The following is a 125,801-nucleotide window of genomic DNA, read 5'->3' as shown; positions in this document are numbered from 1 at the left end:
GGGGTTCAATATTTACGTATTTATCAAGTTTAAGGGTTCAATCGGATTATTTAACAAGTTCAGAGGTTCGATAGGTGAGACGTTAAGTTTAGAGGTTAGATGGGTAAAAGGGTACAAGTTCAGGGGTCAAACTATATATTAAGCCTTTTATAAGATGTTATAACGTACAACAAAAGTTTATTTTGCCCCCCTTAACTATCAATTAAGAATATGTTTATCGTTTTGAATAAAACACCCAGTAATTGGTTAACTTAACTCGTTTTACTTTCTCCTCCAGCTGAGGTGTTAGAAAGAAACTGGTGCATTACACATAAATTAGATTTGACATGGCAAAAAATTATTTGACCAACTTAAAATGAAAAAGATAAAACAAGCCAAAAAGCAATATTGACAACTTCTTTTCGTCCAAAACACATATTATTGCATTGCAAGCTACAAATTTAAACTTATTTGATAATTAAATTCAGAGCTCGAAGCTTTTATTGTTATAATTTATTAGTAGAATGCACTTTGTTTAGAATTACAAATATTTAAATTTTTCCAAAATTGAATTATAAACTTGAGATTTTTAAAATGAGGTCTCCGTAATTGTACCAAAATCACGCTCGGTTTGATTCGAAAATGTTCTTATTTTGATTCGGTTTTTATAATTACATATTAGTTAAAAAGTGATTATTAATGTAACGATTTTAACATGTCATTGGTACTACAAGCAATGAGATGTTGATCTCCAAAAAAATTCCAACAAAAGTTTATTTTATCTTTTAAATTTGCGAAAAATAATTGCTACAACAAGCAAGTTGACCCAAAAACAAGAATCCAACAAAAATTTATTTTACTTTTTAAATAAAGCTAAATTTATACTTTTAAAATATATTTAAAATAAATGTTTGAACTCCTTTAATCATTTCAGTTTCAAATTGTTTTAATAATTTTTTACATCGGCTCCAATTCGTAATTGCTTCAATTATTTTCTGCCACTTCAGTTAAAGGAGGGTTAAATTAATTAAACTTGTGAATGTTTATATATAAAGTCATGAAATGATTGTTAATTTATATTTTGTGCAAAATTCAGGAGGTAAAATGAAATTTTATTAAAAACCATTTCAACTCAACAGAACAGTCCAAAAAACACCCAAAAATATATCTTTCAATTCGATCCACAGTTCTCACATTTCATTTCTGACTCCACTTCCCACTTCAAATGGCCGAAACCACGATCCGCTTCGGCATAATCGGCTGCGCAGAGATAGCTCGTAAAGTCTCACGCGCAATTACGCTAGCACCGAACGCCCAGCTCTCCGCAATCGCAAGCCGTTCCATCGAAAAAGCCGCGGCTTTTGCTAAAGCTAATAACTTCCCATCGGACGCCAAGATCTACGGCTCCTACGAGTCCCTTTTCGAGGATCAAGATATTGACGCCGTCTATGTTCCGTTACCCACCAGCCTTCATGTGAAATGGGCGTGTTTGGCTGCAGAGAAAAAGAAACATATTCTGTTGGAGAAGCCAGTTGGGCTTAACGTTGGTGAGTTTGATAAGATTTTGGAGGCTTGCGAGGTTAATGGAGTGCAGATTATGGATGGGACTATGTGGATGCATAATCCTAGAACCCATAAAATGTCCGAATTTTTGTCTGATAAAGAGCGTTTTGGTCAGCTTAGAACGGTACATCATTTTCTTTTTTTCTTAATTTTGTTCTAATGCTTCTTGTTTTTTTTTGGTATTAAGCTAATTATGTAATATTTAATCATAGTTTCAATTCAGGTTGATCCATATTAGATTTTGGTACCAATTGGAGTAATATCGTGTTTGTTCTAAGGGCTAATTACTATCAGAGTTTATGTCGAAGTTACTGTTTTTTCTGAATTTTAAAATTTCTTCCTGATTTTTAGATATTAGATCACCGAAACCCATTATAGGAATCCGAAATATTAGGAAAGAAATAGTTGTTTTTTGAAATTAGGAGGGAAACAATAATTTTGACCTAAATTGAGGGATGATAGTACTTAACCCTTGTTTTAATTGCAAATTAGTAACTTTGATAGATTTCACGGTTCTGTCTTCGTTTTAAACTAATGGTTGTGAGGATGTATGCATATCCTAATCGTAAGAATTTCTGGCTTTAAAGGAAGATTTCGTTTGTCGAGATTTTGCCTAAAAGTAGCATTTGGTACTCCAGATACACAGCTGCTTCACATTTGCTGGCGATGAGGATTTTCTCAAGAATGATATTCGTGTGAAGCCGGATCTTGATGGTCTTGGTGCTCTTGGTGATGCTGGATGGTATTGCATTCGAGCAATCCTCTGGGCTGCTGATTATGAACTGCCGAAGACTGTCGTTGCGTTACATGGACCTATCTTTAATGAAGCGGGGGTGATTTTGGCTTGCGGGGCTTCTCTGCATTGGGATGATGGTAAAATCGCAACTTTACATTGCTCGTTTTTGACACATTTGACAATGTATGTTACTGCAATCGGAACAAAGGGTACGCTGCATCTCAATGATTTCATCATTCCTTTCGAAGAGAAGGAGAGCTCGTACACAGCATCTTCAAAGTGCTGGTTCAATGAACTCGTGACTGGGTGGGAACCATCACCAAGCCAACACAAGGTTTTCGCAGATCTACCCCAGGAAGCTTGCATGGTGAGGGAATTTGCTCGACTGGTTGGGAATATCAAAGCAAACGGAGCAAAACCTGACAAAACATGGCCAACCCGCAGTAGGAAAACCCAACTAATACTGGATTCAATCAAGATCTCAATCGAGAGAGGCTTTGAGCCAGTCGAGATTGTGAATTAATCTAGACTCGTGACTCTGTTTGCTATGAACTAATAAGGTCTTTGTGTGTCTTCTAGGGCTGACATAATTAGATCTTTGTCCGCTCAATGGTTAGTTAAATCCGGTGAGTGTTCTATGTGATATATTAGAACCATTTAGGGGTGAGCAAAAACCGAACCAAACCATTAATCCGATCCAAACCAACCCGAAATTAATTATGGTTTGGTTAAAATGGTTAAAATGGATTGGTTTGGTTTCAAATTATAAAAAAGTATGGTTTTTGGTTTTGGTTTGGTTTCTACTAGTGGTTAACCGAACCGACCGAAAAACCGAAGATTAGAATAATATTATTTTTATTAATATTTATATATGTATAAATAAATATAAAAATTATTTATTGAAATATTTATATATAAATATAATATGTGTGTGTAGATACATATATGAAAATAAAACATATAAACTAATACACACATATAAGTAAAAATTATTACGTATAATTTTAATTATTACGTAATTATATATAATTTTTATCTAAATCTATATTAACAAAACCGAGCCAAACCGAACCGAAACCGATGATAAAGTTTGGTTAACCGAACCGAAATTTTATATAAATCTTTGGCGTGGTTTGGTTTTTATATTTTCCCTTAAAATATGGTTTGGTTTTGGAGTTTACTAAACCAAACCGAACCGAACCGAACCATGCTCACCCCTAGAACCATTAGCAACAACTTTGCAGCTGTTATTGTTGCTCTAGTTATGTTTATGTGCGCCTGTTTCAAAACTGAACTGTGATGTCAATAAGAGGTAAAGCAATAATAATGTTGGAGTAATCTCTAGAAAATCAGAGTTCAGGTTTATAGAACAAAAATTCCTAATTTGCATCTCAATCAGGTTTATTCCAGAACAGTTCCACCAGGTGAAGCTTGTAAATTCCCGTTTGGAACACCGAAAAAATTGATACGGCTTATGTTGTACGAAAACTTGTCGAATTTTGTTTTTCTGACTTTGCATGGACACTTGTCATCCTTAATTTCTGTAAATGTGAGTTGCGAGAATTACAATCTTCCATTTTCTACATTATGAGCATATGCTCTCTAATCTCTATCACATTATTGACTAAATTCAGATTTAAACGTTTAATTTATTACCAAATGCATCCTGAGTTGTATTAGGTCTGTTTTTATAAGCAGATTTGAACTGTTATTTTCAGTTAAAATTTCATTTAGATTTTTAATCAACTTAATTTATTAAAAATTTACACTATAAAAAAATAAATTTATAATTATTAGAATCAATTAGGACAATAAAGAACTGTTATATTGGATAATTATTTTAAAACTAAATCAACTAATAAAATTAATATTAAAACTGACTTAGTCTAACAATTTGCATAGAGGTGGCAAATAGTTGTCTAATTCAAGCACGGATTCAACCCATCTAAGAAAATATAAGGGTAATCTACACAAATCCCTCAAAAATGGTCCTATCTAATGTTTTTACCTCAGATTTTTTATTTTTGCAAAAATCTCTCAATAAAATAGAAAAGTTTTCACAATTCTCTCATAACCCAAAATAAATTTGAAATAAGACAATTATAACCCCTAAACACAAAAGCCGTGTGATACAAATAGGACCAAAAAATTCTTCATCTTCAACTTCCTTTTAAATTGCCGCCATTAAAGCTTAGCATTAATTTCAGTACTGCTTCAGCCATATGATTTGAAAGAGTCATGAAACACCACTTCACGAGTTTGACATGATGACCACGATGATGTGAACCTTTTTCTTACTCATGGCTATTGCTTTTTTTGGAGCGGATCTGAAATGAAATTATAAATTACAATAAATAGTTAACATGACAGTAGTCCAACGAAAGTTCGATGACTGTTGGATGGAGAGCTGGCGTTTTGACGGTGGTCCGGCGGAGGTATGGCTGATTACCTCCGATTTCCTTATTTTTGGATCTAAAATCACTCTACCTGTTCCGACAAGATTTGTATCCATTATCGATTGGCTACCGTCTACTGGACAGAAAATAGCAGCAGTGCCGCTTGGTGCAAACCGATTATAATTTTAATATTGTTGGTTTGAGTAAAATTGAAATTGACGTTGTTATGGACATGTAGTAGAAGAAAAATGGATTCTGTAGTACACATTGGATAAATCTAGTGTGCAATTTGAATCATAATCAGTTTGCAGGTGGGGTTATAGGGTTTCGTACTCAATTTTGACGAAAAGGGTTTTGACAATTTGCATATAAATGGAAGAAGCATTAAAATGCAAAGAGTATTCACAAAGTTCTTGTCAAGCAAAAGAAGTTTTGAATATTCAATCTGACAAAAAAAAACTAATTAATAAATTAGACATGAAAATGCATTCTACATTAGAATTTTTTTAATTTATAATTTATCATCAACTTAAAATAAACTCTTTATTATTAAAACTAAAATAAATTATTACCTCAGTTTTTATACTGCTACTACTTTTTCTTTTAATTATCTAAATCAAAATAAACAAAGCTAAGGTAAAAATATAATATAGGACCATTTTTAGAAATTTATGTAGATTATAGGTTCACATCCGGTTCACATCAGGTTGATTTTTGGTTTTATAGAATGTCAAATACATCTCATATTCTATTTGTATATACACTAAATCTCAAAATTCTCTTTATATAAAATGTCACTTAAGAGTGTAAAGAGCAGTAAGAATTTTTTTATTAAAAATTGAGTTAAGATAGTTCAGTTGATAGGTTCACATCTGTTTCACATCAGGTTGATTTTTGATTTTATAAAATGTCAAATATATTTAACTCAAAAGAGATATTCAATTTATGATAACACTAAATTTCAAAATTCTATCCATATAAAACATCATTTAAGATTGTAAAGAACAGTAAGACAAAATTTATTAAAAATTGAATTAGAATAGTTCAATTGATATAAGTTTATATCCGGTTCACATCAGGTTGATTTTTAGTTTTATAGACTGCTAAATATTTCCCTTAGAAAAGAGATTCAAATTGCATATTACGCTAAATCTCAAAACTCTCTCATATAAAATATCATTTAAGATTGTAAAAATCAGCAAGACGAATTTTATTAATTTTTTTTATTAAAAAATTAAATAGGGCAGTTCAGCTGATATAGGTTCACATCTGGTTCATATCAGGTTGATTTTTGATTTTATATACTACCAAATACATCTTACTTTAAAGTGAGATTCAATTTATATATTACACTAAATTTCAAAATTCTATCCATATAAAACATCATTTGAGATTGTAAAGAGAAGTAAGACAAATTTTATTAAAAATTGAATTAGGGTAGTTCAGTTGAAATAGGTTCACATCCGGTTCACATCAGGTTGATTTTTGATATTATAGACTGCCAAATATATTTCACTTAAAAAAGAGATTCAATTTGTCTATTACACTAAATTTTGAAATTTTCTTCATATAAAACATCATTTAAGATTGTAAATTTATGATAAACTTTAATTTATTCAATATTTATACCGAATAAAAAGTTAAAAAATATGATAATATGGATTATGACAAAAATGTATTTTTTTCTTTAATAATTGTTAATATATCAACTTAACATCATGGCTAAAATGATACTTTTTACACATCTTCAACCTCTAATTGTTTTTCTTTTCCAGTAAAACAAACCATTAGTAAAATACTCAACATAACATATCACAACCTAATCATTCAGGATTATAAAATTCAATTTCCACTTCCAATGTATATGTTATATCAAATTCACCTATTTTTCATATTTAATGTACATTTATCTATTCAATCAAATCCCCACCATTCAAATTAAGAACCAAATAAATTTTAAAATAAAAGATAGGAACCCTTTTGAACTTTTTATATCATTTCATCTTCTTTTTATTGACATGTACAGGTGGGTATATGTGCAGAAACTAAAATCCACAACAGCACCAATAGAGAGAAAAACTCAATAATTCAAACAAAATTAAATATATAATCTGAGCAGAAATCCAGATCTAGCGAGTGAAGAAGCAACAATGGTGGTTCGACGGTTAATAGAAAACAGACGGAGGGAGCGGTACGGACGATCCAGCTAACAACCACCACAAGTCTAGCAATCCGGCTACCGACCATTAAAGGTCCGGCCACTTGTACCCATCTGTGTATGCCAAAAAAAAATTGGAAAAAATAAATATACAGTAATGGAGAAGTGAAGAAGAATAAAATGGGGGCAGGGAAAGTGGGAGGGGATTGTCTAAATCAGGTATACAACAATAAGAATAAGATAGGGTTAATTTAGTAACTTCTTATGGAAAGGGGTAGAGCTGAAAAGGAACAATTAAAAAAGAGGGATTTTTGCCAAAAATATTTTGTTGGGTCACTAACATAATATTTTCAATTTTTGGGGTATATGGTGACATTTTCTCAAAATATAACTCATTTTTGTCCAAAATAAAGTTTGAATAATTTTTGATCCAGATCATTTTAGCCTAAAATATTTTGGGCCAGAACAATTTTCTAAGGATGATCTAATGGGCAAAATTGAGTCCGATGACACATTTTAAATTTAAAAGTATTTGAGCTTTTATAATATCAAATAAATTTTAAATTTAAAAAACAATATTTAAAAGTTGTACCAAATCAAATAAAAAATCAAAATTCTTTTTTGAGAAATAGTTTTTTTTAAAAAAGTTTTTTTTTGAAAAGTAATTTTTTTTAAAATAAATTTTCAATTTGACTTTTTTGGTTTAGAATTATTATTCCGGATATGAATTTTAAGTATCTCACCTTATATTCTATTTTAGATTATTTTAAGGTTTAGTGACCAATCTCACCCAAAACTGCCCAAAAAAATTAGGGTAATCTACATAAATACCTTAAAAGTGTCGTAGTAGCCTCGAAGATAAAAAGTCAGAGGTACTCATAGTGGAAGACGGTGAAAGAGAAGCAACAGATCCGACCAACAAGAGACGATCAGAAGTAGGAACGGGAGACGTGGACTTGATGGAAGTGCAGAGACTGATAGCAGAAGCAATACAGAATGCAATCGAAGAAAAGTCAAGGGAACACGTCCACGCAAATAGCATGGCCAGCGGGAAGTCGCCCTTCGCCGCAAACGTGCTCTTAGAGAAATGGCCAGAAAGGCTCAAGATACCAACTTTGATAAATTTGATGGAATCGGATGCCCTGATAGTCATGTCACGAAATTCTACAATTAGATGATCCTCCAAGACGTTACAGACGTAATAATCTGTAAGATATTTCCAACCATGCTTAGCGACACAACGCAACGATGGTACAATGGTCTGAAGGTGGGGTCAATAACGACATAGAGACAGTTGAACCGGAAGTTCGTGATAAGATTCTTCACAAACATTCCATCAAAAAGAAGTTCAGATGCCGGCAGCGAGAAGGAGAGACGTTGAGAGCATACATAGAAAGATTCAACAATGAAGTCATGAAGATCGAGGACCTAAACAACAATACGGTGATGCACGCCCTTAATAAAGGCACACAGAGTGTTAGGAGATAAGTTGAGCTCCAAAAAGCCCAAAACTTACCAAGAGGTCATGGCGGTAGCTCAAAAATGCATAAACATAGATGACGGGAGGAGGCAGAAAAATAATGATGTACCAAAGAAGGAAGAAAGCAAAGGAGGCGCCTCACAAAGACAGTCATCCCACTCTCGAAGCGTTTTCCTTCTGTCTTTTGCTCGTCCTCTGGTTGCGTCTTGACTTTTACTTTCTGGCGTCTGAGATAGGATAATCTCCATTGCCTCTTTGACCACCGTTGTTATATCCTCTTGGAAGCGCCTCATTTCACTATCTATTGTCTGGTCCATGGCTTCTTGGAAAGTCTGGTCTGATCCTTCTCCCAAAGTTGAGGTTGGACTGCCAAACCCTTGAAAAAAGATGTTGGATCTTCCAGTCGCTCCTTGTGCTATGGGCGTTCGTGCATTGTCTTCTGTAGTTCCTTGTGCTATGGGCGTTCGTGCATTGTCTTTTGCCTTTCTTTTAAGTAATTTTATTATTTCATCTTTTTTATAATTATCCTTCTACAATTTTTTTTTATTCTGCCACCGAAAATCTATAGATAGTTTCATGAAGGCCAAATCCATCTTAAAATCCTTTTATTTTCGGTTTTTTATTTTAGGTTCTTTCTTAAAAAAAAAAATTGTCTAGCTAGTCCTTATAGTTAATTTATTTTGATTTTAGTGATTTTTTTGGACAAGAAAAGAGCGCAATACACTCATCGTGAAACGCGCGTGAGACCGAAATATTTATCTAAATCGGCACGGTGAAAAAATGGTCACATTATTAAACTTAAAAAAGCACTAGATAAATAAAAAATTATAAATACAGAGGCATTGTTGAATAGAAAAACTTAAAAAATGACCAAATAAAGAAAAATTTAAAAATATATGAATCTCTTATCATTTTTGATATGGCAATTGTAAATAACTTAACGGCGATTGAACTATATGCTCGTAATTTTCGTTCATAAAAAGCCAAAATAAATAATATATGGATCAATTAATTATTGTATATAAATTTTTTGAAGAACGATCAGATAAAAAAATTTAAAATTATAGTGGCCTCAAGATGGGTTAAGTCTTTCGTGAAATTACTAATACTTACACATTTAAATCTAATTAGTGTTGAATGAATGGCTCAAAAGTAAAGATAGAAACGGACATCGGAATACAAAGTAGAATTCATATATATCCCTTCTTTTAAACCGAACCTCCATTGATGAAGGAGATTCATAAATATTAAAAGTTTGACATCTATACGTGATTGTACGCTATTATTATTATTATTATTATTATTATTATAGATTGCTTTTTTAATTTTTTAAAAATAAAAGATTTTACTAAAAATTTTACATGCATGAACATTGAAATGAGTGATGCATTTGTCACCAAAACTAACAATATTCTCATCAAGAACCTAAATCATAACTCAACAATTTATCCAAAAACTCATCTTCTTAGCAGTTATAACCTTATAATGCAGCAAGTTGGCATTTCAAATTCAAGAACAAGCCAAAATAACGTAACCAACATTAATCCACAAACTTGACTCAATCGAACTCTTGCAGAGAAATGCTATAAATACACTATAAATGCAGACACCACAGATCATCATCTTCAATCTCACAAAAAACATATATTCTCAGTCAAAGATGAAGAAAATTATGATATCAATGTTAGGGTTTGCACTGATTTTTCAGTTACTTGCAATGCAAGGCGAGGCTGTGAATTGTGGGCAAGTGACTAAGTCGTTGAGCTCATGTGTTCCATTTCTGACTGGATTTGATGTAAGTCCGTCACTTTCATGCTGTAGTGGGGTTATGAACTTGAAGAGGCTTGCGCCTACCGTCAAAGATAAGCGGATCGCTTGCGAATGTATTAAGGACGCTGCGACTCGATACCCTAATATTAAGGAAGATGCTGCTGCTTCTCTTCCTTATAAGTGTGGAGTTGATATTCATGTTCCTATCTCCAGAACCACCAATTGCCAAGAGTATGATTTTGCTTTCTTTGTTCTTTCACTTTATTCTTCTCCTCTTTTCGGCTAAAATGCAAATGAAATTATGAATTATAGCGTGTTAATCATTTTAATCGAACTTTTATATTTGCAATTTAAAACATAAAATCTATTTTTTATTTTCTATTCAAATTAACCATTGAAAAGTCGATCAATCGTGATATGGGATGTCGGAATTCAAAAATAAAAGGCATATTGATAACCGGTGTGGCATTCCCATATGCATTGATTGATCGGGTGATTCAAACTGTTAAAATAGTAAAAGTTTCAATTTTGAATTATTAACATTCATAGTTTGTAGTAATATTACAAAACATGCTATAGTTCATGATTTTATTTGCATTTATATCAGTTGATTTGATTAATTTTATGTTGGTTTAAAAGTTTGAGTGGTATCAAATTTTTATACTATGCTTTAATTTGTTACCAAACCTTTAATTAATTGGTATGGAAATGGTACCATAATTTTAAATTTTATCTTAAGGCAAAGATATTTCAAATGTTTTAGATAAATATAAGTTGATATGATAATCGGTGGTAATATATTTTAAGAATATATTCCTATGTAATATGTTTTCTCCATATTAAATAAAATTAAAAATATAGCATTTAAGCTTCAGTATAAAATTAAAAAATAGGGTAAAGGTTTGCTAGCATTCAGTCTTTTAGTCTATTTTCTGTTACTAGAACTCAAACTAGAAAATTCAAAACATCACCTTAATTCAGATACACTCGATTGGTTTTTTCTTAAACTTTTGGTGCATGATAAGCTATTGAATCTGAATTATGTCTTATTGGTCCAGGATCAAATAAGAAGCAGACATATATGCAAATGGAGAAAAGGATAAGAAATAAAAGCTTTTGGCGAAGATACGAGAAAATAAAGCTTTTGGTGATTCCATGCAATGTTGTTCAGTTCTATTTGAATAAGAAATTGTTATTTGGTTAATAATTCATCAATATTGATGAACAAAGTTCAATCCCTTAAATCTTATGTTTTTATGAAAACTATATAAATTCAATATTATGCACTTAATTCAGCATTTCAGTGAGAGGAAGAATAACAGAAAAATACAGGTTCCAACCCACCAAGTGCTTGTATATAGGGTATGGATATAGGGATGCAATTGAGTGGAGTCCAGTCAATGACAAACTCGAGCTCGAGCTCGACTCTAAATCTAAAACTCAAAACTCGACTCGAATTATTCGATCAAGTTTTATTTTGGAGCTCAAACTCAAACCCAATTCGAAATAAATCGAATCGGTTTCGAATATCTTTCGCGTTAATTCCGAGTTGTTCGTGAGTTGATTCGACTCGTTTACACGCTTAGGTGTGAAATTTCAAAATAAATCGATTTTTTTAGCTGAACCAATTTTAACTAAAATACACTTCAAACTTAACGGAACAAAAATCATTTTTTACACTATTAAATCGAATAGAATTATCAATTTGATTATCTGGTTTGATTCAATTTTTACACACCCTTGCTTTTTTTTTTGTCCAGCCACATCCCTAGTGGAATTCTATTGAACGTGTGGACAAATTCTACCTAACAAGTTCTGTGATCAGGGTTGATGTATTCTAATTTGGCAATATAGGTTGTTGACTTGTTCACTGCCCTAATCGTCATTAAGTTAAACAAAAAATTGGAGCTACTTACCTAATGAAATAAACCAAAACGTAATTATCCCACTAAACACCATCTCTAAAATTGCAAGACGTAAAGACAGAAAATTGTACTAGCCTAATTTGAACGTGAATGTACGTTTTACTTAAAACTTTCTTTTTACTCACATGTACAAATCAATAGATAAATAAATTATTTTTTACTAAACTTTAATAAATAGAATTACATTATATATCATCAATATTATAATATTACTATAATTTATAAGTTAATCTAATTTCGATCCAAGTTATGAATAAAATAATCTGAAAACACTATTTACTCTGAAAAAAGTATTGACTGAAATTAAAATTTGAAATTTTCTTGTCTCGCTATCTCTCGCTTGATCAAATCAATTGATACCCTATTAGCAATAAATAAAAGAAGTATCGCCGCAAATGTTCGTATATATTACTCTGATTCTATATAAATGAAATTATACTTTACTAATTATCACCGATGTAAAACTTGGTCTGTTTTTATATCCAAATAAATGTCATAATCTGACAAATACCCTAACTAAAACAAAAAAACACCTTCCTCTTTCTCTTTTCTTGTCAATACCGTTAGTTGAGTCAATAAAAATACAATAGATTTCATTTCATTGATAAATTTGTATAAAAATAAAATGTGGTGAATTTATACGATATTTTAAAAAAAATGTAATTAAAATGATAAAAATAAAAAGATGTTGATTTAATATAAAATTAACACTTAAATAATTGATATTACATGGTATTAACTACCTAGCACACCAAATATTGTACTGTAAGTTTGTAAATATAATAGAAAAAAAATAGAATAGTACATATATGATTGTAAGTACACATGAAATATGTAATATTGTACTGCATAAAATAAAATGTCCTATAAAACATTAAATCTGACCCCTTCACCACCTCATATGTTGCTTCTTTCTTAAATATTAATTGATTTCTATGTTCTTTAAAAATCCCTCTAAAGTTTTCTATTATTCCTCTTTGTATTTTAAAATATCAAAATGTTAGCAACAAAAATTATAAGGAAACTTTCAATCTCCTAGTCAAGATCTTTGTTGCTATGACTCATGAGTTAATCTTTCAATGGGGTAATTCTTGTGCCAAGGAAAAATTAGAAGGTACAAAAATTAAATTTGCTAGAGATATAAATGAATTTATAGAAGAGTATATGTTAAAAATACTCCATCTTTAAAAATATTTGCAAAAAGTTCTGAATTTAAAAATTTATTTTTTTTTCTTTTTTAAAAAAAATATTTTTTCTCTGAAAATTTATAAATATGTTCTGTTTTTTAAACAGTTTTAAAAACGGTTTCAAAATGTGTATTAGAAACAATTTGAAACCATTTTGAAACCTTTTACAGCTATTTAAGAAACGGTTTCGGATTGTGTTTTTAGAAACGGTTTCAAAATGTGTTTTAGAAACTGTTTGAAATTATTTTGAAACCTTTTAAAGATGTTTAAGAAATGGTTTCGGATTGTGTTTTAAAAAACGGTTTCAAAATGTGTTTTAGAAACTGTTTGAAACCTTTTAAAGCTGTTTAAGAAACGGCTTCGGATTGTGTTTTTGAAAACCGTTTGAAACTGCGGAGCAAAAAAGTTAAAATTAAGACGTGTCGAGATATGACTAAAAATTTGCAATTTGGGATTTAAATTTTATAAAATAAATAAATTTGGTATTTTTTGTAAAGACCCTTTTAAAAAAGGATCAAGGTACCGTTTGTAACAAAAGAATTTTTTTTTTGTGACGAGGGAATTCCGGCGGAGTCCGACCACCTTTTACCCGACCACCTTAAACTCTTGGGGAGGCTAGTCTCGGCTTTTCACCGTTCGGACTTTTCAATTAATACGAGTATTTTAACAACTCATTCACAAATGTTTCCAATAAGTCCCATTTTGTGGGACATGGATTTTGAATTTAGATTTTTAAATCTCAAGCTTATTGTTCGCACTTTTTAACCAATTGAGCCACCATGTGAATAACAAAAGATTTTAGATCAACAAAATGAATTTTTTTTTACGTTTCTCTCTTTTTACTACTAATGTTAAAATCTTTTTTTTTTTTGATAAAACCCTAAATTATGCATATTTATATTGTATGTGCCACTTATTGTGGTGCATGGACATTTTTTTTGAACTGTTTATAATAATTTAACTATTTGAATGGTCAATTAACAGAATTAGAATAGAGAAAAGAAACTAAGTTTGTTCAAGCCTCGGGGGTGTCAGTAGTTAACCCTTGAAAAACAATATAAATAATTGTTGGTTTTATAATATAAAAATATAGTAATACATATAATGTTATACAAAATTAAGTTTAATATTATAAAATATTTGTTTTAATTTTGATTTTTTTCCATTACGATTAATGGTGATGATCTTACAAATTATAAATATAATTTTATCCACGCGCTTACAGTAGCGGTAAATAATAATAATATTTATTTTTATATAGTTTTTAAATTAATCTCATTAATGGTGGAAAATATAAATTATTTTGGATGAAGAGTTTTTTTATAATTCCTAAAAAAATTAATCTTAAACTAATAAAATATTTCCATATTTAAAATAAATAATAAAAGAATTTAATAAAATTCAAATAAAATAAAATATTAAAAACCAATTCAAAGCATTTTTATTTAAAATTAACTATAAATAATATATAAGTGGGGGTATTTTTTTTTTTTTGAAGAATATAAGTGGGGTAATTGTTCTTAGTATAAGTTGATAAGTTAATTTTGGTAAAATAAAATGATATATCCATAATTATATATCAAATTAGAAAAAATAATATTATAATTTGATCCATCAATTTTAAAAGTCATGGTAACTATATCCAAAAAAATTGAAAAGTCTAATAAATAAAAATAAATTACAATTTATTCTTTTTAATTATTTTTATAATAAGTTAGTCTACAATCGAAGAAAGTTTCTATAAAAATGTTAATAATAATAATAATAATAATAATAATTAAAAATAAAATAGATAAAAAATTTTACTATATGATTTTTGTTCAAATATAGATTAAGTTATAGTAAAATAAGTTAGAAAAATAAAATATTTTATTGTTTTCAATTAGATCCTCCTTTGTATTTACCGTTTGGTCCTTTTCACCTTCTAAATTTTTTAATTTTACCATATAAATAATAGTTATTGAAATTGTTTTTCTTTTTCTTTATTCTATATGAATTTTATTTGAAATTTTCTTCAAATATAGAGCGCCGCAAGGTACTTATATATAATACGATATTTTACGCTCTTCGAGATCATTTAATGATTTTTCATCTATAAATCGACCAGAATAAGCGTACTGCCGAAGTTTGGATTTTTTTTTTTTTGCATTTTTGTTTGAAAACAATTAGTTTACGAATATGATTTTTCCAACTTTAAAATTATTAAATTTGTTATAGATGCAGGATTTTTCTTGTTATAATTTTTAAATATATAAACTTGTATTCACTCAGATAAATTTATTTTTAAATCTAATGTTGTGAAATTTTATATTGGATAATTATATTATCAAATAATCCTGATTTTGTGTCATATCTTGCCCAGTATTTTGGTCACATTTAAAACTCTAATTACTAGTCGGGTTTCTTTATCTTTGACAAAAGAAAAAAAATGAAAATTTTACATAAAACAAATAAAGTGAGATTTCAACTCCAATATCTATATATTATTTGTCCCAACACTTTTATAGTCCATCAATACAAAGCTTTTATGATAAATTCACTTGAAAAACATGATATGTATACTTGGAGCAATATATATTATGTATTGACCCCTTGTAATATTTGTTGAAGCTTAGCTACAACCACACTATATAGTATAATTTTAATAAGATGATACATTAAATTACAGCATCTAACATGGAGGCATGTCCGGTGGCGGTGGCAGCAACCTTGATTCGTCACTTTCGCCATCGCTTACAATGAAAACAGTGTCCATACCCCAAGTCATATGCCTATCTAGATGACAGTGCAGAAACCAAACTCCTGTAACACCAAAAGAAAAGATATTTAAACAATTTAAAATCATAACATTTGTCATAATCATTTGAAATAATTACTATCACTGCCTAAAATTAGATTCAATTAATATGTTTTTTATGTATTTAAAAAATATATATTTTTTCTAACATTTAGGTATTAGAAACTGAAACATCTTAGTGAAATTAAATTTTCTGGGATGGGCAATAGTTTTTAAAATTCAAAAATAAAACAATAATTTTGAATTGATATTAGAGGTGATAGTAATATTTTCAAAAAAATTGGTAACTCTATTTGATGAAATATTTCTTGTTTTATTGAGAAGGACAAAATTATCAATTTAAATGGAGAATAATTTTATGGGTAGGGATTTTCCCACTCCATCTCTTAATAACCGCACTCCAAAATTCTCTAACTACACTAATATACCCTCTTCACTTATACTATAAACTGAAGTACATAATTGGTAATGTACCAACCACCTCATCCTTTTTTTTATTGAAAAGAATAATAATCTGATTACTATTTTTTTGAACAATAATTTTGTATTATTGCTAATTTTTTTATCACATCAATTTTTAAGTTTTACTAACTTGTCTGATTTCATAAAAAAATTATAAAAGTCAGATAATTTATTTATAATAAAATATTTTGACTAAAGATTTCAGTTTTTTCATATCTAATTAAATTCAGGTATATTTTAATCTAGAAGTTCTGTAACTATAAATAATAGTCTTCATATTAATTAAATTTAATACTAAATATAATAATATCAAAACCACTTAAATTAAATTTTAGAATAAATAATATCATTTAAATAAAATACACTTAACTACTAAATATATTTGTATAAAGTATATAATGATTTTTTTCAAATAGTTTTTATAATATATTTCTTTTTCGTTATTAGATAACTTTTTGTAAATGAATAGTTTTATAAAACTTTGGAATAAGCACAATGAAAAAAAAATTGTATTGAAAAGTTAATTGTATAAAAGGCAAGGATTTGTTTTTGAATTAAAAAAGGCAAGGGTATAAATTTTGGAAAATATTACAATAGGTAAAAATAGCATTTTAAAAAAACAATATTTATTAGGTCACATTGCAAATTTATAGCCTTTCTTTAAACAAAGAGGGTATATAAGTCTAATTGAAAGATTTTGGAGTGCGGTTATTAAGACATGGAGTGGGAAAATTGCTACCCTAATTTTATCAAGAAAATGTCAAATTACTTTATCAGTTAAAATTTTTACGGCCTTTATCAATTACGATCAAACGTTTTTATAATTATATTCCAAATTGAAAGATATATTGTAATTATCTCATTGAAACTTTATTTTTCTTACATGACATACCACATATTGTCCTAATCGAACACTTTTAAAGACCGGACAAACCGGTTCAACAATAATCAACTGGACAATATATAGTGTGCGCCACGGAAGTAAAATTAAGTTTCAATTCAAAAATAAATATATTCTAATAAATATTCCGATTTAAAATATAATTATAAAAACTAAAAAGTTTAGTTCAAATTTACAAAGGACATAAATATCTAGATTTAAAAAGTGATTTCAGGCATTTTTTACTGAAGAAATAACAAGTTTAGTAATAGTAAATAATTAATTACCAGGATTGTGTGCAGTAAATCTGATGGCTGCCCAGCCCAAAATGGGAACAGATACTGTATTTCTGAAAGGAGGATCAACAAGATTATAATTCTGAGGATCTGTATTCTCATCAAAATTACCAAAACCCCGTCCAACAACATAAAAACTAAAGCCATGAAGATGCATAGGATGATCAAGACCACCAAGCAAACTCGTTCCTTGAAAAACAAGTTCCACTTCTGAATTATATCGCACAACCTTCACCTGAGTATCTCTTCTCGGAATTTGTAAAACCAACGGCAAAAACGGTTCTGTAAAATTAAATAACAGCGGCGGTTCACTTGGAAACCTGTATCCAAACACCCCAGGAATATGATAGTAGTAAGCTTCAAGCACGTCAATGGGTGGCAGCTCAAAGCTTATATTGTTCATACTCGCAGCTAAAACGGTACCGTTTGGACCCTCGCATGGACGATTTCCAGGGCAAGGAAACGTGTTAAGGGAGACAGTTGATAATATATTTGCTGTGACACGTGTCGGAACATCAACAGGATGTTCTTCAGACGCTAAACTCCTGAGGCTATCAAAAGAGTTATAGGCGGCGGTTGTGTCGTTAAAATCAGGAAGTAGAGGTAACAACGGAGATGAAGACGGAGTAGTGTGTTCTCCGACGTCGTATTGGACTATAGCGGTGGTTGTTGTGTTGTCGAAGTCGACGAGAGGGTTACTAGTGTAAGATCTGGCGGCCATGTAATAAGTGTCGTCGGGGTTTTGATCGGCGTGTAATAAAACGTCTAGGGTTTGTCCCGGAGCTATTGCTAAGTAACCATTTGTTGATGGCTTAGTGTAAGCGGCGTCTGCTCCGACGATTGTGAGTTTGTGATTTGCAATGGCGAAGAATAGAATATCATTCAGTGCTGCATTCACCATTCGGAGTAGATATGTCTTTTCTCTCTCCACTAACAGCCTGAATGTCCCTGCAGTAAATTATGAGATAATCGAATTATTTTTGACTCATGCAATAAAACTTCCAATTTCAGTGAAAGTAATAAAAATAAATATTACAAAAATGACATTTTCAATGTATGAGAGTGTTTGATACCTGATTCTGAGCAAGGCATCAAGTCACCAGGCTGACCATTAATAGTAAAAGAATCAGACACATTAGGGGTTCCTCCTGATCTAACAAAATCCTCATACACTTCATGAATATTTCTCTTCCACCATTCTCCTATAATAAATTTGCCTTTTTAAATTAGCATACATTTCAGAAAACCCGGGTTCAATATCAATCGACTTTGAAATTCTCATATTTTAACAATTTAACTTCAATTTGACCAACAACGGAGAGGAGACTAAATAAATTTAGAAGAAAAATTATTTAACTATCCAACGAAAAAAATGTGCTAATTTAAATTTTTCTATATTATTTAAAGTTAATATTCATTTTTTAAATAAAGTATATAGTTTGATAATTTAGACGTAAATAAAATATGTTAATATTCTATTTTTGTTATCCACATAAATAAAAATTCACATGGAATCACTTAGTGACATGCTATTGTTGATAAAATAAAAATTTGATTACTAAAAAATAAAAATTTAAAAGTCGATTATTATTCTATGTAACCACAAAAAATTTAACTAGCGAAAACTCCATCAAGTATAAATGAAAATGAAAATCATTTGATATTTTTATAGTGAAGATCAATTGTTACCTAAAATGATAGGCACTTCAGCATAAGGTTGTGGAAAAGGATATGAAGTTCCTGGTTTAGGGTAAATAAAAATAGCACCATGAACCTCAGCTCGCCACCACTCGCTGTGAGCATGCCACCATAAGGTCCCTTCCTCCCCGGAAAATATCACCTTCTGCCTGAACGTTGCTCCAGGCTGAATCGGGCATTGCGTAATGTATTCAGGACCGTCGGACCATGGATTTCTAGGTTGTTTCACTCCGTGCCTGTAAAATATAGAACCTAAGTATATGATTATTATAAAATTGATAAATATAACAATTTAGTAATTTTACATTTTGAGTCAATTATATTCAAGCTAGATGATGAACCAAAATATAAATATGGATCTATACAATTCGGTATCTTAAGTTATTTTTATAATGAAATAGTCCTTGAAAAAGTTCGTATACCAGTGAATGGTAATATTATATCTGCCCTGGTTTTCGACTGTGACAAAGATTGTTTCACCCTTATGAACTTGTAAAGTGGGTCCTGGAAATTGTCCATTTACAGTCAGGATGTTCTTTGTGTGGCATAATCTAGTATATGTAGCTTCTTTCACCTACAAAACACAAGAATTAATTTATCAACTAATTAGCTCAACTGAATTTAAATAAAATTTACAATTACATATATAAATTAACATATTTTATGAAAATTAAAATATAATTATGATGGTTTCGCACACTAAACGCTACAACTAGAGGCGGAACCACCTTAAGCATGGGTAAGCTTTTAACCTGTGCCATCGTCTTTTGGAAGTTTTCAAAAAAAAAAAGCGGAATAAAGGCTAGATGAAAGTTAAACCCGGGCTGCCGGAAGAATAAAACTGAACTAAATGATCAGATAAAATTTAGCCGGAATTGAAAAAAATTCTAGTTATGCCACCGGCTACGACATCAAAGAGTGACGGCGAGTGATCAGAAAATGGGTGCATTTGTTACCTTGAAATGATAATTAGTAGAAGCTGATGAGTAATGGAGGGTGGTCAGTAAGAGTACTAGAAACCCTAAGAGTTGGGAGATGGACATTATTATATATTTTAAAACTTAGCTTCTTCATTTCAAAATGAGTTTTGGTGATGAATTTATAGGTGTTAAATTATGAATTAGTTGGTATCCACCAAAGCAGGAATTGATCTTTGATTATTTATAGGAATAAGATGTTTTGAGACGCAAGGATACCAAAAAGGAATACGTTATGAGAACACTCCCAAATACATATTTGGCTCAGTTTTAACTTTTTACTGCTTTTGAGAAAGGTTGTGAAAAACTTTTACTACTAATAAAATAAAATTCCGTTCGGGGAACAAAGGTTTAAAGTGATAAACCAAGCATGTGAAAGTGAAAGTACTCCATTATCTTTTAAATTAAGGCTTCATCATTTGAAAAATACCTCATCTCTTTTATATTTTTCATTTACAGGCAAACTTCTAAAATCATAAATTTTAATTCTTTTTTTAATTTTTAATTTCAATTGTAGGCATTTGTTTTAATTGAAATGAAAAAAAGTTTAAAAATGCCCATCGTATTTGGAATTTTGATGATAAAAAGGCAAATAGAAATAATATGAATAAATGGCGACAATTGCAAATGATTGTTGAAAAATGGATACAATTATTTTTTTATTATATCCTTCTTAAATTTTATTTTAGCAATTTAAGTTGAATAAAGTTAAATATGCCCTTCTTATTTAAACAATTATTTTTTATTTATTTAAAATTCATTTAGTAACTTTATATTTTAAATTTTGTGGAAGAAATTATGGTTATCAAACGAATATCCATTTACAAATAATTAAAGTGAATTCTATTGGTATATAATTAATGCCTAATTTTTACATATCTATTATTCAATAGGTCATCGTAGTAGACGCCAATTTATATGAATTCGATTTCCATGGGTAATAAAAAAATCAATTAAATTAACTTAATTTTAATGACATACCTAAGACTAAATTTAAATTTTTGTAGCTAATTGATGCCTGCAAGTAATAAAAGCCCTGAGTTTGAAAAGAGAGATCATTTTTTTCCTATGTACTATAGGTGTTAATTTTATGGTAAATACAAAAGGAAAATATGATATAAATATCAATTATATTTTCTCGATCTCTTTTTTGGGTTAGGCACATTTAATGAGTTTTAGTAATCGTGTTGTAATAAACGTTTATTTTGCCCCTCAGATGAAATGACAAAAAGTAGCTGAAGTATATATGTATAATTAGAGCTGAAGTTACATAATATTATCGGATAATTTGGACTTAAAAGAATAAAATGAATTATAATATTAAAATTTAATGTGCTTTTTTAAAACTACAAAATTGACCTTAATTGACTTTCTATATTAAATCCAAAAGGTAAAATAAACTTTTGTTAAATATTGTTGGATTACACAAACGAAAGGAATTTATTTTTGCTTTTCTAACAAATTTTACTAGAAGTATGATAAATGGCACGACACTAATAGATGAAAAGCTAAGTTTGAAATCTCTCCAATTTCTTGAATTTCCATGATATACACAAATCCTATACGTTCAAATTAACTGGTTTAATAGCATGTAAGAAAATAATTTATTTATTTTAATTTTTCTATCAATGAATTATTTTTTGACTAGTTCGATGACTTATATATGACTTCAAATTTTGGTCAGACTAGTAAAATTGGTCAAACTCTAATCTGATTGAATCTCTAATGTCAGTTCCGTATGTACCAATTTTCGATTAAGTCGCTCCAATCAACTGGTTGACAGGTTGAGTCTAATTTTAAGAAGGCTTAATACTAAAATTTTCTAGAAAAGTAAAATTAAGGTCTAATTATTTAAAAAAAACCTCAATTTTGAATTTTTTTCGTTTATATTCTGACCTTGTAAAAAAGTCATTTGTATCCAACTTTAAATTTTTAAGGTTTCATCTCTATCCAAAAAAAAACTATAATTGACAATTTAATGAATTAAAGGATGAAAACAATTAAAAACATTTAAATAAAATGTTATATCATACGTCTAATTAGTATATAAATAAAAATTAAAGGATTAGTTTAAATTTTTTTTCAAGTGAAAAAAGGTAATTTTAGTACTTTTGGGTAGAGATGAAACCTAAAAACCCAAAATTGGGTACAAATGACTTTTTTTACAAGGTCAGAATATAAACGAAAAAAATTAAAGGTGAACTTTTTTAAGTAATTCAGTCTAAAATTAAACTAAGTTATTCAGTTAACTTACTTAAACGATAAAAATATAATCATATCTGGCCTAGATGAAATGAGACATTAGGTGAATTTGTTTAGTATTTTTTTTTGTAACAAGACTTATTTTTGTCATACTATTTCCAAAAATATGCTCGTTTATTTTTTTATAAAATTTTATAAAAATATATTTTTGATCATTGGTAAAATTTAGTAAATTATTGGTAGATTTTTAATAAATGTTTGGTAGATTTTTAGTAGATCTTCATAGTTTTGTTTGTCAAAAAATAAAAATAAAAAGTATTTTTACAAAAAAAAATCAAAATATATATACAGTGTAATTCTCCTCTTCTCTATTAGATAGTAAATAGAAAGAGATTATACCTTAAACAATTAAAAATATAAAAATTATATATCTTTTTTTTTGAAATCTTATTTATCATTTTTGTTTGTACTAATTATTATTAAAGAGTCTAATTAATTTTTAAATAAAAATTACGACACCTATCACTAAAAGGAGAATAGACTTAGTCCATCACATCATCCGTGGACTAACCCTATCCCATAATGATACGTCATTAAAATGATGACAATCTTGTAATATTACTATTCAAATATGTAAATAAATAATAAATAAATGTACAAAATTTTCATCATTTTAATGACGTATCATTGTGGGATATGTTTAGTCTACATATAACATGGTGAACTGATTTTATCTAAAAAATTATCTATTAAAAGACCTGAGCTCATATAAATATGAGACCTTTTAAATTTAACTTTTCTAATTACTAAGAGGTATAGTCAATTTTTAAAATAAAATTATAACATATATCATTAAAAGATGTAGTATATATATATATATATATATATATATATATATATTAAAAATATTGTTATAATATTTATTTATTTTATAAATATGGGCCCTCTAACACTTGGATCCTAGATATAAGCTTTAGCGGCCTATGTTTTAGACAGAGTATGAATATAATAAATGATTAATAATTATGAATAAATAAAAACAAAAATGCTCAAGTAAATTTTAAAAGAATTAACCATAGTCAAACCACAATTTATTATTCACCAAACAAAACTAATTAAACTAATTGAATTAATTAAAAAGATTAACCGCTTTTAGTCAAAGATTACACCAATTTATCAGGTTTGACTAACTGAATTATAACTCCCGATGAATCAATAAACTATAGGTGTTTCGTTCATGAAATAGGTATAGAATAGAATAACTATTCCATATTAAATAGTTATTGCTCACTTTAGTTCATGAAAATAGTAATTTTATGGAATTACTATTTTATAATTTTATGAAATAACTGTTTCTTTTAAAAAGTAAAGAATAACGTTTTCATTTTCCATGAAATCACTCTATTCTATACTATTTTATTTCATGAACCAAATATGGCCGTAGTATTTTTTTTATCAAAGGCTACAATTTTCATTGATGAGAATGAAAATTTCATAAATGAATATTTCTTCAACACAATGAAAAAACTATTCTACAATAATGATGAAAGTTGTTAATACAGTTATCGAATAGGGCTTTTCAAACCATCTAAAGGTTACCCAAATATATAAATGGTTCAAATTGAAAATAAAATCTTGAAACCGCTTGATTCTTGAACTTTTAATCTTTTCAAGTATCATCTTCAACATAAATCCATAATTTATCTCCCAATTTTTAGATTTATAAGAATATGAATCTATAGTGCGAACGGAGGCTAAAAATTCTTGAGCGATCTAAAACATCGGATCAGAGAGATGCGGAAAAACCTTAAAATGTTATTCAAACCAAATAAATCCAAACAAACACTTTGAAAAAGACTTATTGAAATAAAAAAAGTAAATTTACAATTAATAGTACTATGAGCGGAGAGAAGATGATTTTCCGGTTAATTGGAAGTATCATCTTCTCATCTTCAAAAAGATAAAAAAAGAAAAAAGTTTTTTTATTTTTGTGTTGTGGACAGCATATTATTAAGAACGTGTGATTAAACACACAAATGATAAGAAAATAACCCCTAATGATGATGTTGAAGAGGTTTAAGTTAAAATGAATGCTCAGCTACTCCTAATCCTATTGAAGATTGGAAAACAATGCTCTATATCAATGACAAATTGTATATTTTGTTCAACAGAAATGCTAAGAGACAGTTAAGCTGGTCCACTTACTCCATTTATAATACTCTACGCCTGCTATGCTATTTTAGAAGGTCGGTAGATGGTGGAATATTATCAGTATCGTAAAAGTCCTTTGAAAATTTACATTATACCATTTAAGTTCCTTATCTTTTTTCTCAATTCACACCGTAGTTCAGTTTTAGAAAATTATAGTGCTTTACCCCATTCTTTTTATGATTAATTTCCACTATAGTTTTTGTTAACTAGCTCTAAAAGTATTTGATCGTTGATGTAATGTAATTAATTAATAATACATGGCATATCCTTAATTAATTGTTTTGTTGACTAAGTGTTGGGGGTTGCTCAACGGTCAACACACAACCCACAAATGACAAATCCAACAATGTTTTGATCTATTTTTATGTATTTTTTTATTTTTTTTTGAGAAATTATAAAAAGAGAGATTCACTTTATATTTCTGTTTCCACTTTAAGAATTATCATGCACGTATATGAGGCTAGTTTTAAAAAAGTTGTTCACGAAATACCTCTTTATATATGTATATATATAAACATTTTGGATGATATGGCATCAAAATTAACTATATTACTTTGAAAAAGAAGTCTCCTTTCGGCTTTCAATTATTTCTTGTTTTTACACCTAACCTAACCAAACTTTGAGGAATTAGACTTGATGTCTTTTTTTCTCATTTCTTCATCCTATTAAGTAAACATTGTTTAGGAAAGAAAAATAGGAGCCGGCATTTAATTTCTCTAATTGCATAATCTGATGCTAATTAAGCGTTAGGCTACTACTCTTAAATGGAATGTGGATGCTTGTGCACTTGGGAAACCAGGACTTGTGGGCAGTAATTTAAAACCGAACCGATGAACCAGTGTAGCTATTGATACAACCGGTTATATTAAATAAAAAATAGACATATTTATATATTTCTAGAATAAACTAACATATCCCTTAAAAAAAAGAATAAACTAACATAGTTAAATTTTGGTGTTGTTTTTAATTTTTTTATTTAAATTAGAAGCTAAATTTTATAATTATGAAAAATAAACTTTACCAATTAAGAAGTTCAGTGGAGGATCTGAGATTTTTTTTCTTCTCAATTTAGACTTAAACTTCATCTAATCCTGAATTTAATATATACATACCCCTACATTTAAAACAATTATCTCTTTTTTTAAGAAAAAATTTAATCTCAGTCGAGGCTGGAGTCTACCATATACTAAGGATATATTCCCCTTGAAAAGTTAGTACAAATTTTTTAATGAAATAAAATAGATTTGCAACGAAATTACCAAATTTAAATACAAATTTAAATTTTTAAACTTTTTAAATAAATTTAGTAAAAAAATTTGGCACTTTAACAATCCAAAGCACATATGTTTAGGGGCAGTATCGGTTGGTTCGGTTCGGTTATGAATCAGCAGAAACCGACTGCATAAATTTTTTGTGTGGTCGATCGAATCATAGTTTTTTTAACCAAACAACAAAAAATCCTGAAATTTTTGGTCGGTTCGGTTTGGACTTATTTCCGAAATTAAATAAAAATCTTAAGATTTTAGGCAAAATAACAAAAAAAGACCCAAAATTTAGACTAAAGTCAAAAAAATCCTTGTGAATTTTGAAAAGTTCGGTTCTTAATAAATATTTGCATATAAATGGCCTTTTAACTATTGTTTTTATATACTCTTAGTCCTTTTTGGCATGAAACGACATTGTTTCATGTCAATCAAAACGACAACGTTTCTTATAATTCCGTCCACAAAACACCATGTGTGCATAAAATAAATATTTAAAAGACTATTTAAATGCAAATATTTGTTAATGACCGTTAAATAAAAAGTAATAGTATAAATTTTTTTATGATGGTAGCCTTATTTTTAACATATATTTTACTCTAAAATAAAAGTATTATTTTAAAAAAAAAAATAGTTCTTAGATTTATCCTAAAACACGTACATAAAAATCTAACTGACAAATGAATTGAAAAATTATACACTACATAGTATCACTTTAATAAGTAACTACAGAAATGCCCTACTGATCTTAGGCAGAATTGATTTTTTATATATACAGAAGAAAAGAAAAAGGATTTGTTACATTTAAAATTAAGAATGCATAACAATTATTAAGACAAAGCACACGGAGGCATATGAGGAGGAGGAGGGCGGATTGAAGTTTGATCGGTGGGACCATTTTTCACGATGAGCACAGTGTCCATACCCCAGCTTGAGTGACGCTCCAAATGGCAGTGTATAAACCATACTCCTGAAAATCTCACATTTATTAATGAATATGTGTCACAAGTATTCCGTTTTTGTAAATATTTACAAAAATATCCCTAGTTTGAAAAGTTATTAATTTGTTCACTTTTTCTTTATAGAAAAAACTTATTTATTACTTCAAAAATTTATAAAAATACTCCGCTTTTTGAAAATCTGTTCTAGAAACCGTTTAAAAATATATTTTTTGAAATGGTTTGAAGTATTATGAAACCTTTTAAAACAGTTTAAAAACGGTTGCAAATTATTTTTTAAAAAGCCGTTTGAAACCATTAAAAATCCATTTAGTAACTATTTAAGAAACAGTTTCTAAAACGATTTCAAACTGTGTTTTTCAGAAATCGTCAGAAACTATTTTAAAAAAGGGTTAATATAAAAAAATATCACGAATTTTACATGTTTTTTCATTTTAATCATGAAGTTTAATTTTTGTCATTTTCATGCACGAACTACCACTTGTTCCCAAATTCATACACGGCGCTGAGGTGGCACTAATTTATTGGTGTAAAATGACATCTACCTCATCGAATTACACCAATGGAGCCGTAACACCTCAGCACCATATATAAATTTGAGAAAAAGTGGTAGTTCATGCATGAAAATGATAAAATTTAAACTTTGTGATTAAAATGAAAAAACATGTAAAGTTCATGATTTTTTTTGACATTATCCCTTTAAAAAATAAAACATGTTGAAATATGACTAAAAACTTGCAATTATAAAAATTTAATATTGACAAATATTTTTTTGGGTATTTTTATATAAATCCCTTTACCGGCCATCATTTCGATTAATTAGTGGTTAATCATAGCAATTTGGTATCGTTATAATCTTTACGATTTGCAAGGCTATAGCCTATAGTGCATAAATATCAAACTTATACATTTAATTTTTAAATAATATCATTCATATATAGTTCAATGGCTTAATCATCTAAAAATGTTTTACCTTTTTATTTATGACTCAAACTTTTGAAATTGTCAATTTTAGCCTATTCCTCAATTCAGTTTAAATTATGGCCATTTGTTCAAATCGAAATGAAACTTTTTTAAATATGCCATTCACTTTGGTACAAACTCATTTGATATTTTTTGTTCATTTTGAGCTTCAAAAGTTCTTTTTTTTTACTCAACCACTAAAACAGTAGAAAATTAGAGATTGAAATTTAATGTCGTTTTTTATTTTATTTTTTTAGGAGTCGAATTTTTGCTAAATAATTAGTATGGAATAAGCTATATATAAACAATAGTTGAATTGAGGTTTAATCATTCAAAAACATTTTTGACTGTTTTCGTTATGATTTCACCTTTTAGAATTTTCAATGTTAGCCTTTATAATTTTCATTTTCAATTATAGTCATATGTTCAAATTGGAATAGAAAGATGTTCTAACATAAAATAATATGAAGGGTATATTTGAATTTTTTTCTACTCCAATTTAAATAAATTGCTATAAATAAAATTAAAATTGAGACATTGGCTAAAATTTAGGATTTTGAAAGTTGAGATCATAAATAAAAAAAGTCGATGAGATATTTTTTAATTATTAAACCAATAATTAATTGTAAGGGAGGAAATTAAAGATATAGATTACATACACACATACCCGGATTATCAGCATAAAATCTGATGGCAGCCCAACCATTCTTAGGAACACCAATTGTATTAACTTCTGGAGGATCAATTAAATTATAGTTTAAAGGATCACTAACATTATCAAAATTGCCTTTATTCCCTCCAACATAAAAGAAGCTGAACCCATGAAGATGCATTGGATGATTTTCAGCAACCAATAGATTAGTCCCTTGGAAAACTATTTCTATTGATTCATTATAATTCACCATTATCACATTTCTCCCTTGTTTTGTATATAATGTGATATCATCCACATTTCCACTGAAATTAAAGTACATCGACGGCTTTTCAGGAAAATCTGTGGTGAAAATATTACTTATATTCCTGCAAATAAAAATTAAATGTCTTAAAGATACATTAGGTTTATGTCAATGTATCTCTATTTATATATTATGCATGCATTTTTTATTTTTTTTTGATAATTTGAGAGGGAGAGCGCTTGTGAAAGGAATCGAACCCACGACCTAGCAGTTTACTGCTTAGCGCTTATACCATTTGAGTTATAGCTCATTGGTTATGCATGCATTTATAATTGGTGTAATTGTAAAACAAATCATAATTTGAGTCGTGTTTTGCAATTTAAAAATTTAAATCAAGAACTATATTAAACTAATAATAATTTGTAAATATATATATATATATTTTTTAAACAAATTAATAGATAATTTGTCAATTATCAATAACTTTTTCTCCAATTATGGACTCAATAATCATAAAAATAAGGTAAGATAGATTATCTACCCAAAATTTTAACGTTTTTAACAAATATACCACGATCTATAAATTTTGTCAGTTTGGTCGATCATCTTTAAAATTTTGCCAAATATTGGAGCAGATATGGCGCGATGTTGTGTATGCTATGTAGGATAAATTTTGTACATGCAGACGAACAACATTGAGCCACATCAGCTCAAAACGAGTCATGAGTATATTTGACTAAAAGATCGAAATGATGATGGATCAAACTGACAAGATTTCAAAGTCGTGATATATTTAGCAAAAATACTAAATTTGTGGGTAGATAGGTTCATTTTACTTAAAAATAAATTAAAGGATTCAAATATAATTTATTTCTATCAATTAAATTCTTTATTTGTTCTATTTGTTGTTTGCATATAATTGACACAAATTATAAAATTGTTGTACCCAATTGGTATAATTTTGTTCATAACATATTTATTAATCTTATCATAATTTTGAATATACTAATTCATTTTGTCTAAAATTTATTATTTTCACGGGGAAAATTGTTAGAGAGAGAGACGGTCGATATTTGCTAGGGAGAAAAGATTTGGGATCACAGAATACGATACCGGTAATAAGCTTCAAGAATCGACGTAGAAGGGTAGTCGAAGCTGATATTGTTTAAGCTTGCTGATAGTCTATCTCCATTAGTTGATCCTGAGCATGATGCATTAGGGCAAGGCAAAAGGTTAACAGATATTGTAATGTATATTTGCTTAGTAATATTTTTGGGTACATTAATAGGGTAATTTTTGGTCGCCAAAGCCCTTAATTTATTGGTAAATAATGCTGCAGCATCAGAATCGTTGTGAGCAGGTAAATTCGGAAATGGAATAACTGAGGGAATTGTGTAATTGAATTTTTTAGAATTGTGATATTGAAGAATTGCTGTAGTGGTAGTGTTGTCGAATGGTGCAATTGTATCAGAAAAAGGAGAACTTGCAATGTAGTAGTAGCTAGGAGGTTGATTTGCTGTCACCAAAACATCCATTGTTTGCCCTGGAATTATCGTTATGTATTCGACCGTTATTGGCTTTACGTATGCACCGTCTGTTCCGACTATTGTGAGATTGTGTTGTGCAATTCCGAAGAACATTTCTTCGTTTAGTATCGCATTGATGATGCGGAGGAGGTAAGTCCTGCCGTATTTCACTTTCAACCGATACGTTGTTTCTGCAACATGAATTCAGAATCCATTAATTGTTGTTTTGTCTAGTGATAAAGTGAGATCATAATCTTACTAATATCTCAAAAATAAATTTGATTTAAAAGAGAAAGAAAGTTTATATTGATTTACTTACCATTGGAGCAATCGTATAAATCTCCAGGCTGTCCATTAATTGTAAAGGCATCTGAGACATTAGGGTCTGCACCACTCGCCAGGGCTTCTGTAATCACATCCATCACATCGGCCTTATACCATGATGCTGCCCAATAATTATAAAACCAATTAATTAAATAAAGTTGTCAAAGAAATACTAATACGATATAGTAATTAAATAAGCAAATGCATAGATAAATAAATAAGTACACATACCAAGAACTATGGTTTTTTGTGCATGAGGTTTAGTAGGATATGGGTAACCCGAGCCGCTTTGAGGGTAAACAATGATGGCACCATGGACTGTGGCTCGAGACCAGTCGCTATGAGCATGCCACCAAAGGGTTCCTTCTTCTGAACTGAAATTAATCTCTTGGCTGAAACTTGTTCCTGCTGATATCGGGCACTGTGTAATATTTTCAGGACCGTCTGACCATGGATTTCTCGGTTGTTTAACTCCATGCCTGAAATATACTTATATAGCTTTGCAAATTATTAGTAGTGACGGAGCCGGGATTTTAACATGGGAAGGACCAAAATGCAATATGTAATATAGGAAGTAGACAATTTTATGGGGGTTAAACTGTAAAAAATTACAAAAATTGGTGCACAATTTTAAAAAATTTAAAAATTTAGAGGGGGCAATGACATCTCCTCCCTCCATCATTGATTACTATCTTTCAGGTTTTTTCAGAATTTGACATGATAATTAAGAATACAATCAAAAATATAAAAGATATAATTCCGTATTACATGTTAATTTTATGATAAATTGGTCCATTTTTAGAGAAAAAACTATAAAATTTTCTATAATAAAATATAGCAAAATATACATTTTTATAAAAACTAGTTTCGCATTACGTGCTATGCACGTGGCTCGTAACGTAACTCGTCAATGTACATATTAGTAAATTTATTATACTTATATCAATTTTTTATTTACAATTAATATTAAATTAGTTAAGAATTTTTGTAAAAGTAAATATAATATATTCGGTTATTAAATTTTTTTCCATACTGAATTTATTCTTCTTTTGGTTTTATAATAACCATAATTAAATAATCAACTTAATTTTATTAATAATATTTTTAAAAATAATTAGATAGAAATTTAAATAATAATATATTGACCAAATACAATATTTTAATTTTGTAGTTAAATCAAACTAAAAATAGGTATTCCTATTAATTTGGAGACAATTTATCTATTTTTTACAAACTAAAACCTAAATTGGAGATAATTTAGCTACATATTCTAATTAGGACTTTAATTACAATAGTGATTAATTAAATAACTAATTAGTTAATGACTATAAAATCTTTATTTAGTAATAAACTGAAAAAGATTATTCAGTAAATTTGTCTGTCCCCCCTCCCATCCGTGCTTTTATATATAGTATAGATATAGATATAGATATAGATAGATAGATAATTTCTTAAACTGTATAATTTTAAATTCAATTATGAACTAATTTATCATAAAAATAAATTAAAATATTAAAATATTTTATTTTATTAATTATTTTAGTAATAAAATTTAATTTAGTTCTTGGTAATATCTTTTATTATATTTAGATTATGATTTGATATTAAATGTATAAATTTATATAATTATTTTTATTTTATTATGGTAATAAATAAAATTTAAATATAGATTTTATATAATAAAAAATCTAAATTATAATTTATTAATAGCTCCTCCAAATATTTTTATCTAGGTCCGCCACTGAATATGTGGCAACCAAATTTTACCCTTTTTTTGCCGGCAAACTTGTCGTGTTTGTATAATTTAGCTAAAAACTCTCTTCTAAAATAAAATTCCACCTTCGTGTCAAATTTTCAGGGAAAAATAAACAAAAAATGATTGTCGCTTGACAATATCGGACTGCCACGTATGTATTTTGGGCAAAAAACATCCGTTAAAATACTTAATAACTAAAATGAAACAAATCAAAGTTCGATCATTAAAACAATAGTTTGGCTACCTTGAAAATCAATTAACGCTGTGCTCTATAGCTAGCATGTAAAATTCCATTTTTATCCATAAGAAAGTTAATTCCTAACTTAATCCCAAGAATGAGTTGGGAAAAATAGAATTACCAGTGAATAGTGACACCATATTTGGCTTGGTTATGAACAGTAAAAAACACTGTATCACCTTTGTAAACATGAATTTCGGGCCCTGGGAAGCTATCATTTACAGTCAGTATGCTCTTTGTGCTGCACAGCCTTGTATAATTCGTTTCCTTCACCTGCAATCAACCCCATAAAAACTTTAATTTTACAAAAGTAAATCATACTAGTATATCAATTAAATTTATAATTCTAATTTAAATTACATATTGGAATAAGAGGGACTGAGTGTGAGTGTGTAACTTGCAATGTAAAACATCTTAACATTTATTTCAAATTAAGTATCTAAAATGTATAAAAAAGAAAACAAAAATGTATATTATGTGAGGGATGAAATAACAAGACAAATTCTAAGAAGGAACTATAAAATGAACTTACAACAAAATCATAGTAATGAGTGGCACCACGAGCCGTGCCAAAAAGCAAACAAGCAAAAAACATATACCCTCCAAAACATTGGTTCCAACCCATTTTTCGTTCCGTTTGTTAGTATTTTTACACTTGTGTAAATTTGATTTAATAGCTTCAAATTTGGGTTCTATTTATAAGCAATTTACAATGAATTGAGTGCCTAACTTGGATACTCTTGCATATGTTTTACACGCAAAATTAACTAATATATATTTAGAGTATCTAAATTATCATTTTTTTTGTATTTTGATGATTGGATTTTAATTTGTTTTATTTTGATTTATAAATTTTAATTTTGTTTTAACATAAATTTTCTTGCCAAAATGCGTACAAGCCAGATTTTGCCACATGGCGATCATTTTTGCTTGTATGTTTAAAAAAATTGTCACCTATACATAATTTTATTTTATTTTTGATTTTGTAGACATTAGGTCTCCTCCATTATAAAAACGGTCAAAGATGTCAAGTCAAACCGATAAAAAAATGAATTACTTTAAATAAAAATAAATGAAACCATTTAAAAAAAATTAATGTAAAAAAATAAAGAAAAAATCTAACATAGCAGCACTAAGGCGCATGGAGTACACACACTTTATTTCCATTAGAGGGACCTAATGTCTACAAAATTAAAGTGTAAAAATTCATTCTTAGCAAATAAAATGGGAGGAATTTAATGTCTACTAAATTAAAGTGTAGAAACTCAATCTTAACAAATGAAAATGGAGGGATCTAATTAAAAAAATGTGATAATTTAAGGATCCAAATATGTGTTACATCAAAATATTTTAGTGATTAATTTTTCTTTTTACTGATGGAATATATTCTCGCTATAGTTGAATTTTGTTGTAGGAAACTTTTTCTTCAGTTTTACATTTTTGATAAATTATTTCAAAGTAAAATAGTTAATTTTATTGTTTTGTAACCAACATTTTACTATTTAAAATGTCTTAATAGTTCTCTTTTAGCTCTAGTCCTATATATCTATGTTGATTTTTCATAATTAGGACTCTATTTTTATCTAAATGAAGTGTTTTGTTTTATACCTAATTAATAAAATTATTCTCATCTAGGCTAGGTTCTTTTTCTACAAACGGATGGTATGGCATTTTAGACATTGTCCTAAAATCTATCATAATATAAAGTACAAATTTCCTTTCTGTTACGTTTTCCTCGTTTTGGTTAAATTTTCTAAGATTGCCAATGTTTTATTAACCTTTTTAAAGTTAATTCGTCCTCATTAATTCTTCAAAATGTTAATAGAAATTAACTAATTGAATTAAGCTTTATAGGCTTTTATTACAACACTTTGGATCTCCATATCCTATAGTTTAGTGAATGTCTAGGACACGCCAAACTGAAATTTCTTCGTTTAATCTAAAGTTGAGCATGCGCACTTAAATATTTGACATATTACACGTTTTCTCATTTTAATCACGCAGTTTAAATTTTCTCATTTTCATGCACGAACTACCACTTTTTTCCAAATTCATGCACGGTGCTGAGGGGGCACTCATTCATTAGTGTAAAAGAACCTCCACCTCAGCGAATTACACTCGTGACACCTCAGCACCGTGCATGAATTTGAGAAAAAGTTGTAGTTCGTGTATGAAAATGAGAAAATTTAAACTACGTGATTAAAATGAGAAAACGTGTAAAATTGGTGAATTTTTATGACATTAATCCTAAATATTTATTGCAAATTAAATTATATGTAACTATCTTGAATATTTTTTAATTTTAAAATAAAATTGTGCAGTAACATTCGACAAAAGTTTGAAGTCTCCTCATTCTTTTATATTGCTAATAGAAGAAAAAGTTAACATGCGTTGAAATTCTTATCAAAGATCGGGAGCATAAAAGATCTATGAACCCATTGTAGATAAAAAAAAATTCGGACAGCGGAAAAAACGATAAAAAGCTGGGGAGTTTAATGATAATTTTTTAAGAGAATACGTCCGGGTGACGAGCTATTAACTCATTTGAAAAAAAAAATCAAAGAATTTGATCCACGCATAATGATAAAGTTATAAAATTGAATTTAATTACCGTAAATAATCCATACAAATTTAAAAGAATTGCGGTATAATTTTGAAAAATCAAACAAATCTCACTGTTTTAAAAGTTTATGAATCAATTTATTCACTTATATGGTTTGATAAAGACAGTGCGCAAAATTAAAACTCCATAGCCTTTAAAGCATTTTCTAACACTTTTAGAGAAAAAAAAAATACTTTTACCACTTTTAAACACCACTTCAAATACTTATAAGATTAATTTATTAATTACTAATTAATTACAGCTAAACCTTATAAAATCCTAACCCTGGTCTAAATACTACATAAAACACTGTAACCCACAATAATATAATCATAGCTTGCAACAAAATCTCAAAATTGCATTCAAATTTAACTAACGAATTAATCAAATAAGTAATTTAGTTATCCCCAGCTATTTGAAGATTTATATTGAACTTTTAATCCGGATCGGCTGAAAACGAGCCAATAACTTGAAATGGTACTTGTGAAGATCCAAACTAGTTCATATAACATCGTATAAGTATTCTATTACACATTAACAAATTAAATTCAATTCAATTACTTGTTGTTATGTTTTTTGTTCATGACCCGTGGATTTTCAATTTTGACTTTAATTCCAATTTTTTATTTTATATATCCATTATATGATTTTTGCTGATCGTTTTTAAACTTGTTTTGTCATATTTTTGCTTGAAAAAATGACATAAAATAAAAAAAATAAAATTTTGTCCAGACCGTCCCGAGATGGCGCTAAGATCATGGCGCCATTTCATTCAATTTTTTTTTATTTTTGTGCTTCGTCCCTAATTTAATCCCGAGTCGATTCAAGATTAGTCCAATATTTCATGCGATCATAAGTGAATTTTCATATTTGCAGTTGTTATATTTGTCTGTAATTACATACGACTTGCATATCATAAATCTGATAAAATTGAGGTATATAGTATTTCTTACCTTATATGATAAAATTGTGGTTCGGTACGGTTCGTTTAAAACCGAATTTGATTACTTTTTTATTTTTTTTATTAAAAATAATTCAAATATTAAATAATTTGAGTCTAATAGACTCCCAATTATGTGTAAATAACAATTTTTAATCCATATATCAACAATAATTGAGATATAAAGATAAAAAACATATAAATATAAATAGATACATATATTGTTTTTTTAAAAATATATATTTTATATTAAATTTCGGTAATTCAGTCTTTTTGGATTTTTGATTTTCAAAACACCCAAAACAAACCGAACACCGAACACCAAACTTTACCTAAAGTAGAAACCGAACCAAATCATTTTCACCAAAAATCGAACCGAACAGCAAAATTTAGTTTGATTTGGTTCAATTTTTTTAGTCTGGTTCAATTTTTACTCAGCGTTGTGTAGGATTCATAATTACAGCCCGAACTTAAATATTTACTAATAATATAATGAAAAGAAAATGGAAAATTGATGCTAAATTATCAAAAGTAACATTAAATCCAATATTTTCATATTGAATAAAGAGTCAACGCGCCCCCTAAACTTGTACACGGGATCATCTAACTCAATTTACATTTTTTTTGAGCAATTAACTTCAAATAATCCCATAATTTATATTTTTATTTCAAAAAATTAATTTAAGATAATTATATCAAAACAATTAGGGAAGTATCTAATTACTTTTTTACATCCCTCACCTCCGATTTATATTTTACGCGTTTTAAAAGAATTATGAGGTTATTTGACCCCAAAATGAAGAGTTTTAGAATTAGTTGGTCAAAAAACTATAAATTGGGTTAGATGACCTTGGGTCACAAGTTTAGGGAGCGCGTTGACCATTTGTTCTTTTTATAAGGGTCAACGCGCCTCCTGAACTTGTGACACATGGTCATTTAACTCAATATTTACTTATTAGAGCAATTAACCCCAAAATTCTTTATTTTTGGGTCAAATAACCCCATAATTTATATTTTTATTGCAAAAAATAAGTTTAGGATAATTTTCTCGCAACAATTTAGGAACTTTTTAATTTTTATTTCGCATCCCTCACCTCCAATTTGTACTTTACGTGTTTTTAAAATACAATTATGGGGTTATGTGATCCAAAAATGAAGAGTTTTGGGATTAGTTGCTCAACAAATAAAAACTGGGTTAAATGATCCTATGTCACAAGTTTAAGGGGGTGCGTTGACTCTTTGTTCATTTATTAAATAAGATATTGAACAAAGGATCACTTTACCCCCCGAACTTGGCGCAAAGTATCAAAAACGTCCAAATTAGCGAAACCGGATCACTTTTACCCCGAACTTGGCAAAACCGTTTCAAAAACACCCCTATGCTGATGTGGCACCCTAATTGGAGAGTGAGATTCTAAATACTCATTAATTCTAATTAAATACTCATTAATCATACTAAAATACTAATCTTAATTAATTCAGGGGCTTTTATGAACCTTTTTCAAAAAAAATTGATTTTTTTTTTACAATTTCCGGCGAGGAGGAGATCCTCCTCGCCGGAACCTGCTGCTCGTCTCAGACGAGCATGTCGGTGCTCGTCCGAGACGAGCAGAACCTTGCTCGTCTGAGACGAGCAAGGATGTGCTCGTCTGAGACGAGCAGATCTGTGCTCGTCTCAGACGAGCACAAATCTGCTCGTCTAAGACGAGCACAGATCTGCTCGTCTCAGACGAGCAGGTTCGTGCTCGTCTGAGACGAGCAGGTCTCTGCTCGTCTCAGACGAGCAGGTTCTTGCTCGTCTCAGACGAGCAGGTGCTTGCTCGTCTCAGACGAGCAAGAACGGAGGAGCTGCTGCCGGCAGCTCCTCTGAGACCCATGGGTCAATTTTTTGACCCATGGGTCTGATTTAATGTTTAAATTTTTTTAATTTTTTTATTAAAAAATATAATTTTTGGGGATTAATTTGGAATATAAGTAAAAGTTGGAGGATTAATTTGTAATTTTAAGTTTGAAATTAAAAGGATGAAATTGTTATTTTTTTAAATTATTAGGTATTAATTTAAAATGTTTAAAAAAAATTAGGACTATTTTAAACTTTTTTCAATCAAAAACCACCTTAGAAAACCAAAACCCCTATTAAAACCGGAGAGTGAGGTACACTCTCTAGGGTGAGAGTGGGGAGGGGGGTTTTTGTACTAAATTTGATAAGTTCAGGGTAAAAGTGATCCCGTTTTGCTAATTTGGACGTTTTTGATACTTTGTGCCAAGTTCAGGGGGTAAAGTGATCCTTTGTTCATAAGATATTTAATATTATTATTTAAGATTATTTTTATCAAAAATGTAAACGAATAATTTTCAAAGCTCTAGGAAAAAATATTTTTCACAGCTAAACCAATTTTACTTTGCCGGGTCACGAATGGTAATGATTATTCAGCAAAAAAAATAAAATCGATAATCACTTCCTTCAAAAACCAAATTCACTTCTTTCAACACATTGATTTTTCCCTTTTGATGCTGTAATTATAATTGAATAAGAAAAAAATGGAAGATCTAGGCATCGAAGCTAAAGAATCCTCCGTGAGAGAGGTGGCGAAGTTGCTGCCGTTACCTGACCTCTTGCAATCCATTGCCTCCATCAAAGCTGATTACATTACGCGCCAACAGGTAAATTCCATTTCTCACTTCATTTGGTTACTGTTTGCATAATTTGGATCTAAATGACGATATTATTAACTGTGATATAAAATTAATTTTAGAACTCTGTTGCTTCCTGCATATCTGCTGATAGCAAATGGAAATAGAAGTAGCTTATTATTCCGTGTTGATAAAAACTTATTAGTTAAGATTGTGTTCACTATAACATAATCATTGTTAATTCAATTTACATCATTGTTTGGGATACTTTATTTATTTTGCAATCAAAATTCAAAATGCTGTACAAAGTATTGAATAAACTTAATTGAATTGTAGCAATTAGTATGATACTAGTTTGTGTTCTTGATTTTGTACTCTCTGTTTTTGCAGGCAAATGATGCGCAACTTAGTACTATGGTGGCGGAGCAGGTATATTACATACACAGCTATGATTCTTTTATAAACACAGTTTTTTTTTTGCCAAAAAAAAACACAGGTTTGAGAAGAGAGTAATGATTATTATATTTCATGTTTTGTGTTTGGTTCGTTTAAATACAGGTTGAACAAGCACAATCTGGTTTGGAAGCACTTAGCTTGTCTCAGAATACGATTAATGAGCTTCGTGAGAATTTTATTTCCATTGAAAAGTATGTTTTTGGTGATTAGATATGTAGACAATGATGCATTCAACTTCTTAAAAACTGTTTATATTAGTTTATGACTTTTTTTTCTGGCATTTTATTTGTCTTATTCATGATTTCTTTTGTTTCAGACTTTGCCAAGAATGTCAAACCTTGATTGAAAATCATGATCAGATAAAGCTTCTCAGCAACACAAGGAATAATCTAAATATGACATTGAAGGTGGGTTTTTGTTTCAAATCCTTGGTTTACTAAAATTGGTTATTAATATTGTCTAATATTCAAAGAAAATTGCAACAATCTATTATAGTATGTGTACATGGGGATGATGCTTCACATTTGTAAGTTTCTAGTCTATATAAAAATGCAGTTAACGGAGAGGTAAGTCTGTTTGACGCTCCGTTGCATAAAGAGTGATTTTGCCATAAACTCTGATTCTTTAGGTACTTGCCGAGGCGAAAGAAACCTTCTCGAAAGTCACCGAACTAATGGAACTAATCTATTAAACTTTCATTTAAACTTCCAACACGTTGACTAATTTTTTGTGGTAACACTCTTCTAAATTATGTTTAATGTTCTTTTATGACTTTTCCATTGGTGCCTTGAGTTGGGAGTTGGGGTCCGAAATATTACTACCATGACTGCTATCTCCCGAGCCAGAAAAAGAAAAAGAACATACTAAAGTGAGTAGTTCATTGGCCACATTGAAGGGGCATGGGGGTCAATTTGTTTCATGACCCATGGCCCCATTGTGTCACTTGGTTGGCATTTCTCAAAAAAATAGTGGGATATGTTCTTCAATAGGGAAAGAGGAAAGTTGTAGTTGAGATGCGTTTTTGAGATGGAATCTGCACCTAAAGTATGATCCACGAGGTACGACTACCGAATGTCGTTGAATGACCTCATAGGAGAGACAAACATTGTTAAATTAAAATGACATTTTTGGTTTAATGGGGCATTCATTTACAATGTGATTGTTGTTTCCTTATGATAATGTCTAGAACTTTTACATGTTGCACTATGAGATTCCTTGAGCTTCACTTTCTATCATCCTTTCAATCCATTCTTTTTATCTTCATGGTTACAGTCTGGCTCTGGCCATTCTCTTGCTTCTTGTTAGGATGTTGAGGGTATGATGTCCATTTCCGTTGAAGCTTCTGAAGCACGAAATTCTTTAAGTGACGATAAAGAGATTGTTAATACTTACGAGGTAAAGCACCAGTGGATGCTTCTCATGATAAATTCCTGCGCAAATTCATTTTTCACATTAGACATATGTTTTAATTTGTTCTATCCCTTGTAATTTTCAATTCTTTATAGAGGTTAACAGCACTTGACGGAAAGCGAAGATTTGCATTGGCTGCTGCATCATCTCATAAAGAAGAGGTTGGCAGATTAAGGTAACGCCTGTTTCAAAGCTAATTTAGGCATTAAAAATAAATCAAGACTGTTGAAGAGGAAACTTACTTATATTAGCTGGAAGCTCCTCTGAGTTGATAATTGAAGTAAAATGAGGATATCCGCTAGAAATATAATGACTGATCATTTTCCTCAAGGAACTTCTGAGTTAAAAGACACAATGCAGTAAGGTTAGAGGTCTAAGGACTCGTTTCTGTAATGCCAGGGAATATTTTGAAGATGTAGACCAAACTTGGGAGACCTTTGAGAAGATACTATGGGACCATATTGCAAACTTCTACAAACTTTCAAAAGAAAGGTACACTGATTATGTATTCAAAAATTTCATTTCATGTAATTATTCCTATGTTTTTTGGGCTGTATCTTTGCATGTGATTGTTTCCCCAATCATTCTTTATGAACTAACTGTATATTTTATGTAAAGGCAATGCCTGTAGTACAAGGTTCTTCTTCTTTATAATGGTCATTGGTCAAAAGAGGGGAGTTATTGTTTGCTTGTTTGAATCTATGATTTTACTAAATTAGAGAAGGCTATTTGCATTATATCTAAAGAGCATCCCCAATGCAATGCTAAAATGAGGTGTTAATGCTATAATTTATTACAGGGTCTTAAAATCCGACTCCAATGCGGTGCTATAGTTAACGCTAATGACATATGCTATATTTTGTGCCAAATTCAACACCTACTATAGCATATGCTAAATAATAGCATCCAATAGCAATTCGTTATTAATTACAATTTTACCACAACTATTCTTTTTTGCATTTATTATTTTAACATTTTATTTCTTTTTCTTTACCTTTCTTCATTTTAAATTGCGTGCTTCCTCTTTTTTATCTTAACGATCTCGGTCAATTTTTCAATAGAAGACCATATGCCAATATAATAGAAAACAATTTATTTTCATATAAATCATCGGTTCTCTTAATAATGTTTTTTAGAAAAGCTCTTTATTATATAAAAAAGAAAAAGATATTGCATTTAAAGAATTTTAAAATATTTAATTGAAAAAAATTACCAAATAAAAAAATTAATAGATAATTGTCATATTAAGTAATTATAACATTTCTTTTTTATATTTTGCATTTGCAGAAAAAATTAGAATGGTATGCTAAATATAGCATTTTACTACTTTTTCATGCTAAATTTAGCATAAAAAATAGCATTGCATTGAGGTTGTGCTAATTCTTTGATCATGCCAAATCAAGAGGTCTGTTGTTGGAGGATGGGGCGCAATTTGGACAATCAATCAGGGAACTGTAGTCAGTTTTTTGAGGTTTCATTATTGTATTTAGAAAGCTATCTCTTTCCTCATAAAATATTTTGCTCTTTTTTAAATGCATTAACTTACAATGCAAGTCTTTGCATAGTTATCTCAATTACTTTGTTTCTTGGACAATAGAATTTTAATCGGTGTCATTTTTGCTGTGCAATGGATGTTGTGAGTTCCAGTTTATTCTGCAGAAGTACACTCATTTCTGAATTAGTATCAATAAGTTGAAATCTTTATTTGGTCCTTCATTCTAGAGAAAGTAGTGATGATAAATACACAAGGTATTATGCCCAAGTCCTCGCCATTCTTCTTAAAGCTTTTTTTCTTTATAAATATTTAGTACAGTGACAAAAAAATCCACCTGCTGCATATCTAAGTAATCGGTTACATTCTTTTTTCACCAGTAATTCATTTAATTATGTGTTTATAGATGTCATGCTAGAGCGATTCAAAATTGGAAATTGTTTCATATTGACATCTACTAAATGTTTGTGCTTCGTTCTTTTGCAGTCCACAGACCCTGGTTCGTGCTTTAAGGTATGCTGCTGGCAACCTACTCAGGCCGCAAATTTTTGTTTATGTATGATAGGCTTGCTGAGTCAGTAAGAAACCATCATTTTCTATAATAACTGGGAAATCAAGAAAAAGTACCTGGTGATTTGTATTTGACACTTCAGGGACTGAAGATTTTCACATGGTGTATCACCATAAGGGTTTTTTGGTGGTCTTCTGTTACATATTTGCTAGTATGTAGCATTGTTGAACTGATAAGTAAACTTGCAGATGAAATGTACAATAGCTACTTTAATGGCTACAAGGAAAATCCAACATTACTGCCCTAACAGTTTTTATCTTAAAAATAAAATTTAATTCTGGAGAAAAAAGTAAACACATCATACCATTAATAAAGCACTTGGTTCTGTACAATTTATCATTCATGTCATGCATTATATTTAAACATAATTTGAAAAGAATTAGACAATGTTCCTGAAGTGTCAAAAAGCAAGGTACATTAATCAACTTCTTACTTTTCTACAATAGTTCTTATCTACGCATGGCATAGTAGTGGTATTAGCTTACCGTTACGATGTTATTTGATGTGCTAGCTTAATACCCATGCTCGGCATGGGTTATATAAATTTTCTTACATTTTTAAGTATTATATATGTAATCATATATAACATGTTACAAATCAATTAATTGCAGAAAAATAATAATCTACTCTAAGAATACTATCATGGATTCTTTCAATTTTCAAATTTATATATCTTTGACAAAATAGAGTGTCAAATATGCTTTTGTAGATTAAACTTTACATAATATATATAGATTTAAAAATTTATATAGAATTTATGTTTTTTACCTTTTTTTAGAAGCCAATTCGATAAATCATGGAGATTTAAGTCGTTAATTATGAAAAATAAATCTTATGCTGAAAAGCGTATTGCATGCAAATTCATCTTAATTCTGCAGTAGTAAGGAGATGAATTAGTGATTCTTTTTCTTTGTATCAATGAAGGGTGGTTGAAATGCAAGAGATCCTTGATCAGCAACTTGCTGAGGAGGCTGCTGAGGCTGAAGGAGGTGGTGCAATGGCTACAATTGCTAATCCTCGCAGATCTGCCAAGTATTTCCTTTCAGTTTTTTAGTTTTACATCTTCACTTGATACTTAGTTTCACTTGCCTTTTCTCATTACTGAATTTTCCATGTTATTTTAGATTTTCCTTGTTGATTGCAAGTTTATGTTCCAGCGATGTCTTATAATTCAGACTATTACTTGTTGCTTCCTTGTTTCCTGTTTAAACAACAGAAAATCTACTTCTGCAATGGCTTCTTCCAAAAACCTTGCACAACAAAAGTTAAAGGCTCAGGGAAAGGGGTACAAGGATAAATGCTATGAACAGATTAGGAAGTCTGTTGAAGGACGATTTAATAGGCTACTTACAGAAGTAAATTTTTTCCTGGCTTGTTTCTTGTATATAAACATACATCTTTTAATTCAATATGTATTTTTCTAATAGTGACCTGTCTATCAGCTTGTCTTAGAAGACCTCAAAGCTGCTTTGGAAGAAGCCCGTTTGGTATGTACTGTTAATTTCTAGAACTTTGGGAAATAAATATTTTAGTCCTCAAGTTTGGACAATTATCAAATTTATTGGATGTTCAAATTATAGGATTTATTGATTTTGGTAGAGTTTATTTCCAAACTGAAATTATTCAAAGGTTACGACAACCTTGAAAATTAGTTGAGCATAGAGTTGATGCATGCAATTATTTTTCTTAAATTTCAGAAAATATCATTCTGAATATTCTATATTAAGTTTTTGACATAAAGAATAATACATGATACATTTTTGCAGTGCTAGCATGATTTAGTGAATGTTTTGCTTGTGAAAAATTAAGTTTTAACATTTCATTTGAACTTGTAAAAGATTATAAGCTTGCAGTTTATGTGGTAAATTATGTCAAAGAAAACTCGGTGTCTTGCCAGTTGGTATGCTTCATATGAGTACTGTAACTTTAAAGGCAAAAGGGGTTCTGATCATTTTAACCTGTCCACTTCTTATATAATAGCACAAGTTCCATGAAAGTTGATCTTTAATCAAGGTTTGGTATCTTTGAGCATAGTGAATGATATTTAAACTTTTTTTCTATTTCCTGTATCTATCCCTTTGAAAAGATTGGCAGACCTATATATGTTTTCAAATGTACCAACTATCAGAATGATGAACTTTCCTTACACTTGTAATAGATTAGAAATTACACCCTAATATAGGGGTTTTCTGCTTCCCTTGTCAGATAGGAATAATTGAAAGTGTCCATGTGTGCATGTGTTTGCTTGTGTAGGTCCTCATTTATTTGCTTGTGAAGTCAACTGTTGCATGTGTACTATCAACTCTATATAATTTCTTGCTTATTATATACTTTCTTCATTGCTTATTAAGTCTTATATCTATTTAAAGGTAGGCTGAAATGGTTTAATGTGATCGCACGATGATTTTTGGCATCGTTTCTCTTGTACATTGTTTCAATTTGAAATTCTACAACTTTATGGGCTCCATTTACTTATAATTTTCTATTGAGATTTGATTCCTTTGTTTTTTTTAACACTTTTGACATTTAGATTGGAGAAGAGCTTGGAGATATTTATGACTATGTTGCCCCATGTTTTCCTCCAAGGTGTGCCCCATGCTTAATATCTTTATTTTAGGCGTACTCTTGTAATTTTTTTGCAATTTGAGATCTTATATTTTTCTCAATATCTCTGCCTACTTTTTTGTAATCTCATTCTGCCTCATGATGGTATTTTTTTATGTGCAAGAGTGAATTTATCTATTCTTTTTTGAGCAAATTACTATGATGACCCCTACATTTGTCATAATTCATACTTTAATCCCTCCTGTTTGAAAATCAAATGATATGGTCCCTCACTTTTGTTTCTATCAACGATTTAGTCCTTCCGTCTATTTTTGGTGTTAGTTAACCGAGTCAACGGAACTATATGGTCCCGCACTTTTGTTTCTCTTAACGATTTCGTTCCTCACTTCTATTTCTGTCAACGATTTCGTTCCTCACTTTTATTTCTGTCAACGATTTCGTTCCTCATTTTTATTTCTGTCAACGATTTCGTTCCTCACTTTTATTTCTATCAACGATTTCATCCCTTATGTTTGAAAATTAATTTACCCCTAAGTCCATTGATTCCGTTGACTAACACCAAAAATGGGCGGAGAGACTAAACTGTTGAAAGAAACAAAAGCGAAGGACCATATCATTTAATTTTCAAACAGGAGAGACTAAAGTGTGAATTATGACAAATGTGGGGGGCCTCATAGTATTTTGCTCTTTTTTCCCCATTGTATTATTCCACTGGCATTATGCAGGCTGTAGTATTAACAAATGTGCTATGAGCTGCTTTTTTATATTAAATTTAATATGGCACACATACGAACCTGAAGTTGACTTGTTATTGATCAAGTCTTATAAGGTTAAGACTTAAAATACTATTCATAAACTTTTATTCTCTTCTGATTTTTTTGAATCTTGTTTATATGTTTTTGTTTTTAAATTTGCGAGAACACATCTTTCTGACCTCAGTTTACTTGAGATTAAGGCTTAGTTGAGTTGAATTATGAGAACACATCCCTGATATTGGATAATTGGATCCATCCTTGAAACTTCATCTCTGCTTCACTAAACACCTCTGATATCCTCTTATTTTCTTTATGTTCTTGTAATATGGCGAAAAAAAAAAAATGTTTCAACAAACAAATTCTCCCGTGTCTCTACTTTTCATCAACTAAAGCTTTTGTAAGATGGCATAAAGGCAAAGTCAATACACATTTTAATTAATGCAATTTAATAAAGTCACCATCTTATATCAAGATAACATAAAAAAAAATATCAAGACAAGTGAAATAAATGTCTTTCTGTCTAAAGTGCAAATTTTAATGTAAACCCTCAAGTTGGCCATGTTTCTGCCGTATTTCTTCCAAATGCTTACATTAATTTACGGAATGTTTGCACTCAGAATAATATTTTAAAGCTATTCCATCAATTCTGGAACTGTGGACTCAGATTCTAGTTTCATTTTCTTCTGTTTCTACTTTTTGTTTTCCTGGTTGATATTAGTAATTGTCATGAAGCAATATACCATTGAACATTGATTAACTTGGCTCATATGCTACATTAGTCCATCCCAGGACTACTTTCCAAAGCTATGCCTAGCACCATAAAAATATTCATACTTGTGGTGGATAAGAAATTCATGTACATTTTTTTTGGTCTTTGATATTGGCAGATATGAAATATTCCACCTGATGGTAAATCTGTATACCGAGAGGTTCATTCAGATGCTCAGATTGCTCAGCGACAGGGCAAATACATTATCAAATATAGAGATTTTAAAGGTACCAATACAGGTCCCTTCTACCTTTTTGATGTCTTGTCTGGAATCCTTGAGGTACAGTAGCTATGAAGGATAGTTAATTGGGCGTAATTACAATGCAGTATGAGTTGCTCATTAGCCAACTTGAGCTATTTTAATGTGAATTTACATAGCATTAGCTGCTTTATATTGGCTTTTTGAGCTCTCTTGGTACTCAGCACCTGCATAAGCACCACCTTCGATAATGAAGACGAGACATCTGTGTTCAAGAGAAGATAATGGAGGGGAGAGGGAAGTATGACACCTTTGTTGGCAATTGAAGTTTGCATCTTGGCGAATTCAACATGAAAATTACATTATTTTTTGGGAAATGTTTGATATATTAAAATTGCTCTAGGTATCTTGGAAAATCATTCTAACAAGCAGCTCAATGATTTTTATTGCTGGAATGAAATTATATATTCATAGTAATTCTCTGATCTATAAGCTAAACGTCTTTGCTGATATTGAATTTATGATTATAGGAATATACTTTTAGATATTGATGTAATGTAACAAGTTAAAAAAAACACTAATGATGTTCTGTAGATTGAACAGCTGATGACTTTGATTTCCCTCAACTAGGTTACTGGTTGGGTCGTTGAATACCAGGATAATCTGATTGGGCTCGGTGTTGATGAGTCTCTAGCTCAAGTCTGTTCGGAAAGTGGTGCCATGGATCCCCTCATGAACTCATATGTTGAGAGGATGCAAGCCACAACAAGGGTAAAAATAATGTTTTGATCATTCAATACTGTATCATTTTAATGTGTGTACTCACTTTAAGTAATCTTTCTCAACTGTTTCTTGTCTACACTACTCTAGAAATGGTATTTAAATATTCTGGAAGCTGATAAAGTACAACCACCTAAGAAAACAGAGGATGGAAAGCTGTATACTCCAGCTGCTGTTGATCTGTTCAGGATTCTTGGGGAACAAGTTCAAATTGTTAGGGAAAACAGTACTGACGTTATGCTATACAGGATTGCTTTGGCTATTATTCAGGCAAGTATGGCTGGATTTTGTTGAAACGATTGCTAAAATTTGGTAGTGATCGTCACTATATTTTTATTCATAACTGAAGAGTTTGGTCATATGTTGATAGATTGATAGCACACGGTTTTTTTTTTCAATAGAACTGCACCTACTTGAAAGAGAGGCATTATCACATTTATAACTTGTTCATACTTCGAGCGAAGAATGCCAAATATCTGGCAATAGCCTGGGATTTATTCTTATATTTACTTTTTGTTTTTACCCTTTGTCTTTCTTTAGGTGATGATAGATTTTCAAGCAGCTGAAAGGAAGAGGCTCGAGGAACCTGCTTCTGATATTGGCCTGGAACCTTTATGTGCAATGGTCTTTAGATATTTCCAATCTGTAACTTGTTCGATTAATATTTGAGTGCTGAATGCAGCTTGCATTTACAGTTTGTTTCCAATGAATCATCCACAGATAAACAACAATCTGCGCTGCTATGACCTTGCTATGGAGCTGAGCAGCAGCACCATTGAAACCCTTCCTCAAAACTATGCGGAACAGGTGAAAATTTCCCTCTTCAGTTCCTACTCTTTCAAATAAATTCCAATTGAAAATGTTAGTATGGACATGACTGGAAAAGGAATTGGAAAGGAAACAGTAGTTAAAAGAGATGGAAGGAGTGAAGGATTTAGGAAGAGTATTGTAATGTACTGGTTGTTGGAAAATTAGTGAACCGATGGTTATATCCTAGTTTTGATTAGGCCATTAGAATCTTTAATTGGTTGTAAGTTGAAATAATGTAATGCCAGTGTGTATGCTACTCCTGTTTATGTGGATACTACTCAGACAGCTGTCTCAGCAATTAAGTTTAGGGGCCTGGTTTCTTCATCTTTTCTTTTATTTTCTCTTCCCTGTTTTCCTCTTCCAATGATGTATTGTTTTTACAACCCATTTGTTTGTTTTATATGTTTCTTTGTGCTTTATGCTGTAGCAAATGTATGCAAAAAGAAAAGCCTAGTAATTGTTAGAATGTCACTCTCATCTTTGCTTGCGGAGAAGAGCATTTCTTTCTTTCTTTTATGCATTATTACGATCTAAGATACTATTCTAAAAATAAGCATTAAAGATTAATATCTCATAATCGTGGGAAAGATTTCCTAGTTGTCTCTCACTTCACATCTCATATCTGTTGATGGGTTGACATCAATTTTTCACATCCCGCATATCAAAAAAGAAATTTGTTTTAGCAATTTTTCTACTGTATTAAGTTGGAACTCTTTTTGTCTTTGTCAGGTTAATTTTGAAGATACTTGCAAAGGTTTCCTTGAAGTTGCAAAGGTATAAATTTTCAAAGCGCTTTTTTTCTTTTTCTAGCTCTCTACTTTTGTTTCATTTTCACTTTTCGGTTACTTATTCCTTTCTCCTTTTCATTACCCTTTGAACAATGAGTCATCACGATACACCATGCTCTCAAATTTGGATATTATAGCTTAATGAAGCCAAAGACCTGAATATGTGTGAATGTTGGATCCTTTCGAGTCTTAGTTCATAACCTGTTGGAGTGAAGCCATTTTGGACTGGAACATAATTCTTCATTCAGTTGATGTACAGTTCAAGGATTCTCTTCCTTGGTTCTAAATTTAAGAAATATACAGTTTAAGGATTCTCATCACCTTCTAGATCTGCATCTCACCACCAGAAATTTTATCGAAATTGTTTGACTTAACATCACCTATTACTAATAGATGTCAATTTTGGCTGAAGTACCTTCTCAATGAGGTAGGGTTTCTATTATATAAAAGGCTTATGAGCCAACAAAGGAAAAGACAAGCTGTACACAGCTATATTACAGCCTATAACTTAGCTACTATACAAGGGAAGTAAATCAAATGCTAATCTACTGCTATATACATATCAATCCTGATTTAATTAGCAGCATTAAGTCGGCCTATAATCTAGTGATCAAATAAGGAAACCACTATGAACACAAACTATTGACATCCCCCCTCAAATTGATGTGGGGGCATCTAAAAGCATCAATTTGCCAAGCAGAAAACGATGACGCTTAGAAGTGAGGGCCTTGGTAAATATATCTGCCAGCTGAAGATCAGTAGAAACATGTGGAAGAGAAATTATTTTATCTTCATAAGCATCACGAATAAAATGGCAATCAACCTCAATATGCTTTGTACGCTCATGATAAACAGGATTACTAGTAATGTGAATGGCACTTGTATTATCAGCGTGCAAGGGTATCGAATCCATTTGAGGGAAACCAAGCTCACCAATTAAACCATGAAGCCACAAAATCTCGGAACAAGCTTGAGACATAGCACGATATTCTGATTCAGTCGAAGATTTGGAGACCCTGTCTTGTTTCTTGCTCTTCCAAGATATCAAAGAATCACCCAAGAACATACACCAACCAGTAGTAGATCTACGTGTATCGCCACAACCAGCATAATCCGCATCACTATAGGCTGCCAAAAGTGGAGAAGATTGAGTAGAATAAAATAAGCCACGAGACAAAGTCCCTTTTACATAACGAATAATCCTCTTTACTGCTGCAAGGTGTTGATGTGAAGGAGAGTGAAGAAACTGACTGACTTGCTGCACAGCAAACGACAAGTCCGGTCTTGTAATTGTAAGGTACACTAAGCTCCCAACCAATGTGCGGTAGAGAGAAGGATCAGGTAAAAGATTTTCATCCTCTTTCCGAAGCTTGACATTCACCTCCATAGGAGAATCAGTAGAAGAACTATCTAGTAGTCCTGCTGACACAACAAGATCAGTAGCATACTTGTTTTGATTGATAAAGAGACCACCAGTAGTTGGCTGAATTTCCAGTCCCAAGAAGTAGGTAAGACGACCTAAATCTTTCATATGAAAAGAAGCTTGAAGATGAGCTTTTAAGTTATCTATCAACTCAGAGTCAGAACCAGTAATAACAATATCGTCAACATACACCAAAAGCACAACAATTCCAGTAGGTGTCTTGCGCAGAAATAAAGAAGCATCATATTTGCTCTTATTGAAGGAATATTGATGTAAAGTTGATCGAAACTTATCGTACCAAGCCCGCGGTGCTTGCTTCAAGCCATATAAAGATTTGCGAAGTTTGCACACAGTTGAGGTCGGAGAAGAAAGAAGCCCAGGTGGAATTTTCATGTATATGGCTTCTTTGAGATCACCATGGAGGAACGCATTCTTAACATCCATTTGATGTAAAGACCAAGCTTGAGAGGCAGCAAGAGCGAGAACGGTACGAATTGTAGTCATTTTAGCGACCGGAGCAAAAGTCTCCTCATAGTTTACACCATATTCTTGATGATTGCCAAGAGCCACTAAGCGAGCTTTATACCGTTCCAAACTACCATCAGAGCGTACTTTGATAGAATAAACCCATTTGCAACCAAGTGGGGTTACAGAAGAAGGACAGTCCACTAGATCCCAGGTATGATTAGTCTCAAGTGCCTGAAGTTCTTCTTGCATAGCTTGCTGCCAACATTCATGTTTGGCAGCCTGACTATACCCTGCTGGAACATCAATTGAAGATAATGTGGCAACAAGAGCAGTAGTGGATGGAGGAGACGAAAATCCATACCTTTTAGGTGCAACTGGCACCCTACTTGTCCGACGCAGTGGTGGTGTAGGATTAGTTGTAGCAGAAGCAGGTAACGAAACAGTGATAGCAGGAGAATGATTGGGACCTCTTCGAACATATACGTGACCGGGCTTAAACCGAGAAACCAAAGGTGGAGGAGACTCGATGGAGAATTCTGGAAGTATAGTACAGGGAGCAGAATAAGAATTATCAACAGGAAAGTAACTTTGATTATCAAAGAAAATAACATTCCTCGACATACGAACTTTATTAACAGTTGCATCATAGCACACAAACCCTTTTTGAACAACACTATAGCCTAGGAATGCACACCGTGCAGATTGGGCAGACAATTTGTGACGTTCAAGAGGAGGTAAATGAACAAAACAAACACAACCAAACCTGTGAAGATTGCCATAATGAGGATGTTTTTGATGCAGACGATAATAAGGAGAATCAAGATTAATAACCTGCGAAGGAAGCCGATTAATCAAATAGGCAGCTGTAGTTATGGCTTCCACCCAAAATGTAGGAGGAACCAACGAATCTAAGAGTAATGCACGAGCCATATCAAGAAGTTGGCGATTCTTTCTTTCGGCAACCCCATTCTGCTGCGGAGTATAAGGTCAAGAACGCTGAGCCACAATCCCTTTAGAAAGAAGAAAATTTTGAAATTCAGTAGAGACATATTCACCTCCTGAATCAGATCTTAAAATTTTAATAGAAGTAGAGAATTGTGTCTCAACATGAGCAAGGAATAATTTAAAGGCATGAAACACTTCAGATTTTGCTCTAAGAAAATAAATCCAGGTAAACTTACTGTAGTCGTCAATGAAAGTGACAAAATATCTATATATTATATAATTGAGAGGACCAACGGAGCCCTCTCATTAATTCTCACCAAATAGAGCATTCTCATGAGTTCCCATTTTTATTAAACTACTTATTTATTTAATTTTTAATAAATAGTCTATTTATATACATTAGTTATTTAGTGTTTATCCTATTGAGCTATTTAATAGTGTTTAATTTGTTTTAAACCTTCTAAGAATTATAAAATAATATAAATGAATCTAGCATTTCTAATTCATCGTAGTTCAGTATCCATGTATCATCTTCATTGTTTTGTTTTTGATGAATATATACCATCTTCATTGAACAAAATATGAAAGTACTTCAAACTCAACAAACAATCTTGAGCCATATTTGCCAAAATGCTTTCATGCCTAATTAAAATAGAGAAATCAAAAGCTAAAATTATAGTTCGAGCAATAATCAACTATAGTCTTGGATTTATGCATATGGCATAATTATGCAAATATCACTTTGAACAAAAAAAACACAGGAAATTGAAAGACATATTGAATAAATTATCGGTACTTACTAGCATATATATTTTAGGATAAGGTGTAATTTGATCCTTCTACTTTTATAAATAAATAATAAAATTTCATAGTTCATGTTGAGTTTTCAAACTTCCTTATTTGTTTAATGGATAAATGTTATCTGCAAATTTGAGTTACCATTTATTAAGGTTTAATAGTGCCAAAAAAATAAATATTTTGATTTTATAAGAAATAATCTAAATCTTTCAAATATTGTAAATCTATCACAATTTTGATAGATTTATTGGAAATATATCGAAATTTTCAAAATTGATTTGATTGTTCTTATATGACGATTGAATATGTATTTAAAAAAAAATCAAATTAGGATACCCTGTATCAATTTTAGAAATAGTATATCAGCGGTTATTTGAAAAATTTGATAGTTTTTCAATTGATTGACTAAATTAAAATAAATTTATAATTTTTAAATTTTAAATTTTATGAATGTTTCAATATATATAAAAGCTTATTGGTCTATTTAATTATTTTTGCTCTTTTTTTATTTCACCTTTTTATTCTATATATCAATATAAATATTTTGAAAACAGATAGGCAATTTTTTTATATTCATAAAATATATTTTGCAGGTAGATTTTAAAAGAGATGTGGATGAAAAATATTGAAAAAAATAAACTTATATATGACTGATCATTTGAATCAATTTAAAATTTTATAATACAATAGTTAATATTTTTTATAATTTAAAAATTTGATCATCGTCTAATATATTATTTTTAAATGTGAATGAAACAAATCTAATATGAAAAATATTTTAGAAAAATATATATCATATTGATCTCGCGCAATTGCGCAGGATTACGACTAGTTTATAATAAGCATGAGAAATTATTGGTGCAATCCCCCAAACATCACTATGAATAAGTTCAAAAGTTTTAGAAGCACGACTACCCTGATTAAAAAAAGGAAGTGTTTTACTCTTTGCAAGCTTACATGACGAACAATCAATAGAAATCTTGGCACTTTTATTTTTATTTCCTAATAAACCAGACTTGTACAAATGAGAAAGGACAATAGAATTAGGATGACCAAGTTTCTTATGCCATTCTATTGGAGAGGCAAGAGTACAAGCAAGAGACAATAAATTGGAAGAGGAACAAAATTTCTGAGTTGAAAGATGCAACGGAAAAAGACGGCCAACTTTAGGTCCCTTCGCTATCAGCTGTCCCGATTCCTGATCCTGCACACACCAACCATCAGACGTAAAGTGAACATCATATTTCTTATCAAGTAGTTGTCCCACAGAAATCAATTTATTAGATAATTTAGGACAAACAAACACATCATTTATGGCAGAATTGATATCACCAATAGCCACAATCGGCAGATTTTGGCCATTGGCCGTTTGAATTAAAGTGGAACCAACATACGGACGAATATTAGAGAGCCCTGTCGCTGAATTGGTCATATGATTAGAAGCGCCGGAATCCAAAAGCCAAGGACTAGAGGGAAGATTTTTACCTTGCAACCCAAGGGCAGAAAATGCGGAAACAATCATCTGCTGTACCATTTCCGGTGTCAAAGGTGGCTGTCCAGCAGCAGCCTGTACAGGATGCTTGTCCACAGATTCAGCTGTAACTTCAACAGCTTGCATTGCACGGGAAGTGGGGCGAGGAGGGCGGATGGGACAACTTTTAATAATGTGACCTTCTTGCTTACAATACCTGCAAAACATATTTGGACATTGAGGAGCAATATGTCCAAACTCTTTGCAAGAATAACATTGAGTTTTGCTTAGATCTCTCGCTCTAGGTTTCCCATGTGCTGCATACGCCATGGCTATTGGAGTAGAAATAGGTGGCTGCATACTAGATTGGGTGACTAAGCGTTGTTCCTCACGAAGAAGTTCCCCAAAACATACATCCAATGAAGGAAGAGGATCACGGTTCAGCAAAGAAGATCGAACCGATTCAAATTCAGAGCGAAGCTTCATTAAGAACTGACTACGTTGGCTATTGAGATGGACTGTGTGAATGGCGGCATGGGCAGCAACAGGTACATCTCCTAATATTAAATCAGAATATTCAGCCCAGAGACTCATGAAGCTAGAATAATAATCTTGAATAGAGAGTGAACCCTGCGAGAAACGCGAGATGTCCAGTTCCAATTGAAAACTTCTCGCTGAGTTATCTTGATAATAAACACGTTTGAGATACTCCCACATATCTCTGGCAGACTTATAAGGACGAAGATGCAATAGAATATGAGGTTCCACAGAACCTAAGATCCAGGAGCGAATTTGTGCATCTTGGACAGCCCAAGACACACTAGCACTAATCTCCACTGATTTCTGAGTCTCTGAATCATCGATATGATTCCATAAATCCTTACCACGAAGGTAAGTTTCGAACTGAAATTCCCACGCTGTATAATTCTTGCCTGTGAAGCGAACACAGTGATTCTCGAAACGTTCCATTCGAGAGAAAAAAAAAAAAGATCTAAGAAGGGCTATGTATATCAAGACTAGAGGGGCTAAGAAATTCAAGATAGATTTTCAGAATAAGATGGCTCTGATACCATGTCAATTTTGGCTGAAGTACCTTCTCAATGAGGTAGGGTTTCTATTATATAAAAGGCTTATGAGCCAACAAAGGAAAAGACAAGCTGTACACAGCTATATTACAGCCTATAACTTAGCTACTATACAAGGGAAGTAAATCAAATGCTAATCTACTGCTATATACATATCAATCCTGATTTAATTAGCAGCATTAAGTCGGCCTATAATCTAGTGATCAAATAAGGAAACCACTATGAACACAAACTATTGACAATAGAGAAAAAAAAAATTGATGCCAAGCTATTTCGTCAATCTACAGCCTTTGGCAATCTTTTTCTTGAGGTTACACTGTCCGTTAAAATGGATAAAAGAAAAGATTAAACTCAGAGGTTCCAGATTTCTGTGTTGATATTACATTTTTTTACCTTCATGTGTTTTGATACTATATGGTGCAAAAATAGATAGATCACATAGCTCCAACATGGAGTTGTCTATGGAGTCCTATTTTCTATTATGTTTCTGTCTTTCTGATAGCTGTTTCTTACAGCGAATCTATTTTGGTAACATATAATTTAGTCTTGATGGGTATTCTTTTTCTGAAGAAGATTTTCAAAAACTTGACTTTAAACTTCTTATCAATGGTAGGAAGCGGTGCATCTAACTGTAAGGGTTATCTTTGAAGATCCTGGAGTGCATGAGTTGCTTGTCAAACTTTATCAGAAAGGTAATCTAGCTCTGACCATTACTAACTCCCATCAGCATCCCTTATGGTACTAAAATCATATCATTAATCTCATTGATGTATCAGATATACAGTTCATTTTAATAGTCTCTTCTCCAACTGATGTCAATTGCTAATGCCTGGTGTAATGACTTTAATGACTGATAATAAGTCTCTTTACTAGTTGTTTTCTTCCACATGGCCGTGGTGCTGCTGGACTCTTGGTTGAGTGGGTATTGTTTTCTGCAACAGCAAACCACAGGGCAAACTTGTGGAAATCAGACTCCAACCATCTCTCTGTAATTCAGGTTGCTGCTGAGGAGATCAGTCATTAATATAGGAATTGATGACTCGAGAGAAAAATATTTCTTTTGAGTACTTCTGTTGGGAGGGGGACCATTGAGATTTAATCTGAACTAGAATTCATGTGAAGTGTCCATACAAACTGCTTTGTGATATGTCTGCTTAAAAAATATTCTGTAATGATTAAGAATCTCTCTCTCTATATTAATCCCTTTTATTTTCCAATAAGCCTCTCAAACTCCACCTTTCATTCCAAAACAACAATGATGTGATGTTTCTAATCAACCAAGCTTTGGATCATTTTGTAATTTTATCTGCATACAATTATTTCCTGTCATGCCAAAGTAAATTAACGTGCTTTCATAGTACTTTAAAATAAAATGATTTCTATCTGAATGATGTTCAATGTTGAATGTTTCAGAATGGTCTGAAGGACAGGTCACAGAGTATCTTGTTGCAACATTTGGCGACTATTTTACAGATGTGAAGATGTAAGTTCCTCAAGTCAGCTCCCCTTTCTAATAGCTTTTAGTTTAGAAGATTTATGGTTAGAAATTATGAAAACCAGTTCTTGAACGTCTTAAGCTATTATTCTTATTTTGATGGCGAAGTTTATGAGAGGAGTTGCATCTTCAACACTTTTAAAGCACAATTAGGAACCTAGTTGAGCTGAAGTGTTGACATAATGTAATCTGAGCTGCATAGGACAATCCATTTGTTTCTCTTTCTCTTATCAGTATTGTTGCCAGTGCCAACTATTTTTCTTTATCCCGTTTCGCTTTTCTTTGACAAAAGGTGAAGGTTTAGGAAATTTTGAGGTTTTTCATGATAAGGTGTACTTTGAGCCTGTCTTTTATTTGAGCATATGTTGGTTAAAACTTCCACTCAATCTATCAGTTTAGGGTTTGTTCAAAGAAAAAAAATTAAAAACTCAATCCGTGCAAGGTTGTAAGAATGCAGTTCAAACATCCTCTTATCTTGAACTTGTCATCATGAAATACAGATCTTCCACTAGGATGGCTCCAAATTATTTTGATACCAGCACTTTTACCTTAGTAGTATCTCTAGTTATTGAAGAATGCATTGTCTGATTTAAAATTCTACTTCCATTCTTTTATATATACGGTTTGAACTAGAAGTTTAATTTCTTCTTGGTTTCATTTTTTTGGTAATTAAGGTATATTGAAGAAAGATCATTTAGGAGATTCGTTGAAGCTTGCCTGGAAGAAACAGTAGTGGTTTACATTGATCATCTACTGACACAGGTCCTTTTCCTTTTTATATTCGGGAACTGGATATTTTCTTGCAAACCTTCTTCTCAATGGTTTTTAAATTCTATGATAGATTATTGCTAATGTGTTTTGGCTGTTATAGAGAAATTATATCAAGGAAGAAACCATAGAACGAATGAGGCTTGATGAAGAAGTTATTATGGACTTCTTCAGGGAGTACATAAGTGTCGCTGTAAGTGCTTATTTCTCAAAATTTATTTAGTGACAAAATACACTTTCTTGCTCGATCTTGATTTTTGTTCATCGACACAGAAAGTAGAAAGTAGAACTAGGATACTAAGCGACTTGAGAGAACTTGCCTCAGCAGAGAGCTTGGATACCTTCACACTCATCTATACTAATATTCTTGAACATCAACCAGACTGTCCGGTAAAATACTGCTTTAGTTTAATAGTTATTTGCTCCTTTTTTGCTCTTCTATTGGAATATCGCTGCACAAATCTATCTTAACAGTCCTGAATGTTTTCTCCAACAATCTCCCTATTATATGATATTTTTTCCTGATACAGCATGAAGTGGTTGAGAAGCTTGTTGGACTGCGAGAAGGCATACCGCGAAAGGATGCAAAAGAGGTAAATACCTCCCTGTGATTTTATTCTGTCGTACAAAGTCAAAGCCTGAATTTTAAATGAATCAAAACTGGAAATCTAAAATTTGCGGAGAATGATCATCCTCAAGAACAAACACTTTTGTTGTCATTCCTATGCCGGGGAGCACAGTTGAAAACAATATCTGCCATGAAGATGGCTGATTTCAGCTACTTTAGTTTTAAAAGTGCTTATGTCATTGTTCCAGGTCGTACAAGAATGCAAGGAAATTTACGAGAATTCACTTGTGGACGGAATTCCCCCAAAGGCTGGCTTTATTTTCCCAAAGGTGAAGTCTTTATCAGCTTCCAAAGGATCTCTCTGGCGAAAATCGATACTATAGTTGGTGCTTATCAGCTTCCAGATGTTTTCTGTACCGAAAATTGCCTACCTTTGTCAATATCGTGCATGGATTGCAAGTGTAAATTTTGGACTCTGCTTAATTTTTGCGGCATGAACTTTTTTTATTTTTTAAGAATATTGCTGCCGTTTACATTTCTTAAACACCCATATTTTTTATTTTTTATACTTTCCTATTCTGCCAATATATTCAATTGTAATTGAGAATGAATTTATCGACTAAAAACATTTAGTAGGGAATTTGGAAGCTGTTTATCCACATATTTAGGTTTACGGCTAATTTTGGAGTTTAATGATATGTGAAATTCAAAATGCAGTCACCTTTTATGCAAATGCATGTGCTGATTTAGCAGTTAACTTTGGGGTTTACTCGAATATCTTATGGCATTTGATTTCTAGTTTAGTCCTGCTTGGGATGCTTATATTTATGCTATTTAATAATCATCAGAACTTTTAGTTAAAAAGATTATAGTCAAAAGCACTTCCTCACTTAGGATGACTTGGTAGAAGAACACATTTGATCAACTCAACTTTTTGGGGTTATTAGCTAAAATGATACCATTTTTCTATACCTTGTTTCAAATAGGTACCATATTTATAATTTGTAATTATTTTGGTACAGTTACTTTTATTTTTGTTTCATATCACTGTTTCTAACCATTTTAGATAATTAAAAGCTGATAGGGTGTAAATGAACCGAGCTATATTTGGTTTGGCTTTTGATTGGTAAAACTCAATTTGTGGTTTGAATGTCCATCACTTGAAACAGTTGGTTAATTGATTGATAAACTGCAAAAAGGAAATCACGGCGGTAAATGGCATGGCTAACTGATAAATATTCAACAACTAGATGACTTCTCAGCGTTAGTATAAGACATTTAATTAGTTATTGCAGTGACCTCCAAATATACCGCCTGTGATTTGTACTACTCATGCATCAAAATTTTCAGTCAAGCATCACCATAGAAACAAAGGATGCGATTAGCAAAGTGAATATAGTAAAAGACGGGAGAATTATACTACAAAAAATGCTGTCAATCCACATGGAAAGATTTATGCTTAAATCTCAGACTTGAATTTTCCATCATCTCTTGTTACAAGAATCACTTGACCTCTTACCATAATAATCATTCCTTTCATCCACTTCTGATAACCAAATGTACAATATCACCATCGATGTCAACCAAACATTTTAACTTTTTTTATTCTTTGATAATTGGAGTGGAGAACGCTTGTGGAAGGAATTGAACCCACGACGTAGCAATTTGTTGTTCAACGCTTATATCATATAAACTACAACTAGTTGGTAACACTTTAACTTATTACTAATGAATTATGATATCCAAAATCCAAAGCAGCAAGTTCCAAGAAACAATCTTGGAATTCTATTTTCAGCCGTTTTATATCTACTCATCAACTATTGTACCTTCTAATTGTAACACTTTCACTTCAACCTCTCAGAGCCTACATAAATATTGTCTGTCTCATAAAGCCTAATGCTAATAATAATCAACATCTATAGTGGATCACAACAATTAAATTCATGGCCCTCAATCTTTACTTTGTTAGAAACAAATTTCACAAATTTCTTAAACCACGTACTTCTCTACCTCCCCATTTAAACTCTTCCTTTGATATACACCATTTGAGCTTTCAAATTGACCCTTCCACATTCTATGCATCTCTTATTCATAATTCACTCAACATAACCCACTTAAACCAAATCAATGCCCAATTATTCGTTTCTCAGTTGCATTACAATGGTTTCTTGATAACTAAACTCGTAAACTGGTGTGTAAATTTTGGAGAATATTGTTATGCACGTAAGGTGTTTGATCATTTTCCTGAACCAGATGTGTTCTTGTGGAATGCAGTTATTAGATGTTATTCGAGGCACAACCTTTTTGGTGATGCTATTGAAATGTATGCTAAAATGCAAACGGCATGTGTAAGACCTGATGGTTTTACGTTTCCTCTAGTTCTCAAAGCTTGCAGTGCTTTACAAGAATTTGAAATTGGGAGAAGAGTACATGGACATGTATTTAGACATGGGTTTGAGGCTGATGTGTTTGTGCAGAATGGTCTTGTAGCTTTTTATGCAAAATGCAGTCAGCTTTCACTTGCTAATCTTGTTTTTGATAGATTAAATGATAGGAGTATTGTTTCTTGGACATCTATTATTTCTGGGTATGCTCAAAATGGTCAGCCTATTCAAGCTTTGACAATTTTTACTCAAATGATCAAAGCTAATGTCAAACCTGATTGGATTGCACTTGTTAGTGTCCTTAGGGCGTATACTGATGTTGACGACTTAGAGCACGGAAAGGCTATTCATGGTTGTGTTATTAAAATGGGACTTGAATTCGAGATGGATTTGCTAATTTCACTTACTTCTATGTATGCAAAATGCGGCCAGGTTAAGTTTGCTAGGTTCTTTTTTAATCAGGTAAAGGTTCCGAATTTGATCTTGTGGAATGCGATGATTTCTGGTTATGTGAAGAATGGATACCCTGAGGAAGCTTTGGAGCTTTTTCGTCAAATGATAACTTACAATTTTAAACCGGATTATATTACTGTTACATCTGCCATCTTGGCTTGTGCCCTAATTGGTTCTCTTGATCTAGCAAGATGGATGAGTGATTATGTTAGCAGGACTGAGTTAAAAAATGATGCTTTTGTTAGCTCTTCCCTCATTGATATGTTTGCAAAATGTGGTAGTTTTGAATTGGCTCGTGATGTTTTTGATAAAGAATTGGATAAAGATGTTGTTCTTTGGAGTTCAATGATCATGGGATATGGATTGCATGGTCGTGGCCTAGAATCCATTGATCTTTTTGAGGCAATGAAGAAAATCGGGGTGCGCCCAAATGATGTCACCTTTATTGGGGTTCTCACAGCATGCAAAAATTCAGGTCTTGTAGAAGAAGGATGGGAACTCTTCCACTGCATGAGAGACTATGGAGTTGAACCACGCCACCAGCACTATGCATGTGTTGTCGATCTTCTTGGACGTAAAGGGCATTTAGATAGAGCTTTTAGTTTTATCAGAAACATGCCATTTGAACCAGGTGTAAGTGTATGGGGAGCTTTCCTAAGTGCATGCAAGATTCATCGCAATGTCACACTAGGAAAATATGCTGCAGAGCATCTTTTCTCATTAGATCCATTTAACACAGGACATTACGTTCAACTGTCAAATCTTTATGCTTCAGCTCGCTTGTGGGATCATGTTGCAAAAGTACGGGTGCTAATGAAAGAGAAAGGACTGAATAAGGATATAGGCCAAAGTGTGATTGAGATCAATGGAAAGCTTCAAGCATTTCAATTTGGAGATAAGTCACATCCAAGATCCAAAGAAATTTTTGAGGAGCTTGAAAATTTAGAAAGAAGGTTAAAGGAAGCTGGATTTGTCACCAACAAGGAATCTATTCTGCATGATTTAAATGACGAAGAAATTGAGGAGTCACTTTGTAATCATAGTGAGAGGCTAGCAATTGCTTATGGGCTTATCAGTACTCCCCCTGGATCTACACTTCAGATCACTAAGAATCTCCGGGCATGTGAAAACTGTCATGCAGCAACCAAGCTTATTTCAAAGATCTTAAATAGAGAAATAGTAATAAGAGATGCAAATCGTTTTCATCATTTTAAGAATGGAGATTGTTCATGTGGAGATCATTGGTGATAGAAATGCATAACTCTTCTTATTTATCATGGAAAGGAGTTAACAAATCCAAATGATTTGAAGAGTCTCTAGCTCAAGTCTGTTTGGAGAGTGGTGCCATGGATCCCCTCATGAACTCATATGTTGAGAGGATGCAAGCCACAACAAAGGTAAAAATATCGTTTTGATCATTCTATTTTGATGTATCATTTTAATGTGTGTACTCACTTACTTAAAGTAATCTTTCCCAACTGTTTCTTGTCTACACTACTCTAGAAATGGTATTTAAATATTCTAAAAGCTGATAAAGTACAGCCACCTAAGCAAACAGAAGACGGAAAGCTGTATGCTCCAGCTGCTGTTGATCTGTTCAGGATTTTGGGGGAACAAGTTCAAATTGTTAGGGAATCCGTACTGACGTTATGCTTTACTGGATTGCTTTGGCTACTATTCAGGCAAGTATGGCTGGTTTTGTTGAAACAATTGTTATAATTTGGTATTTGATTGTCAATATAGTTTTATTCATAAATGAAGAATTTGGTCATATGTCAGATTGATTGATAGCACACAGTCTTTTCTTCTCAATAAAACTGCATCTACTTGAAAGAGAGACATTATCACATATATAACTTGTTCGTACTTCGAGAGAGGAATGCCAAATATCTGGCAATAGCCTGGGATTTATTTTTATATTTCTTTTTATTGTCTTTTTTTAGGTGATAATAGATTTTCAAGCAGCTGAAAGGAAGTGGATGATAGACAGAGTGCAGATTCCTGCAAATAGTGAACTTACTGCCTAGGGTTGGGGTAAGTAGCAGTATGACTCAAGTATAAAGTTACTTTGAATGTTATGCCAATAGTTAAATTGGAAAAATGGTTTTCTTTTGGTGTAGACTTGAAATATGAATTTCATTGAAGTGTAACTAAAAGATACTCACACTTGAAAGTAAATCCACTATTTGTAGTTTGTTTGTTGGTTGATCCAGTTCCTTTTCCCTGCAATAAGGTTGAGGGAGCTACTTGAAGACTAAGTAGCACGGACACTTCATTCAATCAACGTCTTCTAAATTCTGAAACGTGTCGGAAACTTGGCTCTTCCGATACGAAACTTATTTTTAACATAGAAAACCCTAAAATAACACCATTTCTCCGTGTCCAAGTGTTCCGTTTCCCCGTTTGTGTCCGTTCTACATAGCTTGAAGAAGCTATTATAAGGAACCAGCAAGTGTAACCTAATATCCTTTCCTTACAGCAGTGATAGAAAAATTCTCAACTCCTTGGAAAATTCCAAATAATCTCTCAATGCTAGTGAATTTTACGTTTCAATTACTTGTGCCAGTAAATTTTCTGGAGGCTGGCTGTGATATATGTGTTTATCATAGGTTGTGAATAGTGAGTCCTTAATTTAATTAATTGATGGTAGTAGTCTGAGAACCTTTGGAGAACCTAATTTTTTTTTGGAAGATAAGATATGATCACTGTGAATGCACCTAGATACTGGCTTAGCAAAATGATGAAACCCACATTATTCTTAATTGTCTTCATAATTATTGTTGGCATAACAAATATTTTGGCGAAGTTCTGATCTATAGTTGGTCGTGTTAACTTTGTTTTTCATGCATTTGCAGAAGTTTCTGTTGATATCATATACTCATGTAGAGAGGAGAGTAGCTTTGTAATATTTTCTGCTTAAAAAATATTATGTTTTTAATTGGTCCCCATAGGAACAAAACTACATCCTTATAGAAGATGTGATGCATCTAATCAACCGAGCTTTGGATCATTTTGTGATATTATCTGCATGCAGTAATTTCCTGGCATGCCAAAGTAGCTTAACGTACTTTGAATAGTACTTTAAAATAAAATGATTTCTGTCCGAATGACGTTCAATCTTGAATGTTTCAGAATGGTCTGAAGAACAGGTCACAGAGTATCTTGTTGCAACACTTGGCGACTATTTTACAGATGTGAAAATGTAAGTCCCTCAAGTCAGCTCCCCTTTCTAATAGCTTTTAGTTTAGAAGATTTAATTGGTTAGAAATTATGAAAACCAGTTCTTGAACGTCTTAATTTTGATGGCGAAGTTTATGAGAGAGGAGTTGCATCTTCTACATATTTAAAGCACAATTAGCTTGGTGGAACCTAGTTGAGCTGATGTGTTGACATAATGTAATCTGAGCTGCATAGGACAATCCATTTGTTTATACTATCGGTATTCTTGCCAGTGCAAATTATTTTTCTTTACCTTGTTTTTTTTGTTTGGCAAAAGGTGAAGGTTTGGGGAATTTTTAGGGTTTTCTTGATAAGGTGCACTTTGAGCCTGTCTTTTTATTTTATAAAATTTTGGTAAAAACTTCCACTCAATCTATCTGTTTAGTGTTTGTTCGGAGAAAAAAAATCCAATTCCTATAAGGTTGTAAGAATTCAGTTCAAACTTCCTCTTATCTTGAACTTGTCATCATGAATTCCAAAACTCCCACAAGGACAGCTCCAAATTATTTTGAGCACCAGCACTTTTACTTTGGTAGAATCTTTAATTACTGAAGAATACATTGTCTGATTTAAAGTCTACTTCCTTTTTTTTTACATATATGGTTTGAACAAGAAGCATGATTTCTTCTTGGTTTCATTTTTTTTTTTTTTGGTAATTAAGGTATATTGAAGAAGATCATTTAGGAGATTCGTTGAAGCTTGCGTGGAAGAAATTACATTGATCATCTCCTGATACAGGTCCTTTTCCTTTTTATATTCGGAAAGTAGATATTTTCTTGCAAACCTTCTTCTCAATGGTTTTTGAATTCTATGATAGATTATGCTATAATGTGTTTCGGGCTGTTAATATCAAGGAAGAAACCATAGAACGGATGAGGCTTGATGAAGATTATTATGGACTTCTTCAGGGAGTACATAAGTGTCGGTGTAAGTGCTTATTTCTCAAAATTTATTTTGTGACAAATGGTTTACGCTTTGTTGCTCGATCTTGATTTTTCCTTCATCGGTACAGAAAGTAGAACTAGGATACTGATCGACTTAAGAGAACTTGCCTCAGCAGAGAGCTTGGATATACCTTCACACTAATCTAAACTAATATTCTTGAACATCAACCAGAATGAGTATACGAAGGATTTTGTGCTGTTTTTTTAGTTTTAAATGTGCTTTTGTTATTGTTGTAGGTTGTACAGGAATGCGAGGAAATTTATGAAAATTCACTCCAAAGGCTTGCATGTTTTATGAAATTGTTGTTGTTTACATTTCTTAAACATCCATATAATTTTTTTTACTTGCCTATTCTGCTAATACTTCAATTGTAATTGAGAATGATTTTATTGATTATAAATATTTGCTAGGGAATTTTTATAGCTGTTTATCCACATATTTAGGTTTACAGCTTAATTTTGGAGTTTAATTATATTTATGATAATCATCAAAAACTTTTTTTTATCACCATTTAATTTTGATGTAATGATCTCAAAAAATCAATTTTTTGATATTTTTTTTCTAAATCCAAACCTCTTAAAATAGTTAAAAATTTATCACAATTTGATTAATTCGTTAAAAAGAATTATCCAATCTTTCAATATCAATTTTATTATTCCAACATGGCAACGCCTAATTGATATAAAGTATCAAATTATGATTTATCAGGACTACGCAATATATTAATTAGGAAATTTTTTTCTTTTCAAAATTACACATTAGATTGTCATGTAAGTACAATTAAATCAATTTTAAAAAAATAAAAAAAAATTTTAACAAATTTATCGTATAATAATAGATTTATATTTTTTAATAAATCAAATTTTAAAAAGTCGAACATATTTAAATGTTTGCCAGCATTAAACTTTTGATTTTTATGCAAATGCAGTAGGAAGATGACATTTATCATAGGTATAGGCTTTCAGCATAAATAATTCCATTGTACACGTGCAAGTCATTAAGCATAATTATTTTATATCCCTATTATTTGTCTTTATTTTTTTCGAATTTTGAGGATGAGGCAGACATTAGAAGATCTAAAAACCAAGAAGTAGCAAATACCTCATTGACTGCATTAATTTATGCATTTTGCTCACACTAATCATATCATTGAGGAGGAATTTAAGGAACTGAGATTTATAAGAAATAAATTCCATTATATTAACATATCATCAAGTAATTAATTAATTCTAAAGTGGGCTAAGCTTCTTTACCTGCCCCACTTGACTAAATACTAAAGTTAAGCACCTATTTAGTGGTGATCAAGAGTGTATAAAAAATTCATCAAGAACATTTTAACTATTCCAATTGTTTCTTTTATTATTATAATTATTAGTGTAATTGAAGAAATGAGGTTTAAGAATGAAATTCAAGTTTTAAAGCAATTATAACTCATGATATTGAGAAGTTCGAAGCTGATTAAATGTTAAAATAAAAAAAAATCTGAAGAATTGTAGTCAGTTGTTGGATTTCATTTAAGAGTTTTAACCGCTCATAATGACAAAAATTAATATTTTAAAACCGAACTATATTGGCCCGCTTAATCAGTTTAGCTGTAAATTAAAAATCAGTTTGTATTAGTTATTTCTTAAAAACTAAAAATATGGTTCAAATTTTTTGAACTGAAAAAAAATATGAAAAATTAAACTTATTAAACAGGTTAAACCCTAAAATCTATCAAACTCTTTACTAATTAAAGTGTGATTTATTTACTAGTTTTTAATTTCAGCATCTTTAAACTGAAAAAAAAATTATAAATTGATTTGAAACCATTAAAATAGTTAAACCGTAAAATATATCTCATTCTTTATTTACTAGTTAACACGTGATCTACTTTTTAGTGTTTCAATACATGGTTGAACCGTGAACTAGTGACCATACTGATTAGCGATCGGTTGGATTTTTAAAACAAGGGCAAATATAATAGTAGAACAAAACAAACCATGCATCACTCTATAGCTGCCGATCATCCTACCTAGTATGTGTATATAAACTAACCCTATTATTTTCCCTCTTGCATTCCATAACATAAAAAAACAAGAAAATAAAAAGAGAAAAAGAATGGAAAATGTGACTCCATTGTTCTTTAGGAACCCAAAAAGAAGCTCAAGGCAATCAAGTAAATATCTTGGAGTAAGAAGAAGGCCATGGGGAAGATATGCAGCAGAGATTCGAAATCCGTATTCTAAAGAAAGACATTGGCTCGGCACTTTTGACACGCCCGAAGAAGCTGCCATTGCATATGACTTGTCTTCCATTTCTTTTAGTGGCATTCAAGCAGCTCGTACTAATTTTTACTACCCTTTCATGGCTTTAACATCTCCTCCTCCTCAAGCATTGCCTCCGCCGCCTCCGCCTCCGCCGCCATCTCCGGAAGTGGAAGAGTGTGAACAAGTTAGCATGGATGATGATGATTCTGTGGTTATTGCTACTATCTTGCGAAGCTTCTGCTCATTGTGATTTCTTATAGCCTTAAACTATGTGATTCCTTATAGCTTTAAACTATTTACACGGAAATAAATGTTACATAGAATGACAATGTTAGACAAGCTTGTCGAATTTTAAACATTTCAATATTTGGTTTCGGTTTCAAAAAACTATTTTGAAACTGTAAAATTTAATATTTATAAAACTTATTATAATCTAGTTCTTTATATATAAAATTTAATTACAATTAAATTTATAAATAATCATTATCTAATCGTTATATTTAAAAATGTAAGATTTTAAATTTTGTTCGTTATCCAAATAAGAAATTGGAAATGAGATATGATCCAGTTTTTCTGAAAGAAAGATTATTACTCCCTCCGTCCTACAAAGATAGTTCATTTAGACAAACACAAGATTTAAGAAAAATATAGTTAAGTTTGTTGAAGTTAGTTTTTTTATTAAGCTTTCCAATTTTATCCTTTTATAATTTTTAGATATATAAATAATATATCAATGTCTAATTTGTTTATTGGTGAGTTTTGTATTGGAACATGAAGTCATTAATTCATTTGAGGATAACTAGGCATATTTATTAGGGGCATATAAGACTTTGAGTTTTTAAGTTGCTTACCAAATATAGAAAGTGGCCTATAATTTGGGACACCAAAAATAGAAAGGTGGTCTATCTTTGTGGGACGGAGTCTTTTTTTATGTTTTTTAGTCTAAAATATTTGAGTCAAAATGGATTGAATAAAAACTAACTTAAGTTTACAAAAAAAAAAGACTATATTTTCTAGTTTGCGTTTGGTGTTTTGAGTTGAGCTACCAATTGTCACTTTTAACTTTTGCTATAACTATTTGGAAGATTTAAATTTAAGGAAAAAAGTAAATAAGGAAAAAATTTAAATTAAAAAAAAAACTAAAAATATAAACCTGAGTGAGACATTAACAAATATATTAAATAGGACAAAGGGAGGGAGTAGATTAAATAATGTTGATGGGTTAAACTAAGGCAAAACGCATGTCTAAATTTTCTTATAGCCATAAATTATATTATACGGAAATTTGTCGAATGTTGCACGTAAAGACAATGTTACACGAGCTTGTCTAATTTTACATTTTAATATTTCATTTCCATTTCGATTAACTATTTTGGAACTCTTAACATTTTATATTTATAATCTTAAGATTTTTTATCTCAGCGTTATCTATTTCTTGTTTCCGTGCAAAGTAGTCTTAAATTTAAGATATTTGCTGGTTCTCAATCTACTTTTTATCTTCCATTGTAAGATGATATTTACATTCCAAATTTTTTCTGTCCTTCTCTATGACGTACATGAGATGTGTTGGGTTTTACTGGTTCATAACGCAGCGGAATTTCAAAAATTTATCTAAAAACCCAAATCAAGATCCATGTAATTCGAATTAAACAGAACAATTACTTACTTGTATGTCGAATTCAACAGCAAATGTAGGAAGGAAGGAGGTGGTTCACTTTGGTGATACCTGGCCTCGGATCAGAAACGCCTCCAAAAGAACGCGTCCTCTACGAGTATCCACACGAACAGACCTTAGCCAAAACTAGTGCTTGTGTGCTAGCACTATTGCTTCACAAGCAATTTCGAATTTTAGTGATTTAGTGAATAATGAATTTCGTGATCCTCAAACCAACTGCTTAATGAGTATTTATAGTGATAAATAACACTAGGGTTTGAGACAAATTCGAATTTCAATCTCATTGCAATTCTACAAGTTTATGTTTATCAAAAACTCTTTTTTGATAATTATCCATATATATATTAATTACTATATTTATTATCTTCCAAAAAATAATAAATTAAGGAAAACACTTATCCTTAAATTTCGAATTAATATATATATTTATTAATATATATATATTACGAATTATATATATATATATATATATATATATAATTAATCACTTTGGGCTTGTACAACCCATAACTGTTTTGAGCCTGTTCTTAGTGTGCGACCCTGTAGGTTCGTATAACGTTGGCAGTAGGCTCGAAATCCCTATTTCAGCCCACAAGTCATAAGTGGCCTCTAGCAAGACATTATGACTACCCAAGTTATATGAATATCGATAATCCGATTTAACCATTTACAATAATATTTTAATCCCTTTGTCTCTCGATATCCAGATTGAATATAAGGCATAATTATGTCATCCTTATAACATTCAATCATTAGTTTCTTGACTCTAAGTAGACTGAAAATGATAACTTCTTATCAATTAGCATGACCATGCATTTTCTTCAGTCTATCTTCTTCAAGGGGCCCATAGATATCTTACTCAAATAAATGAGGGACAAATTCCTTCTCAGTCACTCACATTTCTCATATAGTTACTTTCATATCCAATGACAATTTATTCCATTATCTTGTTAAAGATAATGTAAGACTGTATCAAAATATGAAATAGCTATGTAGAAATCCATGATGATTTCAAGGTCAAAGGATTATACTAATAGAACTGTAATGAGAATTACTTATGACAGTGATCTATGTAGTATTCTCACAGTGGGTCATCCAGTGCTTTATTTCTCAAATAGCACCTATGATTTGACTTAATATCTCATATACATGATTAGTAAAACATAATCATCAGTCAACATCATACTAGTCTCAATGTTCTATTAAGACTAGGGATAAATGGTATATAATTCTTTTATTAAACCTAAGGGTTCTACTATCAAGTCACATACTCGATGACCTTAGAAAGAATTAACCATTCAAGTATTTTAATCATTAATATAAAATGATAAAAACTGCCAATCAATAAATAATAAAATGATAAAGTCAAAACATGGTCAAACATAATTGACCTAGTGCATATCACTAACATGATATTCACAAACCAAATCTTTTCGGTCTCATACAAGTGGATGAAGCGCCTCGGCCGAAGCCTGGCATTGAAACTTGCTGCTGCTGCTGCTTCAACCTCTTTGCCTTGTCCCTTTCTTTGGTTTCCCTCTCTGCATCAGCTTGCTTCTTTCTCAAATTTTCCATTTCCTCTTCCATGCCTGTTTTCTCTTCTTTCTGCTTTTTCTTATGCTCCAACAACGATGTATCCGAATCCTTCACCGAGAAAAACATCGGTCCCAGTTCCGCCAACCACTGCGGCTCCACTGCAGTAGCACATTGCATGTACTCCTTCGTCGTCAATATCAATTTATGATACAACACATAATCTGAAGTGTAACCTAAACCATATAGCGCGCTGCTAGGGTGGAGATGGCATGGCATTCCGTTTCTACAGTTCACGTATTCTCCAACGCCTTTAATCTCGCTGCATTGTGGAAATATGCAGAGCATATGGCTTTTCGTATAATGTCCAACTCACGTCCGCAAGAAGTTAACGGGATTTTCAAAGTTTTCAGAATATCCAGCAGCTGGGATCTAACTTCTCTCGCCTTTCGTAATCCTTTGACATGCAGAAAATGATCATTACACCAATCTCCACGATACTGGTGCTCTTTCCATTGCAAATAGACGTTGAGCAGCGTCAAGTGATCAGATTCGGGAACAAAAAACTTTTCCCTGGCAGCATCGCTCTCCTCTGCCCTATCTTTGGGTCGGAAAAATACTGATGGCACTGAAAGCATCGATACAATTGTCAAAACCTCATTTACACATCCTAATCCTTCACCCATCAAGAGCATCTTAGCCAGTGGAGGGTCTAACGGGAACTCAACCATTTTCCAGCCAAGATCAGTTAGGCCTCCAACATTATTAAGCACGCCCAAAACCCACAACTGATACATTGAATTAAGGATGTTGTCCTGTGGAGGTGGATCCATGAAATCGAAATCAAGCAAGTTATCAATTTTGAGAGACTTCAGCAACAAAACTACATTCCCAAGGTTGGTCCTCTGGATCTCAGGCACTGGACTGGGCAGCATTTCGTTTAGGTATGCGTTCTCTGTATAAAGCCTATAGCATGTGCCAGGACCAGTTCTGCCGGCACGTCCAGCACGCTGATCTGCAGCAGCACGGCTAGCAGGAAAAATTTGAAGAGCATCCATACCCATCCTCGGATTGTAAACTTTCATTTTACCATACCCAGTGTCGATCTCATAAAAAATTCCATCAACAGTCAAAGAAGTTTTGGCGATGTTGGTGGCGACAATGCATTTGCGTGCCCCATCTTCAGCCTTTTGGAATATTTTTGCTTGCAAATCAGCATGAAGTTGGGAGTACATTGGAAGTATCAAGAGTTTAGGAACTGCTTTCTTTGTGGAAGAGACAAGTTGTTCTATGCGCTCAGCGAGGGCATAACAAGCCGCTTCAATCTCATCTTGGCCAGTCATGAATATAAGGATGTCACCTGGAGGGCTGGTAATGTGGATGGTCATGGCTTGCTTCACTGCAGCTTCTACATAATCTTCACATGGAGTTTTTCTGTACAATATATTTACAGGAAATGTTCTCCCAGGGATGTGGAAAATCGGAACACTGCATCACATTTAAAAGATAATTATGGTTGTATTTAAATAGACACAATATTTATGTTGAGATGCAGCCTTATTTAGAAAACAAAGGGGAAAATGAAATTTACCATCCAAAGAAATTTGAAAATTTCTCAACATTCAAAGTTGCAGATGTCACAATTAGCTTAAAGTCACGACGCTGAGCAACCACTTTCTTTAAAATCCCAAACACCACATCTGTGTTCAACGATCTCTCATGAGCTTCATCCATGACTACAACCCTGCAATAATCATATTTAATGAAGCTAAATACTCATTTCTGGTAAATAAAACTAATAATTAAAAGAAAAAAGATACACACCGGTATTTGTCAAGATCAAAATCTTTCAAAGTTTCTTGCCAAAGCACTCCCTCTGTCATATACTGCACAATTGAGCATAGCAAATTAGAATTCGACTCCCTGACACAAGTTCAAGTTCAAGCAACCATGAAAAATCATTTAGAGGGAAAAAAAAGAAAGAAAATTACGGTCAACAACTGGTATTATAAAAATCATATCTTAGACAGTTGAGAATCAATTTATCAAGAATCCTATTCTCAGAACATGAATATTATCCTGATTCGAACTCTAATGGTAATTCGGATCATTTCAAAGCTTTCCAATGCTTTTATTTCTGGAAATATGTCAAATTTTGAAATTAGACAGTTCAAAAGCTCATTATTTTTCTCCTGACCTATCCTCATTATTCTTCTTCTAACAGAAAAATCGTTGGAGAACAGAATGCAAAAAAAAAAAAAACATCACTGCATATAGCAGATTCAGCACTACAGGCAGAATTATCCAGAAGTACAGAAATAACAATGCATGTCTCTGCTAGCAAAGATCAATAAATCACCCACCTTAATTATAGTGTTTGGCCCAGTCACATCCTCAAAACGAATAGCATAACCAACTTTATCCCCCAGTTCAGTTTCCATCTCTTCGCTAACTCTTTTTGCAACACTCACGGCCGCTACACGCCTTGGTTGGGTGCACCCTACCATGCCACTGGTTGTAACGACCTTTTCTTTTTATATTTTTTGTTGCACAAAAAAGCTATTGATCTCCAAGGGAGGAGCCCGAAAAAGATGAGTTGTCATCCATCTTCATAGAGATACTGTCAACAAAATCAACATGTTAACCTTTTAGCTTGTGGGCTGTCTATACCCCAACTTGTAAGCCTAGAAAATCATAAAATAGAGGATGTAAAGCATGTGCGAACCTGGGTCAGTTGAGTTGTCTTTCCTGAGCCAGTTTCTCCCACAACAACAACTACCTGATTTTCACGAATCACCTGTGATTACGTATCAAGAAACAGAGTGAACAAAACAGGGCCACAAAAGATTTCCCTGACAGAACTACCTATAGAGAATTCAGAAAGATAAAATCAATTAGGGAAGCAAAATAGCAAAAGATGTCTCAAACCTGCAATAGATCATCTCGTACTGAATATATGGGAAGATATTGCCGCTGCTCAGCAATGGTTTTTGACTTTGCAAAATCACTCACAGCTTCCTCCTTTTTCAAGTGCTGTGAGAATTTTGCATCTTCCCTAAAATCAACTTCACCTTCTTTGCCCACACTAGCAGTATCAGCATCAATCTATGATAAACATAAAGAATGAAGTTTTAGACCGATATGCTATGTTTTCAGAAAAGATTTGGAAAAAATAATTAAAAAGTTAAAGAACCAAACCTGTTCAGCTGTCTTCTCAAGACCTAGAATATCACCGAGTTTCGAGCCAGCAAGCTCCCAAAAACGTTGGCGTGACTTACTCATACTCTGTTTGTCGTGAATTTCTCTAACCAGAGTAGATCTTAGACGAGAAATAATGGCCATATCTGAGGTGGGATCTTTAATTGGCATGACAGGCTCTGCTTGTTTGGTAAAAACAACTCTACCATCCAGGAAAGGAGGTTTTGTATCTATCATAAATCATAATACATGAAAAAAGATTTAACATACGCAAAGGTAAATTGTGCTGTTTATAAATGAAATGGCTAGGCTGGCATAATGTTCCAATCTTACCATGAACAAGAAGAACGACTCGGCGTTCTTCTTCATTGTCATGCTCAGTCTGGACTCCTTGAAGTCCCCGTACAGCTCCTGAGCTCAAGAGCTGCCGATCCTCCCAAGCGGTAAGATCTTTTCGAGCCTGTAAAAACAATGCCATATTACATCAACACAGAAACTTAACAAGCTATATAAGTCAGATAATCACACTGTGCATTTTATGAGGAACTGTGCATTGCAGCTAAGCACACATTGTAATTGAGGGTTGAAATAAGCAAAGAGAAGCAACCAATTAAGAATACATTAGGGTGCGTTAAATGATTGTGAAGTTTTGGAGGAGAAAGTAGCAGGGGCATGTCGTCTTCGTTTAGGACTCCTTTCCGTCTCCATAAAAACAGACCTAATTATGACTAAGAAGAATTATCATTTCTGTATACAATCAATGGCAGGATTCACGATCTTAAGAAATTGGGTCCCACTAGCGTTGATCGGAGGAATGAGTATGATTCAGATTCGTCTAGTGAGTACTCGATGGGTGGGACGGCCGTCGTGGACTGGATCCATGTGTCCAGTTCAAATCCGGCGACAGTCGTTTTCGTGGAGAAGAAGAGAGTTTCTTGAAGTTCGTTTTTATTTTTATAGTTTAGTACTAGTATTTTTCTTTTTAAACATAGGATCAATGCACTCCCTCAATTTGGCACGAAAATGTCGAAAAAATCGTTTTTCAAATCTTCTGAATCAAATAAACCCGCAACTTATCACTCTAGCATCAAAGTAACCACAGATTCTTAGATAGACTCAATCTACCACGTCATCCGTAGACTAACCTATCATGTTATGACACGTCATTAAAATAATGGCACTATTTAATTTTATTTATTACTTATTTACATTTTTGAATAGTAAATTACGACAGTGCCATTATTTTAATGACGTGTCATAATATGATAGGTTTAGTCTGTAGATGATGTGGTGGACTGAGTCTATGTAAGAATTTCTCCAAAGTCACCTATTGGACACAAAACACACACACACAAAAGCGAGATTGCTAATTATAAATTTTATTCATAATTAATCTTAATTTAACATTAATTATATATAATAAATTCTAATTAACTATAATTAATTAAAAATCTAACTAAATCAAACTTTAATTATCTTAATTATTTTATCACCGAGACCCGACGCCACTGACAACTATTCAACCAACTGATCCACCGGCGGAACAGCTCCTCCTCACCTGGTGAGGAACACATCTGCTCTTGAGAAGGGGCAGCTGTCAAAGCGTAGCAAACTGCTAAGTCGTGGGTTTAAATTTTCCAACAACCGCTTCTTCTCTCTAATTATATATAAAAAAAAAAAATTCTAACTTTATACTGAGTAAAATATTAATATAATATATATTGATGAATGGTATTTATATGATCTATTTTATAAATATATTTAATAATGAGTCACTTATTAGTATAATATTTTATTTTAAATAACTTATTATTTAAGTTTAAATTTAAATTCAAAGTTATTTGAGTTTTATTTTACTTTACATATATGTTTTTAAAATTTGAGATATTTAATCGTAATTATTGTTATTATTAATATTATTAGTTGATAAATATATTTATTAATTAATAAACATTATAAATTACGTGCGAAAGTTATGCGTATTTAAAATTCTAGTGCATAAAAGAGAGATTCTATTTTCTCTTTTATTTTAAAATACTAAAATAACCTTATATTTATCTAATTTTCTAATTTCCTCAAAAACCCTAGATTGCCACTTTTATCTCTTTTATCCATTAATTAACCCCACTAAAATTTCGTTCGATTTTAATTTTGTTATTTTATTGTCCATCCTCTTCTGATACAAAACGTGTCCAAAATATTACTAATAACAGTCAAATTAATCAAAAGTCGGTTCTCCAAATTTCTTCCGGAAAAGAAAAAGGAATTGTAAGAAAAAACCAATCGCTCTCTGATTCAACTGCACACAGTTTCAATTAAACCCTAGAAGCTCGCTCTTCTCTCTACGGCAGCTTAGATTTCAATTACAGGTAAATGGTTAATTGTTTTGATTTTAGCTGCATTAGCTTTCTAACTCTATAGAATCTAATTATGATTGTTTCAATTAATCATTGAAGTACTAATCAGTTAATTATTGATGAATTGACTGTTTATGCAATTTTATGATCAGTGGAATCATGGATATAGACGCGACAGTAGTAACAATGGAACCTGAAAAGAGTAATGAGAGAGGTGGATTGTTATTTGTTCCTCCTGGCAAGGATAGACTAGAATTCAAACCTCCTCAAAGAAAATCACTTTTGGGTACTTATTTCTTTCATTTGAGTGTCTTTAAATTTTAATTTTTGATATCTAATTGATTAAATAATTTGAAATTTAATAGGTTTAGATGTGCTAGCTATTGCAAAACGAGAAGGAAGTTGTTCTGATAGTTATGGTGCATTTAAAGTTCCAAAAGAAAGAGTTTCTGCTACTTCTGTTGCGGCCGCCGCATCTATGGAGGAAGGAGAGCTTGAGTCTTTTTCATCTAGCATAGATGATGAAGGAATGGTTAATAGAGTTTCTGATGGCGTTCATAATAATCATGTGAATAGACGGTATCGTGATACATCTACACGTGAGATTACTCATGGAGGTACTTAGATAAATTTGCTATCTTTTGTTGATTTAGTTCAAATTGTTTTCCCTCATTTTATATTTTTCTAATTATGAAATTGCAGAAAGTACCGTGACTCGAGAAGGATCAGTTAATGATAAGTATGAAAGTCATCGATCTAGATATAATAAACTTTCAGAGGTAAGTTAGCTGATCCTTTGATACGAAATTGCTCTTTTTATGATACACTTCAGTTAGCAATTTGATCTTTTGTATTGGCATCTCAAACTTGTCGCTAGTGCTGTTTTTCTTTTCAGTGCTATTGTTACATGGTTTGCTGGAATATTAGGTGGCTGTTTGGCAATCTTTAGAATGATCTGCATTTCAACTTTAGATGTTGGCTATTCTTGTGGACCTTTTACTAGTAATTGATAGAAATGAAATTCCGATCTGCTGCAATGTTATTTAGCTTCTCTTGTCATATTTTTATTAAGTATGGTTGAGACAAGCCGCATTAACATATCAAGGAAGGATAATGTTTTTGCCAATTTTATTATATTTTAATGCTCAAATTATCAAGCTTCTTGATCACTTGTTTTCCTTATATTAGTACTCATGTAGGGTAATTAATTTTTATGACTTGAAAATCTTTGTGCTATGTAAGGTTTTAAATAATGAGTTTTTCTAATTTGAAGGACGCTGCAACCACTACTGGCAGTTCTCGAAGTATGCGATCTAGGAGTCCTGAGAGTGAGAGGGATGAGCGAAACAGTGGGAGAAGAAACTCTAAGGATAATTATAGGAGTGATAGCAGGAGAATGAAATACAGGCACTCTAATGAGCGTGAAGAGTGGAGTCGAGGAAGGGAATCACGCAATTCGTATGAACGAGAATATGATAGAGATTATGATAGAAAACGGGGACGATATGAAGGTTCAAGGCGGACACCAGGTATATATATATGTCATGTCTTGTCTTTGTCTCTTGCTCTCTTGTTGTATGTATTCGACTTTATGCATAATTTGGAAAATTAAAAAGTAAAAGTAAAATAATATGAAAATGGGACATGATGCAAACAACATAACTCTTCTTGGTGAAAGTAAGCTTTTCTAAATTAAACTTGTTTTTTTGGTATCCCCATCCTCAACCCACTCCCCCCTATAACACCGGGTTAAAATTTAGATTGATAAATAAAGGAGAGAGAGAGAGAGAGAAAGTTTTCCCAATTGCTCCATGAACACTAAACACGTGATAACTTTTTTTCTTATAACTTTGCTGTTGAATTTGGATATTGTGTATTTCAATATCAAATTTAAATGGGGATTTTGCAGGCAGATCAGATTGGGATGATGGGAGATGGGAATGGGAAGAATCACCTCGCAGGGATAGTCGCTCAAATAGTAGTAGGCGCAGTCAACCTTCGCGTTCCCCAATGTATGTTGGGGCATCGCCCGACGTACGATTAGTTTCTCCATGGTTGGGTGGCCATACTTCTTCTTCTACTGGTATGTCGAAGAGGTTTTTTAATCTATTGAAATTGGGTATGGCTCTGTTTTTTTATGATTAGGCTTATAATTTCATCTTTGGGAAGCGCAGGTTCTGCTGCTTCTCCATGGGATCACATTGCTCCTTCCCCAGTTCCTATACGCGCTTCTGGACAGTCGGCCAAGTCTTCTAGTTCTAGACATGGTGAGAGGTCACATCAACTTACTTTCTCCTCCAAAACTTCACAATCATTAGAGGTAACATATTTTTGATCAGTTTAGTGTCTTTTGTTTGCTTATTATAAAAAGTAGTTAATTTTATTCAGCTTTTTTATAAATTTAGATTATGGGTCTGCATTTCCTTGATCAATTGTCTATCAAGTATGTTAATGTTAGTCATTCATTGTTTAACATTACATATGTGTAGGGGGAAGGAGAAGATAAACCTACATCATCAGAGGAACATCATTATGAGATTACCGAAAGCATGCGCTTGGAGATGGAGTACAATTCTGATAGAGCATGGTAATATGTTTCTTATATGTTTTTCTTTTCACGAATTTAGTTCTGGAGTTATTTAAATATATTCTCTGCTAATAGATTTTGATTTCATTCTCTAGGTATGACAGAGAAGAAGGTAACACAATGTTTGATGCTGATAGCTCATCATTTTATCTTGGAGATGACACCTCATTGCAGAAAAAAGAGGCAGAATTGGCCAAAAAACTGGTATGATTAATATGTTTAGTAAAATATTTTCTTTTCTTTTCATCTCTAAAAGTGTGAATTTGTTTGCACTGTTGACATTTTGGCTGATCAATAATACATTTAATGAAAATGACACTTGCTCAAAGCAAGAGGCTATCATTTGCGATATATGCACTATCTTATGATATATGCAATCATTTGCACCTTTAATACAGGTTCGAAGAGATGGCTCCAAAATGACACTTGCTCAAAGCAAGAGGCTATCTCAGCTTACTGCTGATAATGCTCAGTGGGAGGATCGGCAGCTATTAAGATCCGGAGCAGTACGGGGTACTGAAGTCCAGACTGAGTTTGATGATGAGGAAGAGCGCAGAGTCATTCTTCTTGTACATGGTACGATTGAAGAGAACATTATATGAGCCTTGTCGTTTTATTCATAAACAACACTAGATGATTGCTCTCTGCTTATGTTAAACCTTTTTTTCATGTGTTATCATAGATACAAAACCTCCTTTTCTGGATGGTAGAGTTGTTTTTACCAAACAAGCGGAGCCTATCATGCCAATTAAAGATCCCACCTCAGATATGGCCATTATTTCACGTAAAGGATCTACTCTGGTTAGAGAAATTCATGAGAAGCAGAGTATGAATAAGTCACGCCAGCGATTTTGGGAGCTTGCTGGCTCAAAACTTGGTGATATTCTAGGTGTTGAGAAGACAGCTGAACAGGTACGGTACTTAATCTTTTCAATTCCTTTTTCCTTTTCTCTTTTCGAAAACATAGCGTATTGGTCTAAAACTAATTCTGTGTTGATCATAGATTGATGCTGATACTGCTACTGTGGGTGAAGAAGGTGAAGTTGATTTTAGGGAAGAGGCAAAATTTTCACAGCACTTGAAAAAGGAGGAAGCTGTGAGTGATTTTGCTAAGTCAAAAACCCTTGCTGAGCAGCGGCAATATCTTCCCATATATTCAGTACGGGATGATCTATTGCAGGTTTGAGATATCTTTTTCTAATCTGCTACTTTTATGTTCAATGCTGCCATAATTGATTTTGTTTTTCTGAATTTTCTATAGGTAGTTTTGTTTGGGCAGTCTTAAAGTTTAGCATATTTATTATCTATTGGTACTGCTTCCTTTCTGAGTAATGTTTGATGTATCTTTAGGGTTTCATCATGTAACATAAAGAATTCAGGTTAAAAGGCTTTTTGTCGCCTTTTGTACTACTGCATTGCACTTAGAATCTTTACACAGGTTTTCTTTTGCTTGTTGCTAATTAGCTGTACCTATCAAAGCAAACTTCTTTGAGGCCCTGTTTTGTTCACTCTGTTTCTTGATATGTAATCACAGGTGATTCGTGAAAATCAAGTAGTTGTTGTTGTTGGAGAAACTGGTTCTGGAAAGACAACTCAACTGACTCAGGTTTGCACATGCTTTACATTCTCTATTTTATGATTTTCTAGCTTTACAAGAGTTGGGGTATAGGCAGCTCACAAACTAAAAGGTCAACATGTTGATTTTGTTGACAGTATCTCTATGAAGATGGGTATACAAACAATGGCATAGTGGGGTGCACCCAACCAAGGCGTGTAGCAGCCATGAGTGTTGCAAAAAGAGTTAGCGAAGAGATGGAAACTGATTTGGGAGATAAAGTTGGTTATGCTATTCGTTTTGAGGATGTGACTGGGCCAAAAACTATAATAAAGGTGGGTGCTTTTATAATCTTTGCTAGTAGACACGTACATTGTTTTTTCGGTACATTCTGATAAGTTGGGCTGTAGTGCTGAATCTGCTAATGCATAAATTTTTCATTTTGCATTAAACGATTCTTCTGTTAGAAAGAGAAATAAAATGCATTAATCAGGAGAAACATTAAGACCTTTGGTATTGTCTGATATCAAAATTTGAAATATTTCCAGAAATCAAAAGCACTGGAATGCTATAAATGATCTGGATTAGGATGAGAGTTTGAAAATCAGGAGATGAATGTTCTGAGACTAGGATTCTTGTTAAAATTGATCGTCTTAACTGTCTAAGATATGATATCATTATACCAGATGTTTACCATAATTTTCTTTTACTTCTCATTATATGTCATGGACCTCATGGTTACTCCAACTTGAACTTCTTTAAGGGAGTCAATTCTAATTTTCTGTGCTCAATTGTGCAGTATATGACAGATGGAGTGCTTTTGCGGGAAACTCTGAAAGATTCTGATCTCGATAAATACCGGTGTGTATATGTTTTTTTAATTATTATTTTTATTTTCCGGAAATTAGAATGTAGCTTCATTAAATATGATTGTTGCAGGGTTGTAGTCATGGATGAAGCTCATGAGAGATCGTTGAGCACAGATGTGTTGTTTGGGATATTAAAAAAGGTTGTTGCCCAGCGTCGTGACTTTAAGCTAATTGTGACATCTGCAACTTTGAATGCTGAGAAATTTTCAAATTTCTTTGGAAGGTATTTTTTTTCCTTTGCTTTCAAAATAAGGCTGCATCTCAACATAAAGAATGTGTCCTCTATTTAAATTTGTCCATAATTATCTTCTGAATGTGCTGCAGTGTTCCGATTTTCCACATCCCTGGGAGGACATTTCCTGTAAATATTTTGTACAGCAAAACTCCGTGTGAAGATTATGTAGAAGCTGCAGTGAAGCAAGCCATGACCATCCACATTACCAGTCCTCCAGGTGACATTCTTATATTCATGACTGGCCAAGATGAGATTGAAGCGGCTTGTTATGCCCTCGCTGAGCGCATCGAACAACTTATCTCTTCCACAAAGAAAGCAGTTCCTAAACTCTTGATACTACCGATATACTCCCAACTTCCAGCTGATCTGCAAGCAAAGATATTCCAAAAGGCTGAAGATGGGGCACGCAAATGCATTGTCGCCACCAACATCGCCGAAACCTCTTTGACTGTTGATGGAATTTTTTACGTGATCGACACTGGGTACGGTAAAATGAAAGTTTACAATCCAAGGATGGGTATGGATGCTCTTCAAGTTTTTCCTGCTAGCCGTGCTGCTGCAGATCAGCGTGCTGGACGTGCTGGCAGAACTGGTCCTGGCACATGCTATAGGCTTTATACAGAGAACGCATACCTAAACGAAATGCTGCCCAGTCCAGTGCCTGAGATCCAGAGGACCAATCTCGGGAATGTGGTTTTGTTGCTGAAGTCTCTCAAAATCGAAAACTTGCTTGATTTCGATTTCATGGATCCACCTCCACAGGACAACATCCTTAATTCAATGTATCAATTATGGGTTTTGGGCGCTCTTAACAATGTTGGAGGATTAACTGATCTTGGCTGGAAAATGGTTGAGTTCCCATTAGACCCTCCGCTGGCTAAGATGCTCTTGATGGGTGAAGAACTAGAATGTTTAAATGAGGTTTTGACAATTGTATCGATGCTTTCAGTGCCATCAGTCTTTTTCCGACCCAAAGACAGGGCAGAGGAGAGTGATGCGGCCAGGGAAAAGTTTTTTGTTCCCGAGTCTGATCATTTGACCCTGCTCAATGTTTATTTGCAATGGAAAGAGCACCAGTATCGCGGAGATTGGTGTAATGATCATTTTCTGCATGTCAAAGGATTACGAAAGGCGAGAGAAGTTAGATCCCAGCTGCTGGATATTCTGAAAACTTTAAAAATCCCATTGACTTCTTGCGGGCATGAGTGGGACATTATACGAAAAGCCATATGTTCTGCATATTTCCACAATGCAGCGAGACTAAAAGGTGTTGGAGAATACGTGAATAGTAGAAATGGAATGCCATGTCATCTACACCCCAGCAGTGCGCTATATGGTCTAGGTTACACTCCAGAGTACGTGGTGTATCATGAATTGATTTTGACGACGAAGGAGTACATGCAGTGTGCTACTGCAGTGGAGCCGCAGTGGTTGGCAGAACTGGGACCGATGTTTTTCTCTGTGAAGGATTCAGATACATCGTTGTTGGAGCACAAGAAAAAACAGAAAGAAGAGAAAACCGCCATGGAAGAGGAAATGGAAAATTTGAGAAAGGAGCAAGCTGATGCCGAGAGGGAAAGCAAAGAAAGGGACAAGGCAAAGAGGGCTAAGCAGCAACAGCAAGTTTCGATGCCAGGCTTCCGCCAAGGCGCTTCCACTTATTTAAGACCAAAAAAATTTGGTTTGTAAACATCACCTTATGTTGTTTCTCTATCCCAAAATTAGCTCATGTAAACAAACATAGAGAAAATGTAATCTAGAGGGAAGATAAACTGACCAGAGAAGCAAGTGTATGATGTTTTGAAGTAAAAATTTAATATTTTGGTTATTTTATTTTCATTTTAATCATGCAGGTCTCTCCCCTCTCCTTCAGGATTTGTGGACTGAAAGCCAGTCAGTTATTCAAGTTCTTGATTTTCCCAGCAACATTTGAAAAAATTACTAGTTGTAAAAAACATTGTCTGATGCATTTATTTTATTAAAGCTATGTTACAAAGTTTAATTAGAAGAAAGAGTCATTTGGTCAGCATTAATCAAATTTTTCATGTTCAAAAGTGCTCGAGAATTCGCGAATTGCTTAAAGTCTGTTCAGAAATAAAAATGTTGTAATGAAGAATGCTGAAATGAAAAATAACAAATATTGAAGCAAAAAACAGGAAACATAAAACATTGAAATAGGAAACAACTGAACAGTTTTTTTTTATATATATATAAAAACTGATTATAAATATACAATTTTAGAGTTTCAAAAAATGTTAAAACTCTAGGACTGGATTATCGTATAATATATTTGTTAGATTTTAAAGAATGACAGTAAACCGGCAAGAGCTTCCCAAGATCGAAGCAATAACTGCATGGTCATCCTCATCACTATTATTATCATGATCCGTGGAACTACACTGAGTTAGAATAAGCTCCAACCCGGACCCGTATCAATGTTCTTTTTTTAAAAAAATAGAAATAGGATTTGAAGTAAATTCAGGGTCAGATGAAGGTTGACTCCGGAGTTCCGAAAAGTGAAATAAAAATTAAATTTGACTAAAAACAATTATGAAATCCGCCACAGATAATGAATGGCACCCAATAACGAAGACAGGGTAGCTTGGCCTCTAACTCAATTTAAATATTAAAAAAAAATCAAAACATAAATAAAAGTGTTCTACTTTAAATTTTTAATAATTATATTTTTTATATATATTTATTGTGGTATTATATGTAAATGTTTTTTTATTAAATTGCACCCTACTTGAAATTATATTGTCTGGCTACGTCTCTGATGGCACCGGCATTAATTTCCATTCTAATTTGTTCACTCTCTTCCATTTCAAGAGAGGCGGTGGAGGTGGAAGAGGAGGAGGAAAGAATGCTCAAAAACTATATGCATATGCCTCTTATGATCAACATGGATATCAAAATCACAAGTGTGGATTGATGGCCTAAAATATTAATGTATATTTTGCACGTACTAATTGACTTATCAATATATATTAGTAATGTTTTATTTTAAATAATAGGTTTTGTTTTGAAAATTGAGATGCAAACACTGTTGCAGGAGTTCGTTGCAGGAAACTCCTGCAACAGTGTTTGCAAAATATGACACGTATTGTAGAATGGGTTTTTAAATGGCTAATTGCCCATTTAATTTTGAACAATTAACACATGTTATATTTTGCAAATACTGTTGCAGGAGTTTCCTGCAACAGTGTTTGCAGGAAATTATTGTTCTTATTTGTTTATGTTATATGAAAAAATAAAAAATAAAAAACTTCACAAACTGCTATAACATTTATACAGTAGATAATGAGACATTAATTCAACAATAGAGAGAGAGAGAGAAAGAAAATGTAGTAGGTATAGCAAAGGCAAGCCAGCATTTAGTAATATACATAAATATATATGAAGTTAAAGCTTGACATGATGTAGCAACAGATGCCAAAAAACAAAAACTATAGTGAAAATGGTGGAATACTTAATTAATCTGCGGCCCACCTCCGGTGCTTACCGGTGGCCGGGGAGGTGGCCTTGGACGTCGTCTCATAGCAAAAAACATTGGGTGGGCATCTCCCTGTATAGTATAATTTGTAATCAACTATTAGCAAGAATTTAAACTATAAAACCTTTTTTTTCTTCACGATCAGTAGTATAGAGAGACTTACAGTAGTGGAAGTAGGATCTGTTTCCGTTGCCGTTGCGGTTGAAGAAGAAGAAGAAGAAGAGCTGCAAGTTTGATGGGATGTTTTAATAATTTCAAGACCTAAACACTTGAGAAGTGCCTCTAATAGAAAACAATAATGAGTAGTATTACTGATACGACAACCATTGTTACTTGTTTCTTCTTCTTCTTCTAAAACCTTCATCTTCTTCTTTAAGCTGCTTCTACCTTCTGTTTATCTTTGATATATTGTAAACCCTAGATGACCACACAGACACAGTCTTTATTTTGGTGTCTTAAATGCTTGTTTGCTGCTCTACACTACATCTGCTTGTCCTCTTCTCATGCATTCAATGTTATTTATTTATTGTATTTTCATTCTTCACCAAAATATCCTCCTCGTCAATTTTTTATCCTCTTTTTCTTTATTTTTCTGAAAAGAAGAAGATTTTTTTAAAAAAAATCAATGAATTTAATACCCTAACAAAAATTAAAAAAATGTAATAAACGGGGTCTAGAGAAAATATTTGATGAATAAAAAGAGGTTGAATAAGACGATTGAAAAAAGAGCATTACGAAATCAAAATGAAGGTGAACATTACAGGAAAATCTCTCATAGTACTTTCTTTTAACACAAATAATGTGCAGAAATTGATCATAATATATAGCACAATTTTTTAAAATAGCACTCCTTCCATCCTATATTATGTTCCATTTATTTTTATAAACGAATTAAGAAAAGAATAATTTTCAATGCAACGGTTGCGCCACGTCATTCGTGCAACAAATTAATGAGGCGTTTGTCATGTGTGAATATTTAATGATAAAAAAATAAATAAAAATTTCTATTGCAGATGCTTATTGATTTGTTGTAGAAATAATATGACATATCTGTTGTGCGGGATAGACACTCTTAAGAAAATATTTCGTATTTTTGTCTTTTCATATTTTTTTATATTTTGCCCTATTAATAATAGTGAAAAGTTTTCATATAATTTCTTTAAAATGACTAAAAAAAGGAAATTCAATATTAAAATATTTTAAAAATAAAAAGAAAAAGAAAATTTTTAAAATAGAACATCTGAAAATGTCAAATGGAACTTCTAAAACGGAACAGAGGGAGTAATAGTAAATGTTTAGTTTCAATTAAAATGAAAGTTTAACAGAAAAAGAACAGTTTTATTAAAATCTACATGGAAAAAATAATTATTTCAATTTCATAATGTTATCATTTTGTAAATATATCTTTAAAAAATAATTTAGATAGTAAAACCTATCAACTTTATGAATCGGGATAAAAAAATATTCAGAGCATGTCTAGTCCGATGCGGACTGTTCTTTTGAATTTATTGACTAAATTGATCACGTTTGAATATAATTATCTTAGTTTACAAAATTGACAAAATAAATTGTCTAAATGATTTTTTGAGCATATGTTTAAAAATATAGATTGAAAATTTATTTTGCCATCTATATATGGGAACAAAGTTTGGACAATATTGTAAGTGAACCTGGTACCATAATGGAATAAGTGTATATAAATGTAATAAACTGTATTAAAGAGAAGGAGAAGAACAGGTAGAGTTTACCTACTCTATAAGCATGTCATATTTATATTACTAATACCAAAATATACCTATCAACTCCATGGTTTTTCTCTGTTTGTCCTTATTCATATTTTAATATCAATTACTAGCATTTAAGCTTTGTGTCTTTTTCTAAGAAGAATCCCACTTTAACAATGTATACTTCTTATTTTATCTTTTTTTTATAATTACATATCCAAAATTGACCACTTAAATAAGAATATACTTTATCCGTCTCGTTTATAAAGGAGCATAATCAATTTTATATATAAATTAAAAAATCAATAATTACTAGTATTGTTTTACCTTTATTTAGTACAATCTTATAGTTTATGTATAAAATAGTAGACATTAATTATAAAAAGAAAAAAGAGATACTCCTCCAGTTTTGTTTTAGTTGTCTACTTAGCAGAATGTATTTATCTATAGTTAGTTGTCCATTTAGAATTTTAATGTAATTTTAGCTATTATCTTCTAAATTTATCCATTTTTAATAAGTGACTCTATATTTTAATTTAAAAAACATTTATTAACTAATAGTGTTATATTACTATTTTCTTTATAAATTAAGATAAACGAAGCACTATCTTAGTATGTGTAATATTGGTTAAATGGACAACTAAAAACAAACGGATAGAATATATATAAGAGAGAAATTTCATATAAAATGGCACAAAAATCAAGATACGGCCTTCTCATATGGGACATCAAAAAATGACTTTAATATACTAAAAATCACAAACTTTCGCGCGTTTTTGGTATTTAACATAATCTTTTAATTTTGACATATTTAACATGAATTTTTTAACTTTTTATAGTGTCATTATGCATCCAAAACGGTGTCGGTGTCTTTAATTGCAAAATTTTAAAAATTCGTATACTTTTTTGCCAAAATTAAAAAATTATGTTAGATATCTAAAACACGCGAAAATTTGTGATTTTTGGTGCATTTAAACCTATAAAATTTGAAATAGATCCCTTCTTAAACTAGAAGGAGCGAATATATTTTTTTAGTTTACTATTCTCTCCAATTTATATTTATCGCATTTAACTATTTCCATAGATTAAAAAATATATATTTATTATCTAATCTCGAAAGTTTTAAATTGTTCCTTAAGAAGAGTAATATTTTATGATATTGAACTCTAATTGTGTATTTTGAGTAAAGATATCAAGAGTTGATTTATTTATCTAATTTAATATTTTGTAACTTATATGCTGAATATAGTCTGCCGTTTATCTTTTATATAATATTTATTTTTAATAAAAATGTTATCTTTGAAAAAAAAATTGTTTTATTATTTAGTTTAACTGGTCAAGCATCTAACCCGTATTAAACTATATTAAAAACAAAAACAAAAACCATAGGATAAGTAAATCGATAGGCAGGCAGAGGTCAATAGTCCAATTCATGTCTTCTTTTTATATAGTCAATTAGAAGAAATAGGTACCATCCACAGGCGAAACCAGAATTTCAAATCAAGAGCCGGTTATACAACCCGCCCCTATTCTCACTATAACCGCCCCTATAATAAATAAAACCGCCCCTATTCTGTATTTTATTACAGTGTAGCAAAAATAGTCTTTAAATCTTTTCCGTGAGGAGGGTGGGGCAACCCTTCTTGACCCCCCGGATCTGCCCCAGGTACCATCTGAAGCGAGATTTTCTAAAAATTCATAAATTGTAGTGAATTTACGGATTTTGAATTCATAAAATGTAAGATTTATAAAATTTAAATTTATAAAATGTATAATTTTACCTTTTAAAATGAATATAAAATTAATAAATTTGTCGATTATATTTTTAAAATAATAAAAATTTAAAACAGTCCGTCATTTTTTAAAAATGATGAATTTCAACTTTTATGTCTAGAAGGCGGAATTTAAATATGAAAGATTTTAAAAATTCATGTTATAAAATCTTTCGTAACCAGACAATAAATTTCATTAAAATTTATAAAATTTATAAAATTTATAAAAATCCAGATCCTTTAATTTCTCAATTCAAATGATGTTTATATTTAATTGGCTAAATCTACCGCTGCCTACTTTAAATTCTTCTAAATAATAGATATAGAACTATAAAATAAAATCTCATTTTAAAGTCCAATTGTAATATATAGGTTCCTGAAAACTATTGTTTGAAACCAATGAATTATAGTTCAAATGATATATAAAACATTTGGTAGTAATTTGTTAAAGTTGTGAGTTTATTTTCTCCAATATACGCTCTCTTCCTCAATAATTAAAAAATTGTTGATTGGTATACATAAATATTTTTCTAACATTGTGAATAAAATTAGATAATATATTATTAAAATAATATTAATAATTCAATTTTTAATTAATTTATTTATATATTTAATAATACATTATATTATTTTTGGTTAAATTTATAGATGACATAATGAGTATTAATCTATATCAATATTTTTTATAATTAAAATTTTATAAATCATTTTAAAATATTTTGATTTAAAAAAATATGTTTGTTTATGTGTTTTTAATGATATTTTTTTAATTCAATAAATAAATAATTAACTGTTTTATTCAAATTTAATGTCAAACGTGGTAGATTTCTGAGCTATGAAAGCAATTTCATTTGATTTTTTTTAAGGATCATTTGGCTTTTATTAGTGAAAAGTTATGAAGAACACAAAGGAAAAAGAAGAGGATCCAAAACACTTATGTTAACACGTGCAATCATCCTGAAGTGCACGTGCAGTTGGCTTTTCTTTTTCATTAATTTTAAAATAAAAGAGGATGAAGAACGAAAAAGATAATGATCTTTTCCTTAAGGGTTCATCCGATCAATAAAAAAATATTTAATTTTAATTAAAATATCACTAATTAATGTTAGAGCAAATTACTCTAAGACCCCTCATATTTGTCATAATTTACAGTTTGGTACCCCTTGTTTTGAAAATCAAACGATTTGGTACCTCAGTTTTGATTGTGTAAACTATAAGACCCTTCTGTTAAATATAGGTACCAAATCGATAACGGAATGAAACGTGGGGTACCAAATCGTTTGCAAAACGTTTGAAAATGAGGTACCAAATCGTTAAAATAATTAAATTTGAGGTACCAAATCTTTTACATAATTAAAACTGAGGTACCAAATCGTTTGAAAGTAAATATCAAAATTATGAACGGAACTAACAGAAGGGCCTAATAGTTTAAAAAATCAAAACTGAGGTACCAAATCGTTTGATTTTCAAACAAGAGGTACCAAACTGTGAATTATGACAAACGTGAGGGGTCTTAAAATAATTTGCTCTTAATGTTATATTGATTAATTAGATATGGGGGTTAGGGTTTAAGGACTTACAACTTTTTGATCAATCTCTTCTAGTTAAACAAATGTGGCAACTTATTCAAACACCTAACTCCTTATTATTAAAATTGCTCAAAGGTCGTTATTTTCCTCATAAGCATATTCTTCGGGTTAAATCTTGTTCTTCACCTTCTTAAGGATGGCGTAGTTTGCTACATGGTCTTTCTTTAATCAAGCAAGGCTTAATACGGCAAGTTAATTCAAGTACAACTCTTTTAACATTTCAAGATCCTTGGATATTGATTTTTTTTTAATCCCCATATGAATCTTGGTATTCGGCTTTATGAGGTTCCAAGTATGTCGCTGGTTTTGTTGGATCCATTAGCTTTTATTTGGAATGAACATTTGATTAGTTTTCTGTTTATTTCTATTGATGCTACTTCTATTATTTCCTTGCCGATGTCTTACTGTTTTCGTCCAGATATATCAATCTGAGTACAAGTTTCTTCTAGTTCTTACACTATGAAGTTTGGTAATGTATAACATCTATCTTACGATATAGGATTAGCAAAGACTATGATTCCTACCTATTTATCTTAAGATTAAGGTTTTCTTATGGCGTGTCATTCATGCAGTTCTTCCGACTGGTGCTAATTTGGCAATTCGAGGTAATGTTTATCTTACATGTGTTCATTATGGTGCAATTGAATCATTTGAGCATTTGTTATAATTTTTCCCCTTTATTCAAACGATATGGTTTCTCTCTCCTTTAGGGTTACAAACTTTGTAGTTATCTTAATTGGTTTGTTGTTTTATGGAAACAACGAGTGTTTGATCTTGCTCGAATGGATTCTTCTTTTTAATCTTTGGGTTTGTTTTGTTTTATTTGTTGGTTCATTAGGAAGTGTTGTTATAAGCTATTTTTTGAAAATGAACATCAGTTTGAAAGGGAGGTTATGACTGTTGCAGTTGAGGCATTTCATAAATTCCCTAACTATCTACCAGTTTTGCCTCAATCTTCTGATGTTCCTGGTTTATTATTATCAGTAACCTGGATTCATCCTCCACTAGGTCTTCTCAAAGTTAATTTTGATGCTTCAACTTCCAAAGATCGTCATTGTGGCTTTTATAGCAGCTGATGCTCGAAATTCTAATGGAAGAATCATTGGTCAATTTACTGCTCAGTTTCAGAATATTTGTCATCTGATATTTTTGAAATTCTAGCATTGTAGATCTTCAAAATTGGGTTAATCTTCGGAAGTGGAATCAAGTGATTATGGAAGGTGACGCTCTTTAGATCTCTCAAGTGATTGGCAATATCACGAATTATAAAATTAGATATTTGCCAAAATATTTGGCGTTTTCGATCTTCTCTTCTTCATTACTCAGTTCAACATGTTAACAAACGGTTTAATGGCGTACCTTATGAATTAGCTTCTTTAGCTAAATTCTTACATTTACAAAGTTTATAATTGTTTGTAAACGCTTATTTCATCTATCACATACTGTTAGGTGTTTACGATTCTAACAAAAAATCATAACAGTGTATTGAATGAACGCGGGCGTGCCAGTAAATGGATTCTGATTTTATGCAAACTTGACTACGTAACAAGCAATTGGGGCTTGATTAACCTTATAACAAGTACTACAAAAATTTCCTAAGTAAACGATAATGAAAATACTGAGAATAGATTTAATTCAAACCGTAAAAGCGTTTACAACATCGAATAGTAAAAAAATACAAGTGTTTGTGTAAGCTTTTTGCCGTTGGATGGTGCTTTGTGGAATTTGTTCAGGGTCTTTGACGAGGGAGTCTCCTATTTATAGGGCTTATAAAAACGGTTAAAACCTCTTTGAAATGCTTGATGTTACTTTATAATTGCTCGAGGCACCATTTTTGTACTTTTTGCCCACGTTTTTCCTCTCTTCGATTGGAATTTTTTTCACGTTGCATATTGCATGCTTCACGCCCACAATTTTTTAAATGCAGTTATCTACTCATGTGCACACGTCTTGATGTCTTCCCAACTTCCAGAAGTTTGATTTTCGTGTTTTTCGATACAAGGCAATTTCTTGCCTACTTCTCTTGTTTTCTTCAATAGCTTTAATCTCTTGTATTTATTGAGAACCATTCCTAACTCTTTGCTCCTAAATCAACCATAATTTATAAAGCTCTTATATAAACCTTCTTAATGTCATTTGGGATAGGTTTAGAACTCAAAAAAATCAAACTAAGGAAACATGTTTGAGACCAAGCGGACTTTTCTTAGTCTTCTAGTGCTCGACGAGTATCGGGGGTACTCGACGAGCAAAGTGATGCTCGTCGAGTACCAGCCAGACCCGATGGGTCTGGCCAGGTCTCTACTCGACGAGTATCGTGGGTACTCGACGAGCAAAGTGATGCTCGTCGAGTACCAGCCAGACCCGATGGGTCTGGCCAGGTCTCTACTCGACGAGTATCGGGGGTACTCGACGGGCAAAGTGATGCTCGTCGAGTACCAGCCAGACCCGATGGGTCTGCTCAGGTCTCTACGCGACGAGTGGGGACTCCTCAATCTCTTGGCTTTATTTTTCATCCTCTTGAGTTTTGAATTTATTTTATCTCCCGGTTTTGGGTCATTTTGTGAGCTTGCTTTGGGTTTGCATTAGGCTTAACCAAAAATCCACATATGAGCATAACAATTACTAGCTTTGTTATTTTTTTTTCTCAAATACTAGCTTTGTTATAAGCATACAATTAATTACACCATTTATTTCTTTTTACAATAAGGATTAAAATATTTTTTATTCTTTTAGGTTTATAATATCTGTCACTTTTAATGAAAAGATAGTTCATAATATTTTTCATTTTAAAATATTAACAAAGTATTTATTGTTACTTTTTAAATTTATCCCTATCAATAATTAATTTAACGAAACTAAACAGACTAGTCAAATATGAAAATAGTAATAACTAATATGGATAATTTAGTAAAATGTATATTAAAGAACTCATAAAACTAGCTCCCATAAGAATTAAGAAACAAAAAGATATCTTCAAATATGCATATTTGGATGCCACGGAAGACTAAAGAGTTTTTTTACACAAATTTTTGTAGTGTTAATAATTTTACAATATTTAAACAAACTTATAGGAGTATTCTCTAAACGATAATTTAATTTTTTAAATCTATAAAAATGATAAATTTTAGAACTGATCAGTCCAAGGGGCTGTCCTAATCACAAAATCCTCTTTCACGGTTCAGACCCGTTCCGTCATGTCTCTAAAAACGGAAAGGATTAATGATAATTACTTAATAAAGACATTTAATCATTTATTATTATCATTATCGCTAATAAATGTTCTGGACCGAATCTGACGTGACAAAATAAATTATAAAAAATGGAGAATTTCCCTTCCCTTAAAATAAAATAAAATAAATAAAAATTGAAGTTATAATGGAGCCCACATTTTGACCGATTAACGGTGTTATTAAGGGTCACGTCGCTTTCCACGACAATCAAAGAGCGCAAATGCGTTCTTTTTGACTGCGTTCGGGCAGAGGTTAGCTTCTCACTTCTCCGTTCGGGCAGCCCCCATTTTACATTTTTTGTTTTCAAAATTTTCCTAAAATTTACTGCTACTATACTTCACTTACAAAGAGAACTAAAGAAAAGCTCATTTTTTTTAAGTTTAGTTATTTTTCTTAATCAATTTGATAGTAAGGGTTGGTATAAAACTTTTTAAACGTGTTTATCTTGTACTTTTTGAAGCTATGGAGATGGAGTAAATATGATAGCCTTTTGTTACAGTTGATAAATTTAAAAGAAAGATAATAATAATAATAATAATGGTGGGTTTACTATAGCATAAAGTTAGGGTTTTTATTGTTTTTGGTGTTCCTGGATTTCATATTTTGGTAGGTGATGGTGAGGTGGGTGTTGGTTTGTTGTTGTTTGGATCTAAGGAGATTAAGAGGTATTCTTTAAAAAAGAGTGTCGAACTGGGGTTTTGAGTTTTATGGTGATGGAGATCAAATTTGATTTTCTTTGGCTGATCTTGCTGTTGTTGTGTCTGTTATCGTGGCAGTTGGTTTTGGGTAATATGGAAGGTTTGTCTCTTCATTTTCTTTCTTCTTTTTAAATTTGATCTTGGTTTGCCTTGTTTGTTCATTTTTGGTTTTGGGTTTATGGTTGTTCTTGTTATTTATTATTCTGAGTTGTGAGTAATTGCTGTTTGTAATTCTGTACTTGCTACTTCTGTGATCGAATACTTGCTATCTCTAATTGCATTTGGTATTCATTTTTATATGACAAGTTTTTACAAGTTGGTTGTTTGATCTTGTAGTTCTTTTTAGAAGCATTAGTGCTTTGTTTTACTTATGACTTAAAACTAGAGCTTCAGTCATAATGGATTTTGCTGATTAATGGGAAATTATTTGTTTTTTAAGATTCCTTTTCTTGTTTATCAATATGCTTTTGTTTTATAATGGTAATGTGGACAATGATATTAGTGGACAGATACTATTTTGTTGGCATTAGATTGAGCTTCAGTAGATGAAGTGGAATTGTGAGATGAGTTATTGTACAGCAACTCTTACATTTGAATTTACTTTCCAATTTCTTGTGACCCATAGTGTACGCTGGAGATAACCTTAAATTTAGTGCTTTTTTATATGGAAGAATCTCATTGTCGCCTTTCGTTTCTCCAGAATTTTCGCGTATATTATAATGAGTTCCATAACTTTGCATTATGGAATCTCTTGATTCTCTTCCTTTGCTTCGTTTTTATATATCTAATATGGCTTCAGTAGTATTTGATGGTTGGTGTCATTTCATAAGTGTTCCTGTTGAAACAGGTGATGCATTGCACAGCCTGAGAAGCAACTTGATTGATCCTAACAATGTCCTGCAAAGTTGGGATCCTACCCTTGTCAATCCTTGCACATGGTTTCATGTTACCTGCAACAATGACAATAGTGTTATAAGAGTGTAAGCTCTTGCAATTTAAACTCTTTCAAGTACACTTGTGTTCTGCCACTTAAACTGATTTTTTTTTTGTATCTCAGTGATCTTGGAAATGCTGCTCTGTCTGGTCAACTTGTTCCGCAGCTTGGCCTGCTGAAAAACTTACAATACTTGTACGTTAAGGTCTCCAATTGTTATGTTGACTTCCTTATTTTGATTGTCAGAATGCACTAATGTTCTTGTTATGTGTTAGGGTGCCTATGCTCTCTTCCTGTCCTTATAGATTAGATGTCACTTAAAGATGTACCTTGATATAGTGTAGTTTAGAATAAGTTTCATATGTCAACAGAGGAAGGTTGATGATGTGCTCACTAAGGGCATATGCCACATAAGATAGCTTAAGTATGACCAGATATTTGTGCAATCACATCATCTTAACGCTTTTTCCCTTGTTGTAATTGTTGACAAAAACTTTGTTAGTGAAGTGATCCTGCTGCTATCAACCTAGATTATACATAACTGGAATTTATGTACTGAACATGAACTGTGGATTTGAACATGGAACTGTCTGTCGATCTAGCATAAATTGGTATACTACTAGCTAGCTTTTTGTTACAATCAATAGTTTTTCTGACTTTCTGCAGGAACTTCTAATTTGTCTCATCTCTCTTGCAAATTCTATGATTACTTTCTCTAAATTAGGTTGGTCAAGTGACAAAATATCTTGGCTGACAAGCTGTACTTTTGATTTGTTGAGAATGAAACATGATTTCTGTTGGTCAATTTAGATTGTGGATTTAATGAGCATCTTAGGTTTGTGCGGCTTTATCATTAATCTTATATCCTTATAAATAGATAATGGATGCATAAATGCAGACTAAATCATGTGCAAGTTATAACCTGGAATAGCTTTTGGTAAAATATATTACAATTTACACGTACTGCAAATTTCATTTATAATTTCTGTCCTTGAATGGATGAAAGAATATTCCACTTGTATGATTAAGCCTGAACATAGTTTGACCATGTTTTTGATGTTGCATGAACTCCTTCAAGAAACAGTTGAACATCTAATTTAATCTTGAAATGTTCATTGCATGATTGATAAACTAATGTCTTATCTCAGGGAGCTCTACAGTAACAACATAAGTGGACCAATCCCCAGTGATCTTGGGAATTTGACTAGCTTGGTCAGCTTGGATCTTTACTTGAATACTTTCACTGGCCCCATCCCAGAAAGTTTGGGCAGGCTGTCAAAATTGCGGTTCCTGTAAGTATTGTGCTCCTGAAATGTCGAATGCCATTTATATGTGTATATTTGTCAAACTAATATAACATGGATATAATTCTTAGATTCTGATGTTATTTCTTTTCATATTCCATAGCTTATGTTTGATTTAGTAGCCTATGAATTGGAATGTGTACCAATTTATAGCCGCTAAAGTACGCACACATGGATATTCCCAAAATTCAAGAAGGAAGATTTTTTTTTGCCATACACCTTTACGCTGGTTATCAAATAGTGAATTAGCTACATTTCTTGAACTGTTGTGAATGATAGTTGTATTTCCATAATTGTGCAAGGATAGTCGGCTTAACAACAATAGCTTGACGGGTCGCATTCCTATGCCATTGACTAATATTTCATCACTGCAAGTTCTGTGAGTAGCGAGTTCTTCTCAACAATGTTATGAAGAAGTTTTATACATCAGCATGTGCGCACACGTAAACCGTGAGGCCAAATGTCTGATTTTTTTAGATTAGTGTTGAATCATTGTATTTTTTCCCTGCAGGGATTTATCAAACAACAGGCTCTCCGGAGTTGTTCCAGATAATGGATCATTCTCATTGTTCACGCCCATTAGGTTTATTCCTGATACATGAACCTTACGCGCCTTCATTGGTTATTTGGAAACAACTCTACAAGGGTTTTGTTTGTCTTGCAGTTTTGCTAACAACTTGGATCTCTGCGGGCCAGTTACAGGGCACCCTTGCCCAGGGTCTCCTCCATTTTCACCACCGCCTCCATTTGTTCCTCCTCCTCCCATTTCTTCCCCAGGTAATCTTCCTTCATTGTTGTTGGAACTTGATATGATATTCTCATTTTCAGCGATTTGTCTTTGCCCTGAGGTGTATGTTGCCCTTGTTCTTGGGTATTGATTAGGAGTATCCTTTACGATGAATTCTGTAAATGCTATGCTAAATGATCCTGAAACCGATAGGTACTCCAGTTTATACATATTAGGAATACACAGGTGAATTTTCATGAATACGTGATGTAAATAATGTAAGATAGATAATTTCTTAGAACCAGTTGCAACTTTGAAAAAGAGGCAATTGATCTGAGTTCAGAGATTAGATCATCTTTCAAGGTCAATGGAAATTTTTTTGATTTTGTGGGGCTAACTAGTGTAATGGAATACTTTGCAGTGTTTCCTTTGCTGCATAATATGCAGAGCTCACATAGGTCCTTGTAATATTGGATATTTAAGTTAATTCTAATTGCTGAAAAAAGCGGTATCTGTCCTTCACATTTATGTCTTGGTGCAACTATAAAAAGGGTTAACTTTCTTGTTGTATTTCCATCTTTTATTTTGTAGTTTTGCCTTTAGCTCTGTCTGGATGAGTAGTTACTTTATGCTTGATTTATGCAGATATCTCATCTTCACATTTTGTTAAGAATGAATGTTCTAGTTATTCTGAATTTGCAATGAAGTGTATCAATCTATTATTGATTGAAACTTTTGGAAGTAGTTGGCTCCAATAATTTGTTATTATAACTAACCTTATTTTCTGATTTCTTGTACACCTTTCTGTCCAACTTCAGAAGGGAACAGTGCAACTGGAGCTATTGCTGGAGGAGTAGCTGCTGGTGCAGCTTTACTATTTGCTGCACCTGCATTAGCATTTGCTTGGTGGCGCCGTAGGAAACCTCAGGAGTTCTTTTTTGATGTTCCTGGTTAGTGTTTTGAATTTAACTGAAAACTGAAAATAGTTATCTAACTTATCTTACTTAACGGTTCAATAATTTCACAAATTTTCTCCTTACAGCTGAGGAGGATCCTGAGGTTCATTTGGGACAGCTTAAAAGGTTTTCGCTGCGAGAATTACAAGTTGCATCAGATACCTTCAGCAACAAAAACATTCTTGGTAGAGGAGGATTTGGTAAGGTTTATAAAGGGCGTCTGGCAGATGGCTCACTTGTAGCTGTTAAAAGACTGAAAGAAGAACGTACACCTGGAGGAGAGCTGCAGTTTCAGACAGAAGTAGAGATGATTAGCATGGCTGTGCATCGCAATCTCCTAAGATTACGCGGATTTTGCATGACACCAACTGAGCGACTGCTTGTTTATCCATACATGGCAAACGGAAGTGTGGCATCATGTCTAAGGGGTAAAGCTCTCTTTTGTTTCACAAATTTATCAATGACAATTTAAATACTAATTCACATCTTGTTTCCGCGATATTAATTATTTTCTTTACCTCAAGATTGACTTATGCCTTATTGCCCTTACCTTCCATTATTCTCGCGTTAATTTATATTGGATGCTTGTAGAACGTCCACCATCCCAACCTCCTCTTGATTGGCCAACACGAAAACGAATCGCGCTGGGATCTGCTAGGGGCTTGTCTTATTTGCATGATCATTGTGACCCAAAAATTATTCACCGGGACGTTAAAGCTGCAAACATTTTGTTGGATGAGGAATTTGAGGCCGTCGTTGGGGACTTTGGGCTGGCCAAATTGATGGACTACAAGGATACTCATGTCACTACTGCTGTCCGTGGCACAATAGGTCATATAGCTCCAGAATACCTGTCTACTGGAAAATCATCTGAAAAAACAGATGTTTTTGGGTACGGGATCATGCTTCTGGAACTAATTACTGGACAAAGGGCTTTTGACCTTGCCCGGCTTGCCAATGATGATGATGTCATGTTGCTTGATTGGGTATGCATTCTGTTGTCAGTGTTTGATTTACTGTTTTCTGCATATCAAATTTCTGCTTCCATAATTAGTGTTCTTTTTTGTTTTAGAGCCCGGAAATGATCAATTTGATATAACTATGGTTTCAGGTAAAAGGGCTTCTGAAAGAGAAAAAGTTAGAGATGCTGGTGGATCCTGATCTACAGCACAACTATATAGACGCAGAAGTGGAGCAGCTAATCCAGGTTGCACTGCTTTGTACACAAGGCTCCCCTATGGACCGGCCTAAAATGTCGGACGTGGTTAGAATGCTTGAAGGTGATGGTCTGGCGGAAAGATGGGATGAGTGGCAAAAAGTTGAAGTTCTTCGGCAGGAGGTTGAACTCGCCCCGCATCCTAATTCTGACTGGATCCTCGACTCAACAGAAAATCTGCACGCAGTAGAGTTATCCGGTCCTAGGTAACCATGGCACGTCTACAAGTAAAGAAGAAAATACTCACTACTTATTTTTTCAATCATAAGTTTACCATTTTCAAATTTCTTTTTTGTTTATTTTTTGGGCCCTTCTGATTTGATGAACATATTCCTGATCCTGTAAGTTCATTCTGCATTGTATTCATTACATTTGTGCATATGAGTCGGCATTGTTGAGGGTGCAAGTTGCCTCGTTGGTAGGTCGCCGGTCAGCGGCTTATTTTGTTTTTCATGGATGCAGTCGAGCTGTTTTTACTTACTCATTTGCTAACTAAAAATATATGCTTCAAGCTTAATTCTGATCTATTGTTAATACTCATTTATTAATTTATCATTTTTAACAATTTCTTATTGTAATTTTGTTAATTACCAGTTGCACGAAAGCATAGAGGGTGATCCTTTCCAAATTATTGCATTCCAATCGGTGATTATACCAACTCCAAGAGATAATCACTCTCTTAAGCTAATGGCATAAACTAAAATGCTTGCACAACAAATGAAGTAGAATTAAGGTTTAATCATTAAAAAATATTTTATTTTTTCAATTTTTTTATTTATGTTAAAATTGTCAATTTTAGTTTATTATTTTAATTTCAGTTTTAAGTGTAGTTATTTATTTAAACTGGAGTGAAAAAAGGTTCAAATGTATTCTTCATGTTTGAAATTTCTATATAAAAAGGTAAATTGAAACAATATGAAAGATATATTTTAATTTGAACAAAGAAATCCAGTTGAAACGGAAAATTAAAAGAGAAAAAACTAAAATTGACGATTTGAAAAGCTTGGACCATAAATACAAAAAGTTGAAAAGATGGGAGATTTATGGATGATAAGACCTTAAGTCAATGCCACATTTTAAGATGTTTCTTATATTTTCTAGCAAAGCTAAAAAGTATAAGAAAAATTAAGAACAGCACCACAGAACTTCTCAAAGATGATTATTTATTGGCAACATAGTTTGTACATGAAATCCTAAACCTTAATCAACATATCACAGGATAAACTGTCTAAGATCGCTTCTTTGTCTTGCAAGTAGACGAAAATTCTCAATCCAGAACCTGGTTACATACAATATTGGCAATGAATGTAATCTACTTGCACTCTATAACCACTAATTATCCCATTACTTTACATATCAAATTAAAGGGCAATGAACATCATATCATATATGACATAACTTTGAAATCGAAAGCCCTCGGTGGTAATAGGACTAGAAAAAGATGCATTAAGAAAGTCTAACTTAGCAACTCATGCATCATGGGTTGAACGATGATCGTCCCTCGTGGATTGGGCACTGGGTCCGACTTTTGAGTTCTGTGACATGAATAAATTCGGGTATAAGTATGGGTCATCATCCATTGAGGGCAATCTCTGCGGCTGCTGATGACGATCAGATTGTTGCTGATGAACATGATCGCTCGGAGAGTCATATTCCACTTTAAGTTTTTCGAAGGAGGGAGGATCACGCAACTCTGATGGCAGGCGGTCTAAATATTGTCGATGCGGTTCCATATAATTAGATTCCCCATTTGCACTATCAAAAGAGTGTTGATGATCAAATTGTGGCTTTGCTTCCGTAGCTGATTGATCAGGAATATCTACATGAAATGGATTCTCATCATTATTCTCGGGGAACTTCTCACTATTTTTCTTGGTGAGCTCGCTAATCCTGGCCCGTGCAAGAGTAGCTGCTGAGCGAGCTGCTGCTGCTGCACGTTCAGCATTCTCTGCGGCAGCTTGAGCAGCAGCTATAACATCCTGCAGATCCACATTGACCTCACTTTTTGTCCTTGATACAGGAGGTGAAGTCCGACTCCCAGAGTAGTATATAGAAGATACCGATGGAGGAGAAATAAATGGCAGAAACTGTTTTTCGTCCTTGTCACCAACTGTAAAGTTGGCTGTTTCATCCTCGGTAGCCACTGGCTTTTCTGTAGTCACATCCTCAGTTTCTAAATGAGATTCTTCTGCTAGATTTTCAGAAATGGTGGATATATTTGATGAATCATGCTCAAGTCCACGCAGTGCAGCAGGTGGTATAGGTAACATTTCAGGTGCAGAGGCAGCATTTGCACTTGGCCGTAGAGTCACCTTAGGAACCTCAGGAAAATCTAATTCCTCGAAGTCTGAATCAGAATCTGGCTGTTCATTATGAGCATGATCAGGAACAGAGTTCAATGCTTCTTCATGTTTCTCTTCCGGAAGGGACAACTTAGACCCACTACTAAATTGTGTTGGACCATTCTGACAAGAAAAGGGCGGCTTGTAAGACAGGGAAAAAGAAGAAAAATCAGGATAGCCAGACGATAAATCACTTACCAATAAATCTTCATGTTTTTTTAAAAGCTCAGTTTCAGAAGCAGCTGGGTCCCAATCTAATTCATGCTCTTCAGCAATTTCCTTTAGAAGCTTCAATTTTACATCAGGAGAAGGAGCACGAACTGATAACAGTTCTATCAACTGTATCATTTTTGTTTACAAAAAATTTGTTAAAACGAGAAGAATAACATATACATGTCAGTTTTACCATGACTAAACCAAAACTCAAGATGAAAGTTAATAAACCTGGCGATTGACACCACATTCTGGCATAAGCTCACTTGCAGCAGCTACAAATTCCTTGCCATACTTGGCAGCAAAAAGCATTTGAACCTGCAGCAACTCTGTAAGATCCGCACATCTTGGTGCAGCAAAACAGATGCTAGATATTGCTTCTTTCAAGTCTAAAGGACATTCCCTGAAATTAATAAAAAAACATACCTTCAGTTTCTAAAAGAATACGACCTCTTTACTCAGCTTGCTAGACAGGCTAAAAATATTAACTGCTGAACTAAGTAGCAATGAGACTAGGCTTCATATAATCTGTGAAGAGAATTGCAAGAAATGATATCATGTGAGCATAGTACTCGGAACAAGTTAACAACGTTAGCAGGCCTTCTTCTAATGCACATGCATGCACGTCTCTACTATTTAAAACAGTTATTTTGAACTTTCAATTCTGTCCTTTTAATTTCTCTAAAATAGGGGGATGAAACAAAGACCCTAAAGGGGGCTTCATAAGGAAAGCAATTAATTTAACTACAACAATATTGATTTGGGATGAGTAACATGAGGAGAAAGGTTATCCAAGCAACCCTATTACTCAGGGAGAGGATGATGCGATCAAACTCTATCACCATTTCATGACTATGATGTGTAATTTATGACCCCTCTAGAAAAACTCGGCGCAAATGAGTAGTAACATAGTCCATTCTAGACCAACTTAGCATCTTTCTGACTGCATTTTATCAGTAATCAAAATCTTTAATTTATTGAAGAGTTAAAGTGGCAATTGAGTATCACATTCATATATATTTAACAAGTTAATGCCTCAAACGTATCCAATCCTTCCTTCATCCTTCATTGTACTTAACAACCTCCCTTATTATTATTAGTAATCCCTGGCCGGGTAAAGGTACCCGAACAGACTAATCATATGAAATTTATATTCTACAGATTCCCAACCATATCCAGCTTTGCATCCTCATAAATAAGAAGTTGGCTGTTAGTTCCAGTCTTCTTATATACAAAAAGGTTAGAACTAGAACGATGAGCTATAAAAAAATTCCTATTAACAAAAGACATGAAAAACCAAACAATTACATATAATGAATATAACCTTTGTGTTTCAATGATGGGAAGGCGCACAGAGATAAGCTCACAAAACAACTCAAGAATCTCTTGAGCAGCCATCATGTTCTCTTCTCTGATTATGTGCTCGACCTGAAATGCAGTGGGGAAAAATTAAAACTTCACCATTAAGAGAACGTTTTCATCTTGAGACTCCGATAAACATGGGGTTTCTAAGTTAGTAGATATTGTTGAATAAAAAAAAGAATGGTAATTGTATACCCGAATGCGAGCAGTGGCTTCTTGGCCAGTTTCAAGAAGTTTAGCAATGTCTCTCCGCATTTGCTTGATCTGAATCTCCCTCCTATTTCTGAGTAACTTGATGCGTGGCATAGTCAACTTGAGCAGGGTTTTACTGGGCATAAAACAAAATTATTGAATATAATCCTTGTTTGGATTATGTTTGGTTCAACTCTATTCTAGAATTCATGTCATTTCTAAAACAGGAATGATTTAGAACTAAATTCTGATTGGGTATTCCAAATGAACCTCTTAAAATTGAATGGAATTCATTAATACTAAACACACTCTAAAACATGCAAGAGGCTAGATTAGAGTAAAACCAAATTAGCATCAACCAGAGATTAATCTAATCATAACAGTTAAAGAAAACAAGAAATTACCATTTGGCAGCTTTAAAGCCTTTATTGAAGAAAGAATCGAGCATCGACATCTCCTTTCTTTTTCTCTAATCAGATCAACCCAAACAACAAAATAACAAATCAAAAAAACTTAATCCCTCTCTATAAATATATAGCAAACAGTGTTCGATTTTTATTTTAAATTTCCCCTTTCAGAACACAAAATCGACAGTAGGAATAAGATGACGAAATAGAGAGGATTTAGTTTGAACGAAAAATAACTTATGTACCTGCTTCCTTATGATCGAAGGCTCCTTAATTTTTTATTAAAATTGATTTATTTAGTGAAGAAGAAAGAGGGGTGTGTATGTCAAAATAATTCTTTTTGGGATTACAATTATCAGGTATTATGTATACAATACAATTAACATGAGAGATTTACATATTTTTAAACCAAAATACATATTTCTGTCCTCAAACTTTAATTATTTACCCGCTTGCACGTTTAAACTTAGATGATAAAATTTTAACACTTAAAAATTTGATATTTTATTTATGTTTCTGTACTTTCACCATGAGTGAGATTCACATGCTTTGATAAAAGATTGATTAACTTAAAAAAAATTAAAAATTGATGAAAGTTTAGTGTTTTAACAAACTGATCTATATAATTGTCAAAAAAAAAAAACAAATTGATCTATATATTTTATTTTTTATTTATATTTTTTAATGTGGTAATTTCTTAGAATACATGTTTCGGTAACTTGTTTACATTTTTATATGTCAGTTTTTGATTTTCCTTTTTACGAAAAATACCTTTTTTTTAATTTCACAAATATCTTTTTTCGTTTTTGGGCTTTCACTCAATTTCAGTTTTCGGTTTTCAATTTTTTCGATTCGGTCGACTGAACCGACCGATTGCATAGCCCTTCAGTTTTTAATAAAAAAAAATTATATAGATTTTTTTTCTGGAATTTTCTTTTTATTTTTTATCGTGTTTTTATAGTAAAAAATAGCGTGTGTATAGTGTTTTTATGGTGTAGGAATAGTGTAGATATAGTGTATTTATGGCATTTATGTAGTGTTTTTTATGGTTTATACTATAAAAACACTGCAAATACACCATAAAACACTGCAAATGCACCATATATATACTAAAAAAAGGCAGAAATACACCAAAAAATATAGATATCCCGAAAACACCAGAAATACACTATAAATACACAAAAAATACACTATAATGTAAATATATTATAAAATCACTACAAATACACCATAAATCAATTTGTTCTTTACAAAATCAGTAGCAATAAACAAATCTATGAATAAGAGAAAGACAAATAGTATATGATAAATAGAACAGTTTTATAACAAAAGAATTATAAATTTATAATAATTTATTCATAAAATGTTTAAATTATCACAAATAACATAAAAAATTACACAAATTTAAAAACGATGTCGAGAAATCCATAACGCGAACGGAAGAGACAAACGGACTAACGCGAACGGAAGAGACAAACGGACTAACGCGAACGGAAGAGACGAACAGAAAAACGATCGAAAACGACGAGAAATCCATCAGAAGTAGACGAACGGAAGCGCGAACGGAAAAGCAACCGGAAGAGACAAACTGAAAATCAATAAAAAATGAAGAAGAAAAAAAGAGAGAACTTTGAGAGAGAAGAGAGAGAAAAAAATGGCTAAGTAAAAATTTAACTAAAAATAAAATAAACTATTATATATAGTGGTATTTTTGTAAATAAGTTATAAAAATAGGTAGCGTATGAAATAAGGAAAAGATAGTAAAAAATGGTGTAAATACTTTAGAAAAAACAGATATTTCGTAAATAATTCCTTTTTTAATTACACCTCGCATTTAATTTTTTTCTATATAAAATAAAAAAATATTATTTTTCAAAGTTCACCAATAATATAAAGTTACAAAACAAAATTTTGACATCGATAACATTATTAATTTTGTGGCTATGAAAAATGTTTTATTTCTCTCAGACCAAAATATTGAACGTATGATTTTTTTAAGAAATCTATATATTTATAGATGATGTATTATGTTAAATAAATTATTAAATTTTTTATTGATAACAATGTAGGAGTTCTACCAAGCTAAGGAGACGGAACGAGTTCATACATAGTTATTAATAGCACCAATTTGAAAAAAGTTCCTTATCCTTTTTAATGAAAGGTTTGTTAGGTGTTATTTAATCAGATTCTATGGTTGTAATTTCTAACACGGGGAATTAGTAATGTGGATGATGAAAATTTTGATCGAAGATGCACTTCATTGATAAAATAGTTGGTAATTTAATTTCTATTTTTGTTAGTAGATATGTGAATTAGATAGCATGTTGCTTGTTAAATGTCAGGTCATCATATTTAATTTTTAATTTTTTTACAAATATAATTGTTTTATATTTTATTAATAAAAGTTGATGACTTAAAAAAAAAATAGACATGAACCTGATCGACCAATTGAACCAGTTGAACGGCTAGATATCCGGTTTAATTGACCTTTAAAATAAAAAATATGGTCGAACGACTTTGATTAGGATTGACCAATAATTAAATCGGCTATTGACCTGTTTGAACCGGTGTTTCAACCGACTAGACCATAAACATGTCTAAAAGTGACTATTGTGGATATAATTTATTCAATTTGGTGAACTGTTTGAACCAAACCGGGAGCCTCATCGACTCGGCCACCTGTTCAGTTTTAAGAAAACTGATTAAACTATATGGCTCAAATAGTACCAACACACACAAACTGGCTATATGAGTTCAATTTCCACGAGCGCTTCCTTCCCCAATTATTAAAAAAAATGATTAAAACTAAAAGCACAAGAACGCAACTTTATTCAATTTCAGATTAACATCTGTTAAACAAAACATTTTCCAACAAATAAAAACATAAGAAGATCTCGAAATATTTACTAGTTTATTCTGGAAAAGGATTCAGGTCGAAACATTCCATTCCTTCTATATCACAAATTACCCATTTTCTAAATTGAATACTGAATCAATGGTTTCCACTATATATAAGCTGTCTCCAAGAAACAAATAGAACAGTTGAACTAATAACAGAAAAGCAAAATCAAAATAAAACATAAATGATCATACAGCAAGTGTAATATCACTCAAATCAAGCTGAGCAGTAATCTCCTCCAGCTGTTTCTTGACGCTCATATCAATCAATTTAGACCCACTCCCGCCATATCTAATTGTAAATCCAGCCACCAAACTCGGATCAATCACCGTCTTAATCCTCACATTCTTACTCCCTGTTAGTTTCTGAACCTGTTTCGCAATCTGGGCCATCTGCGCCGACTCCAAATTCACCACGGAGCTCACCACGGCCAGCTCTGTACCCGTTATCCGATTGTAAACCAACTCGAACTCCTTCACTATGTCTTTCATCAACTCGATTCTATTGGATTCCACTAAAATGTTCATAAAATTAGCCGTATGAGGCTGAAATTTCTCCGTTTTCGCGAACTCTTCGATCACTGATTTCTTCTTCTCTGCGTCGATTGTTGGGTTCAAGAAAAAACTGAGCACTTGTGGGTCTGTGAAGAGTTGGTCGATTTTTTCGACGTCGGTTGAGGTCGAGTCTAGTGTGTTGTTTGAGTTTGCTAAGTCGGCTAATGCTGATGCGTAGCTTGCGGCGGCTGTTGCTGACATTTTGGCGGCGAATGAGCGGCGGCTAGGGGCGGTTGTGGTTAGGTTGAGGGAAGGGAAAGTGGCGGAGAAGGAGAGGTTGATGGGTTTTTGGGTGGGTCTTGAAAGACGGGACGATGCTGGGATTTTGGCCTGAGTACAAAACGCTGCGTGTTGGAGTGAGGATGCCATTGGTGGTGGTTGTGTGAGAGAGGGAGAGTTTCTGGTGGTGTGAGAAATGTGGTGTGAGATTGGGGTAAGGGTGAGATTTTGAGAGGAAAGGACGGTGGAGATTCGATGAGCGGAAGAATGGACGGTGGAGTGTTGACGAGTTATCTTTATTGGTGAGGAAGAAGAAGCACGGCCACTTAGATGGAGATAAGGAATGTGGGGAAATTGGTTAGGGGATGAACCGGTTATTGTCTTATTTTTGTGGCACCTTCACCTTTAAAAGCAAGACTTTTAAGCAATTTTTTTTTGTCTAATGGTGAATTTAATTCAATTACAATCAAATTTGATTAATTTCATCTATTTTCCTTTTTTTTGTTAAATCTCAATTTAATTGAATATATGTCAACCTTATGTGGAACTAGTCGTAATTTTCGCAATTGTGCAAATAGAACTACTCTAAATTACTTGTTAACCATGGTTAGCAGGGATTAGTTAGTATCAATTTTATAATTCATTTTTAAATCAGCCAAATAACGGGTTACGAATAGTCGGGGTTCAACCCCGCCCTTACACATATAAGGCCTTAGCCATCACAGTTAAGTGCCCAAGTGCAACTGTGCGGAATTATTATAATATATATTAATATTAAATTATTCGTTGTTTTTTCAATATTCAAACAACAATAATTTCATCATTTTATTAATTGCATTTTTAGCCAAATGATTCTATACTTTCAAAGTTGAAGTAAAATGAAATACTACATTTTTTTCCCTTGTTGCTATTATTTTCATTTTTTAAATTATGTTATTTTTTTATTTATAATGTTTTACTTATTACTATCAAGTCATACGAGACTATAAAATCTATATTAGTAAGAATTTTTTTCCTGGGCATGTGGATTGAGCACTAAATATATATTAAATAATAACATTACATTTTAATAATTTCTAAAATAAATTATAAATAGTGTAGATGCACGTTTGTGTATAATTTAAAAAATGAAAAATGAATTTGTTAGAAACTTTTTTTAATAATTAAAAAGTGAGGTGCTTGTCAGAAGATTTGAATCCATAACCTAACAGTTTGCTGCATATCGCTTGTACTATTTGAGCTATAACTCATCGGTATTTATAAGAAAGTTTTGTTTAACTATAATCATTGAAGAGTTCATTGGTTCCTCAATTATATATATAATAAATAAGGTTAATATCATAAAAACACATCAATTTTGTATATTTTTTAATTCAATCACCTCATTTAAAAATATCATATTTGAATATTAACTTTTATTTAAATCAATACATAGGTCATAATTGCTAAGGAGGAAGTCATTTTTCGGCTACCACCACAGCAAATTATAACGTGTGCATCGATTTGGAAATTGAAAGTCGATGTTTAATATGATCCTTTAAAAAAAATGAAAAGTAGCATATTGTCCGAATATACATAACTAAAAAAAAATGAAATGATAAATCGGTGAATACGGCGCCGTTTAAATGATGTCAGAACCCCCAATAAACCCTTTCGTTCCACTTCTGAAACGAAGACGGAGGCTGTAATAATTTACGAACAATCAGAAAAAAGAAATGAGTAGTTCAAATCAACCTCACGAAGAAGAAGATGACGAACAAGGCGAGGTGTTTCTGGACGATGATGATATAATTGGCGAAGTTACGGTTGATGAAGAAGGTTCATACTCCCTTTCTCACTTCTCTATCATTTTGGTTACATATAGATTCACTTTTCTATTTCTCTATTTGAACAGAACTTCCAGAAGCCGCCGCCGATGACGAAGACGACAACGACATCGACGTCGAAGACTCTGGTAGTGCAAAATACTGATGATTTCTATTGCGTTTTCTCACTTTTCAGTATGTGCATTTTTTTTTGCTTTTCTGCTTATGATTTTTCTCTCGTGTTCTTAGATGACTCTCTGCACATATTCACTGGTCATACAGGTAAACTTTGTACCTTATGCAATCTTTTAACATTAGTGTTTGTGCCTTGCTCATTGGTTCATCAGGACTCCAAACTCAAACTTACATTGTTGAATTCAGTTATCAAGTTTTGTTTCTTTTTCTTATTTGTTTTGTAATTTCAGTAAGGAAATTGTACGTCTTTCGTAGTTTTAACTATCTCATGTTGATACATTGTTTATGGAATTCATTATCATTTTTGCCCTCTTTATGCACAGATGAACTGTATGCAGTTGCCTGTAGTCCAACAGATCCCCAGTTAGTGGCCACAGGAGGTAAGGATGAAAAAGGTTTTCTTTGGAAGATTGGTCAAGGAGATTGGGCTACCGAGCTTCCAGGTAGAGCCATTGTTTTTCCCGATCTTGTTAATTTGTTATGATTTTTCCTTTAAATATCTTCTGCTCGAGTTATGCTTTTTATTTTTATTAAACTTATGTTCGGAAGTTTTATGCAGGCCATAAGGATTCAGTAGCTAGTTTAGCTTTTAGTACTGATGGACAGTTATTGGCTTCTGGTGGGTTGGAAGGAGTTGTTCGAATTTGGGATGCTTCATCAGGGCAGTTGAAAAAAGTATTTCATGGTCCTGGAGACGGAATTGAGGTGAACTTAAGAATTGGAAAAATTCCCTTCTGTAATTGGTTTGAAGTACTAATTGAGTATCATGTTTGTGGTTCCTCAGTGGGTCAAATGGCATCCAAGAGGGCATTTTCTCTTGGCCGGTTCGGAGGACTCCATTGCATGGATGTGGAATGCTGATAGAGATGATCCACCTAGTATGTTTTCTGGACATGGAAGCAGTGTAACATGTGGTGATTTTACCCCTGATGGTATGGAACCAACTTCTTCTTTTTTTATTTGTACATTTGTTATTATATTATCTGGGCTTTCCTTTTAGTTGGAATTTATTCACTTCCTTTTTTTCTTAACCTGACCTAGGGAAAACTATTTGCACCGGTTCTGATGATGCAAGCTTGAGGATATGGAATCCAAGGAATACAGAAACTGTTCATGTTGTCAAAGGTAATACTCCCTCCATCCCACAAAAATAGAAAAAGTAGTGCTTTCACAAGAATTAAAAACTTATCAATTATGGTTAATTTATTAAATTGTTCCTACAATACCCTTTAAATCTTTTAAGAATGAATCATTATGAAGCCACTACATTTAATGTCCATACAATATAATTATGGGGGTGTTTTAATAATTTTATTTCAAATTAACATTATATATGACTACTTTTTCTATCTTTGTGGGACAAAAAAAGTGGCTAATTTTTCTATGTTTATGGAACGGAAGGAGTAATTTTTTAATTATGTTAACTGCTAAGTGTAGTTTTTTTTGTATTAACATTTGACACAGTAAGGTGTTTTAAAATATATATTTACATCTGTTTTGTGATAAGTGATACTTTTAATTTTTATTTGTTTTTTCTTTTCTCCCTTTTTTCCCAATAATATTTAAAATTGAATATAGATGTGAACTTAAGTATGGTGAATTCTTTTCTGATACAAGTTTTGTTAGTCAAAAACCGAGTTCGAGTATTGTACAAGCAAAACTCAATTTGTTTTCTTGAATGTTGTGGAAGGACATTTACATTTTGTTAGACTTAAACCTTAGTATATTTATATATATAAGGCATCAGCCAAGCAAGAAGATACGCATTCAAGCAGTTTGATTTTTTTCCCTTGTTGCTTTGGAAGTCCTTTGTTTTTGTCATTTAAGTTCTAGTTTGGATATATCTTTTGGTTCGAGTTAGATTAGAAGCCTGAAGAACCTAGTTTTGAACTTAAGTTGACATTAAAAATTATTTCGAGTAGGCCACTAGAAAATGTTGTCGTTTTTTTTTTTATGTTTGAGTGTCTTTATTATTATGCTAAATTGTAGAAGTCTCTATGGAGTGATATTATTTGGATGCTATTTTCACTTTTAATCCTTGTTGCTGTTGTTCTGTTGCTTGTATAATATTCAGCTACATTTTTCATTCAGCTGGTCTTTTTTTAGTCTGTTGAAAGGCTAGTGGTGATTGGTGACCTGCAAAATTAATGGTTTTAATAAATTATAATTGTTTAGATGGCGAGTAATAAATTATTGAGTATTTAAACCAACCAAATATATGAACTTAATAATTGAAGTAAATTCGGTTTCTGGAAAATGGCGGGACCATTTCCAATTAAAATAATCAAATTGTCATGAGAAAATACACAAACTAGCAATTTTTTTTCTGAGTACTATAAATAATCAATGATGCTATACAGTTTTTTTGCACAAAGTAGTTGAATGAAAAAACAGTGTGCATTTGACCTCTCGCTCGGGAGGATATTAATAAACTAACTATATTAAATAAACTAATAACTATATTAAATAAACTAACTATATTAAATAAACTAATCATAACAATACTTGCTGTTTTTCAGTTTCATATTATTTGTACAATTTTTTTTCCTCCCCTCTTCGCCCTTAGGAAGATGTTGTATATTCCTAATAGAACATGAGGAAATTTTGTAATCTATTTAGTTCTTCCTTTGTCTGTATTGCAATATTTTGTTGTATTTTTATATCTAGTCAAAAGTTCTTCTCCCATCTCTTCGGGATATTTTATTGCTGTTTAATATGAAGGGCGATGAATGTTGATTTGGTAATGTAAATATGGCGTCGTCCTTTGTTTCTTCTTTTCAAATGTTTGTTTACCTCACTGATTTTGCCTTCTTATTATTCCTACCAAACAACATTTTAGAGAGTAGAGGTAACATGCCCTTTGGGAATCTTATTTGTCAATTTGACTGTAATGTTTCTGTTGGTTAGGTCATTCATATCATAAGGGAGGACTGACATGCTTGGCAATGAGAGATGTCTCAGAGACTACTCTTGCCATTACTGGTTCACAGGACGGTTCCGTCCACATTGTTAATATAAATCTTGGAAGGGTTTGTTTTTTTTTTCTGCATTTTTTATATTTTCCTTATTGCTGTAGATTTTCTATTCCTCTACAATCAATTTATTCTCATGAGACTTTTTGTATATTGGTCCTCGAATTTATTAGTTTCTAAGTTGTACTTGTACTTCTTGAGGTGCTGTTATTTGCTTGTAACGCTTTCCAGAGGAATATTCTATCGCAAGGCCTTTATATCTTTCTTTTTTACTAGGAATGTATTAAAATAACGACAGAACATAGTTATTGAATAATCACCTAATTAAAGAGTGATTTATTATGGACTGGTTGAATTGATGACTTTTTTGTGTCTTAGGTTCCTTTGTATTTTACCTGAAGTGATAAGAGTTTAGTGCTACGTTCAAACTTACATGTCGCAATACAGTTGTTGGCTGTTCATAGGCTACATGTTCTTGAGTAGGTTTCTTATTTTCAACTAGCAGCTTAGCAGAATAGCATGGTTCTCGTGTCTTATATTTATTCTTTCTTTCTTTGTCAGGACATTTCAATGAGATTTTAATTATTTTTTATGTTGGTCGTAATGTTCAAATTTAGTATCAGCATATGATATATCTATTATGCTTTCTGTTTTCTCTTACTTCTCAAATATAATATGCAAATTCAACGTTTCACCTGTTATGTTGTACGCTTGCTCAACTAGAACTAGGTAGTGGTGGTGTGATAATTGCTGATCTATTGGAAATACTTGTCTGAACTTTCTTTTTTCCATTCACAGGTCGTTACCTCTCTGGTATCTCACACTGATTCAGTTGAATGTGTTGGATTTTCACAAAGGTAGTGTCCATTTATCTCTTCATTTTTGTGCGTGTATGTGTGTGTTAATGATAAACCTGAGAACTATGAATTGTCAAAAATAGGATTTAGTCTGTAACTCTCTAAGATAAGCTCAATCACACCAACTCGTTTCCAGAGTGTGGAAAGTAAGTGAAAATATTTATGTTTAATATCTTATGCCAATTTCAACATATTTGTATTTATATCTTCCTGGTTTCTTTTCACATACTATGAAAACACAAGAGCAAGTATGATTGGACTTATTTTGAAAGTTATGTACTAAAATGTCAAAATAGATTAAGTTTAATTTATATGAGTACGCTTCACAAGTTTAAGGACCAGAATGACCTTTTACTCATAGACTATGAGATAGCTCTATGATTTGTTCTGGAATGATGTGATTTGCAAGAATTGGAACCACATGGGAAATTACAAACATGGGAAAAGGGAAAACAATTTACATTTAATGTACTAATGTGCCTTGGTACTCTCTCATCTCCTCGTATCCTATCCAGTATCCACTCCCTTCCCAAAATGAAACTGAAAACAAAAATATAGTGATTCGAAGAAAAATGCTATGTTTTGTGGTCGATCTAACTTTGGATTTGTCTTGCCTGCTGTTACAATCTCATTGCCGTATTTGGCAGCTCTACATGGGCTGCATCAGGAAGCTTGGATCATAGGCTTATCATCTGGGATGTGCAGCATTCATTGGCTCGCTCCACATGCGACCATCAGGTTTGTTGGCTTTTTGTTTAATTCTTTTAAATAATAAAATTAACTCATGTTTCTAGTTGGATCAGTTGAGCTACCTGTTAAAGGAGAACTCAATTGAAAACTTTCAGTTAATTAAGAAATTTGTGGCTTTGCATTGAGAGTCCTGATGACCAGCTGATGTACTTACAGTTTGCTCTTTGATGATAAAAAGATAATCAACGAGAACACTAATATATAAAAAAAGAATAAGTTGATGAATCTGAGGCTTAATTGTGAAATCGCATATGTTAGGCTCATATGAATCTGAGGTTTTATACTGAAATTCTACGGAGTGCACCGATCAAATTGTTAACATTTCCTGAAATGAGGACCTAAAGAACCGTAACTTGCTAACCTTTCCCAAGAAGCATGTGTGCGAGTCATAAATCATGTGAAAGTTAGGACTCCGTATTTAGGCTCTAATAGCAATCGCTGATTACTGGTCGAGTATTATGAATTTCTGTTAATTGGTGTAACCAGCTTTCTAAAGAACACATTTTTCATTTATGGCAGGATGGTGTTACATGTTTGACATGGCTTGGAGCATCTAAATATATAGCTACAGGATGTGTGGATGGGAAAATAAGAATATGGGATAGTCTGTCTGGAGATTGCGCGAGAACTTTCAGTGGCCATGCTGATCCCATTCAGTCTCTCGCCTTATCTGCTAGTATGGACTACCTCGTTTCTGCTTCAATAGACGGAACTGCAAGGGTGTTTGAAATTGCAGAGTTCCGGTGAGCGAATTTAGCAAAATATAAGATTATATTCAAATCAATCTTAACATTATTCAATATACAGGATTTGACAGGCTTTGAAACGTAGGATTATTATGTTATGTTTCCATTTCATCATTTTTTTTTCTTCTCGGAAAACCTTTGTCTAATTTATTATATTATTGATGTTCTGATCAACGAATCATTTGTTAAAAATTATTATATTGGGAATCAATTTGAAGTTATTTGAAATTTACTATTGATGATATTCACTAGAAGAATACATGTATTGTTTTTGGAAATTTCACCTAGAAAAATACATGTATTGCTATGTATTACTTATAGGATTTATGTTTAATAATTTAATATTTTTTTGTTATTTTAGTAAATTTTAAAGCTATGTTTTAACGAATTTCGAAGCAAAAAAGTGTAGATATAGTAAATACATGACAAAAATAAATAATCATAATGTCTGGATGGAGAATTCAGCCTTGCTATCTTCGAAGTCTAGAAGTCAAATTCTATCAAGCAATCAGCACTATTGATGAATATAACATGTATCTAAATATAACCAAATAATTTCCCAAATGTTGTTTATTTACAAACATAAAAATTGCAAGTTGAGGTTTAAGTGGATACTAAAAGAATTCTAAAGAGCAAACTTATTTTAAATGATCGTAAATACATTAAAATCAATCTGATCACTGGATGCCAATTCTGAGAAATCTCCAAATTTTAGTATAGCAAACAGTTTCAATGTTTCACACTTCAATGATGTGGGGTTTTTGATTTTTGTATGCCTATAAGGCATTGAAATTTCCGGTTTAGTGCCTCTTTAGAATTTAATTCCAAAAAAGTGTCTGGGCCACGCGTTCCGCATTGTGGGAATGCGGAACACGTGGCGTTCCGCATTCCTACAATGTGAAACGCATTAATCAACTGATTAATTACTTAATCAGTTGATTAATTACTCCCTAATGATTGGAGAGTACTTTTGTCTCCCCAATCATTGGTGTACCAATATTATTTACATACAAATTTAATTTAAAAATTATATATTCATTTCGCCTCAATAAAATTTGATCATTTAAAAAATATATACTATTGAGAAAATGCATATTGTCCGTTCTAGACAATGGGGATTTTTAAAATCATCTGAATACTATCACTTGTTAAAACTTGACAGCAACATCAGTAACATTAGAAGAAAAAATGAACTGTTAAAATGGCAACACAATGGATTGGACAACGAGAAAATATTCATAGTGATAATCTATTTGAAACTCACCTTCGATGTAATACAAGTATAATTCGTTCGATGCAACTAACAATTTATCAAAGAGAAACAGTGCGTCTGTATAGTACGTCATCATCGCTCTCATCTTCCTCATCCGACACGGCCTCATACCCTGGTAGTTCTAATCTCCCACCCATATAAAATGATGGACCTACATTTTCCGACTCGATATAATCACCCTGCAATCTCTCTTCAAATCTCTGGTCGCTACAGTTGAGGAACCAATTTAACGAGCTATGGATTCCCTTGTTTTGTAGTTTCTGATACCTCGGTTTGATTCTGGATTCGAGGCTATAAGTAAAATATTCCGGGAAATCAACAAGCTCATTTACTGGCCTACCCATTTCAGTCTTGTAGAAATAAAAGCTATTCTTCATAAGTGGAACTCTCAGCGCAACTAACTGCGGACATTTAACAATCATCTTTGCCACATCCTCAGATGGGATTCCGCGACCCAAAAGGAACTCGACGGGTTTCATGATCACATTTTGGTTAAGGCTAACAATTTGTGGCATCTTTTCTATAACTTGTGCAAACCCTTCAGGGTCCATCCTGATCTTCAAGTTGAAGAAATACTGCTGCGAAGATAGTTTAGCTTTCAAAGGCAATCCGAGAATTTGTGGATACTGTGCTATAACTGAAGGAAGCGCCTCCTTCCTAATTCCGAAACTAATTAAACAATCTACATTCGGCTTAACAGTCTCTTCCAGATCATACCCAAGTATATATGTCCGCTTCTCCAGCATCCTAGCTACTATATTCTTTGGCAAACCCAGAGAAATCAAATAATCAACAATTGGTTTAATTATAGTTCCTACTCTCATCCCCAATAAGTACGGATACTGTGTGACCATCGGACCAATATCTCTAGGATTAACACCGATGCTAACAAGATAACCCACGGAAGTACTCATAGTCCCTTCAAGCTTAAAGCCAAGAAGCTCAGGATACTTTTGAAGAACATATCCAAGATCCTGTTTCTCCACATCAAGTCCGCGAAGAAACTTAACAACAGGCATAAGTTCAACAACAACACTGGCGTGCAACACTTGCGGATAACTCTTCACAAACTCACCAAGTTTAGACCTAGGAATACCAATTTTCTCCAAGTAACCCAAAACAGGTATTATATTCTTCCTCACACTACACCCCAACATTAAAGGGTACTCATTAAAATCATCAATAGTTAATCTCAGCTTCAGCAAGAACTCGACGCGCTCTTTCATCACATCCACAGTCGAAGGAAGTTCAAGATTTTCCAATTCATCAGGAATTATACCTAAACTCTTAAGGTAATCACATATAATAACTCGATTAACCAACTTTTCTCTCTTTCCCTGAACAACACCCCAAGTAACAGAAGGCATCTCATACTCAGGGAACTTAGAGGATTGTGTTGAAAATGAAACACCCAATTGTAAAACCCTAAAAGGGTTATCTAATTGAGCAATTTGAGGACATGGGTTTTGTTGGGTTTTGAGTAAAGAAGATAAAGATGCAATCTTTGTGCTAAATAGTGTTAAAAGTTTGCTTCTTTGAAGGAAGTATAAGGTCATGTTATGTATTAAAATGGAACACAAATTGAAGATTTTGTTTACTTAACTAAGAACAAATAAGAAGATGAATACCTTGAGGAGATAAAAGACGAGAGAAGAGAAGCATGGCTGCTGTGTTGAGATTATTTCACTGAGAATTTGCCGGCAAAGAGCTGCAAAGGTGACTGAGGTTTTGGAGAGGAGCTGAATTGGTGAAATAGAATATGGGCTTTGGGTTTAACTATAACTTCTGAACCCAACAATTCAATATATTATTCCAACATAACAAACTTTTCTATTAATTTTAAAATTATAGTGTTAATTTTGTGAAGTTTTTTAATATGTGCAATCTGATTATTATTTGACTGTATTGGCGTATTTTTCTTGATGCTCGTCTCGTCTATTGATAAATTACTATGACAATTTTATGAATTGGTACTTAAAAATTATGTGCAACTTCTAGCAGGATTATTACAAATCATGCATAAAATTTATAATCTGTATTATATATTATGCTATCACTCTTCAAATCAATAATTACACCCACTTTTAATCAATCAATTTGAGTAATTAATATATGATTTAAACAATAATTTTATTTTAAACTATTTCAAATAATGCATCAAATCGAAGTAATGATAGTGGTAATGTTAATGGTGACAAAAGGAAATAGAAGTTTCAAACAGTGTTGTAAAAATTGGATATGATCGTTCAATCAGTTCGACCTCAGTATAGTTCTCTTCAAAACCTGAAATGTGATTCAACCTCTCTATATCGAAAAAATCCATCGAATTGGTTAATTATTGAAACAGTTAGCTATTGGATAAGTTGAACTACAAAACTCCAATGTCATATATATGGGTGTAAACGGGTCGATACGAGTCCGAGTTAGGCTAAGTTCGAGTTCGAGCTCAAGTCAGGCTCGAGCTCGAGCTCGAACGGGCTTAAATTTTTAAGCTCGAGCTCGAGTTGAATTTAATAAAAGAAAATATAAAAAATCGAATTTGATGTATTTAAAATATTTTTCACTATATATTGTGCAATTTATCCAATTTTTATGATGCATACCTAAATTTAGAGGTGTAAAAATTTAATATAAATATAATAAAATTATTATTATTATTTTATTACAAGCTCGTTTAGCCCCGTTTAGCCTCACGAGTCTCAGTAATTGATACTCGAGCTCGGCTCAAATTTTTCGAGCCGATCTCGAGCTATTTTCGAGTCGATATCGAGTAACTCACGAGTAGCCCAACTTGTTTACACCTCTAGTGATATATAAGGTCTAATTATATTAGGTCTAATGTTTTAAAAACTGCCGGTCTTTTAACCCTTTTAACTCATTTACACCCCCAGTCACTATAAAGATAAAATGTGATTTTTTACAAATAATCTATATTAATATTACAATATATTAGCTTATAAATATATTTATTTTTTTGCAAGCAGTTCAATCGGTAATTAAATCAATTGAAATGCGAATCGATAGCCACCAATTTGACTTTTAAAACACTGATTTAAAGTAAAATAAGATCAATGCATGAAGATTCAATCATAACAACAAGGCCTAGAGGAGAAATGAAGCCATAAATTCAGATCGCCCTATTCTCATATACCGACACATGCAATATGGGACAGAGAATGACGATAAACACTTACGTTAATCTAGTTTTTCATGTAATATCAATTGCGTGACATGTAACATTAAATTCAATGCAATTAATCAATTAATCAAAAGTTAATTATAAAACTATCCAAAAAAAATCACTTAAATTTTAAAAATACATTATAAGTAAGAAAATACAATTTTATCTAAATTTTTTTAAAAAAAAATCATATTTTACATACTTATTTTTTACTAGAAAATATATTTTAATACATTATTTATACATATCTGATACGGTACATACAAAGTGAAATTTTTTTACGTATTTTTGAAAATTTTTTGGATATTTAATGATTTTTTTAAAGTATGTACTTTTGTAATTTTTTGCCCTTTTTTTAGATATTTCTATAATTTCCCCATCAATAATAAAATATTATATTAATTGGTGATAGTTTAATTAAAATTTAATGTTCATTATTGACTGATTTAATATTTAATTATGCCACTGAACACATGATTAATATTTTTTCCGCCTTATAAAAATTGGTAAAATAACACTTACACAAAAATTAATAAATTAAAAATTAAAATAGTTAATTTTTATTAACTTTGTAATGTACCCTTGACTTGATTACCTTTGGTTTATATCTTTTTGGATATAAAGAAGAAGGTTAAAGCCTAAAAACACTTAATAGAGAAGCCAAGTGATCTGCTGCCGCATTCGACCCCCTATAACCAAATCACTACCAATGCACATCACAGAACTCCCTAACCAATAGTTATTAAAAGTTTTAAAACTAACAAATACCATTTTTCAATAGTCAAAAAAAGTTTTAAAACATACAAACACCATTTTTCAATAGTAAAAAAAAGTTTTAGAACTTACAAATACATTTTACTCTTTCAAAGAGTACTAATGATGGAGTAATTATTTTAAAGACCGTTTGCGAGTTGGTAAGATGTTTTTTGATTTAAGTTTTAAAATTTTACCTCCTATAAAGGACCTATATGGCTCGATATAGATTAATTTGGACCTGGAAGTGGTGGTGGAGCCACTCATGGACGGGCCCACATTTAGAATTAATCGAAAATTACATATTTTTTTTAAAGAATCAATTATAAATTCCGCCTTGATTGATATTGATTATGATTTTATTTCTTACAATTCACCCTCTAGATTAAATTATTATTTTTATTAAAAGAAAAACTATATCAGTAATTTTCAAACTCTTTTTAAATCTTCCCTTTCGGTGTTTGAATTTTTATTTACTTTATATTAGCCTTTTAAACTTTTTAAAAAATATATCAATGAGTGCTTTAACCGTTTTCCGGTGTGCTAAAAAAATAAAAATAACACATTTTTTATTTAAATTTATACATAATATTAGTTAAAAAAATGATTATGCATAATAATACATTCATATATATGTAATTAACATGTCAAACTATATCAACAAATTTAAAAATTATTTATGGTTTTATTAGTAGTATGATGATCGAAAGATGACTAAAATCACTCCTTTAATACATTTTCTGGAGATAAAAAAAATATTTTAAGAATAAAAGCTCAGTCACTAAAAAACTAAACCTAAAAAAGTTCAAACATCTGTGGTTAAATTTAGGCCAAATGTCGTAAAAAGTCCAAATTTTTCATAAAAGTTTCACAAAAGTCCTGACCTTTCAATTTTATCGATTTTGGCCAAAAACATATTATTTGGTTTTAATTGTGGCCAACTCTCAATTTGATTTCAATTTGCCTATGTGGCGTCTACGTGACATGCATATATATTGAAAGGTCAGAATTTTTGTGAAACCAAATAATCCATTTTTGGCCAAAATCGACAAAATTGAAAGGTCGGAACTTTTGTAAAATTTTTGTGAAAGATTTGGCCTTTTTACGATATTTGGCCTTAAATTTATTAAAGAGAGATAAATGAAGTAAAATAAGCATCAGTTCATTTAAAGGCAATGTCTGAAGTTATACCACTGTTACACGTCAACTCTCCCTCTATTTAAAGCTTTCAACATTTATGATTTATGACTTTGTCCAATAATTTCAATTCTTCAGCTGATCTGCCCACATTGAAATTGGTTTTCATTTAAACCATATCAATTCTTTATTCTATTATACCGTTAGAAGCCTCTTGAAATGATGATATTTTTGTTTTGTTAATTAATCATTCAATATGTATAATAATGAAATACTCCTAAATTGACGGGCAGTTTAGAACAAATATAAAATATCTAAATAAAATGAGTTGTAAAAAATACACACTTGCTCTTATTTATTGTAATATTAATTTATTTATTATTATCTTTTGTGTTGTTAATGTATCAACCATAGTTAATAAGGGCATGTATACCACCTATAATTTGAGGTGAAAGAAGTAGAAATAATACCTATTAATTTAAAGTAGAAAGAATAATTTTTAGGCCAAATCTTCAAAAAAATAACAAACCTTTGTAATTTTTATCAGTTATGACTAAACTTTTCAAAATTTGTAAATATAACCCATTTAGCCAAATTATGTTCCTTTTATAGCCATTTTTGGATCGGTTTGGGTTTTTTTGTTGTGATTAAACCTTTTATTATGACACAACACACAAATATTTAATATATATTTTTTTTGGTAGAAAGCAACCAAAAAGGCTCAATTGAATAAACTCAAAAGAGAATACACCTAAAAGGAACATAATTTGCCAAAACGGGTTATATTTGAAAATTTTAAAAAATTTGGTCATAATTGATAAAAAAATTGTAAATGTTTGGTGTTTTTTGAGGATTTGACCTGATTTTTATATATAAATATTTCAAATTTGTACTTTATTTCTTTCTCTATTATAATAAGAAAAATATTATTTAAAATATATCATTAAATTTTAATAATAACTCTTTAAAAGATGCATAATTTTGAAGCTAAAATTTTCTGCATCACTATATAGGTTCCCTATGCAAGTTTTAGATCTAAATACTAAATTATCAAAATTTAGTGGAATCAATAACAATATTATTATTTTCATACAATTATTATATTTAAATATTGCATAGATCTAATTATGTAATTAATTAGTGTATATATATATCCGTTTCTTTCACTATTCATCTTTAAATGTATTACTAAAATGTTCAAAATAATTGTTTTGTATGAATTTTTTAGTGATATTATTAGTTTAATTATAGGGTTAATTACATATAAAATCACCACCTTTATACGAAATTGCAAAAATAACACGACCTTTAAAACATGGCAATTCAGGGCACCACCTTTCATTTCTTTTCAAAAATAACACGGGCACATTTTTAGTGGCATTTTTGCTGACGTGGCGTGACACGTGGCACTCTCATCGGGTGTCCAAGTCAGCAAAATTTTATCAAAAAATGTGCCCATGTTGTTTTTGAAAAGAAATGAAAGGTGATGCCCTGAATTGACACGTTTTAAAGGTCGTGTTATTTTTGAAAATTCGTGTAAAGGTGGTGATTTTATATGTAATTAACCCTTAATTATATTGTTTTTTTTTTATGAATTTTAATTATATTAGTTATCAACATCAATATTTATGTTCACTAAGTTGAGACAGTGAATAGCAATATCGGCTTTCATTGTCACTTGGAATCTCTATATGTTTTTTTTTTAATAATTGGAGGAGGCGGAGCGCTTGTGGGAGAAATTAAACCCACGATCTTAGCAGTTTTCTGCTGAGCGCTTATACCATTTGAGCTACAGCTTGTTGGTCTGTAATGTTTTTTATTAGTATATAATATTTATTATAAATGTAAATTAATTAAGAAAAAGATGAAGGATTGTTTGCCAAAAAAATCCAAATTTTTTTACTTCCAGCAATTTGAGCATAATTTTAATTTGAGAGATTAAGTTTAATAAATTTACAACATTTATTATAAAATAAATAGCAAAAATTAAAAAAATATAATTTTAATCAAATTAATTTAGGCTTAATTACTTAAAAACCACCCACCTTGAACTTTTTTTTCGTTTATACCCTGACCTAGGAAAATATTCATTTATACCCTGACATATGTATTTATGTTTCACCTCTATCCTGATGCACTAAATTAACCTCTTTTCATTTAAAAAAAAGTTTAAAATAGTCCTTCATTTAGAGAAAAATTCATTTCTAATTAAACTCTAATTAGCTTAGGTTAAAAATGAAGAACTATTTTAAAATTTTTTCTTGATGAAAAGAGGTTAATTTAGTGCCTCGGGGTAGAGGTGAAACATAAATACATACGTCAGAGTATAAATGAATTTTTTCCTAAATCAGGGTATAAACGAAAAAAAAGTTCAAGGTGAGTGGTTTTTAAGTAATTAAGCCATTAATTTATATTACTTATTTCGTAAATTTGACACTTCAAATTGAAACGAATTTCAATTTTAATTCCTAGTGAGCACGCACTATGAGTGGCAGCCAGTATCAAATAATATGGAGTTAACTTGTGAAAAATCTTTTGTTCTCTGTGCTATCTTAATTCCATATCAGCTATTAAAAAATATTTTTTATTTTTTATTTATATTTTATTTAATTAAAAATATTTTTTATTATAAAGAATACATATATTTGAAAAAAAAGAACCACTTATCACGATATCACGTTTATATCAATTTAAGTATAATTTTTAAAATTGAGCATAAAAAAACCTAATTTTTCATCTTTTTTGCATGTTATAATCCAAAGTCATTACCCGATATCGTCTCAATCACTAAAACCAGCCAAAACTGTTTGGTGAAGAAAAATATACAGGTAATAGAAAATGATAAAAAAAATGAAAAAGTTAAGCTTTTTATAGTAATAAATTTTAAAAGTTGTGATTAAATCGCTAATATAAAAACTATTTTTTTTTGCAAATAATCCTAAAAAGAATATCATTTAGAGATGCTCTTATGATTACATACACTTCTCCCTCAAAGTAATATGCTCATTTAAAGTTTTTTTAGAATAGTTTAACTTGAGGGGTTTATTTATCTGTAATTTATGGACTCAACAAAACATGTGAAAACACTTGAAAGGATAGCCATGGATCATGTGAAGTGTATCAGATGTACCTTCTTTCATATTTAAATCCCTATCCCTTTTAATTACTACCATTACCTATTTTGTCTTGTCTTCTTATATTATATACCTCAAATATATTTCTTCCTTTTTTTATATATTCCTTTTCTATGTATATCAAATTTGCGTAATTTTCATTAGAACAAGAAAAGAGAAACATGAAATCCTCATTTGAAAGTGGAGCTCACAAATGTATGCGTCTTCTTCTTATTTTCATGGCACTCATTGTCGGAAAAGAAGCCCTAAGACCTCATCATTGTAAGTGCAATATGTAATTATAATACTTATAATTGAAGTTCAAGTCATATTTCCTTTTGGGTTAGTTATTTACGTAGTGAAACCCGACTTTATACTTTTATAGCGATTTAAACATATTATTTAAAACGTTGCATCTCAAATTCTATTCTTGTAAAATTTCGGTTTCACATTGTCGTTTTCCACAAAATATAAAGCTACAATGTGTACTAAAACGACCCCGGTGCTGTAAACTGCCTAATTTCAAAAGAATGGATGTTTCAGATAACTTTTTAAACGATGTCTTAAATTGTTACAAACGGAAAAAGTCAGACTTTAATATGCAAAGAATCGTTTTTTTTTAATTTTAAATAAGCTATATCTTGTTATCAATTGATGTTAGAATCGTCTCTAAAAATAATAAGGATTCGAGTTCAAACTGAGTCGGAATAAATTACCAAATAATAGGTTGCAACTAATTTCAGTTATTTTAGTAGATATTTCAGTGAGAATTGGGAAAGAAGTTGCATCAAGTAAGAATGAAGAGGCAAGAGATCAAGAACTGGGAATGGAACTGTATCCGACCGGTTCGAGCCTGCCGGATTGTTCCCATGCCTGTGGACCTTGCTTTCCATGCAAGAGAGTGATGGTGAGCTTCAAATGCTCCATCGGAGAATCTTGCCCTATTGTCTACAGGTGTATGTGTAAAGGCAAATATTACCATGTCCCTTCAGCTTAATCAAAATTATGCACCTCGTCTCAAAGGCGGAATCAGGACTAAGACAGACCATCATCTTTATTTTATAGCCGCCCAATTGATTTTTTTTTCGATTATATTTCTCTCATTTTTAAGTTATTATTTTTTGATTGTCTCATCTCTCTCTCTCTCTTCTTGATTCAGATGTTCTTTTACAAAAACAATTGCCGTTCCATTGTTGTATTTTATGATTAGTAATTTGAACATTAATGAGCATGCATTTTGCTGTTATATATGCACAAAAACGATTGTTATATTTTTTCACTAAGAACTGCAGACTATTTGTCTATATATTTCCTTTATATAGCATATAATGGGTTGCTTTCCTTTATATTTAGCCCATTGGCGTCCTGGACCAAAACTAGCCCATAACACTTCAAGTATGAGCTTTTTTATGGGAAAATTACGAAGAACGCGTGGGTTTTGAAAATAATTCTAAATTTACGTGCTTTTTATTTGGCTAATACTTTAATAGGCCGAG

General features: G+C 31.9%; 15 protein-coding genes across 20 annotated transcripts; 8 read left to right on the top strand and 7 right to left on the bottom strand.

Annotated features, from left to right (window-relative positions):
* The first annotated feature begins 1,108 nt into the window (after positions 1 to 1,108).
* On the top strand, positions 1,109 to 3,766 carry LOC126665211 (uncharacterized oxidoreductase At4g09670-like). The gene is made up of 2 exons (XM_050357930.2): positions 1,109 to 1,666; positions 2,181 to 3,766. Exons 1-2 carry the CDS (start codon positions 1,205 to 1,207, stop codon positions 2,799 to 2,801), a joined length of 1,083 nt encoding a protein of 360 aa, XP_050213887.1. The 5' UTR covers positions 1,109 to 1,204; the 3' UTR covers positions 2,802 to 3,766.
* Positions 3,767 to 15,667: 11,901 nt separating this feature from the next.
* Positions 15,668 to 20,377, bottom strand: LOC126681320 (laccase-15-like). Its single transcript, XM_050376862.2, has 6 exons — positions 20,284 to 20,377; positions 19,750 to 19,901; positions 19,319 to 19,563; positions 18,703 to 18,831; positions 17,621 to 18,577; positions 15,668 to 15,996 (listed from the first exon to the last, which is right to left on the bottom strand). The coding sequence occupies exons 1-6, from the start codon at positions 20,368 to 20,370 to the stop codon at positions 15,866 to 15,868; spliced, it is 1,701 nt and encodes a 566-aa protein (XP_050232819.1). The 5' UTR covers positions 20,371 to 20,377; the 3' UTR covers positions 15,668 to 15,865.
* Positions 20,378 to 26,641: 6,264 nt separating this feature from the next.
* On the bottom strand, positions 26,642 to 33,286 carry LOC126681313 (laccase-14-like). The gene is made up of 7 exons (XM_050376850.2): positions 33,174 to 33,286; positions 32,763 to 32,914; positions 30,879 to 31,126; positions 30,643 to 30,768; positions 29,911 to 30,514; positions 28,569 to 28,921; positions 26,642 to 26,949 (listed from the first exon to the last, which is right to left on the bottom strand). Exons 1-7 carry the CDS (start codon positions 33,264 to 33,266, stop codon positions 26,810 to 26,812), a joined length of 1,716 nt encoding a protein of 571 aa, XP_050232807.1. The 5' UTR covers positions 33,267 to 33,286; the 3' UTR covers positions 26,642 to 26,809.
* Positions 33,287 to 38,552: 5,266 nt separating this feature from the next.
* On the top strand, positions 38,553 to 59,080 carry LOC126669758 (exocyst complex component SEC6). 3 transcript variants are annotated; one of them, XM_050363309.2, is made up of 25 exons: positions 38,553 to 38,847; positions 39,208 to 39,246; positions 39,376 to 39,464; positions 39,590 to 39,680; positions 40,579 to 40,668; positions 40,779 to 40,858; positions 41,083 to 41,175; positions 42,662 to 42,688; positions 43,671 to 43,778; positions 43,963 to 44,101; positions 44,189 to 44,233; positions 45,277 to 45,332; positions 46,954 to 47,062; positions 47,665 to 47,805; positions 47,905 to 48,084; positions 48,355 to 48,438; positions 48,535 to 48,621; positions 49,354 to 49,398; positions 56,216 to 56,294; positions 57,016 to 57,085; positions 57,772 to 57,859; positions 57,969 to 58,058; positions 58,139 to 58,255; positions 58,396 to 58,458; positions 58,682 to 59,080. In XM_050363309.2, the coding sequence occupies exons 1-25, from the start codon at positions 38,725 to 38,727 to the stop codon at positions 58,814 to 58,816; spliced, it is 2,268 nt and encodes a 755-aa protein (XP_050219266.1). In that variant the 5' UTR covers positions 38,553 to 38,724; the 3' UTR covers positions 58,817 to 59,080. The 3 variants fall into 3 exon arrangements, with proteins under 3 accessions (XP_050219266.1, XP_050219282.1, XP_050219274.1); XM_050363317.2 differs by lacking the exons at positions 38,553 to 38,847; positions 39,208 to 39,246; positions 39,376 to 39,464; positions 39,590 to 39,680 and adding exons at positions 39,744 to 40,141; positions 40,263 to 40,331; XM_050363325.2 differs by lacking the exons at positions 38,553 to 38,847; positions 39,208 to 39,246; positions 39,376 to 39,464 and having other exon boundaries at positions 40,546 to 40,668.
* Positions 59,081 to 59,860: 780 nt separating this feature from the next.
* Positions 59,861 to 65,856, top strand: LOC126669786 (pentatricopeptide repeat-containing protein At3g12770). Of its 2 annotated transcripts, none has more exons than XM_056104360.1 (7): positions 59,861 to 62,667; positions 62,774 to 62,956; positions 63,214 to 63,304; positions 64,403 to 64,472; positions 65,151 to 65,227; positions 65,307 to 65,416; positions 65,671 to 65,856. In XM_056104360.1, the coding sequence occupies exon 1, from the start codon at positions 60,377 to 60,379 to the stop codon at positions 62,516 to 62,518; it is 2,142 nt and encodes a 713-aa protein (XP_055960335.1). In that variant the 5' UTR covers positions 59,861 to 60,376; the 3' UTR covers positions 62,519 to 62,667; positions 62,774 to 62,956; positions 63,214 to 63,304; positions 64,403 to 64,472; positions 65,151 to 65,227; positions 65,307 to 65,416; positions 65,671 to 65,856. The 2 variants fall into 2 exon arrangements, with proteins under 2 accessions (XP_055960335.1, XP_055960336.1); XM_056104361.1 differs by having other exon boundaries at positions 65,502 to 65,733.
* A 1,421-nt stretch (positions 65,857 to 67,277) lies between these two features.
* LOC126665629 (ethylene-responsive transcription factor LEP-like) lies at positions 67,278 to 68,033 on the top strand. The gene has a single exon (XM_050358469.2). The coding sequence runs from the start codon at positions 67,535 to 67,537 to the stop codon at positions 67,931 to 67,933; it is 399 nt and encodes a 132-aa protein (XP_050214426.1). The 5' UTR covers positions 67,278 to 67,534; the 3' UTR covers positions 67,934 to 68,033.
* A 2,650-nt stretch (positions 68,034 to 70,683) lies between these two features.
* LOC126664596 (pre-mRNA-splicing factor ATP-dependent RNA helicase DEAH7-like) lies at positions 70,684 to 75,050 on the bottom strand. Its single transcript, XM_050357070.2, is given in 11 exon segments — positions 70,684 to 71,208; positions 71,211 to 72,379; positions 72,483 to 72,635; positions 72,716 to 72,777; positions 73,255 to 73,412; positions 73,493 to 73,511; positions 73,617 to 73,688; positions 73,820 to 73,996; positions 74,090 to 74,319; positions 74,423 to 74,549; positions 74,710 to 75,050. Coding segments are annotated over 11 exon segments (2,655 nt in total). The 5' UTR covers positions 74,764 to 75,050; the 3' UTR covers positions 70,684 to 70,774.
* A 1,168-nt stretch (positions 75,051 to 76,218) lies between these two features.
* Positions 76,219 to 83,520, top strand: LOC126685281 (pre-mRNA-splicing factor ATP-dependent RNA helicase DEAH7). Of its 2 annotated transcripts, none has more exons than XM_050379550.2 (17): positions 76,219 to 76,458; positions 76,599 to 76,732; positions 76,818 to 77,063; positions 77,149 to 77,225; positions 77,720 to 77,975; positions 78,356 to 78,529; positions 78,621 to 78,766; positions 78,936 to 79,033; positions 79,129 to 79,237; positions 79,432 to 79,609; positions 79,716 to 79,945; positions 80,037 to 80,213; positions 80,568 to 80,639; positions 80,747 to 80,923; positions 81,388 to 81,449; positions 81,528 to 81,680; positions 81,782 to 83,520. In XM_050379550.2, exons 2-17 carry the CDS (start codon positions 76,606 to 76,608, stop codon positions 83,379 to 83,381), a joined length of 3,882 nt encoding a protein of 1,293 aa, XP_050235507.1. In that variant the 5' UTR covers positions 76,219 to 76,458; positions 76,599 to 76,605; the 3' UTR covers positions 83,382 to 83,520. The 2 variants fall into 2 exon arrangements, with proteins under 2 accessions (XP_050235507.1, XP_050235506.1); XM_050379549.2 differs by having other exon boundaries at positions 76,812 to 77,063.
* Positions 83,521 to 85,026: 1,506 nt separating this feature from the next.
* LOC126664769 (elicitor peptide 6) lies at positions 85,027 to 85,682 on the bottom strand. Its single transcript, XM_050357313.2, has 2 exons — positions 85,349 to 85,682; positions 85,027 to 85,257 (listed from the first exon to the last, which is right to left on the bottom strand). The coding sequence occupies exons 1-2, from the start codon at positions 85,547 to 85,549 to the stop codon at positions 85,162 to 85,164; spliced, it is 297 nt and encodes a 98-aa protein (XP_050213270.1). The 5' UTR covers positions 85,550 to 85,682; the 3' UTR covers positions 85,027 to 85,161.
* An 8,155-nt stretch (positions 85,683 to 93,837) lies between these two features.
* On the top strand, positions 93,838 to 99,900 carry LOC126661598 (somatic embryogenesis receptor kinase 1). Its single transcript, XM_050355453.2, has 11 exons — positions 93,838 to 94,298; positions 95,046 to 95,178; positions 95,256 to 95,327; positions 96,281 to 96,424; positions 96,744 to 96,815; positions 96,948 to 97,019; positions 97,101 to 97,213; positions 97,982 to 98,113; positions 98,206 to 98,547; positions 98,711 to 99,105; positions 99,231 to 99,900. The coding sequence occupies exons 1-11, from the start codon at positions 94,208 to 94,210 to the stop codon at positions 99,543 to 99,545; spliced, it is 1,881 nt and encodes a 626-aa protein (XP_050211410.1). The 5' UTR covers positions 93,838 to 94,207; the 3' UTR covers positions 99,546 to 99,900.
* A 581-nt stretch (positions 99,901 to 100,481) lies between these two features.
* On the bottom strand, positions 100,482 to 104,073 carry LOC126664821 (uncharacterized). The gene is made up of 6 exons (XM_050357384.2): positions 103,849 to 104,073; positions 103,448 to 103,580; positions 103,215 to 103,318; positions 102,122 to 102,293; positions 101,876 to 102,016; positions 100,482 to 101,800 (listed from the first exon to the last, which is right to left on the bottom strand). Exons 1-6 carry the CDS (start codon positions 103,896 to 103,898, stop codon positions 100,805 to 100,807), a joined length of 1,596 nt encoding a protein of 531 aa, XP_050213341.1. The 5' UTR covers positions 103,899 to 104,073; the 3' UTR covers positions 100,482 to 100,804.
* A 2,670-nt stretch (positions 104,074 to 106,743) lies between these two features.
* Positions 106,744 to 107,880, bottom strand: LOC126664802 (ATP synthase subunit delta, chloroplastic). The gene has a single exon (XM_050357357.2). It carries the CDS (start codon positions 107,671 to 107,673, stop codon positions 106,939 to 106,941), a length of 735 nt encoding a protein of 244 aa, XP_050213314.1. The 5' UTR covers positions 107,674 to 107,880; the 3' UTR covers positions 106,744 to 106,938.
* Positions 107,881 to 109,135: 1,255 nt separating this feature from the next.
* On the top strand, positions 109,136 to 115,080 carry LOC126664468 (uncharacterized). Its single transcript, XM_050356860.2, has 11 exons — positions 109,136 to 109,341; positions 109,418 to 109,477; positions 109,578 to 109,610; positions 109,847 to 109,966; positions 110,083 to 110,228; positions 110,308 to 110,455; positions 110,565 to 110,648; positions 112,431 to 112,552; positions 113,294 to 113,352; positions 114,000 to 114,090; positions 114,622 to 115,080. Exons 1-11 carry the CDS (start codon positions 109,239 to 109,241, stop codon positions 114,847 to 114,849), a joined length of 1,194 nt encoding a protein of 397 aa, XP_050212817.1. The 5' UTR covers positions 109,136 to 109,238; the 3' UTR covers positions 114,850 to 115,080.
* A 944-nt stretch (positions 115,081 to 116,024) lies between these two features.
* On the bottom strand, positions 116,025 to 117,891 carry LOC126665868 (transcription termination factor MTERF4, chloroplastic). Its single transcript, XM_050358796.2, has one exon. It carries the CDS (start codon positions 117,675 to 117,677, stop codon positions 116,160 to 116,162), a length of 1,518 nt encoding a protein of 505 aa, XP_050214753.1. The 5' UTR covers positions 117,678 to 117,891; the 3' UTR covers positions 116,025 to 116,159.
* A 6,492-nt stretch (positions 117,892 to 124,383) lies between these two features.
* On the top strand, positions 124,384 to 125,551 carry LOC126664915 (protein EPIDERMAL PATTERNING FACTOR 2). 2 transcript variants are annotated; one of them, XM_050357537.2, is made up of 2 exons: positions 124,384 to 124,587; positions 125,058 to 125,551. In XM_050357537.2, the coding sequence occupies exons 1-2, from the start codon at positions 124,488 to 124,490 to the stop codon at positions 125,300 to 125,302; spliced, it is 345 nt and encodes a 114-aa protein (XP_050213494.1). In that variant the 5' UTR covers positions 124,384 to 124,487; the 3' UTR covers positions 125,303 to 125,551. The 2 variants fall into 2 exon arrangements, with proteins under 2 accessions (XP_050213494.1, XP_050213495.1); XM_050357538.2 differs by having other exon boundaries at positions 124,385 to 124,587; positions 125,061 to 125,551.
* Positions 125,552 to 125,801: the final 250 nt, after the last annotated feature.

This window comes from Mercurialis annua, linkage group LG1-X, assembly GCF_937616625.2.
Source record: "Mercurialis annua linkage group LG1-X, ddMerAnnu1.2, whole genome shotgun sequence".
Taxonomy (NCBI): Eukaryota; Viridiplantae; Streptophyta; class Magnoliopsida; order Malpighiales; family Euphorbiaceae; genus Mercurialis; species Mercurialis annua.
The sequence above is the reverse complement of the archived record's forward strand: the minus strand, read 5'-3'. Positions and strand labels throughout refer to the sequence as shown.

Excerpts from the sequence above, each read along its gene's own strand:
- LOC126664769 (XM_050357313.2), bottom strand. The coding sequence starts at position 85,549 with ATGAAGGTTTTAGAAGAAGAAGAAGAAACAAGTAACAATGGTTGTCGT. Across the intron at positions 85,258-85,348 it reads CAGATCCTACTTCCACTACT|GGAGATGCCCACCCAATGTT; the intron begins GTAAGTCTCTCT and ends TATACTATACAG.
- LOC126685281 (XM_050379549.2), top strand. The coding sequence starts at position 76,606 with ATGGATATAGACGCGACAGTAGTAACAATGGAACCTGAAAAGAGTAAT. Across the intron at positions 79,946-80,036 it reads TTGAGAAGACAGCTGAACAG|ATTGATGCTGATACTGCTAC; the intron begins GTACGGTACTTA and ends TGTTGATCATAG. Across the intron at positions 80,214-80,567 it reads TACGGGATGATCTATTGCAG|GTGATTCGTGAAAATCAAGT; the intron begins GTTTGAGATATC and ends ATGTAATCACAG.
- LOC126664802 (XM_050357357.2), bottom strand. The coding sequence starts at position 107,673 with ATGGCATCCTCACTCCAACACGCAGCGTTTTGTACTCAGGCCAAAATC.
- LOC126661598 (XM_050355453.2), top strand. The coding sequence starts at position 94,208 with ATGGTGATGGAGATCAAATTTGATTTTCTTTGGCTGATCTTGCTGTTG. Across the intron at positions 95,179-95,255 it reads GACAATAGTGTTATAAGAGT|TGATCTTGGAAATGCTGCTC; the intron begins GTAAGCTCTTGC and ends TTTGTATCTCAG. Across the intron at positions 97,020-97,100 it reads TCATTGTTCACGCCCATTAG|TTTTGCTAACAACTTGGATC; the intron begins GTTTATTCCTGA and ends TTTGTCTTGCAG.
- LOC126664468 (XM_050356860.2), top strand. The coding sequence starts at position 109,239 with ATGAGTAGTTCAAATCAACCTCACGAAGAAGAAGATGACGAACAAGGC. Across the intron at positions 109,611-109,846 it reads CATATTCACTGGTCATACAG|ATGAACTGTATGCAGTTGCC; the intron begins GTAAACTTTGTA and ends CTTTATGCACAG. Across the intron at positions 110,649-112,430 it reads AACTGTTCATGTTGTCAAAG|GTCATTCATATCATAAGGGA; the intron begins GTAATACTCCCT and ends TCTGTTGGTTAG.
- LOC126669758 (XM_050363309.2), top strand. The coding sequence starts at position 38,725 with ATGGAAGATCTAGGCATCGAAGCTAAAGAATCCTCCGTGAGAGAGGTG. Across the intron at positions 48,085-48,354 it reads TTGCTTTGGCTATTATTCAG|GTGATGATAGATTTTCAAGC; the intron begins GCAAGTATGGCT and ends GTCTTTCTTTAG. Across the intron at positions 48,439-48,534 it reads TGGAACCTTTATGTGCAATG|ATAAACAACAATCTGCGCTG; the intron begins GTCTTTAGATAT and ends AATCATCCACAG.
- LOC126665868 (XM_050358796.2), bottom strand. The coding sequence starts at position 117,677 with ATGACCTTATACTTCCTTCAAAGAAGCAAACTTTTAACACTATTTAGC.
- LOC126681320 (XM_050376862.2), bottom strand. The coding sequence starts at position 20,370 with ATGTCCATCTCCCAACTCTTAGGGTTTCTAGTACTCTTACTGACCACC. Across the intron at positions 19,902-20,283 it reads CTACTAATTATCATTTCAAG|GTGAAAGAAGCTACATATAC; the intron begins GTAACAAATGCA and ends TGTGTTTTGTAG. Across the intron at positions 18,832-19,318 it reads TGAAGTGCCTATCATTTTAG|GAGAATGGTGGAAGAGAAAT; the intron begins GTAACAATTGAT and ends AATTTATTATAG.
- LOC126664821 (XM_050357384.2), bottom strand. The coding sequence starts at position 103,898 with ATGTCGATGCTCGATTCTTTCTTCAATAAAGGCTTTAAAGCTGCCAAA. Across the intron at positions 103,319-103,447 it reads AAGCCACTGCTCGCATTCGG|GTCGAGCACATAATCAGAGA; the intron begins GTATACAATTAC and ends ACTGCATTTCAG. Across the intron at positions 102,294-103,214 it reads CCCATCATTGAAACACAAAG|GGAATGTCCTTTAGACTTGA; the intron begins GTTATATTCATT and ends TATTAATTTCAG.
- LOC126664915 (XM_050357537.2), top strand. The coding sequence starts at position 124,488 with ATGAAATCCTCATTTGAAAGTGGAGCTCACAAATGTATGCGTCTTCTT. Across the intron at positions 124,588-125,057 it reads AGCCCTAAGACCTCATCATT|TAGATATTTCAGTGAGAATT; the intron begins GTAAGTGCAATA and ends CAGTTATTTTAG.
- LOC126681313 (XM_050376850.2), bottom strand. The coding sequence starts at position 33,266 with ATGGGTTGGAACCAATGTTTTGGAGGGTATATGTTTTTTGCTTGTTTG. Across the intron at positions 32,915-33,173 it reads CTCATTACTATGATTTTGTT|GTGAAGGAAACGAATTATAC; the intron begins GTAAGTTCATTT and ends GGTTGATTGCAG. Across the intron at positions 31,127-32,762 it reads TATGGTGTCACTATTCACTG|GCATGGAGTTAAACAACCGA; the intron begins GTAATTCTATTT and ends AGTATATTTCAG.
- LOC126665211 (XM_050357930.2), top strand. The coding sequence starts at position 1,205 with ATGGCCGAAACCACGATCCGCTTCGGCATAATCGGCTGCGCAGAGATA. Across the intron at positions 1,667-2,180 it reads GTTTTGGTCAGCTTAGAACG|ATACACAGCTGCTTCACATT; the intron begins GTACATCATTTT and ends TTGGTACTCCAG.
- LOC126669786 (XM_056104360.1), top strand. The coding sequence starts at position 60,377 with ATGGCCCTCAATCTTTACTTTGTTAGAAACAAATTTCACAAATTTCTT.
- LOC126665629 (XM_050358469.2), top strand. The coding sequence starts at position 67,535 with ATGGAAAATGTGACTCCATTGTTCTTTAGGAACCCAAAAAGAAGCTCA.